General features: G+C 33.1%; 3 protein-coding genes and 1 long non-coding RNA gene across 4 annotated transcripts; all 4 read right to left on the bottom strand.

The window, feature by feature from the left end:
* Positions 1 to 12,157: 12,157 nt before the first annotated feature.
* LOC127710366 (uncharacterized) lies at positions 12,158 to 13,594 on the bottom strand. The gene is made up of 2 exons (XR_007986157.1): positions 13,360 to 13,594; positions 12,158 to 12,790 (listed from the first exon to the last, which is right to left on the bottom strand). It is a non-coding gene; the product is annotated as an uncharacterized LOC127710366 (long non-coding RNA).
* A 4,669-nt stretch (positions 13,595 to 18,263) lies between these two features.
* LOC127710367 (uncharacterized) lies at positions 18,264 to 53,528 on the bottom strand. Its single transcript, XM_052216155.1, has 4 exons — positions 53,466 to 53,528; positions 28,378 to 28,542; positions 18,569 to 18,824; positions 18,264 to 18,287 (listed from the first exon to the last, which is right to left on the bottom strand). The coding sequence occupies exons 1-4, from the start codon at positions 53,501 to 53,503 to the stop codon at positions 18,264 to 18,266; spliced, it is 483 nt and encodes a 160-aa protein (XP_052072115.1). The 5' UTR covers positions 53,504 to 53,528.
* A 14,019-nt stretch (positions 53,529 to 67,547) lies between these two features.
* On the bottom strand, positions 67,548 to 88,375 carry LOC127710358 (uncharacterized). Its single transcript, XM_052216150.1, has 5 exons — positions 87,999 to 88,375; positions 83,835 to 84,014; positions 79,938 to 80,103; positions 69,763 to 70,026; positions 67,548 to 67,820 (listed from the first exon to the last, which is right to left on the bottom strand). The coding sequence occupies exons 1-5, from the start codon at positions 88,121 to 88,123 to the stop codon at positions 67,644 to 67,646; spliced, it is 912 nt and encodes a 303-aa protein (XP_052072110.1). The 5' UTR covers positions 88,124 to 88,375; the 3' UTR covers positions 67,548 to 67,643.
* Positions 88,376 to 94,555: 6,180 nt separating this feature from the next.
* Positions 94,556 to 108,499, bottom strand: LOC127710360 (uncharacterized). Its single transcript, XM_052216153.1, has 2 exons — positions 108,227 to 108,499; positions 94,556 to 107,254 (listed from the first exon to the last, which is right to left on the bottom strand). Exons 1-2 carry the CDS (start codon positions 108,321 to 108,323, stop codon positions 106,260 to 106,262), a joined length of 1,092 nt encoding a protein of 363 aa, XP_052072113.1. The 5' UTR covers positions 108,324 to 108,499; the 3' UTR covers positions 94,556 to 106,259.
* Positions 108,500 to 111,198: the final 2,699 nt, after the last annotated feature.

Below are 111,198 nucleotides of genomic sequence, written 5' to 3'. Positions count from 1 at the left end.
ACCAACTTGAAAACTGGGCCAATAATCAAAAATCTAAATACATGTTTAGATTCAGCATATCAAAGAACCCTAAGAATTCAATTTTTGTTAAAATCAAACTAAGTTTAATTTTGGACCCTTTGGACCTTGATGTAGACCAATTTGAAAACAGAACCAAAAATTAAGAATCTAAATACACGGTTAGATTCGGCATATCAAAGAACCCCAATAATTCAATTTTTGATGAAATCAAACAAAGTTTAATTTTGGACCCTTTGGACCTCAATGTGGACCAATTTAAAAATGGGGTCCAAAATCCAAAAACTTAATACACGGTTAGAATCAGCATATTAAAGAACCCCAAGAATTCAAGAATAAAACCCCATTGAAATTGGTCAAGAAATAAGCAATTTATACGAAGTATCTTCTTTTGCACAATACTGTGCAATTGAATATTTCTTGCTATTGCGCAATACTGTACAATTGACAATTTCTTGCTATTGCGCAATATTGTGCTATTGGATATTTCTTGCTATTGCACAATACTGCATAATTGAAGATTTCTTGCTATTGCACAATACTGTGCAATTGAAGATTTCTTGCTATTGTGCAATACTGTGCAATTGAAAATTTCTTGCTATTGCACAATACTTATTATATAATAATTTACACATCTTGTTTGGTGTGTATCTCCTACCATATCATTATTATTTGCTTTTAAATATAAAACAGAAATAACCAACTTAAAATGAAAAATTTTAAAAGAAAAAAAAAAGGAAAAAAAGAAAAAAAGGAAAAAAAAAAAATTCTCCCCCCCCCCCCCCCAAATTTTTTGAACCCCCTTATGATTCATCACCCCCAAACTCAATCCCTGCCTTCCCTTTGTGGTATGGTACCTTGCAGTATAATTTCAGAGAGATCCATACACTTGAACACAAGTTATTGTCTGGAAACTAGAAAAATGCTTATTTTTGGCCTCTTTTTGGCCCCTTATTCCTAAACGTTTTGGGCAATTACCCCCAAACTCAATTCCAGCTTTCCCTTTGTGATATGGAACCTTGTAGTACAATTTCAGAAAGATCCATACACTTACACACAAGTTATTATCATGAAACTAGAAAAATGCTTGTTTTTTGCCCCTTTTTTTGCCCCTTATTCCCAATATTTTGAGGCAATTACCCCCAAATCTATCCCAGCATTCCCTGTGTGATATGGAACCTTGTGGTACAATTTCAGAGAGATCCATACACTTGAACACAAGTTATTGTCTGGAAACTAGAAAAATGCTTATTTTTGGCCCCTTTTGGGCCCCTTATTCCTAAACGTTTTGGACAATTACCATCAAACTCAATTCCAGCTTTCCCTTTGTGATATGGAACCTTGTAGTACAATTTCAGAAAGATCTATGCACTTACACACAAGTTATTGTCATGAAACTAGAAAAATGCTTGTTTTTTGCCCCTTTTTTGGCCCCTAATTCCTAATATTTTGAGGCAATTACCCCCAAAATCAATCCCAGCATTCCCTGTGTGATATGAAACCTTGTGGTACAATGTCAGAGAGATCCATACACTAACACACAAGTTATGTCTGGAAGTTACAAAAATGCTTATTTTTGGCCCCTTTTTGGCCCTTAATTCCTTAACTGTTGGTACCATAACCCCCAAAATCAATCCCAACCTTCCTTTTGTGGTATTGAACCTTATGGTAAAATTTCATAGAGATCCATTACTTAAACTAAAGTTAGAGTGCGAAAACCAATGTGTCTTCGGACGACGCCAGAAGACGACGACGATGACGACAACGTCATACCAATATACGACCGCAAAAATTTTTTGCGGTCGTATAAAAACTGCATTTTCCCCCTAAGTTCTATTTTTAGACATGTTGGTTGGCAGGCAGGGTCATCGGACACATTTTTTAAACTAGATACCCTAGTGATGATTGTGGCCAAGTTTGATTAAATTTGGCCAAGTAGTTTCAGAAGAGAAGATTTTTGTAAAAGATTACAAAAATTTATGAAAAATTGACTATAAAGGGCAATAACTCCTTAAGGGGTCAATTGACCATTTTGGTCATGTTTGACTTATTTGTAGATCTAACTTTGCTGAACATTATTGCTGTTTACAGTTTATCTCTATCTATAATAATATTCAAGACAATAACCACAAAACCTGCAAAATTTCCTTAAAATTACTAATTCAGGGGAAGCAACCCAACAACGAGCTTTCTGATTCATCTGATAATTTCAGGGCAGATAGATCTTAACCTGATGAACATTTTTACACCGTCAGATTTGCTCTTAATGCTTTAGTTTCAGAGATATAAGCCAAAAAAGGCATTTTACCCCTATGTTCTAGTTTTAGCCATGTCGGCCATCTTGGTTGGCAAGCAGGGTCATTGGATACATTTTTTAAGTTTGGTTAAATTTGGCCCAGTAGTTTCAGAGGAGAAGATTTTTGCAAAAGTTAACGAACGACGACGACAGACGACGGATGACAGACGCCAAGTGATGAGAAAAGCTCACTTGGCCCTTTGGGCCAGGTGAGCTTAAAACTGAAAACAAATATGAGCATTACATAACCAGCTGATAATTCTTTAACACAAACGTGATGATGTATCTTATAATCAAAGTGCTGGATAGCACCTTCGGAAAGTTTGCAATGGTAGATGTGTATTATTTCAAATAGGTTGTAGATGTGTATTATTTCAAATAGGTTGTAGATGTATATTACTTCAAATAGGTTGTAGATGTGTATTATTTAAAATAGGTTGTAGATGTGTATTATTTCAAATGTGTAATTAATCACAGCTTTGTGTTTTTCCCTAAACCATTGTCTCATCAGCAATTATCAAAAATCACTTTTTTCATATGTTTGTCATGCAAAATTTTGATAATTTCTATTGCGACCTTAAACTGTAGATTGAAAAATAATCAAATATACAGAAAGCTCTGTTAATTTCTTTCTGTGCCCATCCCATGTAAAGGGCCTGTGATTAAGTATTTTTTATTGATTAAGGTCCTTCATATTTGTTTGTAGTAAATTGTATTATTACTAATTAAGCAGTTAGTTTTCTTGTTTGAATTATTATATATTGAACAAACTAGGACCACGATTAGTAGATTGTGTGGTTCACGGTTTTTTCGGACTTAAATTTTTACTTAATACAAGAAATAATTGTAACATGATGCTGTTACCAAGTCTCCCAAACAAAGCTCCCATGATTAGTCATTCCCATGGTCGCCTGACATTGGGCAAAGTCCAGTACAAATTGGTTTGGTCTAGTAAAGTGATATGCATAAGTGACGCCTAGGAATTAACCCTGTATGTCATTCAAATCTTCTTGAAATCATGAACAGGAATATATATGGTTTAGGGGTGGGGATCTCGACCGTTTACAAGTTCTCAAAAAAGGGGGGGTTGATTCTCAGTGGACAATTTATTTTATTTTATTTTTTTATTTTCCCGTACAAGAATATATATGGTTTTGGGGTGGGGATCTCGACCGTTTACAAGTTCTCAAACACGATGGGGTGGGGGTAACCCCAAGGGACTCCCCCTATATTTCATTTGATTTGCTTTATTGTCCTGTACAAGAATATATATATATATATATGGTTTTTGGGTGGGGATCTAGACCGTTTACAAGTTTTCAAGAAGGGGGGTGGAGGTGACCCCCGTTAACTTCCCCTATATTTTATTTGATTTGTTTTATTGTCCCATACAAGAATATATATGGTTTAGGGTGGGGATCTCGACCGTTTACAAGTTCTCAAACAGGAGGGGGTGGGGGTGACCCCCAGGGACTCCCCCTATATTTCATTTGATTTGTTTTATTGTCCCATACAAGAATATATATGGTTTTAAGGTGGGGATCTCGACCGTTTACAAGTTCTCAAACAGGAGGGGGTGGGGGTGACCCAGAGGGACTCCCGCTATATTTCATTTGATTTGTTTTATTATCCCATACATGAATATATATGGTTTAGGTGTGGGGATCTCAACTGTTTACAAGATAAAAGCCCATTCTCAAATTGAAGGGGGGTAGGGGTGACCCCAGGGACTGTTCTCAAGTTATAGTCATTTGAAAATTAAATTGAAAAAAAAATAAATCCCATAGGGTTCTTTAGTAAATCCCTCCCTTCTGTAGGCCCCTGAAAATACCCATAAATAGACCCCAAGAAGAAAAATAATAAGAACTGAGCAAAAACAATAAGTCTCCAAATTTTGTTTGGGAGACTTAATAACAAATAGTATATACGAATTTTGTTATAGTCCGATTTTGTAATAGGCCGATTTCGTTATAGTCTGAGTCTGTAATGGGCCGAGATGAGATACCAGGTTACTTTCGATACACTCGGGCTTTTACGTCTTTAATAAACATTTGTAATAATCGTAGTAAAAATAGCGTTGAAAAATGTTCATTCATGAAATATTTTAAACACGGTATTTATTTTCTCTTCAACCGGAGGACGGGATGAAACCCCTGAAACCGGGATTATTGTACTCCCGTCGGAGGTACACATATATGGATCTCACGCATGTCTGGGGAATACCAATAAAAGCATAACGTAGAAACTGCTGTCTTGTGTAGATGTGTATTGATTTTATTTTCCGCGCAGCGCAGATCCGCGAAGTAGTGATTGTGATAGCCATTTTCAAAATGAAGTTGAATTCATTTGAATTATCGATGAACAATCAGTACATTTTAATTCAAGCTGTAAGCTAATCAAAATAGAAGTAACTCAAAATTTCAAAAGCATCTTCCTAGAATTAGTGTTCAAACACTAGTACTACATTATCTAGGAGTAGAACACTTGCAATAGTCTGTCCAACTTCCGATTTGAGGCCGATGCCTTAGGAAAGTATATTGCCATAGCAAACTTTCCAAAAATCACTCCAATCCTTTTACATGTTTTTATATACATGTATAGCAGTGGTCAAGCTTGTTCCATCTCAGGATTTGGTCAACTCATTATTGCAGAATATTCAATGAATATACATTTATCGACTAATTGAATATATTGGGTAAAGGGATATTTTTTGCTGACATAATTTTTGGGTATCTGATTTGCGAAGTCTACTGTACAACGGATGAAAATTGTTAAGTTTATAGAATTCATTGTATTATGCAGCAAACTCTGAATTTGTAAGGCATACTCGTGCTAGCATGTCAGTTTTGATGGGCTAGCAGTTCTTCCAACAGGGTTAGTAAAATCCTGCTACCAATTAGCCCTGGGCTAGTGGGCTGTAACAAAAATTTTTAACCCCTGGCAGTGTGAAAATTGCTTGCAGCATGCCTTTGATTTGAGCAACAATGTCTAAATGCTGTTATATTCTTTTGTAAAACTGGAAGTCAGATTGACATTGCTATATATATATAAACAAGTCTAAATTGAAAACAACATTCAAACCTATGATTGCGTAGGATAATAAAATGCTCCGCTGGGCGCAGCTTGATACGACTGCAGAGGTCGAACCTTGAACAGTTGGGGCAAGTATGGACACAACATTCAAGCTTGATACTGTCTGAATTTGGATTGTGATTAAATATTTGACACAGCATAGGTTTCTGACACAGAATGAATGTGGTCTCAGAACTTAAAAATTTTAAATTTACCTATTCAAACCATATCATTATTATTTGCTTTTATATATAAATCAGAAATAACCAATTTAAAATGGAAAATTTTAAAGAAAAAAAAGGGGGGAAAAAATCCCCCCCTCAATTTTTTGAACCCCCTTCAATCCCAGCCTTCCCTTTGTGGTATGGTACCTTGCAGTACAATTTCAGAGAGATCCATACACTTGAACACAATGAAGTGTCTGGAAACTAGAAAAATGCTTGTATTTTGGCCCCTTTTTGGCCTCAAATTCCTCAACGTTTAGGGCAATTACCCCCAAACTCAAACCCAGCTGTCCCTTTGTGATATGGAACTTTGTAGTACAATTTAATAAAGATCCATACACTTACACACAAGTTATTGTCTGGAAACCAGAAAAATGCTCGTTTTTTGCCCCTTTTTGGCCCCTAATTCCTATAATTTTGAGGCAATTACCCCCAACATCAATCCCAGCCTTCCCTTTGTGGTACGGTACCTTGCAGTACAATTTCAGAGAGATCCATACACTTGAACACAAGTTATTGTCTGGAAACTAGAAAAATGCTTATTTTTGGCCCCTTATTCCTAAACGTTTTGGGCAATTACCCCCAAACTCAATTCCAGCTTTCCCTTTGTGATATGGAACCTTGTAGTACAATTTCATAAAGATCCATACACTAACACACAAGTTATTGTCATGAAACTAGAAAAATGCTTGTTTTTTGCCCCTTTTTGGCCCTAATTCCTAAAATTTTGAGGCAATTACCCCCGAAATCAATCCAAGCCTTCCCTTTGTCGTATGGTACCTTGCAGTTCAATTTCAGAGAGATCCATACACTTGAACACAAGTTATTCTCTGGAAACTAGAAAAATGCTTATTGTTGGCCCCTTTTTGGCCCCTTATTCCTAAGTGTGTTGGGCAATTACCCCCAAACTCAATTCCAGCTTTCCCTTTGTGATATGGAACCTTGTAGTACAATTTCAGAAAGATCCATACAATAACACACAAGTTATTGTCATGAAACTAGAAAAATGCTTGTTTTTTGCCCCTTTTTTGGCCCCTAATTCCTAATATTTTGAGGCAATTACCCCCAAAATCTATCCCAGCACTCCCTTTGTGATATGGAACCTTGTGGTACAATGTCAGAGAGATCCATACACTAACACACAAATAATGTCTGGAAGTTACAAAAATGCTTATTTTTGGCCCCTTTTTGGCCTTTAATTCCTTAACTGTTCGTACCATAACCCCCAAAATCAATCCCAACCTTCCTTTTGTGGTATTGAACCTTATGGTAAAATTTCATAGAGATCCATTCACTCAAACTAAAGTTAGAGTGCGAAAACCAATGTGTCTTCTGATGACGACGATGACGACGACGACGCTAACAACGCCAACGTCATACCAACATACGACCACAAAATTTTTTTGTGCTCGTATAAAAACCGCAATTTTTATAAGTGTGCATGCAAAACAAATTTCTTGTTAGAAGGGTCTCAATACAGCACATACAACATTTTCCAAAAGACCAAAAAGTGAAAAAGTATATTTTAACAAAATGCATTTGACTAACAGGTCGAACAACAAATGTTCTTAAACCCTGCTGACTGTCATTGGCGATTGCCAATAAACGGATCACCGATGTAATAAATGGATCTTATTTATAAATTTAATACTAAACAGAAAACAATAAACTTGCGGAAAAGATGGTATACCGCAAACAAAAGGTGCAAAGGTTTTTGTACACCATATCCGGATTTCGACAATTATGTCTCTTCAGTGATGTTAGGAATCGAAACGGTATTTGGAAAGCCATACAATTTACTTCAATTTATATATATAGTCTAAATTGAAAACAACGTTCAAACCTTTGATTGCGTTTGATAAAAACCGCAATTTTTATACGTGTGCATGTAAAACAAATGTCTTGGTAGAGGGGTCTAATTACAGCACAAACAACATTTTCCAAAAGACCAAAAAGTGAAAAAGTATATTTTTAACACAATGCATTTGACTAAAAGGTCGAACAACTGATGTAGGGTTTAAGAACATCAATTGTTCAACCTGTTAGTCAAATGCGTTTTGTTAAAATATACTTTTTCACTTTTTGGTCTTTTGGAAAATGTTGTTTGTGCTGTATTTATATATATATATATATATAAAATGTCTGAATAATAGCCAATGATAAATCTTACGGGGCGATGGATCATATAATTATGATACAGTACTCTACAAAATATAATATATCATAAGCAAGTCTAAAAGGGTACAACATCACCAAAAAAAATAAAATCATGAACAAATGTTAAATATTTCGGATAACTAATATCCTTCATCAGTAAGATGTCAAATAGTTCTTATCTTGACATGTGGTAGTCACACTGTAATGGTAATCTTGATATATATATTTCTAAATCTTTTAAATAAAAATATTCTGAGGTACATGTATCTTATACCTTAAAACATCCTCTAAATGTTTCCTGTATTACAAAGCAGTAGGCTGTTGATCTACATCCACTTAATGTGTAAAACATTGTCTGGTATAAACTATCTTCAATATCCTGTTTGGAACACTGAAAAGAATTTTGTTCTAATAAATTTTCTTGACTGAGTGTGTGTAACTGAAGTTGTTGGATGACTTATTGAGAGGCTGGGTTTATAGGGTCTTAGGTTTTTGTCAACATATAAGGATAATGTTTGGAAGCTAATCTAGTTACATTGGCAGACGTTTTGTACTCATATTTTATAAGATCTAAAATAGTGTTATACCTTGCAAAAGTGTGTAATTGGGTCAACTTGATTTCTTTACTCCAGTCATGTTTTTCTTACCAATGTGTGTCATGATTCTTGCACTTTGGATATCATTCTTGAGGTTTATGGTAAATATTTCCTGACACAAAATCATTGTATAAATATAGAATCCAGAGTTTTGTAATGACCAAAATTGTGATTTACTTCAATTTCATAGAGATCCATACCCTTATTTAGTTTGTTTTTGGACCCTTTTTGGCCTCTAATTACTGAACATCTATGACAATTACCCCCAAAATCAATCCCAACCTTCCTATTGTGGTATGGAACATTTTGCTAAAATTTCATAGAGATCCATACACTTACATGTATGCACAAGTTATTGTCTGCAAACCAGAACTAAAGGCTCTAAAGAGCCTGTGTCGCTCACCTGCATCTTCAACATTGGTCACTTTTTAGTAATCAAAGCGCGAAAGCGCTGTAAAGGCAGTTAATTACAGGTTGAATGTATTTTTAGTCCAGTTATATCATTAGCTTGCATAGTACAGTGTACTTATCAGAGGTGGCTTTCAGTATTTAAGATTTAGAGTTCTCTAATGATATTGAACAAGTTATATGAATGTCATATTCTGAGCACTATATGAAGGTGATTGTTCTCACTTGTTTATGAACTAGTGCACTATGTACAGTTTGTACCTTTTTTTTATCTATGTTTATAGTCAAATTAGTTATCAAAGGTACCAGGATTATAATTTAATACGCCAGACGCGCGTTTCGTCTACATAAGACTCATCAGTGACGCTCAGATCAAAATAGTTATAAAGCCAAACAAGTACAAAGTTGAAGAGCATTGAGGACCCAAAATTCCAAAAAGTTGTGCCAAATACGGCTAAGGTAATCTATTCCTTGGATAAGAAAATCCTTAGTTTTTCGAAAAATTCAAAGTTTTGTAACAGGAACTTTATAAAAATGACCATATAATTGATATTCAAATACTGTTTAAAATAGTTAGGCATTTTCTTTTTAGTAATAAGTAAATGTTATCAACTGTATTTTATTCAACTCTGCAAATGTGGTTTGTTACTGTTAAGTATGGATGATAGTTGTTTCATTGGCGATCATAACACATCTCCTTATTTATATAATGATCTATATTCAACGACCTCAGGTACAATACAAATGTATGTGACTTAACTATGATGGGAAACCTTTGACTTCTTTCTTTTATATAAACTTTTGATTTGTTACCATAGAACTATGTAGAATAAATGGAATAAATGTACATTGCAACATGTCAACTCTTTCAATGACAATACTTTTTTTAGAAACTATAACTCCAAGCAAAATTATATTTCCAAGTTTAAAGTAATTTATGAATGAAAAAAGGAGTTCTTAATTAAGAAATAAACTGATTCGCTGAGCGCAGCTGGATACACCTGCAGAGGTCCAACTCTGAACAGTTAGGGCAAAAATGGACACAATATTCAAGCTTGATACAGGTCTGAATTTGGATTGTAATTAAATATTTGACATATTATAGTTTCTGAATAAATGTAGTCAAAGAACTTGAAATCGGTTATATGAATTGAATTTATATTCAATTAAAGATTTCTTGCTGTTGTGCAATACACTGTGCTGTTGCGCAATACTTAATAAATCTGTTGCCAGACTATAAACAAATAAAGTTCAATTTCTTCTCAATGTCATATTTGAAATTTATAGGGAGATTACATCAATAGCTATAAATAATTCACCAAAGTTTCATGCGAACTGCTTAAAGCATTTTTGAGTTGTTGTCCAACAAGAGTGCACACGCTGAAATGTCTCGCCTTCTTTACTAATCACTGATATTATGTTGATAGTCCTTAATATAAAGCTTTATTACAACTGTCACATAAACTTAACATTAACCAAGAAAACTAAACATTGACCAATGAACCATGAAAATGAGGTCAAGGTCAGATGAACCATGCCAGGCAGGCATGTACAGCTAACAATTCTTCCATACAACAAATATAGTTGACCTATTGCTTATAGTTTAAGAAAAACAGACCAAAACACAAAAACTTAACACTGAGCAATAAACTGTGAAAATTAGGTCAAGGTCAAACAAAACCTGCGTGACTGACATATAGATCATAAAATATTTCCATACACCAAATATAGTTGACCTATTGCATATAGTATTAGAAAAAAAGACCACAACTCAAAATCTTAACTTTGACCACTGAACCATGAAAATGAGGTCAAGGTCAAATGAGACCTGCCAGCTAGACATGTACACCTTACAATCATTCCATACACCAAATATAGTAGACCTATTGCATACAGTATAAGAAAAACAGACCAAAACACAAAAACTTAACTATAACCACTGAACCATGAAAATGAGGTCAAGGTCAGATGACACCTGCCAGTTGGACATGTACGCCTTACAGTCCTTCCATACACCGAATATACTTGACCTATTGCTTATAGTATCTGAGATATGGACTTGACCATAAAAACTTAACCTTGTTCACTGATCCATGAAATGAGATCGAGGTCAAGTGAAAACTGTCTGACGGGCATGAGGACCTTGCAAGGTACGCACATACCAAATATAGTTATCCTACTACTTATAATAAGAGAGAATTTAACATTACAAAAAATGTTTACTTTTTTTTCAAGTAGTCACTGAACCATGAAAATGAGGTCAAGGACATTGGACATGTGGCTGACAGAAACTTCGTAACATGAGGCATCCATATACAAAGTATGAAGCATCCAGGTCTTCCACCTTTTAAAATATAAAGCTTTTAAGAAGTTAGCTATTGCCGCCGCCACATCACTATCCCTATGTCGAGCTTTCTGGGACAAAAGTCGCAGGCTCGACAAAAACTGGAAAATCCCCCCTTTTTTAATGAATAAAACCCCATAACTCAGAAATGTAAAATCTAAAATTTATAAAATTCTAAAGGGAGCTTACGGATTGATAATTTAGTCTTAGATGCAAGATTTTTCTATCAGTTGTTAGTGGCTTTGAACTAGCTGTCAGTAACTGTGTGTACTCTCAGATCTGTACTTAGTGTCTTTTTGTTGTTTGGATGTACAACTACCCGACCACGTCCACTTGTATTTGTATTTATCCATCTGATGAGTTAAGCCTCTTTCAACTGATTTTTAGAGTTCGTTCTTATATTGTACAGTTACACCACTGTCCCAGGTTAGGGGGAGGCTTGGGATCCCGCTAACATGTTTAACCCCGACACATTCTGTATGTACATGTATGTGCCTGTCCCAAGTCAGGAGCCTGTAATTCAGTGGTTGTTGTTTGTTTATGTGTTGCATATTTGTTATATTCGTTCATTTTTTGTACATAAATTAGGCCGTTAGTTTTCTTGTTTGAATTGTTTTACATTGTCATTTCGCGACTTTTTATAGCTGACTGTGCGGTATGGGCTTTGTTCATTGTTGAAGGCCGTACTGTGACCTATAGCTGTTAATTTCTGTGTAATTTGGTCTCTTGTGGAGAGTTGTCTCATTGGCAATCATACCACATCTTCTTTTTTATATTTACATCAACAGATATAAACAATTCACCAAAGTCAAAGTGAGACAACAAAACTTAGTGGTAAGATCTCTGAAATTTTTTACACATTACAAGTTTTTCTCATTGTTGGAGATTGTACGGTGACAGTAACACCTGTAACTGCTTAAACCCATTTATATGCACTTTAGTTCGATAAACTCACTGAATATCATACCACATCTCCTTATTTTTATATGCATTACAATTTACATGTGCATGTAATTATAAATATATATATATCAGAACAAAATTCATTGCGTCACTTTTATTTATGCATCCTTTGGCACAATACAAGTTCTAAAATTACACAACATAAAACAACTAAATGTTATTTCAGATGAAAGTTTTGTTTCAGTTCCATTCATAGGATTTATTAGAATTTTGTATGTTTTGCCAAGTCCAATAATTCGCTCTATGTGCACATGTTTATTATGTCTATCAATTTGAAAATATATGTATCTCAAACAATGTGCTGCTGGACCAAGTGTGGTCAAAACAAATAAAAATTTAGTATACAACTCTAAACCGGTATAAAAATGCATGGCTGTGTCACGTGTCTTCATTTCAAAATTCTCTGCTGAAAACATAGGCATTGATGGTGTTTGCGTAATTCCATCTGTGAAGCTCAACATTAGCTCGGCAGTTGGTGGTGGACAGTCATAAATCCTTTCTACAGTATGAATGACTTCTTCAGGAAAACCAACTTTACAGTCAAAACTTTCCTCTAGATTTCTACTACAATATTCATCAAGTTAAGTTCTTTTGTTTTCACAGGAAACTGCCCTGATTTTTCTTTTTGCAGACGATTCAGTCTCTTGCTTGGTCCAGGAAAATAGGCTGGGAATGGCAGTAGACTTAAGTCTCTGTATGGCGGGTTTGTGCCCTGAAAAAGGTAATAAAACATTAGTTTTTTGATAATTAAATGAACTTCCATTAGCAATGTATACTTTGTATTACCTGGCGAAATATTAACTAGATTTATTCATTACAATCTGGATAAAACTATGTTTGCCTGATTCAATGTATGTTATGTAAATCCAAAGGACAAACAATGAGAGACTTATGCAACAAACGTACATTGTTTGTACCTAAATAACTATAATATAGATGAGAGCATGTCATTGTTTTGTTCCTGTTAACATTGTCATTGATATTTTTCAAGAAAGTCTATGAGGCATAGTTATGCATTCCTGTCATTACTACATTAGCATAATTACTGCTAAAATAATTCTCAGTATGATATACCTCTTGTAAGAAATCATTATAATTGTAGCAATCACCAAAAAATCTCAAACAGATCACATTGAATCATAATCCAAAAAATTATGACGTCTTGAATTAACCACCCCCTTTTATTTTAAAACGATAATTGCGGTTGTAAACAGACTTTGGTTTATTCGCATGGCGATTACATATATAACTATATATTTCAAAAAGAAAACAGAGTTTTACCATGAATAGTTTCCTGCACGTAGTCTTTTTCAGTAAAATGTGCCTTGCAAACAACAGCTGATTGAGATGGACTCTCGTCCAATCTGCCTATGGGCCATGGCGTTGATCCGACTTTTCCTTCTTTTTAAGTCATTTGGAAATGCATGTCCTCCTCTTAAATGACATCCAGGTACACAACAACAAGTACTTGGCATCGTTAATTAAAAATGTTACTGAAATAGTTGCACAGTGCAGAAACCGGAAATTGAGGAACAGGATTGGCTACCACGGCGCCACCTATTCAGGAACGATAATTTGCTACTTTATATAACTGCGAAATAACAATAACGTTAGACGGGTTCACGTGCATAAACAGAAATGCGCTTTAAATTGTATAATATAATTCATGTTCAGTCGACCTTTAATTATTATATCAACGACTGAAATGATTTATAAACATGTAGATTGCAGATAACACTCGAAATTAACCCGAGCTCTTTCCACACGGATTTCAAATAATTCTAGTTTGTCAATCGGTTGACTGCTTATAATGCAAAATACAAATATATCAAAAGTTTTTAAAACTAACAAAACACAATGATCGTTTCTCTATTTCCCAATGTAAATGAAATGAAACCAAAAAACATTTTATATCACAATAAGAAGAGGAGAGAATTCAACATTTCCGGATCTACTTGGAGCCTAATGACCCCCCACGTAGATAAGTTGGATAACGCGGAAGGAAGGATTAACCCGGCAACTAGAAAGGCATTAAAGCACTGCCTTTAAAAATCATCATTAAAGAAAATAACTCTATCAAGCGTTAACTGACAATTTCAGTCATGTTGGCATATTTGTAGATCTTATCCAGCTGATAATTTTTCCTATCTAAATTTTCTATTTATCTATTATAGTTTTCAAGATAATACGCAAATTAAATGCTTCGCTGAGTGCAGCCTGATACAACCGCAGAGGTCGAACCCTGAACAGTTAGGGCAAGTTTGGACACAATATTCAAGCTTGATACTGTCTGAATTTGGATTGTGATCAAATTTTGGACATAATATAGGTTTCTGACACAAAATAAATGTGGTCAAAGACCTTAAAAATTTGAAATGGGACATTTAATTTACCTAGTATGGTCTGATATTCAAAATCTCTAACAACATGAACATGGTTATTAGATTCAGCATATAATAAAACACCAAAAATTTAATTTTAGTTGAAATCAAACAAAGTTTAATTTTGGACCCTTCAAACCTTAATATGGACTAATTTGAAAACAGGGCCCAAAATAAAAAATCTAATTGCACAATAAGATTCAGCATATCATAGAGCCGCAATAATTCAGTTTTTGATGAAATCAAACAAAGTTTAATTTTGGACCCTTTGGACCTCGATGTAGACAAATTTAAAAATTGAAATTGGTTAAAAGATTTGTATTTATTTTCAATTGAAGATTTCTTGCTATTGCGCAATACTGTGCTGTTGCACAATACTTAGTTAATCTGTTATATATACATGTAATAATTTACACACCCTGTTTGGTGTGTATCTCCTGCCATATCAGTATTTGTTGCTTTTATATATAAATCAGAAATAATCAATGTAAAAATGGAAAATTTTGGGGAAAAAAAATCCCCCCCAAAAATGTGTCCCCCCCCCTAATTTTTTTGTTGAAAAATCTTGAAGAAAAAAAGTATGAACCCCCAAAAAAAATTGAAAAAAAATCCCCGCCCCCCCCCCCCCCCCCCCAAATTTTTTTGGAAATTATGAAGATTATTTTCTTTTCAGGAAAAAAGTACATTTCAGAGAGTTCCATGGACTTTAACACAAGTTATTGTTTGGAAACTAGAAAAATGCTTGTTTTTGGCCCCTTTTTTGCCCCTACTTTCTAAACGTTTGGGGCAATTACCCCAAAACACAGTCCCAGCCTTCCCTTTGTGCTATGGAACCTTGTAGTACAATTTCAGAGAGATCCATACACTTAAACACAAGTAATTGTCTGGAAACTAGAAAAATGCTTGTTTTTGGCCCCTTTTTTGCCCCTAATTCCTGAACATTTGGGGCAATTACCCCCAAACTCAATCCCAGCCTTCCCTTTGTGATTTGGAACCTTGTGGTACAATTTCAGAGCAGGGCTGTAACTACCGATGAGGCAGACGAGGCAATTGCCTCGTCTGATTTTCTGGTATAATATTAAGAAAAAAAAAGACAAGAGGCTGTCAGAGTGACAGCAAACCGGATTTTCCTGCAGAGGTCGGACCCTGAACTGTTGAGCAAGTATGGACACTACATTTAAGCTTAAAACAGGTCTGAATTTGGATTGTGATTGAATATTTGACACAGCATAGGTTTGTGACACAAAATGAATGTGGTCAAAGAACTGAAATATTTGAAATTGGACATTTAAATACCTATTATGGTCCAATATCCAAAATCTAAGTACATATTAGAATCAGCATATGGGTCAATATCCCTAATGCGCCTCCAATTGAGGAACACAAAAGTTGTGTGTAAACAAAAAATCTCTGTAGTGATATTGGACATGTTTCAATTTTTAACAAGTGACTGAGCTTAACCATTTGTGTTGATCTGGAAAGTAGAGGACCATAGAATAAATGTGTAAAAAACTATGCAGTTATTAAATGTATTCAAAGTATTAAATTTTCAAAGAAATTATTCTGTGAAAAAAGGGATTTTTTACCATGAAGAGCCGCATCACGAAAGGATTTTCGGGGTATGCTAATTTAGGGAAAAATGAATCACACTTCGTACCCCGAAAATTTAACCACTTATGTGAAAATGTCTCAGCTTCAAACGAGCCATCATACATATCCAAGTTTACGATATGGACTGAGCTACAGAAGAAAATTTTACCATTACCGCCTATGTAGAAACAATTGCGCATATTGCCCCATATCAAAGAACCCCAAGAATTCAATTTTTGATGAAATCAGACAAAAGTTTAATTTAGGACCCTTTGGACCTCAATGTGGACCAATTTGATTAAGGAGCCCACAATCTAAAATCTCTCAATACATGGTTAGATTCAGCATTTCAAAGAACCCTATAAATTCTATTTTTGTTGAATCAAACAAAGTTTAATTTTGGACCCTGATTTGGACCAACTTGAAAACTGGGCCCAAAAATCTAATATTTAAATACAGGTTTAGATTCAGCATTTGAAAGAACCCTATATATATTTAATTTATGTTGACATGAAACACAGGTTAATTTTATCCATAATATTTTCTGTGCAAAGGGAAATAACTCAAACTGGATAAATAGTTCTCTAAAATAAGATATGATGCAATTTTTCAAATTATGATCAATAATATAATAACAACAACATGTGATGACTAAGTTCTCTAAAATTAGATATGATTTAACACTCAAACATTGTTAGAATCAGCATATCAAAGAACCAAAGAATTCAATTTTTGATAATTATAATCAATAATATAATAACAACAACATGTGATGACTAAGTTCTCTAAAATTAGATATGATTTAACACTCAAACATTGTTAGAATCAGCATATCAAAGAACCAAAGAATTCAATTTTTGATAATTATAATCAATAATATAATAACAACAACATGTGATGACTAAGTTCTCTAAAATTAGATATGATTTAACACTCAAACATTGTTAGAATCAGCATATCAAAGAACCAAAGAATTCAATTTTTGATGAAATTAAACAAAAGTTTAATTTAGGACCGTTTGGACCTCAATGTGGTATTATCTTATTAATAATGAAAAGAAATACAGGTTTAGATTAAGCATTTCAAAGAACCCTATATATATTCAATTTATGTTGAAATCAAACACAGTTTAATTTTGGTCCCCAATTTGGACCAACTTGAAAACTGGGCCCAAAATCAGAAATCTAAATATATGTTTATTAATAGACAATAAAGGCTGAGTTTTAAAAGGAGTTCACTTCATAAAAAAAAATATATAGCATTCAGAAAATTAATTTTTACAGAATAACAAACAAACTTGCCACAAAATTCTTCAAACAATTTACCAAGGAAAAGAAGAAAAAAATCCAAAATTTAATTTATCATTAATACAATATCTTTTCATAATCTATAAAAATCAGTAACAAGAAATAATTGTAACAGGATGCTGTTACGAAATCTCCCAAATAATGCTCTAATAATTCGTCATTCCCATGGTCGCCTGACATTGGGCAAAGTCCTGTACAAATTGGTTTGTGATATGCATAAGTGACGCCTATGGACTGACCCTGTATGTCATTCAAATCTTCTTGAAATTACGAACAGGAATATATATGGTTAAGGGTGGAGATCTAGACCGTTTACAAGTTCTCAAAAGTGGGGGGGGATCCCCAGGAGACTCGCCCTTTATTTCATATGATTTGTTTTTTTGTCCCATACAAGAATATATATATATGGTTTAGGGGTGGGGATCTTGACCGTTTACAAGTTTTCAATTAAATGCTCTGCTGGGCGCAGCTTGATACAACCGCAGAGGTCGAACCCTGAACAGTTGGGGCAAGTATGGACACAACATTCAAGCTTGATACAGCTCTGAATTTGGATTGTGATTAAAAATTTGACACAGCATAGGTTTCTGACACATATTTCAATAAATCGTTGTCACATCCTATCCCAGCACCCCAACTCCATAGATCACAAGGTGTTTCGAACATCTATTTAGACCAATTAGAATTAACTAACTGACCATGGCCATGTCCATCGTCAGGAGCCCAAGCCATCTTATTTCTATATATATCATACATATTTCATTAATGAAGAGTCTATTTAAATATGGGAGGATGAACTTAATTAGTAATTTGGTCAATATTATTAGCATCTAAGTGGATTTGACATTCCAATTAAGACTCTACCTTGACTCTGATTATTTGTTGATCATAACAGTTGGCAATCATACTAGTACTGTATCAGTACTCCAACCTAATAAAATTGACAAAACTAGTCAGCAAATTGACAAAACAAAAGATAATACGTAGTTGGATGAACTGCTCTGAAGATATAACCCATTTTTTTCCAGTTCATATGTGTATATATGTCCACATACATGAAGATTTTTGGTAACTATATTTCAGTATTTATAGAATAGATAGCTAACCTGGCTACTTCCTGTTTTAAAGGTCTGTGCCTTATGAAAGAATTAGAACAATAGTTCCAATCTTATAAAAATGATAAAGTGTAGAGTTGTAAAATAGTATACTTACTATTTCAATTATGTTTAAGCAGATTGTTCCGTCCTTATTCGGATCCAATAAACATATATCAACCTGTGGTTTATATTCTACATAACGACCAGGAGCTACATATATTTCAAATGGCTGCAATCTTATTTCTTGTTGTGAAAGAAAACTGTCCTCAAAATGTTTCAAAAGAAGTAGACTGAAAAGGTTTCTAGCTTGATCATGAGGATTTCCACAGCTTAATTCACTCCTGGATATCATCTGTCTGCTTTTTATCATCCTAAATAATTAAAAGATAAAGTACAAGTGTACACATTGGTACATTTGAATTGTTACATGTGTTTTTAAAAAACATGCATGAATATGTATAAATAGTGAATCATTAAGACATAAATTGTGTTACCACAAATTACTTTTTGAAAAGTTTAAACATTTTCTCAATTCTTAACCTTTATATACCTATATGGAGTTATTTTCTGTTAGAACCACAGGTCTTTCTTTTGAAGAATCAACCCAGGCAATACCAAGTTTCAATGAAATTTGCGTCAAGGCATAAATAATTCGTAAGGGTTCCGCGGAACCCAGTGTCTCGCCTACTTTTGCTGTTAGTCGCAGGATCAACAACAAGAGTGCACACGCTGAAATGTCTCGCCTTCTTTACTAACCATTGGTATTATGTTGATAGTCCTAAATGAAAGCTTTACTACAACTATTACATAAACTTAACATGATCCAAGAAAATGAAGTCAAGGTCATATAAACCAAACGAGAAATACATGTACACCTTTCAATCATTCAATACACTAAATATAGTTGACCTATTGCTTATATTTTCTAAGAAACAGACTTAACCAAGAAAACTAAACATTGACCAATGAATCGTGAAAATCAGGTCAAGGTCAGCTGAACCATGCCAGGCAGACATGAACAGCTTACAATCCTTCCATACAACAAATATAGCTGACCTATTGCTTATAGTTTAAGAAAAACAGACTGAAACACATAAACTTAACACTGAGCAATGAACCGTGAAAATGAGGTCAAGGTCAAATAAAACCTGTGAGACTGACATGTACATCATAGAATATTTCCATACACCAAATATAGTTGACTAATTGCATAAAGTATAAGAAAAAAGACCAAAACTCAAAAACATAACTTTGACCACTGAACCATGAAAATGAGGTCAAAGTCAGATGACACCTGCCAGTTGGACATGTACACCTTACAATCATTCCATACACCAAATATAGTAGACCTATTGCATAAAGTATAAGAAAAACGGACCAAAACACAAAAACTTAACTATAACCACTGAATCATGAAAATGAGGTCAAGGTCAGATGACACCTGCCAGCTAGACATGTACACCTTACAATCATTCCATTCACCAAATATAGTAGACCTATTGCATACAGTATAAGAAAAACAGACCAAAACACAAAAACTTAACTATAACCACTGAACCATGAAAATGAGGTCAAGGTCAGATGACACCTGCCAGTTGGACATGTACACCTTACAGTCCTTCCATACACCGAATATACTTGACCTATTGCTTATAGTATCTGAGATATGGACTTGACCACCAAAACTTAAGCTTGTTCACTGATCCATGAAATGAGGTCGAGGTCAAGTGAAAACTGTCTGACAGGCATGAGGACCTTGCAAGGTACGCACATACCAAATATAGTTATCCTATTACTTATAATAAGAGAGAATTTAACATTACAAAAAATCTTAACTTTTTTTTCAAGTAGTCACTGAACCATGAAAATGAGGTCAAGGACATTGGACATGTGACTGACGGAAACTTCGTAATATGAGGCATCCATATACAAAGTATGAAGCATCCAGGTCTTCCACCTTCTAAAATATAAAGCTTTTAAGAAGAAAGCTAACGCCTCTGCCGCCGGATCACTATCCCTATGTCGAGCTTTCTGCGACAAAAGTCGCAGGCTCGACAAAAATTAGTAAATGTGATTCTGTTGTGCAAACAAAATTTCAAAAGTTCTTCAATCTGTACATTTTCAGCCAATTAATCTTTATGAAGGGACTGGAGTGAACTGTATTCTACATGTATGTTAAACATTCATGCATGAGTGACCTTATTTTAACATTTTCATACCTTCCAATGTTTTTGTTAATCACGGTTTAGTAATGATCCCTTAAAAGTTTTTATTATTTATTATCATTATTAATGTTATTTAAAGATTTTTATAAAATAATCTATTTCAATGTAAGTAATCAGCAGTTAAATAATAAAATACATTCCATACACCAAATATAGTTGACCTATTACTTATAGCATCTGAGAAGAAGACCAAACAACAGAAACTTAACATTGACCAATGAACCATGAAAATAAGCTCAAGGTCAGATGAAACCTGTCAGACAGACGTGCACACCTTACAATCATTCCATACACCACATATAGTTGACCTATAACTTATAGTATCTGAGAAGAGGACCAAACAAGAGCAACTTAACATTGACCAATGAACCATGAAAATGAGGTCAAGGACAAATGACACCTGCCAGACAGACATGTACACCTTACAATCATTCCATACACCAAATATAGTTGACCTATTGCTTATAGTATTAGAAAAACAGACCAAAACACAAAAACTTAACATTGACCAATGAACCATGAAAATGAGGTCAAGGACAAATGACACCTGCCAATCAGACATGTACACCTTACAATCATTCCATACACCAAATATAGTTGACCTATTGCTTATAGTATTAGAAAAACAGACCAAAACACAAAAACTTAACATTGACCAATGAACCATGAAAATAGGTCAAGGACAAATGACACCTGCCAGACAGACATGTACACCTTACAATCATTCCATACACCAAATATAGTTGACCAATGGCTTAGAGTATTAGAAAAACAGACCAAAACACAAAAACTTAACATTGACCAATGAACCGTGAAAATGAGGTCAAGGTCAGATGAAACCTGCCAGACTGACATGTATCCCTTATAATCATTCCATACACCACATATAGCTGACCTACTGCTTGTAGTATCTGAGAGACGGACCTAATCATGTAACTTTAACCTTGATCACTGATCCATGAAATGAGGCTGAGGTCAGGTGAACCTTGTCTGATGGACATGTAGACGTTGCAAGGAACCCATATACCAAATATAGTTATCCTATTACTCATAATAAGTGAGAAATTTACATAACAAAAAAACTAAACTTTTTTTTCAAGCAGTCGCTGAACCATGAAAATAAGGTCAAGGACATTGGACATATGACAGATGGAAAGTTCGTAACATAAGGTATCTGCATACAAAGTATGAAGCATCCAGGTCTTCTACCTTCTGAAATATAAAGCTTTATACAAATAGTTTACGCCGCCGTCGCCGTTGCCGGATAGTAATACCTATGTCTCAATTTCTGCGACTTTCGTCGCAGGCGAGACAAAAATGGGAAAAAAATTATTAAAAATTTTTCCACTAGATACTATCTTTTGATTGTAAGAAGTTCTGTTCAAGTTTGGTCAAAATCCACGAAGGTTTATGAATCTAATAAATGTTTTAAAAACTTAACTGCAGATTGTACGTAATGTTAGCTGGAATAAAACTAAGTCCATCTATAAGTAATATACAGAAAAACAGGAAATAAATTTTTACAAAGTTTCCTTCTAGATACTAGCTTTTGATCATAAAGAAGCTTCTGTCCAAGTGTGGTACAAATCCAGGATAGTTTAAGAAAGTTATTAAAATTTTGAAAGCTTTAACCACAGAGTGAATGTAATGTTAACTGGCAGAAAAACTAAGTCCATTTATAAGTGAAATACGGATAAACAGGATTTTTTTTTTAACAAAATTTACTTTTGAATACTATCTTATGATCACAAACAAGCTTCTGTCCAAGTGTGGTACAAATCCAGGATAGTTTAAGAAAGTTATTCAAATTTGAAAAACTTCAACCACAGAGTGAATGTTATGTTAACTGGCAGAAAAACTAAGTCCATATATGAGTAAAATACAGATAAACAGGATTTTTTTTTACAAAATTTTCTTCTGGATACTATCTTATGATTATAAACAATCTTCTGTCCAAGTTTGGTACAAATCTAGGATAGTTTAAGAAAGTTATTAAAATTTCAAAAACTTTAACCACAGAGTGAATGTAATGTTAACTGGCAGAAAAACTAAGTCCATTTATGAGTAAAATACAGAAAAACAGGATTTTTTTTTTTACAAAATTTTCTTCTGGATACTATCTTATGATCATAAACAAGCTTCTGTCCAAGTTTGGTTGCAATGCAGGATAGTTTAAGAAAGTTATTAAAATTTCAAAAACTTTAACCACAGGGTGAATATTTGTGGACGCCGCCGACGACGCTGACGGAATGTAGGATCGCTATGTCTCTCTTTTGCGACAAAAGTCGCAGGCTCGACAAAAATTACCTGTGTAAAGTTATTATTTTCCTTGATTAAAATGCAAACTATAATTTACTTAAACATTTAATTCGTTTGATATATAGTTATCATGTGTTGTTGCCAATAGGGTTTTACTTTTTAATTCTCCATCGTTTCAGACAGAAACATTTCCTTTTAACACATTTTAACTATCTAATCAAATAATAATCAAATAATGTGAAGTTTTGTTAATTCAATAAACCTGATAAAGGGACATTATGTGAGATGAATTTGATAATGCAAAACTGTTCATGCCACTTTTAAAACAAGTAAGATTTAACACATACGTGAGTAGGATTTTGAAAATCTTTTTGATTCACACTGTATTGGTACATGCATCACCATTTCATGCTCTCTTCGTGCCAGTTCTTAACTTTTTATTTATATAATAACAGTCACATAATTTATAAAAGGGTGACGGAGTATAATATTTTATCCTGATTCTCAGTTTAAAAAAAATTGTATTGCCAGACAAAAGAGAAAAAAAAAATTATTCTGAATAGATCGCTAAAAAATGTTAGAAAAATAATCTGCTTTTCTGCGATAGAAATGTCATGAAAAAATAACTGTAAAAACATAGCATCCCCTTTCATAAACTAAGTTGATACAATAAATTACTTACAAAGTGACTTGTATTTTTCACACACTGTAAGAATTCATAAAAAAATTGTGTATTTTTATTGTAACTGAATAATGATTTCTAAAGTTTATATATCTAGACTAATTACTTGTTAGTGAGTTTTATTTCACATTATAAATGAGATATGCATGTAGGGCGTATTTAAACCTGAACGCATCAGAAAAGAATATCCCATTTTAGTGTGGTCGTTAAAATAGGATGCAAATCCTGCAAATCTTATTTGTTGATGGTATATAAGGCAGATAATGCATATCTTAAGATTTTTCTTGTCGTATAACACACCTCAGAGTGCCAGAATTGCCCAAAGAAAAACCTCCCTAAAGTCTGTACCTTAATGTTGATGCTGCTGCTGCCGACGGCATCTAGGATTGCTATATCTCACTTTCACGACATAAATGTTGCAGCCTGGACAAAAAATGAAGAAAAAAAAACTGTCTTTCAACAATAATAACTCCTACATGAATAAGGGTTTTGAATAAGGGTTTTGATGACAATTTCGGTCACAATTACTTATTTGTAGGTCTTTCTTTGCTAACAATTTTCTAGCAAATACTGCTTCATCTGCGGATCATTTAACCCTTGTCAATTTTGCTCTATCTGCTTTAATTTTTGAGATACATATAAGCCAAAAACTGCATTTGATCCCTTTCTTCTATTTTTATCCATGGCCACCGCAGACTGGAATAAATGTGGATAGTGTCCACATGTGGACACAGATGATGCCCCCACTTGCATATCATATAGTTATAAAGGGACATAACTGAAGAACGGTAAAAGTGACGCTACCAAAATTTGAACTTGATCTAAATTTTGTGGTAATAAGCATTGTGCATAAGTCTCATAACATTTGGTTGAGGCTTACTTAAGTAGAGAACAGAAACTAATAAAATGCTCCGCTGGGCGCAGCTTGATACGACCGCAGAGGTCGAACCCTGAACAGTTGGGGCAAGTATGGACACAACATTCAAGCTTGATACACAGGGCCTAATCTAGGATTTTGAAGAGGGAGAAGTGACTTCTCCTTCCATGAGAGAGAAGGGAGAAGTGGTCAACTTCTTGTAGAAGTGAGATTCCATTACCCTTTCGGTTGCATCGTGTTTTCAAGCTTATCACTAAGGAAATTGTTTTATATTCAATAAAAGATGTACTTGCAGTTTTTTCATATGTTATTGTACACAATGTATATATAGAAAGTTCTTAATAAAAAGGTTTAGACAATATATAGTTGTTATTTATTTATTGATACCATAATGTGTTCTTAATAAAATTTGTTGATTGGGACATGAGGGAGTAGCCTAGTAATATTATCAAGATTATGATGCATTAAATTCATGTGCATCTGCCTCAATTTATTTTTAAAACTCCAGAAAAATATGATGAATTTCACATGACTGGGAATTTAATTTATATCACCACTTGTCATTGTTTTGTAAAACATTATTGAATGTCCAGGACATTTATGTTAGTTGTAGTAAATTGAGATTATCGTTAAATATTGTAAGTCTATAAATGAAAATATCTTTCAATCTCAAGTTAATTATCCGATAAAGAGCTAATTTCTATCATATTTTAAAAATATCATCCATATCAATGAAGTGGTCATGAGAAAAAATCCACTGCTGATCACAATCTGGTCGAGTGTCGTACGTTTGCAATCACATTATCCATCAGCTGTCTTTCTACCTTTTATATTTCAATTTTTATTCAATGAATATAATAAATCTACCGTTAATTCCCACCCTTTACCTACCGAATAGTAAAATTTATCGACTCGTGAAGGTAATAAAAATAAAACAAATCAGCTGAGTGATTACGCAACATCCTCAGATGAAAATCATCGTAAAACGATAACTTAAATAGGCAGTCAGTTTTCCGTTTGAACAGTTTTGAAAGTTATATCCGAGGATGTTCAAAGTCGCCGTTGTATTTATTTAATTTGATCGTTTACAGTATTAGTCCTGGGTCGTTTCGAAAATCTCGATTTTCCTTGTCCGCCGCCATTTTTTTTACCTGTGAGACTTGTCAATCACAAGTTGTCTCCCTTTTACCGATTTTGATAGCGATTTGACTTTGCTATGTAGTCAGTCGGCCGGCGAGATTTAGCGATTTTCAAAATTCTTTGGCGACTTAAATCGTCATTTCGCCGGCACGATTATGGCCTGGATACAGCTCTGAATTTGGATTGTGATTAAATATTTGACACAGCATAGGTTTCTGACACAGAATGAATGTGGTCTAAGAACTTAAAAAAATTTAATTTACCTATTCAAACCATATCATTATTATTTGCTTTTATATATAAATCAGAAATAACCAATTTAAAATGGAAAATTTTAAAGAAAAAAAAAGGAAAATAAGGAAAAAAAAAATCCCCCCCCCCCCCAAATTTTTGGAACCCCCTTATGATTCATCACCCCAAAACTCAATAACAGCCTTCCCTTTGTAGTATGGTACCTTGCAGTACAATTTCAGAGAGATCTATACACTTGAACACAAGTTATTGTCTGGAAACTAGAAAAATGCTTGTTTTTTGGCCCCTTTTTGGCCCCAAATTTCTAAACGTATAAGGCAATTACCCCCAAATTCAAACCCAGCTTTCCCTTTGTGATATGGAACCTTGTAGTACAATCTCATAAAGATCTATACACTTACACACAAGTTATTGTTCTGAAACTAGAAAAATGCCTATTTTTTGCCCCTTTTTGGCCCATATAATTCCTATAATTTTGAGGCAATTACCCCCAAAATCAATCCCAGCCTTCCCTTAGTTGTATGGTACCTTGCAGTACAATTTCAGAGAGATCCATACACTTGAACACAAGTTATTGTCTGGAAACTAGAAAAATGCTTATTTTTTACCCTTTTTGGCCCCTTTTTCCTAAACGTTTTGGGCAATTACCCCCAAACTCAATTCCAGCTTTCCTTTTATGATATGGAACCTTGTAGTACAATTTCAGAAAGATCCATACACTTACACACAAGTTATTGTCATGAAACTAGAAAAATGCTTGTTTTTTGCCCCTTTTTTGCCCCAAATTTCTAAAATTTTGAGGCAATTACCCCCAAAATCAATCCCAGCATTCCCATGTGATATGGAACCTTGTGGTACAATGTCAGAGAGATCCATACACTAACACACAAGTTATGTCTGGAAGTTACAAAAATGCTTATTTTTGGCCCCTAATTCCTTAACTGTTGGTACCATAACCCCCAAAATCAATCCTCACCTTCCTTTTGTGGTATTGAACCTTATGGTAAAATTTCAAAGAGATCCATTGACTTTAACTAAAGTTAGAGTGCAAAAACCAATGTGTCTTCGGACGACGACGACGATGACACCAACGTCATTCCAATATACGACCGCAAAAATTTTTTGCGGTCGTATAAAAATTACCTGATATTTAGAAGAAAATAAAAATTTTGCAATTATTCCATTTATAAAGGGGCATAACTCTAGAACGGTTAAAGTGATGCCACCAAAATTCAAACTTGATCTGTGTTTTGTGGTAATAAGCATTATTTATAAGTTTCATAACATTTGGTTGAGGCAAACTTAAGTTAGAGAACGGAAACTAAAATTTTGCAATTTTTCCATTCATAAAGGGGCATAACTCCAGAACGATTAAAGTGATGCCACCAAAATTCAAACTTGATCTGTGTTTTGTGGTAATAAGCATTGTGTATAAGTTTCATAACATTTGGTTGAGGCAAACTTAGGTTAGAGAACAGAAACTAAAAATTTTGCAATTTTTCCATTTACAAATGTATAAAGGGGCATAACTCTAGAACGGTTAAAGTGACGCCACCAATATACTAACTTGATCTGTGTTTTGTGGTAATAAGCATTGTGTATAAGTTTCATAACATTTGGTTGAGACAAACTCAAGTTAGAGAACGGAAACCAATTTTTGGACGTACGGACTGACATACGTACAGACGGACAAGGGTAAAACTTAATGCCCCCACCACTACGGCGGGGGCATAATAAAAAACACAAACTTTATACTAGATACCATAAGGATCCTTCACCCCAACATGCCCAAGTTTGATTGAAATTGGTTGAGTAGTTTCAGAGTATAAGATCTTTGAAAAAGTTTACAACAACAGAAGTAAAGTGATGGCAATAGCTCATTTGGACATTTAGGTATATCAAATAAAACAGCTGTTATATATATATATTTATTTAAATGATTTTTTTTTAAGAAAACAGTGAATGACTGTCTTGGTTTGTGACACAAATGATAATATGTCTCCATTCAATAAAACCCAATACCATGAATACATTCAGGAATGTTGTGGTGTTAAACCCAAAATATTTAGGAGCATTGTGGTCACAGTGAAATGAAATGTCTGATGACAAGTCTCTGTTTGTGCTGTATTTTTTAAAGATGGACTTATGATTTGTAGATGCAAAAAGTCCTTGTCTTTTTATCTCTGAAATCAATTTGGTGACCAAGAATCAAATTTGGGAAGTGTTGGTATTCTTTCAATTTTAAATATTCACCATTTTAAAATTTATAAAAGTTGCTACCAAGGATTACTATGATTACATTGCAATAAGTACATTTATATGATCATGACATTGCATGATGAACTTGTGTGTTTTGTGATTGCTTGCAAATCTAAGAAATTTATTGTAAAAGATTAACTACATGTACATAATAGTTTTGCATTGACTAACATGACTTACATGACTTAGGTAAAACATAATAGAACTTTGTATTATTTACAAATACTCACTGTTTCCCATTCCATGAGCTTGTACACTCAAATCTATTTTTTTTTGCCTGTATTTGATCCCATAACTCAATTCCAAAAACTTCCTCACAGCTATTAACTTCTTCAATATCACAATATCTGAAGGGCCATTGAGCTGAAGAAATTTCAGAAGGAGATATGTTTGACCTGAAAAAAGTGAAAAGAATGCTTCTAACATTTTGTTTATATAACTATAACTGTGGAAAAGTATTTATTTATATACATGATACATGTATATATATATATACATAAATTGCCTAACAATGAAATTTTGGTTGAACTTTGCACGTCCATTGGCCAATATTACAGAGATATAAAGGACAATACTGTATAATTAATAATTATTCTTTATCTTTCCTGTATTTTTTTGTATCTATCTTGCAGCAGTGATATAAAAAAATGGCTGATTCCGGCACTGTAAATTTAAAGAATACTTTTGAAATTTGTTTATATTCTTTTAAGAAATAAGTCAATGATACGGTTTTTAATGGAAATGAAAGGTGTGGAACATGAGGAATTCAATAATTTACCTCCAATTGCAAATTCTCTGTTGCAAACATGTTCCGATTTTCATTTTGACACAAGATATATATTTTTCGTCATGTTTATTTAATTAAGTTAAAAATATTAAAATGCCTGTTGTTAATAGTTGGAATGATGATTTCGTGCGAAAATTAGATGAACGCTGACCATGTTAGACAGGTGATCACTGAAACGAGTTATATTCCATGTATACAGAGAAAATGCTTGGGAGGGTCTGAAAGTGACGGTTAGAGGCAGGTGAACGCTGAAACAAGGTGACCTTTAAGGCAGGTTTGACTGTATAAATATTCAATCTTGTCAAATCATTAGACACAGGTCTCCTATTTTACCTTAAAAATTTTCAAGGGCAATAACTCATAATAAGGGATCAATTGACAATTTCGGTCATGTGGACTTAATAGCAGTTCTAATTTTGCTGAACATTTTTGCTGTTTGAAGTTTTTCTCTATCTATCATATATAGTTTCTGCAAACATATTTGAAATAAACTGCTTCGCTGAGCGCAGCTAGATACGCCCGCAGAGGTCCAACCCTGAACAGTTGGGGCAAAAATGGACACAATATTCAAGCTTGATTCAGGTCTGAATTTGGATTGTAATTAAATATTTGACATATTATAGGTTTCTGAATAAATGTATTCAAAGAACTTGAAATTGGTTATATGAATTGCATTTATGTTCAATTAAAGATTTCTTGCTGTTGTGCAATACTTAGTAAATCTGTTGTCAGACTATAAACAAATAAAGTTCAATTAATTCTCAATGTTATATCAGAATTTTATGAAAATAAAAAGGGAGCTTACATCAATAGATATAAACAATTCACCAAAGTTTCATTAGAATTGGTGACATCATTTTTGAGTTATTGTCCAAAAACTGGAAAATCACCCATTTTTTTAATGAATAAAACCCCATAACTCAGAAATGTAAAATGTAAAATTTATAAAATTATAAAAGGAGCTTACATCAATACATACAAACAATTCACCAAAGTTTCATAAGAATTGCTGAAAGCATTTTTGAGTTTTTGTCCGAAAACTGGAAAATCCCCCCTTTTTTTATGAATAAAACCCTGTAACTCAGAAACGTATAATCTAAAATTTATAAAAATCGAAAGGGAGCTCATGTCATAGATATAAACAATTCACCACAATTTCTTGCAAGTTGGTGAAAGCATTCTTAACTCATTGTCTGAAAACTGGAAAATCCCCTTTTTTTAATGAATAAAATCCCATAACTCGGAAACGTAAAATCTAAATTTTATAAAAAACGAAAGGCTCACGTCAATAGATATAAACAATTCACCAAAGTTTTATGCAAATTGGTCAAAGCATTTTTGAGTTAATGTCCGACATGTTGACGACGGACAGACGGACGGACAGACGGACGGACAGACGGACGGAGGAGCTCAGGCCTTGCGGTCATAAAAATTTCGAGCACGATTTTCCTACTCAGACTCAGAAATCAACCAATCACAATACTGGATTTGGTGTTTCAAGCACAATTTTAGTACTCAGAGTACTGAGTAAAGTTTTATGACTGAGGGCCCAGGTCAATAGATATAAACAATTCATCAAAGTTTTATGCAAATTGGTTAAAGCGTTTTTGAGTAAATGTCCGACATGTTGACGACGGACAGACAGACAGACAGACTGACAGAGGTATACCATAATACGTCCCGATAAACGGGCGTATAAAAATGAAACAAATGTCTTTCAAGTGTAACTGTGTAATAACCCCGTTAAGGGTTAAATTGAAAAGTCCAGTCGTGTTGACCTAATTATTGGTCAAACTTTGCTGAACACTTTTCCCATTCAAAATTTCTGTCTATTTTCAACAAACATGACAAATGTATATGTATCTTAAGTTTCTGGAAAAAATAAAAAAATTTAAAAAGAATATTTTTTTTCAAGGGCAATAACTCCTACAAGGGATTAATTGACAATTGACAAATTTAGTTCTTCCAACTTATAGGTAAATAAATGTAGATCTTATCCTGATGAACAATTTTTGTTGTTTAAAATTTCTCTTATCTACATGTATAATAGTTTTCAAGATAGTAACTAATAAACTGTTGACACAGAGATATGTCTCCCCTGTCTGCAGATATTTGGAAAATTCTAGGGACAAGGGCCTCGAAATGGTCGACAAATGAGATGTAGTGATAGTAATGCACATGATGCAACTTTAAACATTGAAAATTTGGTTATTAATCAGGGGTGAAAACTAACTTTGTAAGGCCAGTAGCCAGCTGGGCTACTAGACTTGAAAATCAGTTAGCCCAGACAAAAAGTTAGTAGCCCACTTTATTTCACTATCACTGGGGAAGCCCGCGAAGCGAGCTGAACTTTCTAGGGGGTTTGGGGGCATGCCCCCGCCCAAGAAAATTTTGAAATTTTAGACTCAAAACCCTGCATTCTGAGCATACCTGGAGGTGATTTAGATGCTTGGGAAAATGTAAATTTTGTCTTATTTTTGTTGTTGACTTGAATCAAATTTAATAAAAAAAAATCATTTACAAAATGGGAATCTTCATGCCCTGTGTACCAGTTTTTTTTTTTATATATCTTTTTAAGACAACTAAAGAATTCTCTGTCCTTAAATACATGTAGATGATAGATGAAATATTTAATTTTATTTCTTTGATAATCTAATTTATTAAATATCTTGGTCGATTTATTTTTGCATAACTACGTACATAAACAATTTTGTAAACAGATGACCCCCCTTTTTCTCAAAAGACTTGTACACGTATTTCAAAAGCATTGTCATAAAATTGATATCTCCTCTGATTTTCTCTTTTTTGTAAACTGTTCAGTAAGTAGGAAACTAAAATCATTTTGAACTAATGTGATTTATTTGTGGTCGACAATATTCTACTTTCGTGTTTGACCTTCATTCTCTGGACACCACGTGGGCTTTGAAAAGGGAACTACAAAAGGTACTGTTTTCCAGATTCTTAACAACATTATATATTATACTTTCTTTTATTTGACTGATATTATTTCATAACATGCTATTGTCATCTTCTCTGAATTTCTTCGCTTTCTTGAAGCCAAAACCGAACAGGGTATTTGATCGCTTCATATTGTAAATGACCATCGGAACGTCTCTCTTGGTATCCTTGCAAACGTAAGATACTTTTCGACTTTAAATAGACGACCAATCAGTGACCTGAATTAACGTGAACTATATTTAGTCATAATTGATTTTACATCCTTGTTTATCTCGACCGCGACTTTGCGACAATACGACTCTCGATACTTGCCTGTATACATTTTAATAAAATGCTCCGCAGGGCGCAGCTTGATACGACCGCAGAGGTCGAACCCTGAACAGTTGGGGCAAGTATGGACACAACACTCAAGCTTGATAACGGGGCCCAAAAATCAAAAATCTATTACATGGTTAGATTCAGCATATCAAAGAACCCCATATATTCAATTTTTGTTGAAATCAAACAAAGTTTAATTTTGGACCCCGATTTGGACCAACTTGAAAACTGGGCACATAATCAAAAATCTAAATACATATATTTAGATTCAGCATATCAAAGAACCCTAAGAATTCAATTTTTGTTAAAATCAAACTAAGTTTAATTTAGGACCCTTTGGACCTTAATGTAGACCAATTTGAAAACGGAACCAAAAATTAAGAATCTAAATACACGGTTAGATTCGGCATATCAAAGAACCCCAATAATTCAATTTTTGATGAAATCAAACAAAGTTTAATTTTGGACCCTTTGGACCTCAATGTGGACCAATTTAAAAACGGGGCCCAAAATCCAAAAACTTAATACACGGTTAGATTCAGCATATTAAAGAACCCCAAGAATTCAAGAATAAAACCCCATTGAAATTGGTCAAGGAATAAGCAATTTATACGAAGTATCTTCTTTTGCACAATACTGTGCAATTAAATATTTCTTGCTATTGCGCAATACTGTACAATTGACAATTTCTTGCTATTGCGCAATATTGTGCTATTGGATATTTCTTGCTATTGCGCAATACTGTGCAATTGAAGATTTCTTGCTATTGCGCAATACTGTGCAATTGAAGATTTCTTGCTATTGTGCAATACTGTGCAATTGAAAATTTCTTGCTATTGCACAATAATTTACACATCCTGTTTGGTGTGTATCTCCTACCATATCATTATTATTTGCTTTTAGATATAAATCAGAAATAACCAACTTAAAAAGGAAAATTTTAAAAGAAAAAAAAAAGGAAAAAAAAAAATCCCCCCCCCCAAATTTTTTGAACCCCCTTATGATTCATCACCCCCAAACTCAATCCCAGCCTTCCCTTTGTGGTATGGTACTTTGCAGTACAATTTCAGAGAGATCCATACACTTGAACACAAGTTATTGTCTGGAAACTAGAAAAATGTGTTTTTTTCCCCTTTTTGGCCCCAAATTCCTAAACGTCTAGGGCAATTACCCCCAAACTCAAACCCAGCTTTCCCTTTGTGATATGGAACCCTGTAGTACAATTTCAGAAAGATCCATACACTTACACACAAGTTATTGTCCTGAAACTAGAAAAATGCTTGTTTTTGCCCCTTTTTGGCCCCTAATTCCTAAAATATTGAGGCAATTACCCCCATCATCAATCCCAGCCTTCCCTTTGTGGTATTGCAGTACAATTTCAGAGAGATCCATACACTTGAACACAAGTTATTGTCTGGAAACTAGAAAAATGCTTATTTTTGGCCCCTTTTTGGCCCCCAATTCCTAAACGTTTCGGCAATTACCCCCAAACTCAATTCCAGCTTTCCCTTTGTGATATGGAACCTTGTAGTACAATTTCAGAAAGATCCATACACTTACACACAAGTTATTGTCATGAAACTAGAAAAATGCTTGTTTTTTGTCCATTTTTTGGCCCCTAATTCCTAAAATTTTGAGGCAATTACCCCCAAAATCAATCCCAGCATTCCTTTTGTGATATGGAACCTTGTGGTACAATGTCACAGAGATCCATACACTAACACACAAGTTATGTCTGGAAGTTACAAAAATGCTTATTTTTGGCCCCTAATTCCTTTACTGTTGGTACCATAACCCCCAAAATCAATCCCAACCTTCCTTTTGTGGTATTGAACCTTGTGGTAAAATTTCATAGAGATCCATTCACTTAAACTAAAGTTAGAGTGCGAAAACCAATGTGTCTTCGGACGACGCCGGACGACGCCAGACGACGACGACGACGACGCCAATATACGACCACAAAAATTTTTTTGCGGTCGTATAAAAAGATTTGTTTTTCTTTTTGAATTTATATTTTTGTCAGTGAAGTAGCCGGCACTTGGAGCCACGGTAAACAGCGGATTTCCGTCTGTCAAGTACTTTTTATCAATTCGCCACCTAGGCTACCACAACTGAATAAAAAGATCGCCCAGGTCAATTTCTGGTCGCCATGGGCGACTGGGCGACCAGGCGACCGTTAAGTTTTTTCCCTGTTAATTCAGTCACTGAACCAGACCAAGGAGACAGAGCCTCAAAATAGTCCTCACACTGATATGTACTGATAGTAAAGCAACTTTATAGAAAATATCATTAATCTATCACAAAGAGTTCTTATCAAACTAACTTCAGCTGAAAACTTAACATTGAAAACTGCTTATTAATTGATAGTCGCTGAACCATGATCTAGGGGACAGGGCCTCAAAATAGTTGTCAAACTGATATGTTCTGACAGGAATGCAATTTTATAGAAAATATCATTGATCTATCACAAGAGATCTTATCAAACTATCTTAAGCAGAAAACTTAACATTGAAAATTGAAATTAATTCAGTCGCTGGACCATAACCTAGGTGGTAGGTCTTCCAAATAGTCCTTAAACTGATGTGTACTGATAGTTATGCAACTTTCTATTAAATATCATTGAACTATCACAAGTAGAACCTATCAAACTAACTTAAGTAGAAAACTTAATCAATGTTGATGCAGATGACGTAGCAGAAAAAGCAATACCAATGTCTCACCTTTCACGACTTTTGTCGCATTCATATAAATTTTATTTCAGGGATAATAACTCCAAAATGCATTGTCCGATTTAACTAAAATAAAATAAATACATTTTTTGACTTCTGTAAGTCAAAAACAAATAAACTGCTTTGCTGAGCGCAGTTGGATACGCCCACAGAGGTCCAACCCTGAACAGTTGGGGCAAAAATGGACACAATATTCAAGCTTGATACAGGTCTGAATTTGGATTGTAATTAAATATTTGATATATTATAGGTTTCTGAATAAATGTAGTCAAAGAACATGAAATTGGTTATATGAAAGATTTCTTGCTGTTGTGCAATACACTGTGCTGTTGCGCAATACTTAGTAAATCTGTTGTCAGACTATAAACAAATAAATTCTTATAACTCGGAAACATAAAATCGAAAATTTATAAAAATCAAAAGGGAGCTTACAAAAATAGATATAAACAATTTACCAAAGTTTCTTAAAAAAATGCTGAAAGCATTTTTGAGTCATTGTCCGAAAACTGGAAAATCCCCCATTTTTGTAATGAATAAAACCCCATAAATCATAAACGTATAGTCTGAAATTTATAAATAATATGCTCCGCTGGGCGCAGCTTGATACGACCGCAGAGGTCGAACCCTGAACAGTTGGGGCAAGTATGGACACAAAATTCAACCTTGATACAGCACTGAATTTGGATTGTGATTAAATATTTGACACAGCACAGGTTTCTGACACAGAATGAATGTGGTCCAAGAACTTAAAAAATTTTAATTTACCTATTCAAACCATATCATTATTATTTGCTTTTATATATAAATCAGAAATAACCAATTTAAAATGGAAAATTTTAAAGAAAAAAAAAGGAAAAAAAAATTCCCCCCAAATTTTTTGAACCCCCTTATGATTCATCACCCCCAAACTCAATCCCAGCCTTCCTTTTGTGGTACGGTACCTTGCAGTACAATTTCAGAGAGATCTATACACTTGAACACAAGTTATTGTCTGGAAACTAGAAAAATGCTTGTTTTTTGGCCCCTTTTTGGCCCCAAATTCCTAAACGTTTAGGGCAATTACCCCCAAACTCAAACCCAGCTTTCCCTTAGTCAGGGTTTGACACTAACTAAATGTATGTACTAGCCTGCTGGGCTAGTGAAATTATTATTCTACTAGTCCTCTTATCAAATCACTAGCCCTCCAAGTGCCGATGGCACTTGGACAGTCGTGCCAACGGCACGATCCTATCTAGGAGGGTCTGGGGGCATGCCCCCCAGAAAATTTTGATACAAATGAAGCAAAATCCTGTGTTCTGGAGCATTTCCAGAGGGTTTTGAACATGTTTTGTTTCATGAAATTTCACTGGTTTGCTAATAAAAAATACAAAAAATACAAAAAAAAAATCATATTTTAATCATCTATATTAAGAATGTGTTCGACTTATTTTGAAGACCCCTTTAGATCATTACTTCATCATCCTCCTCATTTTACTTATCATTATTATACTATTGTCTTTAATGAAGATGGGTAAGTAAGGGAAGTTTACAAATACACCAACAAAAGAGGAAAGGTTTGCCCTTGCTGTTTTTTGTCATAATTCTTCATGGACTCCTTCTTTTCCCTTGTTGTTTGTCAGTTGTTGTTTTCTTTTTTGCAGGACGAAATTTTATTCCTAAAAATCTGTATATTTTTACCAGAGACCGAAAGGCTATATTATAATTTAGTATATATTATGTCAGTGATATTGTTTGCCTCAAATTACATCCGAAATACAGCTTTTTCCCCTAAAGAAAATTCCCATTTACTAAAACAAATGGCTTAAAATTCCTCCCAATAATTTGTACAATTTTCCCAACAGTGATGGCATCGGTACTACTAATGTATGTAAATTTCGTATTCATGTTATTTTGATATTCTGAAAGCACTTTTGAGATCCAGGTTTCTGATCAGAATCATCACAGCGTTTGTAACACACGTGGTTTTCAATGTATTAAGTACCATCATTGTTTTAGTTTCTTTCCCATACCCAAAAAGTACCTTTCATGTTAAACATGTCTGACAATCAAAATATACGTGAATACACTCTACAATAAAGACAGCAAAGGTCAGCAAAAAATGTGGGATTTGTTGACAAATAAAATTTTGTAAAATTCTTAGTTACATGTATAAACAAAATTCTGACTAGCCCGTCGGACTACTATGATGAAAACTTAACAAACCCTCCCCAATTTTTACTAGCCTCAGGCTAAGCTGACTAGCGTTAGTGTCGAACCCTGTTAGTGATATGGAACCTTGTAGTACAATTTCATAAAGATCCATACACTTACACACAAGTTATTGTCCTGAAACTAGAAAAATGCTTGTTTTTTGCCCCTTTTTGGCCCCTAATTCCTAAAATTTTGAGGCAATTATCCCCAAAATCAATCCCAGCCTTCCCTTTGTGGTATGGTACCTTGCAGTACAATTTCAGAGAGATCCATATAATTGAACACAAGTTATTGTCTGGAAACTAGAAAAATGCCTATTATTGGCCCATATTCCATGTACATGTATTCCTAAACGTTTTAGGCAATTACTCCCAAACTCAATTCCAGCTTTCCCTTTGTGATATGGACCTTGTAGTACAATTTCAGAAAGATCCATACACTTACACACAAGTTATTGTCCTGAAACTTGAATCAAAGCACTGTAAGCGCTGTAGGCAGTTAACCAAAAACCAAGGCAAACGTAATTATGTAAACTGTGGCAGTGTTGCTTCAATTTTTTTTAAGATTTGAAAGAACAAACATTAAACATTCGTATATTGTACATTTATGTTCATTAAATGAATTGATTATTAAGGCATATTAATTAATATTTCATCAAGGTTTTCAAAAGCAACTCTTATATCAATGTAAATGACCCCCATCTTCACCCCCAAGTGCATGATGTTACTCCATACCAAGTTTGGAATAAAATGACAGGTGATTATAAAACAGTTGGTCAAACATTCTCGGGCTTTACACTGCTTGAAAGATTTATATGTTTTCTTTAAAATGAGCCATGAATGAAAATTATTATAGGCCCAGAAATAATTTAATAAATAATTAGAGTAAATTCATTTAACCTAGACTCATTTTTTGCATCAATAAAATTTTATAATAAACAAGAAATAATTGTAACAGGATGCCGTTACGAAGTCTCCAAAAACAAAGCCCCCATAATTCGTCATTCCCATGGTCTCCTGACATTGCGCAAAGTCCAGTTCATATTGGTTTGGTCTAGTAAAGTGATATGCATATGTGACACCTAGGAGATTGACCCTGCATGTCATTCAAATCTTTTTGAAATGATGAACAGGGATAAATATGGTTTAGGTGTTGGTATCTCCACCGTTTACAAGTTCTCAAACAGGAGGGGGTGGGGTGACCCCAGGGACTCCCCCTATATTTCATTTGATTTGTTATATTGTCCCATACATGAATATATATGGTTTAGGGTTAGGGATCTTGACTGTTTACAAGTTCTCAAACAAGAGGGGGTGGGGTGTCCCCATGGACTCCCCCTATATTTCATTTGATTTGTTTTATTGTCCCATACATGAATATATATGGTTTAGGGGTGGGGATCTCAACCGTTTCCAAGTTCTCAAACAAAGGGGGTGGGGTGACCCGAGGAACTCCCCATATATTTCATTTGATTTGTTATATTGTCCCATACATGAATATATATGGTTTAGGGGTGGGGATCTTGACTGTTTACAAGTTCTCAAACAAGAGGGGTTGGGGTGTCCCCAGGGACTCCCCCTATATTTCATTTGATTTGTTTTATTGTCCCATACATGAATATATATGGTTTAGGGGTGGGGATCTCGACCATTTCCAAGTTCTCAAACAGGAGGGATTTGGGTGACCCCAGGGACTGCCCATATATTTCATTTGATTTGTTTTATTGTCCCATACATAAATATATATGGTTTAGGGGTGGGGATCTCGACCATTTCCAAGTTCTCAAACAGGAGGGGTGGGACGATACCTGGGACTCCCCCAAATTATTTTCATTTGATTTCTTTTATTGTCCCATACAAGACCCGGTATATATATTGTTAAGGGGTGGGGATCGCTATGGTTTACAAGATAAAAGTACATTTTCAAATTGAAAGGGGTTGGGATGACCCCCATGGACTCACCCTATATTTTGGTTGATTTTTTTTTATTGTCCTGTTCTCATTACTGAAGACTGCATGTGTCTATCACTTACTGTTTTCGAGAAATAGTCATTTGAAATTTAAAAAAATAAAATCCCATAGGGTTCTATAGTTAACCCCTTCCCTTCTTCAGGCCCCTCCAAATACTCCTAAATAGACCCCAATGCACAAACAAAAGATTAATATGGCTCCGCTAGACATGTTAGTCTAATATTTGATGAAACCCTAAGTAAATCTGAGAAACGGTCAAAGTTGTCTTCTTCGACGGTTTGAGTGGATTCGGTCCCACTTGTCTCGGTGACGAGTTGTCCACATTACTTAAAACATCCCATCAACGCGTCGATTTCCACATGTGTTTCATGACCTCGTTTCATTCATAAAATAACAACAACCTTATTTGGCAAGATAAGTTAATAAAATGCTCCGCAGGGCGCAGCTTGATACGACCGCAGAGGTCGAACCCTGAACAGTTGGGGCAAGTATGGACACAACATTCAAGCTTGATACAGCTTTGCATTTGGATTGTGATTAAATATTTGACACAGCATAGGTTTCTGACACAGAATGAATGTGGTCTAAGAACTTAAAAATTTTAAATTGGACATTCACCTATTATGGTCCAATATCCAAAATCTAAATACATGGTTAGATTCAGCATATCAAAGAACCCCAAGAATTCAATTTTTGATGAAATCAAACAAAGTTTAATTTTGGACCCTTTTGACCTCAATGTGGACAAAGTTGATAACGGGGCCCAAAAATCAAAAATCTAAGTACATGGTTAGATTCAGCATATCAAAGAACCCCATATATTCAATTTTTGTTGAAATCAAACAAAGTTTAATTTTGGACCCCGATTTGGACCAACTTGAAAACTGGGCCCATAATCAAAAATCTAAATACATGTTTAGATTCAGCATATCAAAGAACCCTAAGAATTCAATTTTTGTTAAAATCAAACTAACTTTAATTTTGGACCGTTTGGACCTTAATGTAGACCAATTTGAAAACGGAACCAAAAATTATGAATCTAAATTCACGGTTAGATTCGGCATATCAAAGAACCCCAATAATTCATTTTTTGATGAAATCAAACAAAGTTTAATTTTGGACCCTTTTGACCTCAATGTGGACCAATTTAAAAACGGGGCCCAAAATCCAAAAACTAAATACACGGTTAGATTCAGCATATTAAAGAACCCCAAGAATTCAAGAATAAAACCCCATTGAAATTGGTCAAGAAATAAGCAATTTATACGAAGTATCTTCTTTTGCACAATACTGTGCAATTAAATATTTCTTGCTATTGCGCAATACTGTACAATTGACAATTTCTTGCTATTGCGCAATACTGTACAATTGACAATTTCTTGCTATTGCGCAATATTGTGCTATTGGATATTTCTTGCTATTGCGCAATACTGTGCAATTTAAGATTTCTTGCTATTGCGCAATACTGTGCAATTGAAGATTTCTTGCTATTGTGCAATACTGTGCAATTGAAAATTTCTTGCTATTGCACAATACTTATTATATAATAATTTACACATCCTGTTTGGTGTGTATCTCCTACCGTATCATTATTATTTGCTTTTAAATATAAATCAGAAATAACCAACTTAAAATGGAAAATTTTAAAAGAAAAAAAAAAGGAAAAAAAGAAAAAAAAGGAAAAAAAAAAAAAATCCCCCCCCCAAATTTTTTGAACCCCCTTATGATTCATCACCCCCAAACTCAATCCCAGCCTTCCCTTTGTGGTATGGTACCTTGCAGTACAATTTCAGAGAGATCCATAAACTTGAACACAAGTTATTGTCTGGAAACTAGAAAAATGTGTTTTTTGGCCCCTTTTTGGCCCCAAATTCCTAAACGTTTAGGGGAATTACCCCCAAACTCAAACCCAGCTTTCCCTTTGTGATATGGAACCTTGTAGTACAATTTCAGAAAGATCCATACACTTACACACAAGTTATTGTCCTGAAACTAGAAAATTGCTTGTTTTTTGCCCCTTTCTGGCCCCTTATTCCTAAAATATTGAGGCAATTACCCCCATCATCAATCCCAGCCTTCCCTTTGTGGTATGGTACCTTGCAGTACAATTTCAGAGAGATCCATACACTTGAACACAAGTTATTGTCTGGAAACTAGAAAAATGCTTATTTTTGGCCCCTTTTTGACCCCCAATTCCTAAACGTTTCGGCAATAACCTCCAAACTCAATTCCAGCTTTCCCTTTGTGATATGGAACCTTGTAGTACAATTTCAGAAAGATCCATACACTTACACACAAGTTATTGTCATGAAACTAGAAAAATGCTTGTTTTTTGCCCCTTTTTTGGCCCCTAATTCCTAAAATTTTGACGCAATTACCCCCAAAATCAATCCCAGCATTTGTACAATGTCACAGAGATCCATACACTAACACACAAGTTATGTCTGGAAGTTACAAAAATACTTATTTTTGGCCCCTTTTTGGCCCCTAATTCCTTTACTGTTGGTACCATAACCCCCAAAATCAATCCCAACCTTTCTTTTGTGGTATTGAACCTTGTGGTAAAATTTCATAGAGATCCATTTACTTAAACTAAAGTTAGAGTGCGAAAACCAATGTGTCTTCGGACGACGACGACGACGACGACGTCAACGTCATACCAATATACGACCACAAAAATTTGTTTGCGGTCGTATAAAAATTATCGCCCACTTATATAACTTTATTTCCTCTATCATAGAGATTTGTTGTACATGAGCAATATTCCTGCGCATTTTGCCATTTGGGAAATATAAACGACTTGTAATTACCAATTTTCAGCGATGAAATATTTCATACAATTGTTCTTTGACATCGTAGCCAAAAGCACAGGGGATAATAAACTACGTACGGATTTCTATTGAGCACTACTTCCTATGTGCAACTTCAAAAGTTTTGGGTAGTTCGACGATCATTTCAGGTTTTTCTGGTCATATTTTTTGTATTCCAGAAATAAAAGTATTAAAAAAATGTCCAATTAGTTATAAATAACATAATAGCCAGCTAGATAATAACAATGGCACGTATTTCAGCATTTATTGGGTAGAACACAAATCTAGGGTGCTCGCATAAGGCAGCTTAACTGCCTAAAAATGCTTGTTTTTTGCCCCTTTTTGGCCCCTAATTCCTAATAATTTGAGGCAATTACCCCCAAAATCAATCCCAGCCTTCCGTTTGTGGTATGGTACCTTGCAGTACAATTTCAGAGAGATCCATCCACTTGAACACAAGTTATTGTCTGGAACAATTTTTCCGCAACATTTTGGGCAATTACCCCCAAACTCAATTCCAGCTTTCCCTTTGTGATATGGAATCTTGTAGTACAATTTCAGAAAGATCCATACACTTACACACAAGTTATTGTCATGAAACTAGAAAAATGCTTGTTTTTTGCCCCTTTTTTGGCCCCTAATTCCTAAAATTTTGAGGCAATTACCCCCAAAATCAATCTCAGCATTCCCTTTGTGATATGGAACCTTGTGGTACAATGTCAGAGAGATCCATACACTAACACACAAGTTATATCTGGAAGTTACAAAAATGCTTATTTTTGGCCCCTTTTTGGCCCGTAATTCCTTAACTGTTGGTACCATAACCCCCAAAATCAATCCCAACCTTCCTTTTGTGGTATTGAACCTTATGGTAAAATTCATAGAGATCCATTCACATAAACTAAAGTTGGAGTGCGAAAAACCAATGTGTCTTCTGATGACGACGACGCCAACGTCATACCAATATACGACCGCAAAAAAACTGCTTCGCTGAGCGCAGCTAGATACGCTTCGCAGAGGTCCAACCCTGAACAGTTGGGGCAAAAATGGACAAAATATTCAAGCTTGATTTTAGTCTGAATTTGGATTGTAATTAAATATTTGACATATTATAGGTTTCTGAATAAATGTAGTCAAAGAACTTGAAATTGGTTATATGAATTGAATTTATATTCAATTAAAGATTTCTTACTGTTTTGCAATACTTAGTAAATCTGTTCTGAGACCATAAACAAATAAAGTTCAATTAATTCTCAATGTCATATTAGAAATTTATGAAAATAAAAAGGGAGCTTACATCAATAGATATAAACAATTCACCCAAGTTTCATGAGAATTGGTGACAGCATTTTTGAGTTATTGTCCTAAAACTGGAAAATCCCCCCTTTTTTAATGAATAAAACCCCAAATCTCAGAAACGGTAAATCCGAAATTTATTAAAAACGAAGGGAGCTCACGTCAATAGATATGAATAATTCACAAAAGTTTCATGCAAATTGGTGAAATTTTTTTTTGAGTTACATGTATTGTCGAAAACTGGAAAATCCCCCCATTTTTGATGAATAAAACCCCAAAACATAGAAACGGTAAATCTGAAATTTATAAAAAACAAAAGGGAGTTCACGTCGATAGATATGAACAATTCACAAAAGTTTCATGCAAATTGGTGAAATTTTTTTGAGTTATTGTACGAAAACTGGAAAATCCCCCCTTTTTTAATGAATAAAACCCCAAAACTCGGAAATGGAAAATCTGAAATTTATAAAAAATGAAAGGGAGCTCACGTCAATAGATATTAACAATTCACCAAAATTTCATGCATATTGGTTAAAGCGTTTTTGAATAATGTCTGACATGTTGACGATGGACAGACGGTCAATGGTATACCGTAATACGTCCTGTAAACGGGCGTATAAAACGACTTGTTTATGTCTGAGTTCTGACTGTTACGGGTCAAGGGAGCCAAATATGGACGCAATTCCTAACAGCACTATATTTATATATCTGGCAGAAGAAATCAATGACAACAATCTAGATTGATAAAACATACATTCATCTAATCTCCAACACATTTCCAGAGGAAAATAAGAAGCGCAAGTTTATATTTTACTTCAAATACTTCAGCTGTGTTTGCAGACGAAATGTCTGTTATGTGTAAAGAAAGATTTCGGAATGTTTAGTTTTTATGTGAGTTCTAGAAGGAGCACTAAATTCAAGTTTCTCCATTTGGTGAACCTAGCATTAACTAGCCTGGGATCCTGGCTCACTGCTTGACAGTAGAGCAAGGCGGAATACAACGACATAGTTTTCGTTGATTGAATATTACAAATTAAATGATGCATCGTGGGATAGCATCATTTCTTGACACATGGCGGGAAATATTTATATTGTTACGAATTCATTGAAAATTATTTTTCATTTCAGATGATATGCAAATTTCGAAAAATTTAGCATATATAATTCAAACGTTATTGAATAAAATCGTGAATCAACTGTTAACGATCCGATCGATTTATTCCTTGTTTAGGCCCAAAAAAAATATATGTCTGTTTACGGTTACCCGACCGTCCCTACTTTTGAGCGCCGACCCCAAGTCATTTTATTTCCGTTGTAAAGTGAAAAATAAACTGAACTCGTGTCAAAAGCAAAGTTAGTGTTGCAAATAATATAAATCAATTGCCTGATACATTCTTATGTTCAAAATCGTGAATATGACAGCTGTTTTAAGGAAATTCGCAACTCGTGTGATGAAATAAACACTTTGCCACCATTTTTTCCAAGGGAAATAATCCAATCATTAAAAATACGGGTAAACTCTGCCCATGATCAACTCGGACCACGACAAGACAAAACGGCATGAATCAAAATCATGTCACAAAAAATAAAATGAAAAAATAAAATAAAATGGAAATACCGACCTACCTACCCTATTTTTTTAAAGTATGTAACCTTAAACAGACATATATTTTTTTTTGGCCTTGTAGAACATGCACAGTAATTCAGTCCTGTTCAGCGCTGATAGTTGGTCACGTGGATTGTATTACGCCTGGCCCTATCAACGAAGTATTAGATTGGGTCAGGATGACAGGCTAAGCATTTACTGGGACTATAATACTAACGGGACTGGAAACTGATCGATCTGTTGAGATTTCATTGCCCCGATAGGGGATTATTGATTTTTTTGTTTTGATTGACAGCTTATCGTGTCACGTAGTAAATTAGCATTCGTTACATGAATGTAAACAATAGATTTCGGCAAACAAATCAGCATATATATATAATACTGTTAAAATTGGTAGATTTGAAATAAAAAAAATAATTATTAAATAAATTAGTTTAAAGGAGACATGACACGATTTAAATTTTTTTTTTTTTTTATTAAATTGATAAATATTAGTCTTAAAACATGTTTTGTACAATTTTGCTGGTCAAAACCTGATAAATCAGCATTTTTCTGGTCAAAGAATCAAGCGCTTGTCATTAAGAATGATTTTTAATTAGATAACGATCACGTGATCGTGCTTACGTCAGTGGTTACAAGCTGGGAAAATGTCTCTTAACTGGACGATGTCGATACACTATGGACGGTATTGACAGCACTTTTCCAGATTACTGACAAACTATAAAGACATTGTGTGTGAAAAATAACCAAGAAAAGGATATTAATTCTTCATGCGAAGAGTCCAAAAACGACGATTTTTCAGACAATACTGATCGGATTGTTACCATACATATTTGGTTTGTCTGATGGATAAATTTAATAGACCGCTTTCTGCATTTTTTCAAGGATTTGTATAGTGAGATCTCACTATACAAATCCTTGATTTTTTCATTTAAATAAAACTACTTTTTAATCATGATTGAAAATATAAATTTTTAATTATTGATGATCAAATTGTTCTTTTTTCTCTCTCTGTTAATTATGTGTGCGCCAGAAGCAGAAAAAAACGATAGTAAAAGTCAAATTAGGCGTTCGCAAAGTGTCCGTTTTTATTTTTTTTTATTACATAGAGACTTTTAATAGGTATAAATTATCACCAAAAGTTATGCTTATAATTTTTTTGGTTGGAAACCATACATCACACAAAGGATTTGTATAGTGAAAAACACACTATTTCTGCATTAGGATATTCAATTAACAATTTTATTACTTCCCCCCTTTTATGTAAACAATTCAATTCAATATTTTATTTATGTCTCACCTAATGTATAAAATTGCACAATACAAAACATTTATTGGAGGCTGTTGTTTTAGTGATTAAAAGTTGACACTTGAAAAACTTATGTTGAAATAATTAATATAGTTATACTACACTTCTAAAGTATGCTATTCCATCCAGACCCTTATAAATCTAACTTCAAATTTAAGGAATTACACAAAGTAAATTCAAATTCACTTATTTCCACCCCTCTCTTCCAAATATCATTTAGCAATCAATTTTATTGCTACCATGCAGCAAAACGCTTGAGTCCAGGAAAATATTCGCAACACATAATGTTCTTTTTCAAAATATTTTTTCTAAAAGTGGTCATTTGAATAAATGCTAGATTTTCAATCGGACAGAGCAAGAAAATGTTTACATGTAACATACTTCAGTCTTCGAGAACATGAGTTGTGTATTAGCTGTACTTAGCTTTGATCTAGCTAAAAGTATTTGTGCGTTGTCTCTATTGTTTTAACGTTAGTGGTTTCTCTACTTCGTACCGATCTTTTGCGTTAGACTGGTTTTTATAGTTCTTATGTACTGCTGTAAGACCACTGTCACACGTTGGGAGGTGGAGAGGGTACCGTAGGCGCTCACAAACATATACCACCGACACATTTTGAATGTGCCTGTCTTAAATCAGGAGCATATAGATCAGTTGTCGTTGATTCATGTCTGTCAATTTTTTTCTACGGAAATTATTTTGTTATAAATAAGTTAGTTTTCTCGTTAAAATTGTTTCACATTTTCACGTTGAGAACTTTTATAGCCGAATATACGGTATGGGGTTTTCTCATTATTGGAGGCCGTACGGTAAACGACACTTTCTTCATTTATTATAAAGTTTCCATTTTAAAAAGAAATGTTTTTCATCATCTGAATCTTTACCAACTAAATAGTTGTCAATAATTATATTCGATGTCCAATATAATAAAATTGAGAATGGAAATAGGGAATGTGTCAGAAAAAAAATGTAAAAGACTTATGATTCACATTCTCGTATCATTTCCTTGTTTGCTTTTTATGCTTTATATCTAACAATTGCTTATGAAGTTATAGACTTGCAAGCATACAAGAATATTACTTTTCCATCTCAAGAAGTCAATTAAAAAATGCATCTGTTATAAACCTTTTTATATCTGCATATTCTTAATAAAATGCTCCGCAGGGCGCAGCTTGATACGACCGCAGAGGTCGAACCCTGAACAGTTGGGGGAAGTATGGACACAACATTCAAGCTTGATACAGCTTTGGATTTGGATTGTGATTAAATATTTGACACAGCATAGGTTTCTAACACAGATTGGATGTGGTCTAAGAACTTAAAAATTTTAAATTGGACATTCACCTATTATGGTCCAATATCCAAAATCTAAATACATGGTTAGATTCAGCATATCAAAGAACCCCAAGAATTCAATTTTTGATGAAATCAAACAAAGTTTAATTTTGGACCCTTTTGACCTCAATGTGGACAAAGTTGATATCGGGGCCCAAAAATCAAAAATCTAAATACATGGTTAGATTCAGCATATCAAAGAACCCCATATATTCAATTTTTGTTGAAATCAAACAAAGTTTAATTTAGGACCCCGATTTGGACCAACTTGAAAACTGGGCCCATAATCAAAAATCTAAATACATGTTTAGATTCAGCATATCAAAGAACCCTAAGAATTCAATTTTTGTTAAAATCAAACTAAGTTTAATTTTGGACCCTTTGGACCTTAATGTAGACCAATTTGAAAACGGAACCAAAAATTAAGAATCTAAATACACGGTTAGATTCGGCATATCAAAGAACCCCAATAATTCAATTTTTGATGAAATCAAACAAAGTTTAATTTTGGACCCTTTTGACCTCAATGTGGACAAAGTTGATAACGGGGCCCAAAAATCAAAAATCTAAATACATGGTTAGATTCAGCATATCAAAGAACCCCATATATTCATTTTTTGTTGAAATCAAACAAAGTTTAATTTTGGACCCTGATTTGGACCAACTTGAAAACTGGGCCCATAATCAAAAATCTAAATACATGTTTAGATTCAGCATATCAAAGAACCCTAAGAATTCAATTTTTGTTAAAATCAAACTAAGTTTAATTTTGGACCCTTTGGACCTTAATGTAGACCAATTTGAAAACGGAACCAAAATTTAAGAATCTAAATACACAGTTAGATTCGGCATATCAAAGAACCCCAATAATTCAATTTTTGATGAAATCAAACAAAGTTTAATTTTGGACCCTTTGGACCTCAATGTGGACCAATTTAAAAACGGGGCCCAAAATCCAAAAACTAAATACACGGTTAGATTCAGCATATTAAAGAACCCCATGAAATCAAGAATAAAACCCCATTGAAATTGGTCAAGAAATAAGCAATTTATAGGAAGTATCTTCTTTTGCACAATCCTGTGCTATCAAATATTTCTTGCTATTGCGCAATACTGTACAATTGACAATTTCTTGCTATTGCGCAATATTGTGCTATTGGATATTTCTTGCTATTGCACAATACTGTGCAATTGAAGATTTCTTGCTATTGCGCAATACTGTGCAATTGAAGATTTCTTGCTATTGTGCAATACTGTGCAATTGAAAATTTCTTGCTATTGCACAATACTTATTATATAATAATTTACACATCCTGTTTGGTGTGTATCTCCTACCATATCATTATTATTTGATTTTAAATATAAATCAGAAATAACCAATTTAAAATGGAAAATTTTAAAAGAAACAAAAAAGGAAAAAAAGAAAAAAAAGGAAAAAAAAATAAATCCCCCCCCAAAATTTTTTGAACCCCCATTATGATTCATCACCCCCAAACTCAATCCCAGCCTTCCCTTTGTGGTATGGTACCTTGCAGTACAATTTCAGAGAGATCCATACACTTGAACACAAGTTATTGTCTGGAAACTAGAAAAAAATGTGTTTTTTGGCCCCTTTTTGGCCCCAAATTCCTAAACATTTAGGGCAATTACCCCCAAACTCAAACCCAGCTTTCCCTTTGTGATATGGAACCTTGTAGTACAATTTCAGAAAGACCATACACTTACACACAAGTTATTGTCATGAAACTAGAAAAATGCTTGTTTTTTGCCCCTTTTTTGGCCCCTAATTCCTAAAATTTGGAGGCAATTACCCCCAAAATCAATCCCAGCATTCCTTTAGTGATATGGAACCTTGTGGTACAATGTCAGAGAGATCCATACACTAACACACAAGTTATGTCTGGAAGTTACAAAAATGCTTATTTTTGGCCCCTTTTTGGCCCCTAATTCCTTTACTGTTATTACCATAACCCCCAAAATCAATCCCAACCTTCCTTTTGTGGTATTGAACCTTGTGGTAAAATTTCATAAAGATCCATTCACTTAAACTAAAGTTAGAGTGCGAAAACCAATGTGTCTTCGGACGACGACGGACGACGCCGGACGACGACGACGACGACGACGCCGGACGACGACGACGCCAACGTCATACCAATATACGACCACAAAAATTTTTTTGCGGTCGTATAAAAACAATAAAAATAAGATCTATATACAGGTTGTCTATTAGTTATCAACACGGGTTAGGGTATTTAATTGGTGGTGCATAGGGTATTGTATATATGGTCGTACTGCAGGTATTCATTAAACATATATGATCAGGTAGTTGTACCTGTTTTCTGTACACAACAATAATATATTCCAATCTCACCTGTGCCCTCGGCAAAACCAACATCCAGGATGTACACAAAGAGCTTATGAAGTAATATTGCGTAATCACTATATGTCTTTATCAATCCCCCATGTGGAGTGACACTTGAAGTTTGCAACTTCAAACGAGACCTGAAATTGCGAAACTCAATCATCTGTACCGTACACCTGTGACCTATGATGAACTCATGGCATGGCACCCGAGACCCCAACTCTGGAATCCTAATGAAAGTGGGCGAAAAGAAGTGTAGTTTGGGCTTGTTAAAAAGTCCCATCTTTACACCTTCTAGGTCTGCGTGTCATTCAAAAAAACAGAAAATATCATGTCAATATTCTTTTAAATTATATTGTTGAATCCATCGGCATCACACATAATCATTATTTATCACTGTCATGCGTTTTGTTGGATAATAATCGAAACTAAATTTGTGCTGTACCCATATGTCAATTTGAATGAATGTAACCACTGACGTAGTAGCCTCGTTCTGAGTGACTTCCGGGATGGAAATATGCATATTTGACAGGTCGATAAATCGTTGCATTAAAATCTCATTAAAATACATATTTTCCTAATTAGTAGACACTTATATTGCTATCGATGTATTTTTGGGGAAATTTAAGTATAAATAAACATTTTGAAACACAAATTGAAAATCGTGTCATGTCTCCTTTAAAAGCAAAAAATATATATTGTTTACGAAAAGTAGTCAAATATATTAGTATTGAAAATAAACCAGATATAGTCGAAATGCAGGCACTTTACTTGACCGCTAAGAAAACAATGTGTCAAAGGTTAACACATCATAATTAATCCTGATAAAAACTATAAGTGTGCATTAAAAACAATGTTTACAATTTCAGTTCACAATTAATTCATACAACACAAGTTATCTGGGTCTCATAAAAATATAGTTTCATTGTTTTGTACTTTTGTGAACTTTGTGTTTACACCAAAATTTCAATATGGCTGTGAACGGGCCTACATTTGTAGTTCTAATTATGGAACCTAGTGTACATATTTTCACGAAGTCATATGCTAATGCCACCAGAAGACCATTACTAAGCAAAATTAACCCTGTTCATAATAAAAATATTGCACACATAAAAAGGAGTAGGAAATTTTATAGGAACAGTATAATTTATTTGAGCCGTGCATGTGAATCCGGTTGTAATGAGAAAGAGATTTATATTCCCCTTTTTATTTTAAAAAGTGACAATAAAAATAGGCAAATCCAAACTATAACCTATAAATATGATTTTACAACAAACTGAACTTGCAGATCTCTTTTCAATCAACAGTTATAAGAAATTTTATGAATCATATACTTTTTTCCACATCGTCCCCACGCTATTTTCATCCTGAAAATTTCAATCTTTATATGTCATTTTTTACATATAAGACGGGATTTGGTGATTAATAACAACTGAGATATCTTTTATCATTATAGTAATCAAGTTTATATTAAGGATTATCATTTCGAATATCTATAAAATAAAAAAACAAATTACCGAAATTATAAGATCAAGGCACGCTGTCACTGTCAAAACAATACGGCGTATCGATAAATAGCGCAGGTAAAGTCTCGTTCTAACGACCGTGATGTTGATATTATTACACTGATTGGTGTAACGGTTTCCGGTCCCGTTAGTATAATAGTCCCAGGCATTTACCTATAAATTTTTTTATATAGTTCAACATTACTTTCGGAGTTCTCTGGACTTTTCAATAAAGTTACTGTATTTTCTTTTTGACAATGATTTGGGTCACAAGAGTCCATAAAACATTAATTTTGGGGTTATTTGGGCAAGATAAAAGGCATCACGAATATGAACAGAATCAAGAGATATTTTTCTTTCTATATACATTCAGTCAGGGGTACTACTTGTACGAGTAATCTTTATTTACTTGAAGAAGTAAATAAAATAAACTTATATAAGTTAATTATAATGTTTAAATAATCTCCCCTTAATTTTCTCAAAAATTTACTTGTATAAGTAATTTTTTTTTACAATCCCACAAAAATTCTTGAAATGTAAAAACATGCCTTTAACAATTTTTCTCAGGTTAGCTCATAATTTTTTATTAGAGTTCAATGTTTCATCTCATTAATTCGACAAAGAAACTGATTGCGCAAAGATCTTAAGTATTTGCGCAAAGATCTTAAGTATTTGCGCAAGGCCTTCAAAAATTGCCCCTTGGGGGCTTGTAAATGAGCAGTGTTCTGAAGATAACAGACAAATGAGATTTTCATTGTCCATGAAATTACACTTAAATGATTAGTAAAGACATCTGCAAAGGACAGACAATCAAAAATTCTATTAGAGCAAAGAAGTCCTAAGAATTCAAGAAAAGAAGATAGGATGACTTTTTTACTTGTATAAGTAAAAAAATCTGAATGTCTAAGGGACATAACTAAGCCCAATTTTTTTTACCTATACAAGTAAATAAAATTCACTTGTATAAGTATCCTACAAATTTACTTATATAAGTATATTAATATTTACTTCTTCAAGTAAATAAAAATTACTTGTACAAGTAGTACCCCTGACTGACATTGTACAAGATATTAACAAAAGGAGGCAATATGCACTTACCTTTATGTTTTTTTTTATATAATTTCAAGCCGAGAGTATTGTTCTTTTAATATTTTCAGAATGACTTTGTCATCGTCATCAACATTCACCAAGTGCTAATGAATTATTTTATCATGAAAACAAGGCCAAGGGCATTTTAGTAGGGTTTTTATTTATATAAATAAATAGGAAACCATCATGCTTTCCTATTTGCTGCTGACACAGGATGAGTCATGGACATGCTTAATTTCTACTTTCTTTTTGGCTAATTATTATATATTTAATTGATCCAACTTTTTGTGTACTATACATATGTGGATATCTATTTTTCTTTTTTTCTTTTTGGGCTGCTTGTTTGTTATCTATATCAACCACACTTGCAATAAAATGCATTAGTATTAAAAAAATAAAAACACATACTATAGATTCTTTATCTACGTATTCTTTAAGAACTTAAATAGTTCTCGTTTAACTTTTTTTTTTTTTTATCTCATTGTTTGTATTGTACTATGAAAAAATTATTGATGTTGTAATGTTTATGCCCTTTGGGGCCCATAATTGGAAATAAAATATCTTATCTTATCTTATAAACATTTATTAATTATCATTTATAAATATGATTTCAGAGGTCAAACATTTGAAATCGTTCGTAATTGTGTCCAGTCGTAATTGCGTCCGGTGGGGCATTTATTTGAGCAGTTATATAATAATTATTATATATCCTCTTTGTGACATATGTATAATGTAACACCTGCATCATATTACAATTTTTATAGGTCTCTGCCTTGAATCAAATACTTAATCAAAACTCTAGATATCGGACTGTTATAGTAATGATTCGTTAATTTATTATAGACCGGGTTGACATGGGACGGATGCATGAACTTACAAACTGGAGCTTTTTCCCGGAAAAATTTGACGTGACAAAGCAATCGAGGGGGACTGGTTTCTACTACCCCCTTTCACTCTACTTATTACGTGTTTTCCGTTTCGATGTACTTTGATTAGCGTTTAAATAGTATTTTTTTGTTTTTAAATTTACAAAAGGGCACATTCGAATGGTTTTACCAGTTTCTTTGCCTTCCTCGTTTGATGTTTTTTGCCATGTTAGCCTCGTAGGTGCAAATGTACTTCCGGTTGAAAGGATGCCTCTATAAATAATACAAAAGGTCCGACCACACGGTTATTTCGTAGTGCAAATTTCTTTTAGACATTAAATTCAAATCTAAATAAATCATTATCGCACCTGCTCTATCTCAAAAAGATTTTTACAGTGTAGTGTACTTCTATTGGGACAAATAGTATCAAAATAATAGAAAAGTCTACCAGCTTAAAATAACTCAAAATATTGACAATTCTATGTTAAGGGGGTCTACAATTCAGTTTGACAGCTTCAGAAATACTAATTTTTGACCTTTTTTAACTGGACCAAATCACTACTGAAGGGACAAATAACATCAAAATAATAGAAAAGTCTACCAGCTCTAACTCAAAATATTGACAATTCTATGTTAAGGGGGTCTAAAATTCAGTTTGACAGCTTCAGAAATACTAATTTTTGACCTCTTTATCTGTACCAAAGCACTACTAAAGGAGCAACCATTAAACTTCAAAGGGTGAGGGGGGTATTGGTTTTTGTCTGAGTAAGACATTTTTTTTTGTCATCTGCTTGACCACAATATTTTTTTTTTTATCAAATTGGACATCAAAATATTTTTTTAAACAATACCCTCCCCCCTTTTTGAAGATTAATGGTCGTTCCCTAATGAGCCTCCTCGTGGGGTTTTTGATTATGTGATTACTTGGCCGTTTTTATAGTGATTATTTGATTACCAGACCAAATATTTCATGATTATTTGATTATTTGATAATCTTGGACAGTATTTTTGATTATTTGATTATCTTGTTTAAAAAAATAATTAATGATTATGTGATTATATTGGCAAAAAAATTCTGATAATGTGATTACTTGGATACCCCCATGAGGGGCCTCCCTAATATAAAGATTCAGCACCAAATTTTTTTAACATGTAATTTCATCCCCTTACTTCATAGTTCATGCAAAAAATAGAAATAAAAGTTCGAAAGAGTATGAAAAAAAATTGCAAGTTATGTACACTGTCCTCACTAGGGACTATATTTGAAGACACAGAAAATCAAAGGAAGAAACTGTGTCCTCGGACCTAAAAGAATAGAAAGACTTGACCAATCAGTCTAATAAAACTTTGCAGGACTTAAGCATGGGAATTATAAGATAGTTGGCCAAGTTTCATGGCCATAGGATATATATTATAGAAACTATGGCGATTTTAATATTGAAATTTGGATGTTTAATTTTGACGTTTAAATCAAATAATTTCAACTATCAAGATTTCGGACTTAAAAATTAATTAAAACTATAGCTTATAGTACGGACGTCATCGGGGTCGTTTGACTCAATAATGACAATACAAAATTAATATGCTACGACGTCTTCTTAGAGTAACAATTCTATGAGTTTAAAAACTATTGCCAATTTGGATTTCCCTAGAGTTTTACATATGTATTAAACAAGTACCCACAAAAAAAAGATGAAATAAAACCTACACAAAAGAGCCCACGTTCAATAAGTACAGCGATAAATGGAAGATGCAGAGCTCTATACATTTTTTCAATGTGGTCAAGGCGAATGTTAATGCACAATAATCATAATTCATAACTAAAATGGGCACTAAAGCAAAGTTTTGTTATTAAGCTTCTATGATGTGTACTACTACTGAAATTATTTTTCATTTTTTAACAGTCTGTAGATTCTTAGTTTAAAGAGAATGTAGTACACATTATATACCACAGATACCCTGGTGCATGCAACAAAGGATGATGTTGTACACATTTAAACGGCACCAAAAAAAAACAAAACAAACAAGACATATACAAATAAAAATAAATAAAACTCCGAGTAGCCGATTCTATGAACTACTTCGTGTTGTAAAGTATTATATGTGTCAGATTACATTTTTCATTCCAAGCCTTGTTTCGGTAGGCGAGGAAAGACTTTTAAACGTTATTATCCGTATTCAATTTGTTTTATTTCTTAATCATGTTTCTTATTATTCTGTTGACCAATTATTGCACAAAATTTAAGAGAAATGTTTGAAATACGAATTTGAAAAACAGAAAAACGAGGGTAGAAATTCTAAAATTAATTTCTATTGTCTACACGTGAACCTGAATCAATCATTATTCATGACTTGAAATATTATATTTTTATTTCCATTTTGTATGATGAAATACACATTGTAATTGGCATACATGAAATATCTTTTAGAATTCGTTCATTGATAAATTGTTCTTTGCTCAACGTTCAGTGGCAGGTATTTCATGCAATATTAAGGACGACTGAGATCTAATGAACAATAAATCTGATGCTCATTAGGTCCTATAAAGTAAAAGATCTGAGATGAATGGCTGAAAATTGAGATTGCCACTGGGAAAGGATGATATTTTGGATAGGAAGAGAAATCATTGGGTCATGATTACCTATTAATTTAACATCCCCATTTCGAATGAAAATAAATATTGTTAAGTTATTGCTTTCCATGATGAAACAGCATGATATAAAATGTATTGAAATATCATATCGCAATACAAGTATATCGTGTTACATTTGAGTACCATTACAAAAAATACTTAACAAGTCAATCGCGGCATTTGAGCCCAAAAAATATTTTCCAGTTCTCTTAAATAAAGCGTGTATTGTGAATATTAATTTTTCGCATAATCAAGTATAACAGTTACCTTTACGTAGTACACATTATATATAACAAGTACCCTGGTTGGTGTTACACAAGAGGATGAAGTACACATTATATACCACAGATACCCTGGTTGGTGTTACACAAAGAGGATGAAGTACACATTATATACCACAGATATCCTGGTTGGTGTTACACAAGAGGATGAAATACACATTATATACCACAGATATGATGAAGTACACATTATATACCACAGATACCCTGGTTGGTGTTACACAAGAGGATAAAGTACACATTATATACCACAGGTACCCTGGTTAGTGTTACACAAGAGGATGAAGTACACATTATATACCACAGGTACTCTAGTGGATGTAACACAGGAGGATGTAGTACACATTATATACCACATATACCGTGGTCGATGTAACACAGGAGGATGTAGTACACATTATATATAACAGGTACCCTGGTTAGTGTTACACAAGAGGATGAAGTACACATTATATACCACAGGTACTCTAGTGGATGTAACACAGGAGATCTAGTACACATTATATACCACATATACCGTGGTCGATGTATCACAGGAGGATGTAGTACACATTATATACCACATATACTGTGGTCGATGTAACACAGGAGGATGTAGTACACATTATATATAACAGGTACCCTGGTTAGTGTTACACAAGAGGATGAAGTACACATTATATACCACAGATACCCTGGTTGGTGTTACACAAGAGGCTGAAGTACACGTTATATACCACAGGTACCCTGGTTAGTGTTACACAAGAGGATGAAGTACACATTATATACTACAGATACCCTGGTTGGTGTTACACAAGAGAATGAAGTACACATTATATACCACAGGTACCCTGGTTAGTGTTACACAAGAGGATGAAGTACACATTATATACTACAGATACCCTGGTTGGTGTTACACAAGAGGACGAAGTACACATTATATACCACAGGTACCCTGGTTAGTGTTATACAAGAGGATGAAGTAGACATTAAATACCACAGATACCCTGGTTGATGTTACACAAGAGGATGAAGTACACATTATATACCACAGATACCCTGGTTGGTGTTACACAAGAGGATGAAGTACACATTATATACCACAGATACCCTGGTTGGTGTTACACAAGAGGACGAAGTACACATTATATACCACAGGTACCCTGGTTAGTGTTACACAAGAGGATGAAGTACACATTATATACCACAGATACCCTGGTTGGTGTTACACAAGAGGATGAAGTACACATTATATACCACAGATACCCTGGTTGGTGTTACACAGGATGTAGTACACATTATATATCATAGGTACTCTGGTGGATGTAACACAGGAGGATGTAGTACACATTTTGTATAACAGGTACCCTCGTGGATGCAACTTAGGAGGATGTACACATATACAACAGATACCCTGGTTAGTTTTACACAAGAGGATCTAGAACACATTATTTACAACAGATACCCTGGTTGGTGTAACACAGGAGGATGTAGTACACATTATATACCACATATACCGTGGTCGATGTAACACAGGAGGATGTAGTACACATTATATACCACATGTACCCTGGTTGGTGTTACACAAGAGGATGTAGAACACATTATATACTACAGATACCCTGGTTAGTGTTACACAAGAAGATGTAGAACACATTATATACCACATTAACCCTGGTCGATGTAACACAGGAGGATGTAGTACACATATATCACAGGTACCCTGGTTGGCGTAACACAGAAGGATGAAGTACACATAATATATCGCAGGTACCCTGGTTGGTGTAACACAGGAGGATGTAGTACACATTATATACCACTGGTATCCTGGTTGGTGGAACACATGATGTAGTACACATTAAAATATACCACAGGTACCCTAGCTAGTTGGCGTAACACAGGATGAAGTACACATAATATATTGCAGGTACGCTGGTTGGTGTAACACAGAAGGATGTAGTACACATTATCTACTACAGATACCCTGGTGGATGTAGTACACATCATATACCACAGGTACCCCGGTAGGTGTAACACAGGAGGATGAATTACACATAATATATCGCAGGTACCCTGGTTGGTGTAACACAGGAGGATGTAGTACACATTATATACCACTGATATCCTGGTTGGTGGAACAGATGAGGATGTAGTACACATTAAAATATACCACAGGTACTGTGGTGCATGTAACACAGGAGGATGTAGTATACATGTACATTATATACCACAGGTACCCTGGTGGATGTAACACAGAGCACAACAGCATGTTTGTCAAGCAGGATTTATAACCAGTTCTCATACTTTATTATTTTGAAAGATTGCCTATTGGACCATTACATACATTCTTCCATTCTTAACCTCTTGTTAATATATATATATTATATTAGAATGAGACTCTAAATTCTTCTACATTCAAGACTGTGGGCTCCACAGAGTCATATAGTAAACAATTATATCAAACTACAGCTTAAGGCCTGTTCTGCACATTTGATTTGGATTTTTGGTGTTTTAACGCCACTTTTAAGCATGGCTTTTGGGCTATTTTGTAGCAGCCAGTTTTTATTGGTGGAGGAAGCCGGAGTGCCTGGAGAAAACCACTGACCTTCGATAGGAAAACTGACAATCCTAGTCAATTAAGATTGGAGTCGAGTGCACCTGCACGAGCGGGGTTCGAACTCACAACCTCAGTGTCTGAACATTTGAAGGTCCCTACTATGTATTGGATACCTAAACTACACAAAAAAAAACACAGTATAATATTGTTTCATCTCGGCCTCTAGTAAGTATTCTACAACTAATCTTTCAGTGCCATTAGATAGTTCCTTGAACTCATCATTAACTTTTGTAATAAAACATAGTGGAATTAACTATTTTTGGAGTATAAATTCTTTGGATGTTTTAGATAAATTACGTGCTTTTGAAGGTCCTTTTGATTCTGTTGACAGTTTGACTTTTCAACTCTTTACACAACACTTCTTCACAATCTTGTCTACAAAAGTTTTCCTATATTATTTAATGGTAGCTTGATAAATCTGATGCAAATATATGTGCTGCAACTCATTTAAAGCCATTGTCTATAATGAGAAAAGTAAATATGCTGGATATACTTACTGGAGGTATGATGAGATGATTGAAGTTGTTAATTTTCTCCTTAATAACATTTAAGTATGTTTCATCAATAAAGTTTAACACAGGTTGTAGGTATTCCTCTTGGCACCAACTGTGCCCCTTTAATATCAGACCTGTTCTTGTACTTTTTTGAATCACAGTTTATGACCATACTCAGAAAGACTGTCTAAATTGCATTTAATTGATAAATTCAACAACACTTACCGTTATCTTAATATTTTTTCATTAAATAATCAAGAATTTCCTAAATATACTGCCAAAATTTACCCAAAGGAACTTTAAAATAAATCAAATATAAATGGTAATAATCGTCCTTTCCTAGATTTAGATATTTCAGTTTTTCACAGGAAACTCTACACAAAAGTTAGGACAAAAGGGACAATTTTTCGTTCCCTATTGTTAATTTTCCTTTTTTGACGGAGTTTATAAATAAACTTATTCTAAAAGGTTACTAATTCAACACTGTAATTAGATTTTTAAATTTTGTTTTTATTGGTGTAAATATTGATTTTGTTATCAGTAAATTAACATCAAACTAAATATTATTTTATATATCATATGCACATTCATGGCTCTACAATCTGTCGATACTTGGCATTGCACCTTGTCATTTTTTTCTCTGTTAATGAAGTGATTAACTCTAAATCCATTGGATGTTGGATGTGTACTGATTGATAGTTAAGTCTTAGATACATGATTTTTTTATTAGTTGTTTTTGGCTTTGAACTAGCTAGCTGTCAGTAATTGTTAGTACTCTCAGATCTGCACATGGTGTCTTTTTTGTTGTGGGGATGTATAAATACCCTGCCACGCCCGTTCAGTGTTTTTGTTAGATGTTTTTCTGCTTTGTATTGATCTGACGAGTTAAGCCCTTTTCAACTGATTTTTATAGTTTGTTCTTGTGTTGTACTGTTACACCATTGTCCCAGGTTAGGGAAAGGGTTTGGCTCCAGTAAACTAGTTTAACCCCGCCACATTCAATCATCAGTTAAGCAAGAGTCAACACATAGGGCATTATAAAACATTTGGGACAAGATTATACATGTATATATATATATATTGCGGTTTTTATCCAACGCAATCATAGGTTTGAACGTTGTTTTCAATTTAGACTTGTATATATATATAGCGGATGTGGTCGTGTGGTCTAGAGCGCTGGACATGAGGCTAAGCGATTGGTGCTGTAGTGTATCAAAGGTGTGAGTTCGAATCCCGTTGAGGGACAAAAATTTGTCAGCATAAAAGTCTAATTCTAACACTGTTGGGTGTAATTTTCAGACTTATATAAATATTTGTATTAACCCTGTGTCTCAAACACACTGAGATCCAGTGGGCATATATATTGTATGGTTGTCACTTGCTTAGACTTGTTTGTATGATATACTTATTTCTAGTGACTGTATAATGAATTGAATCATTATCCCATACGGTATATAAAAATTGTTGAGTTAGATTGCTGACAAATAACAAATACATTGTGTATTAAATAATAATATAACATCTTCACACGCTTAAAACACATGTCTTATGTCTATCTCTAGATTCGCCTTACGTGACAAGGTAACACTACGACTATTGAAGTTATATTTTTATATAGCGGATGTGGTCGTGTGGTCTAGAGCGCTGGACATGAGGCTAAGCGATTGGTGCTGTAGTGTATCAAAGGTGTGAGTTCGAATCCCGTTGAGGGACAAAAATTTGTCAGCATAAAAGTCTAATTCTAACACTGTTGGGTGTAATTTTCAGACTTATATATATATATATATATTTAGTGGAAGGACTATCACAATATTAATCAGTGAACATATGTTTTGATGATGTTGCTCCACATAACATTTTGATTTGAGGTTCAACAAGACATAATCAAATAAAATGTTATGCATGATGGTGTAAATTTTAAAAGGCCCTCGGACAACACCACCCTCCCACCCCCCCTTTTCCCCATTCTTCTTTTTTCTGTTATAGACAGACCTTAGCTAATACTGTAAATTCAGTAATTATTGTGTTCATTTATTTTTGCAATTTTTGAAGAATGGATATAAATGCGAGATTAATTTTTTCGATTTCAGCAAAAGCTGCATACAGATATATGCATCAAATATCAGAATGCGAGTTCTTATTATTACCATACTATCCGAGTTGCATTATTCGCCTTCATGAAAACCTTGCAATCATTTCTGAATGTACAGTAATATCACCAATCATTCTACAATTAGGAGTCAAATTGTAAGCTCAATACTGTTACAATTACTTTTAGCAAATGGGGAAGAAAACAAGCCAAAACAATATATCAAATGTAATAATAATATAACAGCTTTATTACAATATGTTCATTATAAAATATAACAAAAACTGTAATTTTTTTTTAGATGTAAAATCTAACAAATAACGATAATTATTCCATTAAACATGTAAAATCTAGCAAACAACTATATTCATTTGATCAATGTAAATGTAACAAATGTAATTATTTCTTAGATGTAACAACTGACTGTATATATTAACAATAAAAAAAATATATATATGTTATAATAAATATATAAATGTCAACTTCTAATATATTCATGTTGAAGAATTACACTCATTAATTATAATGAGGATAGTAATTACATTCATGTTTGACATAGAAAGGCCTTTTTTGAGGATAAAATAAATGGTATTAATTGTTATCTACTGATTTATTTCGATACCAATTGGTTTTTTCCTAATTAGTACTTCAAAACTGCAAAGAAAGTTATACCTTCATGGTTCTTTTTGATAAAAGAGAGGTTCATGTTCCATAATTATTTTGTAAAAACAAAAAAATATACAGTATCCTAATAATTCTGAGAAATAAATTTTTGTCTTTCGATGTTTTAACAGATAGCAAGAAGTAGATATTTGCATATGATTTCTCAGTTCTATTATTAGATAACTTTCTATCCAACAATGATATGTCCTACAAATTTGTTAAGAGTTTCACAGAACACTGTGTTTCGACTCTGATTGCTGCCATCCGTGTAAGAGTGTAATGTTGACTGTAAAAAGTAAGCCAATCTCTCAGTGAAATACAGAACTTTAAAAAAAGAGAAATCATTTCTTGAGATGCTATTTTTTGATCTTGAAGATAAGTGTTTGTCCAAGTTTCATAACTATTCATGCAAGTTTACAAAATTATCATGCCAAAACAAATTAATCCCAGACTGCCTGTAATTGTTTACTGCAATAAAATTAAGTCCATCTATCAGTAAATTAATTAAAAATAAAAGAAATATATTTTCAAAATTTTGCTTCAAACATCCTCTTTATCGTAAAAAAGCTTCTGCAAAAGTTTCAAAAATTCATTGAAGGTTTGACAAAATAATTGATGCTCTGGATACGGTCTTTAAGTCAGAAAAAAGCTTCTGTCCAAAGGAGTAGGTAAAATTTTCATTAATTCTTAACAGTTTTTTGCATAATTTACTTTGGCCGCCACCTATGATCCAGAAACTTTTTGTGTCTAGGGATTCAATATCACCATTGGCAACTTTTGGTTCCAGAACATTTTGGATCCTAGGGTACAGCCAAGGTTTCCTCAAGCTTTTTGGACCGAAAAATGCACAAAATCATTGTATTTTGACAATATTTCCAAAATATGCTGATTCTGAAACCAAGAATGTACTCCTACGAAGAGATTTATGTTAACAAAGAAGTAAGGCTTTTGAAATAGATCCATTTAAGAACCAAATTATAGCAATTTTAAAATTTTATGATAATGTTGAAATTCAAAGGCCATATTTGGCCTAAAGTGAACCTTGTCCTTTCATAACAGGGGCAGATCCAGCCATTTTTAAAAGGGGGGTACCAACCTAGCATAAACAGGGGTTGGGTTCCAATCATATGTCCCCATTCAAAAGCATTGATCGTCAAAAAAAAAAGGGGGGGTTCCAACCCCTGAAACCCCCCCCCCCCTCCCTCTGGATCCGCCACTGCATAAAATTCCATGAATGTTTGAAAAAGTTATTGATAACTGAAAAACTTTCACTTTAAGACTGCATTTACCTGTAAAAAAAAAACATGGTCCATTTAATTGTAAAATATGGAAAAATGAAAATAAATACTTTCAAAATTTGGATCTGGATACTGTCTATTTGGATATAATAAACTGTTAACACAGAGGGATGTCTCCCCTTTTTGTTATTTTAAAATAGCAATACTTTAACATGTAAGTTATGTAAAATATTCAAAGTAAAAAAACCATGACTGAAGGTACAAGGCCAAACAATCTCCATGCATGGAAATGAGATGTACCAATGCTAATACAACTGCATACCAAATATCATTGACCTACCATTAGTGGTTCCCCATAAACTGTCCTAATCACAAACTAATGCATGTAAACTAAGCAAAAGTTTCAAGTCAATAGACCATGACTGGGAAGGCAGGGCAAAATAATCTCCATGGAAATGAGATGTCCCAATGCTAATACAACTGCATACAAATATCATTGACCTACCACTAATGGTTCCTCATAAACTGACCTAATCACAAACTAATACATTGTTGTTCCTCATAAACTGACCTTATCACAAACTAATAAATTGTAATGCCACCAACCCCAGAAACAGCATACATATGTCTTGCTTTTTGACTGTCAATGCGAGACCCAAAAGCTTCTGTCTAAACTTCATATAACTCCATAAAGGTTTAACAAAATAATAGATGTAAAAAAAACTTGAACCATAGACTGAACTCACAGACACCGCCAAGGATGATGGAATCTAGGATCGCTATGACTTGCTTTGATTGCAGGCTCAACAAAAATAGATCAGACTCAAAAAGGCTGGCTGGGTAGAGTTTCATAAACAATGGAGCATTGTCTATAATGAACATTTGTGAATCTTGAAATATAAACAAGCCCATACTGGAAGGTGCATGAACTAAATAGGTTTGAAAACTTTGTGTGATATGCCAAAGACTAGGAATGAAAACAAAATTCTGTACAATGTTTTGAAAATTTTCCTGCAAAATGTATAAGTTGGCAAGCCTGGAAAAATAACAAAAAATCCTCAATTACTTACTTTTTTTGAAAAATCATTCAAATACGAGTCTTAAAGCCAAATGATACTTCAAATTAAAAAAACGTGGATAGTGTCCACATGTGGACACAGATGATGCCCCCGCTTGCATATCATATAGTTATAAAGGGACATAACTGAAGAACGGTAAAAGTGACGCTACCCAAATTTGAACTTGATCTTAGTTTTGTGGTAATGAATATGGTGTATAGGTTTCATAATGTTTGGTTGGGGCAAACTTAAGTTACAGAATGGAAACTAAAAATTTTGCATCTTTCGATGTATAAAGGGGCATAACTCAATAATGGTTAAAGTGACACTACCCAAATTCAACTTGATCTGTGTTTTATCTGTGGATGTCAAAATTAAACATTGCATTGTATAAACTAAAGCATTGGTTGTAGTTGATTCAATTATAATCATGGACAAAGGAAGATAACTCCAATTTTAAAAATTACTTGATATTTAGAAGAAAATAAAAATTTTGCAATTTTTCCATTTATAAAGGGGCATAACTCTAGAACTAAAGTGACACCACCAAAATTCTAACTTGATCTGTGTTTTGTGGTAATAAGCAGTGTAAAAGTTTCATAACATTTGGTTGAGGCAAACTTGTTAGAGAATGGAAACTAAAAATTTAACAATTTTTCCATTTATAAAGGGGCATAACTCTAGAACGGTTAAAGTGACGCGACCAAAATTCAAACTTGATTTGTGTTTTGTGGTAATAAGCATTGTGTATAAGATTCATAACATTTGGTTGAGGCAAACTCAAGTTAAAGAACGGAAACTAAAAATTTTGCAATTTTTCCATTTATAAAGGAGCATAACTCTAGAACGGTTAAAGTGACGCCACCAAAATTCAAACTTAATCTGTGTTTTGTGGTAATAAGTGTATTGTGTATAAGTTTAATAATATTTGGTTGAGGCAAGCTCAAGTTAGAGAACGGAAACCAATTTTGGGACGTATGTACGTACGTACAGACGGACAAGGGTAAAACTTAATGCCCCCACCGCTACAGCGGGGGCATAAAAAAAAAAAAATATGTTTTATATACTTGAATGGCTACCTTTTCTACAAAATATGTGTACATGAACTTTCTTTTAAAAGAAAAATCATTTATCTTTTCAAAATCTTACGAAATGTGCTGTTATTGAATTATTGTCTTCCCGTACCTTAAATCTCCACAGATTTTCTGTATGCAGTGGCCTTAACCACAACACCTCTCAATAGAACTACGGCAACCGCACTGCACAAATACGAGGGAAAAACCATGATTAAAAGCATGTTAACAATCGTGCACTGGAAGGTAAATAGCGTTAATAAATTCTGAAAAAAAACAATTTAATACACCAAATCATTTAACTGTTATGACAAAGTTTAATTAACAAACAGAATTGCATGGAAAATATATATATGTAGGACTCGGAAGTGTGATGGGGAGGCTGAAATGAGATGGTCACACTGAAGTGCCATTGTCTGCGCCGAGGTACAATGGTCCTTTGGCTGAAGTGCAATGGTTTGGCATGACCCTGGAATACTGTGACGTTTTCAAATACAAAATTTCTTTATAACAACTTGGATTGGCAGGCAGGAGGATATGATTTTGTAGTCAAGGTTTCATGCTGACACAGGAAAGAAAAAAGAAAGTAACGAACGATTAAGTGCAGAACAGTTTTGAGCAATGCAGGTGGAGGTTACAAAAATATATAGAGCCAAGTAAAGTGGTAAATCATGGGGAGCAAGGTGACTGAAATATGAACTTGTTATGCAGATGGGCTTACCAGTTTTCGGAAGTATGCCGCAAATGTTTTGTACGAAAAATAAAATGTACTTATCTAAATATTAATTTTGACTTCTATTGAAGTATGCTTCACAGGATTTTGTGTGGACAATTTAATGATAAAAAATGTTTTCGTTATAACAAGTCAAGATAGTTTTGTTTTATTCTTGGAATGAATCCTGCATTGTAGGAAATCTGGCACTCTAAGTCTAATGTTATTGTGCTTACATTATTAATCTTATGCAACAGGTTAGGCCGAAATAAACCCGAATGGTACTTCTCTGTTTTTCCTGATCGTCTTAGAAGCAGTTAATTTTAAGTTTTTGGTGGAACACGTGATATTGTCTCGTTATAAGTCAATCATAAATGTATTCAGAGGTTTTTATGTCTTGAAAACTGTTACATCAGATAAATGATTGTTGTGAGCAATTCAGCAGCTATGACATGACGAGAACAAATTATATTTGATTAAATGAGACCCTGCTTAGTAATATAGATCAACACGTTGAAACCATTTTTTTAATTTTTTTTTTATGGTACATGCACAAACCATAAAAAGACATATCCTTCCCAATCAACTCCATTATACTTAATCTGAGCCATCCAGTCTATTTTGTGACTCCATACTGCTGTGTGCTAAGCTGAGAATTAGCAAATCTAAATTTTAAAGTTTTTGGTTGGACCTGACCATAAATCAAACCCGACCTTCCAAATGCCAGGCTAGCACACTAACAGTTAAATGTGGTTCTTACTTCTGATCATCGCATTTTAGCTAGTATGCACCCTCAAAACAATCAACATCAACGTCATTGTTACACAATTGCACTTCAGCATAACCACCAACGCACTTCAGCATAGTTATCAACAAGTTATAGTCAAAATGTTACCATCGCTATTCAGCGTAGTTATCAACAAGTTATAGTCAAAATATATGTTACCATCGCACTTCAGCGTGTTAACCAATGCACTTCAGCTTTGACCATCACACTTCGGCGTGACCATCATGGTTTGGAGTACCATCGCAGTTCAGAGTCCTACATATATATTAAAACAATAAACATCGCTATTGCATGTCTATCATCTTTTTTTTTTTTTATTCAAGTGGTCCAAAAGTCTGTGTTGATTATTTATTAAGGTCATGTTTGGTAAACTTCGACTAAAAGTTAATTAGCAAGGAATGTTTTCTCTAAATGAATATTTTTTGTCGATTATATGTTATGGATTCATAATAATTATAAAAAATTGTGCATAGAGGACTTAGTTTAGTATGCATACATTTTTTAAATTGCAGCATTAGCTGAAACATGTGAAAGCTGTGTAAGTTTTCGTAAAAAATTGTCAATTGGATAATTGTGCTTATATCATAAACAGTACCAATTTTACTTCAACAGATACACATTTCTACAATTTATGTCTATTCAATGATGCTGGAGGTGGTAATATTTGAAAATCCCAAATTATTAACGTTAAAAAGCTGATATAAAACCAAAAAGAATTAAAAGTGACTGTTTAGAATGCCAATGTTTAGTCAACCCAACCATTATTAAGTCTTGTGAATGCCTCTGTCAATATGTCACGATCTTCCTTCAGCAAGAAGTCCATTGGTTTTGAGTAGTATATTATAGCTTTAACACCTTGACACAATTTATTCTCTAAATCTGTCAAATGACCAGTTTTGATTTCTAGCACTGTGAACGTCACCTGTAAAATTCAATATTATGAATCATTCTAATGTAAATTGCAAACTAGATTTATTGTTATAATGTAATAAGGAGCTTACGATTTTGTATCTACTTTAACAGATTTTTTTTTATCTCCCATGGAAACTTCCTAACAACGTATTGTAATTTCACATATATATATTTTACTGAATATAAGATGTTTTAATTCAAATGATGTCTGATTCTAATGAATATAGAAGACTTTACGAAAGAAAAATTGCATGAAAGTTTAGTTTGGACATTTTTATAGCAATTCAAAATTACTACCTGTCACCTTTAGCATGACAATAACATTAAAATTTCTATACAAACCGTTAGCCTGATTTTTCATAATAACATTGAAGTGAAATTAAAGTCTTATAGGATTGTAAGTATGCTTTATTTTATCACCTTGCACTTTCAGGACTTGACTGTCATGACTGTGGTTTTCTACAACAGTTTGTTCAAATTTCTGACCAGTTGAACAGTTTGGTTTTATAAAAAAAATTGCAATTTGGTCAGAATTTTGAATAAATTGCAATAGGTGGAGAGCAACACTTACAGTCAAGTCACAGTAACTAATTTGTAAATCAATCCATGCATGCTCAAATTGATGCCTGATATATTAAAAATTGCCTTAAATCTTGATGGCTAATGTCATGACACACTTAACTGCAAACCAAACTAGAGGCTCTCAAGAGCCTGTGTCGCTCACCTGTATTTACTGATGCTTTGGAAATCATGTAAAATAAGGTTAAAATAATAATTAATAGTATTAGATATTAGATATTATAATGATATCTAAGATAATAACAAAAAACTGCAAAATTTTTGTAAAATTACTAACTCAGGGGCAGCAACCCAACAACTGGTTGTCGGATTTGTCTGAAAATTTCAGGGCAGATAAATCTAAATCTGATGAACATTTTTGCCACCTGTCAGATTTGCTCTAAATGCTTAAGTTTCAGAGATATAAACCAAAAACTGCATTTTACCCCTATGTTCTATTTTTAACCAAGTCGGCCATGATGGTTGGAAGGCGGGGTCATCGGACAAATTTTTTAAACTAGATACCCTAATAATGATTATGGCCAAGTATGGTTAAATTAATTTGTCTCAGTAGTTTCAGAGAAGAAGATTTTTGTAAAAGATTACAAAAATTTACAAAAAATTGTTAAAAATTGACTATTAAGGGCAATAACTCCTAAAGGGGTCGACTGACAACTTATTTGTAGATCTTACTTTGATGAACATTATTGCTGTTTACAGTTTATCTCTATCTATAATAATATTCAAGATAATAACCAAAAACTGCAAAATTTCCTTAAAATTACCAATTCAGGGGCAGCAACCCAACAACAGGATGTCAGATTTGTCTGAAAATTTCAGGGCAGATAGATCTTGACCTGATAATCAGTTTTACCCCCGTCAGATTTACTCTAAATGCTTTGGTTTCAGAGATATAAGCCAAAATCTACATTTTACCCCTATGTTCTATTTTTAGCCATGGCGGCCATCTTGGTTGGTTGGCAGGGTCATCGGACACATTTTTTAAACTAGATACCCTAATGTTGATTGTGGCCAAGTTTGGTTAAATTTGGCCCAGTGGTTTCAGAGAAGAAGATTTTTGTAAAAAGCTAATGACGACGACGACGGACGCCAAGTGATGAGAAAAGCTCTCTTGGCCCTTCGGGCCAGGTGAGCTAAAAATGTGCAATATTAAAACAGACCTATCTTTCACTAATTCAAACTTCCATACAAGGTTCATGATGTTTGATCAAATCATTATCTTGTTTTTGTATGACATGTGAAGGAAAAGACATCAGACACCAATATAGATTACCAATATCAAGTTTGATACTAAATTTTGAGAAGTTCTGATTTGTGGTTACGGAAAAAAAGGAGTGGGGGTATAATTATGACATTAGGTCAATGTTACATACTTCAGTTCCAACTACTATAATCCCAGGGCGATACTCTCTAAGACCATCTGTTCCTTCCAGTTGTTTTGTAAAATATTGGTCGAGGAGGAGTAGTTCTCCTCCATGTTGTGCTAGTATATCAGGTTTAATCCACTGAACGATTGGTTTTTCAGGATGAACAGAAATTTCACTACCACTAGCTTCACTATTTGATCTTGATGGTCTTGTTTTGTCAAGTTCACTTCCACCATAGTTCTTATTGATTGAATGTTTCAAGTTTTTAACCTAAAGTGTTAAAAAAAATGTTTGTTGAATATCTTTAAATGTTCAGGGTACAAAAATTACTAAAGGCTTAGGCCAAGACTCAACCATTTTGAATTTCAGACTGCGTTATATTTGAACAACAATAAAAGTCAGATATGCTTGTCATAAATGAACTAAAGGTTCTAAAGAGCCTGAGTCACTCACCTGCATCATCAAAAATGGCCACTATTTAGTAACAAGAGTTCACACGCTGAAATGTCTCGACTGCTTTACTGACAATTGATTTTTGGTAAAAATCATCATTAAAGGGCTATAACTCTAATATTTTCAGCTATGTTGACTTATTTGTAGATCCTGTCGTGCTGATGATTTTTGTTCTTTTAAGATTCTATCTATCTATTATAGTTTTTATGGAATCAGGCAATAACACAAATATTGGTAAATATCATTAAACAACCATTACTCTAATAAGGAGTTGTCTTATGGTTTTAGTCATGTTGACTTGTTTGAAGATCTTGTCTTGCTGATCATTGTTGCTGTGTAAAGTTTCTGTCTATCTATCATAATAATGAGATAATAGGCAAAAAAATTTTTAATGGTAAAATTTGTCATTTAAACATGTTAAAGGCAATAACTCCTATAAGAAGTGGTCTAACAGTTTTGACTTATAAAAACAATTGGTAAAGCTCAATGTTCTGAACATTTTTGCTCTTGTCAGATTTTCTCTATTTATAACAGTTTCAAAATAATAGACAAAAAAACATGCATTTTACTACTATGTTCTATTTTAGCTATGTCGGCCATCTTGGTTGGCAGGCAGGGTTATAGGACACATTCTTAAAACTAGATACCAAATGATGATTGTGGCCAAGTTTGGTTAAATTTGGCCCAGTAGTTTCAGAGGAGATGATTTTTGTAAAAGTTAGCAGACAATGGAAAATTGTCATTAAAGGGCAATAACTCCAATAAGGAGTTGTCGGACAATTTCCTCCATTCAATCTTAATTGTAGATCTTGTCTTGCTGATCATTTTTGCTAATTTAAGTTTCTACTTATCTATTATAATTTTTAAGATATAAGGCAAAATCGCAAAAAATTGGTAAAATCGTCAACAAAGGGCAATAACTCTAATAAGGAGTTGACTGACGATTTCCAACATGCAGACTTATTAGTAGAACTTGTCATGCTGATCATTTTTGTGATTTAAAGTTTCTCTTTATCTATTAGTTTTCAAGAAAGTAGGCAAACATTTTTTTAAATTATAAAATTTGTCATTTAAGGGCAATAACTCCTACAGGAAGTCATCTGACAGTTTTGACATATATGGACAATTGGAAGAGCTCAACATTCTAAACATTTCTGCCCTCTTTTTATAACAGTTTTCAAAATAATAGACAAAGCTTGCATTTTACCCCTATGTTCTATTTTTAGCCATGTCGGCCATCATGGTTTGCAGGGGTGTCATTGACACATTATTTAAACTAGATACCCCAATGATGATTGTGGCCAAGTTTGGTTAAATTTTGCCCAGTACTTTCGGAGAAGATATTTGTAAAAGTTAACAACGACGACGGATGCCAAGTGATGAGAAAAACTCACCTGGCCCCCAGGTGGGCTAAAAAAAGGGAGTAGTGAAGTTATTTCACACTATTTTCACAAAGTCTTTCAATGAAATTGAGAATTGAAATGGGGAATGTGTCAAAGAGACAACAGCCCGACCAAAGAGCAGAACACAGCCGAAGGCCACCAATGGGTCTTCAACACAGCGAGAAAATCCCGCACTGGGAGGTGGGCTTCAGGTGGCCCCAAAACAACAATTTGTACTAGTTCAATGAAAATGGACGTCACACTAAACTCCAAAACATATAAATGAACTAAAATTAAAAAACATACAAGACTAACAAAGGCCAGAGGTTCCTGACTTGGGACAGGCGCAAAATGCAGCGGGGTTAAACATGTTTTGTGAGATCTCAACCCTCCCCTATACCTCTTGCCAATGTAGAATAAACAAACACACACAGCAATACGCACAGTAAAACTCAGTTTAAAAGAAGTCTGAGTCCAATGTCAGAATAGGTAACAAAAGAAACTAAGCAAAGAAGAGGGACGAAAGATACCAGAGGGACAGTCAAACTCATAGATCAAAAACAAACTGACAACGCCATGGCCAAAATAAAAAGACAAACAGACAAATAATAGTACAGATGACAGAACATAGAAAACTAAAGACTAAGCAACACGAACCCCACCAAAAACTGGGGGTGATCTCAGGTGCTCCGGAAGGGTAAGCAGATCCTGCTCCACATGTGGCACCCGTCATGTTGCTTATGTTATTACAAATCCGGTAAATAGTCTAATTCGGTAAGTCACATTCGTGAAAAGGGAAGGGTATTGTAGTTACAACATAAGGAACATATCCGATATCATCTGTGAAACCGTTATTCCATAACGGTCAACCAACTCGTGATGGCGTCCGTAAAATTACGAAGGGATGATTTCAACTTCACCATTTGGAACTCTTGGCTTAATAGCTTCCTTGTGAGCAGCAATCCTCTATCAAGGAAATCATGATAGGAAACACAAGCCCGGGAATATCGTATCAATTGTGAGATATATACTCCGTATGCAGGCGCTGCTGGAATGTAGCTACATAGAAATGGAAAGTTCACAATTGGGAAGCTGAAATCATCTCTTTTGTCGTAAAGTTTTGTTTTCAACCGACCCTCATTGTCAATTTCTAGATGTAAGTCAAGATATGCGGCAGACTTAACTGTATCTGTAGTATATCCTTTATCTCTAGTTCAATGGGATAGATTCGTTCAACATAGTCACCAAATTTTGTATTATTTAGTGAGAGATCATCTATATAGCAGAACGTAGAGTTAAAGGATATTGCTAACTTCTTATCTTTCTTCCTAAGAAGATCCTGTATGAAGTCAGCCTCATAATAATAAAGAAACAAGTCGGCAAGAAGAGGGGCACAATTGGTTCCCATTGGAATTCCGACAGTCTGTTGAAAAACACGTCCTCCAAACGTAACAAATATGTTGTCAATCAAGAAATCAAGCATCTTGATAATGTCAGTTTCAGAGAATTTTTTGTTTGAATCAGAGTGATTCTTTACAAAGTAGGATTTATCCCTCCCAAGACAAGATACTTGTATCTTCGTTCGCCATTCTTTTTAATGAAACAAAGTAATACCAACTCTTTCAATTTGTCTTTTAGTTTGGAATGGGGAATACTTGTGTAAAGTGTAGAAAAGTCAAATGTTTTAATACTATTGCAAGATGAGAGAGTCTTAGATTGTATGTACTCTAAAAGATCTTTGGAATTTTTTAGTATCAACATCTGATTCACGCCACCTCTAGAATAGGCAGTTTCACAATAACTTTGGAGCCCGGCTTTGATTGCTGATAAAATAGATGTTAATAAATTAGAAAGAGGTTTCGTGGAGCTCTTGGAAGACCCAGCAATATACCGTTGTTTGTAAGGACACTTATTTTAGTTTAGGTATCCAATACAGTGATGGAAGATCTAGTTCTTGTCAAAATGACAATGACACATAAATTAACAAAGGACTACTAGCAGTTACTGACATGCCAGCTCCAGACCTCAATTAAACTGATTGAAAGATTATATATGTCTTCATCATATAAAAATCTAGCACAATACCTCCAGTTCGGGGTTTAGTTTCATACCATCATAAAATATATGAGAAGAACATAACCCATATCATGCCAACAACTGGTTTTAGAATAAATGTGTTTATTTCCGATGCAAAGACCCTATGAGTGAATCAATATTAATACCAAAATATGCCATCTTTAATGACCTGACAACAGTTTCGTAACTATATCCCTTCTGAATAAGTTAGTTAGCTTTTGAGGTGAATGTTGACATTTTTGTGCTTTGTATAGAATATTACAATAAAAGATTGGATGTGAAATACCTTAACGTATAAGATGTCTGCATGTTGATTTATATTTACAAATGATGTCCTTGTACCGATGATAAAATTTAGTAAATGTTTTGACTAATTTGTGATATCGAAAACTCTGCTGTAATAATTTTTCAGTAATACAGATGTTTCTTTCGTTAAAATCAAATACGTTGTTACATACACGAGTGAATCAAACAATTTCAGATATATAAACACAATCTTTACTTAAATTCATAGTATCACAGCACTGTGCGTACTTTTGTAATTGTTCTAACAATATTATTGCTTATTTCAAAACAGATCAGCAAATTATAAATGCCTGAAGATAGCCGGAAACCTCAATTTGACTGACTTTGACAAAATTAATGTTGAGTATTTATCCTAAAAAAATGTATGAGAAGGACAATGTTAACCAAAACAAAAATTATGTTGGAAGTAAAGATATACATGTTCTTTTGGATACAATTTATGTTGTGTTGATTATAGTGACGTTCTTCAATGCTAATTTTAACAAAAACACTATCAACAGTCATATGCTTAAGTTAGTTTTGGCTATACTAAAAAATTTAAGAATACTCTAATCTTGAGTAAGAAAAAATCTGAAATATTTTTTAAGGCGGTGTCCCAGAAAGTTTCTAGGAAGTTGAACTTAAGGTAAACACGCTAAAATGTCTCGCCTGCTTTACTACCATTGATTTTATGTTGATAGCCCCAAATACAAAGTTTTACTACAAGTATGACATTAACTTTACATGATCCAAGAAAATGAGGTCAAGGTTGGATAAACCAAGCCAAAAATACATGTACACCTTAAAATCGTTCCATATATTGAATATAGTTGACTTATTGCTTATAGTATACAAGAAACAGACCAAACCGTGAAAACTTTATATTGACCAATGAACCATGAATAAAGGGTCAAGGACAGATGAACCCTGCCAGAAAGACATGTACACTTTACAATCATTCCATGGATCAAATATAGTTGACATATCAAATATAGTATTTACTAGGAAAACTTAACATCTACCAATGACCATGAAAATGAGGTCAAGGTCAGATGATACCTGCCAGACAGCAGGGATGATTCTACTATATAGTTTAGGGCCGCGTAGCGGCCCTAAAATTGACCAGCGGTCCAAAATAATTTATGTGAACATAAATTCCCAATTCAGAAAAAAAAAAAAAAATTAATAAATAAGATGATCCAAATAATACAATGGTTCAATGCTTACATTTCCTGTTTCTTAGGGTAACAACTAAAGTAAAACTATGGCAACCTTCTGCATATTAAACAGCAAGCAACAATCACAAACAAATCTTGTCAATTAAGTACTAAATTTTTTGTAATTCCTTTTCTGAATTCAACAGTTGGCCAGTCCAATTTGAAATCCATTTAAATCAAGGCAAATTTATAAAGATGACCAGTTGTTGAAAAAATTACCCAATGGATGATTTTTTTCAGTGGTATATGTTAGCTGTTGTATATGTTTAAGGTTGCCATAGCTAAGATGCAAGCCTTCAAAAGATAGTGCATCATGTTTTGGAATTCATTAAGCATGTTAAGTCATGAAACTTCCAACGTGTTAGGTCTATTCCTATAATGAAATGTAATACATTGTTTTCTACAGTTATCAAAAGCTGAACAATTAAAAATGTAATGGTATTCATCACCAATGGCATCTAAATTACACAATACACACTTTCTGTTTTCTTTTTCTAAGTTTTGCCATCTTCCAGTTTCGATTGGAAATTTCATGTTCAGAGTTTTGAAATTTTAAAATTACTGCTTTGATTTGATATTTTTATTACTTTTGTGCATTTAATAATTAATAAATGGCAATTTTAATATAAATTTTGATTTATAAAGGAACTATATGCAAGTGTATATCTAAAATAAAGTAGCTGTTCGACCAATCTTTTCTTAATTTAAGGGCAATTAACATGTCAAAAGTTGGCAGTTAATGATTAAAATGGTGTATAAAGTTTCTGCAAGTCATAAAAACACATATCAGGTTCATGATATGTCTTCAACTTAGAATTCTGTACCATCTCAAAATCCGTGGTGATCACATAGATCCAGCATGGCTGAATCAAAAACCCAAAAATATATTGTCTGTCAAATTTATCTGATGTTAGCAATACCTTATGTTAGCAACACTATTTAGTCTGTCAAATCTTATGTTAGCAACAATAAAGTCCGTCAAATCTTATGTAAGCAACAACAAAGTCCGTCAAATCTTATGTTAGCAACAATAAAGTCTGTCAAATCTTATGTTAGCAACAATCAAGTCTGTCAAATCTTATGGTAGCAACAATAAAGTCCATCAAATCTTATGTTAGCAACAATGTTAATTTCTGTCTAATCTTATGTTAGCAACAATGTTAATTTCTGTCAAATCTTATGTGAGCAACATTGTTAATTTCTGTCAAATCTTATGTGAGCAACAATGTTAATTTCTGTCAAATCTTATGTGAGCAACAATGTTAATTTCTGTCAAACCTTATGTTAGCAACAATGTTAATTTCTGTCAAATCTTTCTGTCAAACCTTATGTTAGCAACAATGTTAATTTCTGTCAAATCTTTCTGTCAAACCTTATGTTAGCAACAATGTTAATTTCTGTCAAATCTTTCTGTCAAACCTTATGTTAGCAACAATGTTAATTTCTGTCAAATCTTATGTTAGCAACAATGTTAATTTCTGTCAAATCTTATGTTAGCAAAAATGTTAATTTCTGTCAAACTTATGTTAGCAACAATGTTAATATCTGTCAAATCTTATGTTAGCAACAATGTTAATTTCTGTCAAATCTTATGTTAGCAACAATGTTAATTTCTGTCAAATCTTATGTTAGCAACAATGTTAATTTCTGTCAAATTTTATGTTAACAACAATGTTAATTTCTGTCAAATCTTATGTTAACAACAATGTTAATTTCTGTCAAATCTTATGTTAGCAACAATGTTAATTTCTGTCAAATCTTATGTTAGCAACAATGTTAATTTCTGTCAAATCTTATGTGAGCAACAATGTTAATTTCTGTCAAATCTTATGTGGGCAACAATGTTAATTTTTGTCAAACCTTATGTTAGCAACAATGTTAATTTCTGTCAAATCTTTCTGTCAAACCTTATGTTAGCAACAATGTTAATTTCTGTCAAATCTTTCTGTCAAACCTTATGTTAGCAACAATGTTAATTTCTGTCAAATCTTTCTGTCAAACCTTATGTTAGCAACAATGTTAATTTCTGTCAAATCTTTCTGTCAAACCTTATGTTAGCAACAATGTTAATTTCTGTCAAATCTTATGTTAGCAACAATGTTAATTTCTGTCAAATCTTATGTTAGCAACAATGTTAATTTCTGTCAAATCTTATGTTAACAACAATGTTAATTTCTGTCAAATCTTATGTTAACAACAATGTTAATTTCTGTCAAACCTTATGTTAGCAACAATGTTAATTTCTGTCAAATCTTATGTTAACAACAATGTTAATTTCTGTCTAACCTTATGTTAGCAACAATGTTAATTTCTGTCAAATCTTATGTTAGCAACAATGTTAATTTCTGTCAAACCTTATGTTAGCAACAATGTTAATTTCTGTCAAACCTTATGTTAGCAGAACTGTTCATGTCTTTCAAATCTTATGTTAGCAATTCCAAGATAATCTTTTTTAAAGCTAATATGATTCCTTTTTATTGGTACAGATATTAAAATATATTTTATATCAATTTGTCTTTCATTTTTAAGCAAGAAATACATCCAAACCTTGAAAATACTGAAGATATCATGATTGTTCATGTTGCTAATATAAGAATTTTCTGTCAAAATGTCTGTTCTTTTTCTTATAATAGCAACATTACATTTAACATGTCCTTTATTTAAAAAAATATGATGTTAATAGATTTATTTTTTGTCCAAAAGTCTTTATTTATTTTAGTATAACATGTATGTTCATTGGTGTTGATTAATGCCAAACATATTTAGAAATTGGTTTTTTTTTGCTTTCTTATATATATGGAAGCTGCCATCATTCAAAGGCAATACATTGTAACTCCCATAAAGGGTCAATTGAAGATTTGGCCATTTTGACTTAAAGTTAGACTTTATTGTTATGCTAAGTCTTACTGTTTAAAATTTCTCTATATCTATTATAGTTCAACACCAAAATAGGTTGTATGAATTTTCCTTAAAATGTAATAAAAGATAGAAATTTAATCATTTCTACCCATTGTCAGTTTTGCTCTTATTTTTAGTTGTATAGATACAAGCCAAAAACTGAAATTTGCTACAAATTGACATTTCAGGGGTAACAACTCCAAAATAGGTTGTTCCATTTTATGCCAATATCCACCTTAGACAGACCGTTTTGCTCTATCTGCTTTAGTTTCAAAGATATAAGCCAATTAACTGCATTTACCCCATTGATATATTTTTAGCAACAGCCAAACTAGGTTCCCTATGGTAAATTCCAGTAAATTTCCATAACATTTGGCCTAGCAGTTTCAGAGGAAAATTTTTTTTTATAGTTTCTGACAACAGACAATGGACAACAGATGATGACAAAAGCTCACATGGCCTTAAAGTAATTGATTAAATTGCAAATACTTTGCTTATTCAATGTTATTGATTACATTATAATTACACCTAAATTCAAATGTAATCCATTACAATAAGTACATGTAACATGTATATCAGAATACTTTTCTTTTAAAGTAATCATGATTACTTTAAACTACACGTTTATGATTACATTATGTTTTGTGATATTTAAGAAACTTATCATTAATAACAGGAGCAGTGTAATATTTGTTTGACAGCATATATAGTCAAGTGGCATTCATACATATTTTCCATTGCCCTTTATCCTCAAAAACAAATTTTTTAAGAGACACTAAAAAGCTGTACAACTGGGAATGTTGAAATACATCAACAAGCAAGTGCATGTATGGGGTATATATCAGTGTGTGATCCCTTCAGTACTGTTATAGATCACATGCAAATGGTAAAATTTATCATTTAAAGGTAATAACTCCTAAAAGAAGTCATCTGATAGTTTTGGTTGATTGATTGATTGTTGGTTGCTTAACATCCAGTGGCAAATAGTTTGATTTAAATGGGAAAATAGGTAGATCACAACTTTCTGAACATTGCTGCTCCTGTCACATGTGTGACAGGAGCAGAAATTTTCAGATGTGGCCAAGTTTGGTTTAATTTGGCCTGGCAGTTTAAGAGGATATTTTTTTAAAAGTTAACAAATGATGATAAGGACAGACAACCAACACCAAGTGATGAGGAAATATTTTGATCATGAAGAAGTTTCTGTCCAAGTCTAGCAAAAATCAATATAGATTTAAAAAAAAACTCTTTCCATACCAGAGAACATGGTTTTAACTTTATATAAAAAGCAAGAGGCTGTCAAAATTACAGCAAACCAGGTATTTATTAAATTTATTAGAGTCATTGTTATAAAGCAACAAAGGGCCAAAACGTCTGAACTGCATAAGTACCAATCGTCGACCTCAATTGAACAGTTTGCAACTTTTTTGTATGGAAACAATTTACAAAATGTAACAATGTCATTTTCAAATCAATCAAGGAGCATATTAAAATTTGAAAGGTTTTGGTTAAACAGTTCTCAAGTTAAAAAAAAATGTGACTGACCTGATTAAGCACTCTAACATCCTCATAAAATGTGATTTTGGTCGAACAAAAAATGACGTTTGTTTTTACGGTTTCCTATCTAAGAAAAATAGGGTAGTTATGGAGGACTTATTTAAACTTTGCTGATTTTTTTTAAATATGGAGTATATGGGGAAAACTGCCGATTTGTCACAATTCACTACCAATAATGAAAATAGGGTAGGCATTTTGAGAAATGGAAAATAGGGTAGTAGGGAAACCCTACACACAAGTATTTCTTATGTTGGCCTTATCGCTGGCCTAATATCACTTATGATGCATGGATAAGATCAAACTATCGTAATACCTCAACAACACACACAACACCAGGTTCCCTCCTTTTTCCTGTGACTGTCTTGGAAAGAATATCAACAGAATAAGCACCTGGTATTAAAATTATATCTGACTTTGCTGTAACTTGAACTCTCTGGTCAAGATGAATCTCTGTCTTTCCAACAAATGCTGAACCTGGACTGAAAAAGAAAAATCAATGAACAGTCCTGTTCAAGTGGAATTGCATATGAATATTATCCTCCAAACAAAATATAATCATGCCAAATTTGAACATCTTCAATGGACACATAACTGTCTAGTATGCCTAATACAATGAAAAATTTGTGTTCATATTTTCTTTTTTTTTATTGTCTTTAAAACACCCCTTTCCTTTTAACTATAAACTTGCCAAAAAATGGGGAAGGGGGAAGGGGGAGAGGGGTGGGGGGTTGGAAAAATTATCAATTATGTTTAAGAAATAATTCTTTCATGCCATGCTCTATGCTCATTTTAACATGGGTAGGCATTATATTTGTCAATATCTTTATATCAAGCGTTAGCGAGGTGTAAAATGTTGACAAATATAATGCCTACCCAAGTTAAAATGAGCATAGAGCATGGCATGATAGAATTATTTCGATTCTAAAAGGAAAATTTAGAACTTTTGTACTCCGAGGAGAACCTATGATACGCGTTCAAATGGCATCCATTTTTATTTGATCGTTTTCAAAAATCAAGTTTCATAACTTTCATTATAAATAAATGAAAAGATACATGTAAACTTACTTTTAGAATGATTTTTTTTAATTTCCTAGCGAGCAACAACAACACAAATGTCCATTTTGTTCTCCAGCGTTGATCAAAATGCAACTGATGTTGCAATTTCAATTGTGACGTCAATCACGTGCAGCCCATGTTTTATTGGAATTACAACATGGCTTTGTTGCCAACGCGAAGGAGAACTTCATATTAGAATTAATTGCTATAGTGACTTCTGCTTAGTGTATATATATTTTTTTACACTTGTCAGAAACAACTAATAAACTAAATGTCTAGGCCTTTTTAAAAAAAAATGTTTTGGTAAATAATTATTATAAAGAAAAGGAAATTATCAATTAAAATCCAATGAGGAAAACTATTTTATTGATGTATGATATTCATTGTTTCTCATTAAAACGATATATAATTTTTTTTTTACAATTTATCTAGTTCTTGTGTCCAGTATTACATTCCTTGAATAGGTTTAAATGATAACTATATTTTAAAATCTATTTTTTTGTTACTAATTTGTCAATTTACTATAATTTGATAATTTGAATGTTCACGTTACAGAAAATAAAATACACAGATATATATGTCATTACAATTATCAGTATTTAGTGTATATGGTTGTAAAATTATTTTATTTAATGTACAATGAAATAAAATTAAGAAACAGTATAATTATCTATATCATGTATATGAAGCCCTATTCATGCTATTCTTATAAAGATATTAAAACAAGAGTGCACACGCTGAAATGTCTCGCCTGCTTTACTGACCATTGATTTTATATCAAGTCTTGACCTATAATTGTTAATTTTTTATACATTGTGACTTGGATGGATAGTTGTCTCATTGGCACTCATACCACATCTTCTTATTTATATCAAAGATAAAGGTTTTAGTAAAAGCATTAGAGAAACATTTTTAAAGATCTATGACAATGTGGTCAAGGTCATATAAATCATGTCAGACAGACATACATGTATATAGTTTGACCTATTGTGTATGCTTATTAAAAAAAAGACCAAAACACAAAAACTTAACATTGACCAATGAACCATGAAAATGAGGTCAACGTCAGATTATACCTGCCAGACAGACATGTGCACCTTACAATTATTCAATACACCAAATATAGCTGAAATATTACTATAAGTATTTGAAAAATAGACCAAAACACAAAAACTTAATATTGACCATTGAACCATAAAAATAAGGTCAAAGTCAGATGATACCTGCCAGACAGACATGTACATCTTACAATCATTCTATACACCAAATATAGTTGACCTATTGCTTATAGTACTTGAAAAACAGACAAAAACACAAAAACTTAACATTGACCAATGAACCATAAAAATGAGGTCAATGTCAGATGATACCTGCCAGACAGACATGTACACCTTACAAACGTTGCATACACCAAATATAGTTGATCTATTGCTTATAGTATTTGAAAAACAGACAAAAACTTAACATTGACAAATGAACCATGAAAATGAGGTCAAGGTTAGATGATACCTCCCAGACAGACATGTACACTTTACAATCATTCCATACACCCAATATAGTTTACCTATTGCTAATAGTACTTGAAAAACAGACCAAAACGCAAAAACTTAACATTGACCAATGAACCATTAAAATGTGATCAAGGTCAGATGAAACCTGCCAGACTGACATGTACCCATTACAATCATTCCATACACCAAATATAGTTGATCTATTGCTTAAAGTATTTGAAAAACAGACAAAAACACGAAAACTTAACACTGACCAATGAACCATGAAAATGAGGTCAAGGTCAGATGATACCTCCCAGACAGACTTGTACACTTTACAATCATTCCATACACCAAATATAGTTGACCTATTGCTGATAGTATTTGAGCGAGCGGACCTAATCACGTAACTTTAACCTTGATCATTGATCCATGAAATGTAGTCCAAACGTGCAACTGGCATACAAAACTTTAATCCTGACCACGTGTCTATGATGAGTTTATTGATTTTTACCAAATATAAACTTTTTATATAAACTGGTTCTTTTGAGTGCATGTTGGGGTATTCACTAGACTTATGAAAACAAGATATTTATCAAAACTAAGTTTTCCTGTCGAATTTTTTAATTGATTTAAGTAACTTCAGGAAATCCTTAAAATTGGAAATGTTTTATCTGACCAAAATAATTGTCAGTATATAAGAGGTCCTAATGAAGCTGGTGTGTTACTTCAAGAACAAAATACGAAATCTTCTTATAACTTGTGTCACAGAGTTATACTTCACATGGAAATTGGACTTTCAATTTTTCTATACCACCTCTTCCATGAGTACAGACAGCTTCAATGAGTATAAAAATACTTTGAAGCATTTAGGAAACAAAATATGAAGATATGAAAGATAAAATAATGTGTATGACGCATCCAGATTATAAAGCAAACTGAGTGCTGAACTTTATATCTTGATTGGTCTGTGCAATTTGCTTTAGACATCTGGTTTGCAGAAATTGAGAATTGCAATAGGATTAGGTCTTTGTACATAAACCACGGAGAAAATATGATGTACACTCCCAAGTAATAAATAAAATAGTCAAGCCTTAAAAGGTAATGTCAAATGGTAGCTGTATACAATTTTCTATTTACAACTAAAATCCAACACTGATTTTACTAATTGGCTTGTGCAAAAATTTACACACAATAACATATTTTCAATAAAGGTGTTTTAATATCTACATTACCTCATCTATTCTATTAACAGTCAATTATTTCAAATCATAAGCAAAAATGAATTCAGCAAAAAATATTTGTTGACCAGTCAGCGGTCTCGGTTCATGTAATGCTTTTTTTTTTTTTTAAAGAAAGCAACTTATATTACTTATTAGTTACATCTTCAAGTAAATAAAGTATAAGTATTACCCCTGACTGTCATCATGATCATGTGAAATTAATGTATGATCACTTAACATAAAATGAGCATGTGATGAGGTCAAAGACATTTGTTGCAGGCAAGATGAAAATGGAATTAATTAAAGGGGCCAATTCGAAACTATGTACATGTGAGAAACTTATTTTAATGTAAAAAATAATTTTATTTCATTTGTTATGGTTGCTTCTATATGATTCATGGACCCCATATGAAAACTTTCATCCAAATGAAAAATACTCACAGAGGAAGCAGTTTACACAATTTCGAAAATTCTTTGACCATGTCCACAAACATATCTTCTGGCACACCACCAAGAGATTTTCTATATCCTTTTCTATCAAAGAAATGGGCATCCTGATATGCTATAATAACTTGAACAGCATTGATGAAATGAATTGGATTAGAAATATCTAATTTGTGCCTGAAAATATAAATAAAAAGCCATGGATACTGCAGTAACAACTAATGACAGGAATGAAGAGCATTAATTGTAAATGTCACAGCGCCAAATGGTTGTAGATTTCATAATATTTAACCTTTTTCTCCAGCAATCAAGATCTCCACCTCTAACAAGATATTTGAAACATACGGTATTCAAATGACAGGGGGTGGGGCTGACCCCTTGGGACTTACCCTGTAGAACATTCAAATCATCTTGGCATGACAAACCAGAATATATATGGTTTAGGAGTGGGGTCCGGTGAATAATTTTGACCAATTACATGTATAAGATATTAAATAAAATGCTCCGCTGGGGCGCAGCTTGATACGACCGCAGAGGTCGAACCCTGAACAGTTGGGGCAAGTATGGACATAACATTCAAGCTTGATACAGCACTGAATTTGGATTGTAATTAAATATTTGACATAGCATAGGTTTCTGACACAGAATGAAAGTGGTCTAAGAAAGAAAAAAAAGGAAAAAAAAATCCCCCCCCAAATTTTTTGAACCCCCTTATGATTCATCACCCCCAAACTCAATCCCAGCCTTCCCTTTGGGGTATGGTACCTTGCAGTACAATTTCAGAGAGATCCATACACTTGAACACAATTTATTCTCTGGAAACTAGAAAAATGCTTGTTTTTTGGCCCTTTTATGGCCCCTAATTCCTAAAATTTTGAGGGAATTACCCCCTCAATGATCAAGTTGATTATCTCATTTAATATACATCTTATATATATCATTTTTGCTGTGTGCAGCTTCTTTCTATAAATTTAATTTGTATTACTTTCAGGATTACAAATTTACTTTTTTTTAACAAATTACTCTCATGTAATTTTTTTTTGTGGGGGGGGGGGGGGGGTGTATAAATCCTGCCATTTGCTTTTATTTACACAATTTATCTAGGGCATCAGGGGAGATTAGTATTGTACTAACTGATTTTAACCCTCTTACCAGTGGTATTTATCGGTATTTTTAGCCCCAGGCAATACTCCTCAACTAGTCAATACTGGTTGATTGAAATTTTCATGGTTCTTTCGACAGATTTAACTATCAATTCTAGTTAAACATTAGTTGATAGGGGAAATTATTTTAACTTTATTCCTATTGCATGATTCAGTTTATAAAAAAAAATGATATGAGTTTTTTATTAACTATAAAACATAAATAAGGACAAATTTAGTTCTTAGGGGTAATGATATAACATACTTTAGGTATGAATATAAAATTGCTAATAAGCTATATCAGTTAAATCAATATATTTTTCTTGAAAAGATTTGATTTTAACAGGTAAATAGACAGGTGACTAGATTATCAGAGCATTACCTATTATATGGCAAGCAGGTGTCAAAAGTTAAATTAATATTACAACTGTCCCCTAAAAAATGTTGACATAACAGGAAAAAAGTCATAAAAGTTATTTTTGAAGACTGTTTAAAACAATGATTTTATTCCTGACTATTCAACCGCATGATAAATATCTTCTAAACTAAATACAGAAAATGGAAAGTTTGATAGAGCTGCTGTTTTTATCTTTTTCTTTAATATTACAAAAATGTATATTCTAATAATCACTGTCCATCATAGACATGATAGATATAAGAAGATGTGGTATGAGTGCCAATGAGACAACTCTCCATCCAAGTCACAATTTGTAAAAGTAAACCATTATAGGTCAAAGTACGGCCTTCAACATGGAGCCTTGTCCATGATGTGTTCATGTAGAATTTCAATTTATATAAGAAAAGATAATATTAAAAAAGTCTAATATTGACTTGAAAACTTTCATATTTTCATGACTAACAATTATTGAATGTACATGTAGGGCAAAATATCACAAGACAGAATTTCACAATTCAATTTTGAGAGAACTGTTTCTTTGATTAGAAAAGACTTATTTTTTAGGACATTTTTTTATTACATTTGATGAAATTACTGTTAAGAAAACAAGCTGTCATAGTCTTTTTAGTGACTGGCTTCATGGTGCCGAGAAATATCCTTTGTATGATTAATATTTAATAAATCTTCATTTAACCATGTTTATGAATAATCTCATAAACATGATAAACGTTAAAATGAATTTATTTCAAGGATTTTCCCTTAGACTTACATATTCAAACACTTGTTTACTAATTAAAATTGTGACTTTTTGTCCTTGTACAATGTAGTAAATAAGTGACTTTCTGCCCTGTGACTAAATCTGTCCATTTACCCAGTAATTGACTAGGTAGGGACTGTACATGTATATAATAGTAATATCCTATCAAAATTTCAATTGACCAGTATTTGCCGGTATTTACCGCCGGCCTAGTCAATACTAGTATTGACGGCTTTTTTGCCAACCTTGCAACACCCTGATAAAATTCTCGATATATCTACATGTATACTTAGCACAGACTCAGAGATGTATATAATAATAGCTGTTACAATATACCTCCCACGTAAATCCACATGTACATATCGTAACTTATGTGCAAACTCTATGCCGGTTTCGTTGTTAAAAATTGCAATTAAAAAAAAATACAGAACAAAAAGAATTAATGCATTAGAGCTCGGAAAAATGTAAAAATCAAAATAAAATAAAATTCCGGGAAATTCCATAAATGCTTTTGGCGCATTTAAGTGACTTTAAGTCATTTCAAAACATGACGTCATTAAAATGAAACACCAAAGCTGAAGGTTTTTCAGTTGCCTGAACCCTCCAAATTCACATAACATTGCATTAAAATGGAGTTTTGAGGTAGGTGTTGTTTTATTTTCTATTCTATTGCATTATTTGCATGTTCACTGATTTCAGCAAGTCAACATGGCTGCTCCTTATTTACGAAATGTCAACTGTGTGGATTTGATGGTAGCTTACGAGAAAAAAAAATGTAAATTAAGAATGGCAAATGTTGGGGTTGAGAATTCAAAGAATTAAACACATTTTTTCTAGCGGTTATTTAAGAAATAATTCACACAAGCTATAGATTTATTGGAAATTTTTAGCTTTATCTAACCGGGGGTAATATAGTACAGCCACACACGCTGCATACCCATTCTCACTTCAGCTTTTTAAATGACTGTATTTGTCCTATTAAAATTGAAATAATTCATGGAAGCCATAGATTTGTTGTAAATTTAAACACAGGCACTCGCTAACGCTCAGGATAAAATTTGAATTTCACGGCCCAGGCCATGTGTAAATTTCCAACAAATCTATGGTAACAATGAATTATTTCTTAATTATTATATACATAATTATAATAAATCACTACCATACGGCATACATGTAGCTACTAAATGCAACAAAATCTTAAACTCCATAAAACAAATATAAAAAGCTGTAATCAATGAACTTTTTTTTATAAATTTGTTGTTTTTGAATAGTATGTAAACTTTCTTATCGCTAATTAGTGAGACTGCTATTATACAATACATGTCCCAGTGATGATAAAAGCAAAGTTTGTTCATCTAAGAATTGTAAAAGAAAGGTGGAAGATACTAATTATTTTTCATTGAGTTTACTCATACATGTCATACCAAGCTAACTACTGCAGTATTTACATCGAGTTACATGTATAACAACAATCATGATTTTCAAACACCAAAATACAATATGTACCAAATGTGGCTTTGTAAATACCAATTAACATTTAATAATTAATCATCAAATCATCAAATAAAATATTTCATTTAAAAATTCCCGAATTTTATTCATAAAAATCTAAATATTTTGATAATACATCTAAAAAACAACCAGTATTTAAATAAAAATACATGTAGGGTGCAAACGTGTATTTGGAGCGAACAGACCCGATACCCATTTGCATTTGTAACCATCAACTTTACAACTATTGTATTTTTGTTTATTGATACTGTTTGTTTCTCATGATCAGTAAACTTGTATTTATAGTTTTTGGAGAATAAAGTACCTACATGTATCAATCTTATTTAAAGTATTACTGAAATATGAACAATTACCTGAACTCTGATCTACACAGACTGTCCAAGTCCTTTTCTATTTGCTTGGACACTGGAATCAATACACTTTCACGTTTATCAGTGGTTAATTGAAGTAATTCTTGAACAGACATACTGAAAGACATACTATCCTGCACATTTTTTACATGTTCTTTATCGTTTTCCGTCAGTGGTCCAAAATTGCCAGTTTTCTCTAAAATAAAATTAAGAACATCTAAGGGTGACGGAAAATATGTATCACTGTAAATAACGCCAAGTGAATCAAGACAAACGATATTCCAATGACATGTTGATGAAGGTAAAATCTTTAATTTTCCACCTAAATATGGCGAATCAAGACTTTTATCCGATGAACGTGATGACGAACCTCTTCTGCCTCTGTGTGGTCTCCTTTTGTGGTTGGGTCCTACATGTACATTAGAACCACGCGCCGAGATAGTAAATAATCCAAAACTGTCATCTAACTGAGAAAGTTGAGATGCAGGAAGTTGCCTCTCATATTCAGCGGTTGTATTATTTTGAGGTAACAGTTCGTCACTCTCTAATGCAGGATCCTTGTCTTCGTTGCTTTTTTCCATCATTCATAATCCCGCTTTCCGATACCACATGTCCATATTGTCATTTATTGACGTACTTCCTTCCTTTAGTCTAGACGAAGGGTATCTATCTAGAAGTTTGTGGTTACCTCAATATTGTGATGTGAGACATTGGAATTCTGAATTCGAAATTTGTGATTAAATAGACGAATTAAGACACTGACTGATAATAGTACTAAAAACATTATGGTTTGCAATAATCCTCTATAAAAACCCACAGGAGCCTTACTTTTATCAATTTCTTAATGGGGCTTCTGTACACATAACTTGTTGCACCTCTGACCTTCCACTGTCAGGTTACACTAAAAACCTGAACGTGGATCTGAATAGACCTGAAAAAATACGACTCGATTTTATTCAAAATGCAATAACTTTTTATATTTTCCAATGGATTTTTTTTAAGTTTGAATTTCATTACAGTAAAGGTAAAGATAGTTATTTTATTAAAAATAAAATGTTTTCAATTTGTTTTCAGGGGCGTAGCTATAGGAGATTTTACGGAATTCCCTTTTCCGCGCTTGCGCAATGAACTGGCCGTCAAAATCCGCCATACTTGTTATTGTTGTTGTCATGGGCGGGAAAAGATAAATAATGGAAAGAGAAAAAAAGTTGTCTCCGTATGCGTACGGGTTACCGGCTGAGGCAAGAATAAGATATAGCGAAAAGTTAACTTTCAACAAAGGAACCGAAACCCTCCCTGATCCATACACAGTTCCCAATTCTGAATGGGTGAACGACCCGAGTATGTGGCCTGAACTTGACTTCGGTCAAGTTTATCTGTACCTAATTGAAACTCCGGCCATGTTTAGCAAAAGTTCTATGAAAGCATATAAAAGCTTAGAAGCATATAGGTAGAGTCACTTATTTTTTTTCCGCGTTTCAACATTGAATTAGAGAACGACCATTTAATTTGAAAAGGGTATCTGGGCACCAGTTTAACAAAATGGGGAAGATCCTCATAAACGAGTGGCACTCGCATTTATGGGTATTAAAGTAAACCCCCTAACCAGAATCAATATTCAGTGGTAGAAATATAAACTTTGAATTTTATGGCATGTTCTGCCAAATGACAATGTTTTGCCCTAAGTAAAGACACCATAAGTTAGGCATAACAGAATCACATCATATGCTTGGGTCCCCTTTTTTCAACAACTATCCAGACTTACAAATGTTTTTTATTTGGCACTATCAGTGCATTTAAATCAAAACTAGCTACTTAAATAATAATCTTTAATTTTATCCAATAAAACTTGAATATTCTAACATTTTATATACATGAAAAAGAATTTTTGAGCATAAAATAAGTACATGTATCCCCTTCCACATTAGATGGTTGTTCTCAGGCTGTTTTTTTTCTTACGATTTAAAATTATTAATTTTCAGTGTTGTATAAATTTACTCATTTTGTAAGCCCTATTTTTTGGCCTTCTATAGCTCAAATTGTATGATTCTGCTCATTGTAGACAGTTGTACTTTCACATAGATATAGAGTTTTTCACAACTTTTGGTGAATGTCTGTTTAGTAAGCTTTCAATCCACATCTCCTTATCTATTTACTGTTAAGTGATGCTATTGGTACAGTGAACAGCAAGATGATGTCTCTTTTACTGTAACTATGTGTAGAAATTCAAAATATAGTCCCATTAAGAGGATATGAATGATCATTAATCATCAATGCTTTTGAGCGCAGAAGGGTGGGGACAAGGGCGGCTGCCCTTCTATTTAGGGCAGGCGGGAACACTGATAATTGTTTGCACACCTTTTCACTTTATGCAGACTTTGACTTGTGTTCAACCTTCCAACTTAACTTTGTCCTAGCTTATTTTTTTAGTCTATAAATGTAGTTGTTTTAAGATGAGGGATTATCATACCTGCTTCAACAAAAGATGAGTTAAAATGTCAAGTTTTTAATCAATTTGTCATATTATCATCGACTCGGACTCATATAATTTAGAAAATCATATTACATGTATTATTGTTTTGATTAACTAGCATAGACATTTCTGTCATTTTCATTGTTGAGTTTATGACCTTGGGGATGACCAGAACTCTTTACACACTAATATTTATCAAACCTGAGGGAGGATAACCTTAGGAATCATGTGTGCATAACATGGTATGTATATTATTATCCTATTTAGATTAGGGTGGGGATTGTTATCAACAAACAGACTAAATTAATGGCCTGAAGTTGGACATTTCTCATGGCATGCATGTGTACAAGCCATTTTCTTGAAAGTTAAGCAAGTCAGATGCAGTCTTGACTTTCAAAAAGTTTGGATTGCTGTTCCTGGTACGTGGGTTCGATTCCCACCCAAGGCTTACATTTACTATGTTACTTGTACCCATACTATATATTAATGCATGAAATTGTTCAGTTTTTTACATGTTAAAATTGTTAAAAATTTCTTCAAATTTAGTGTTTGACATCGTTTGTTATCTTTAAAAATCTGAATGTCATTTATTATTTACAAGAAAATATTTAAATATTTTTATACATGCATTTGATAAGATAATTAATGACATCATTTACATGATTTTTTTCCTATTCAGTATTTCAGTCAAATTAACTTTATCATAAATATGGGTACACATAACATTTTTGCTGGTGCAAATGGAGGAAACTGCCTTGTGCCTCCACCAGGAATATCAATCCAAAGTTGTGAAAAATATTTCTAGTAAATTAAATATATATAAATATATATATATATTATAAAGAAAATTATTTATGCATATTCAAAGTACATTTGAAAAAAAAAATTAAATTTAAGCTTACAAAACTATATTTTTGTCTGACTTTTCTACTGTTATTTTATATTTTCAAACTATTACTCAGAAGTATGTTTTCTTATTGTACTTATTCAGGTATGTTGAAAGTGGTCATGTAGACCAGATAAAGATTTATGACGTCAACGGAAGTCCTTTCTGTTTTTTGAAAGCTGATGTAATAGGGTCGATGAAAATCCGGGACAAACCACACCAACCTTGGGTCTGCCTAGCTAAAGATACAGCAGACATTTATTGTGCACATTGTACATGTCTAGCAGGGTATGGTTAATTTGGGTATAAATTTTATTCTAATGCAATTATTTTGTATCAATGGTTCTGATTGGATGACAATGAGTGTAAAATTCTCTATTTCCCTGTCTGTAACTAAGGAAACAGACATTTGGATACCGGAATGTATTGACATGTGATTTCTTCAATAATAAGCCAAAAAAACTAACATTTTGCATTTAGAATAAAATTGAGAATGGAAATGGGGAATGTGTCAAAGAGACAACAACCCGACCATAGAACAGACAACAGCAGAAGGTCACCAACAGGTCTTCAATGCAGCGAGAAATTCCCGCATTCTTTTTATCAAGTTTTATTACATTCTGAAGCGGACAAGAAGTTAGAAAACGTCCGGTGTTTGCGTTTGATGCTGGAAGCATACCTATGATGTCACCTACTTTAGGCACCAAAGAAGATACATGTCATATCATTCGCGGAATTTTCGTTTAATGAATATTTTACACTGAAATAATGACTAAACTTGAATGACTTGTTTATTTTGCATTTGAATAAAGATAACTGTATTGTATTTGAAGCTTTGCGGACATCCATCCGCAGTTTTACTGTCGCAAATATCTGTTTACCAGCCTCAGCTACGCGTCACCAGGTAAAATATATTAGCGACAGTAAAACTACCGATGGACGTCCGCAAAGATTACAATACAATACAGTTATCTCTAAATTTTATTTTCGTCCTGAATATGCATGAAATATTTGCCACTGGACATTAAGGAACCAACAATCAATCAATCAATCAATTTTATTCATTTTGAAAAATTGCTCAACTTATTTTTTTAATGACCCACTTGGGCATTACTCCATTATGAATAATATTAAAACAAATGCAATTTAAATGGCTTACAATGTATCAGTCAAATGTAGATCTTTGAAATATTCTTCATTTGCACATGAAATACAATCATTTTTATTGTTTTTAAGCATCATTACAGTACTTCAGGTCAGATATTTGTAACAAACATAAGAAATCATATTCCAAAATTTTTGTTTTACTTGAAATCAATGAGCAAAATATAAGCTCTTTCCAATTCAAATCATGTCCAGCTTTCATATGATCATGATGATATCATTTGTTTGGAAAGAGTTCAATATGGCACCCCCACGTAATAAACTGTAATACATTATTGTGTTCTTTTAGTATGGTGGGGGCCATATGGAACTCTTACCCTTTGTTTCATGATTTCTAGCCAAATTCATTCACATGGAATGGTAAAACACGGGTTACATTGGGACTGATGTTCCTAATGATATTTATAGTCATACAAATCAATATATAATGTATGCTTGTTACTGCTTTCTGTCTGACAAAAAGTCAAGATATCTTTCTTCAAACATAATATTCATTATATTAAATGAATTGGACCTTAATGTTGTTTTATTCTTAGACAATTTATAGCAATGCATATATATAGTATAGATGCCTTTCTTTTACATAAAATTGGGAATGGAAATGGGGAATGTGTCAAAGAGACAACAACCCGACCATAGAGCAGAAAACAGTCGAAGGCAACCAATGGGTCTTCAATGCAGCGAGAAACTCCCGCACCCGGAGGCGTCCTTCAGCTGGCCCCTAAACAAATATGTAAACTAGTTCAGTGATAATGGACGTCATACTAAACTCCAAATTATACACAAGAAACTAAAATTAAAAATGATACAAGACTAACAAAGGCCAGAGGCTCCTGACTTGGGACAGGCGCAAAAATGCGGCGGGGTTAAACATGTTTTTTGAGATCTCAACCTTCCCTCTAAAAAAACGTACAACAGTACGCTCAGTTCAAGAGAAGTCCGAGTCCGATGTCAGAATAGGAAACAAAAGAAAATAAACAAAATGACAATAATACATAAATAACAACAGACTACTAGCAGTTACTGACATGCCAGCTCCAGACCTCAATTAAACATGTATATTTAAAACAAGAATCTGTCCATAGTAAACAGATGCCCCACTCACACTACTGGACCGTGAAATTGGTGTCAAAACACTAATTCGGCATTATAATTCTCATATCTTAGGGAACATGTGTGCTAAGTTTCAAGTTGATTGGACCTCAACTTCTTTAAAAACTAACTTGACCAAAAACTTTAACCTGAACTGGAACGGATGGGCGCACAGACCGAAAAAAATTATGCCCATAATTTGGGCATAAAAATGTATGTAGCTCTCTAGATGCCTTTTGATTACTTTTGTCATTTGGTTTGCTGTCTCATTGATTTTGTTTCCCATATCTCCTTTTATTCATATCAATATAATGTGTTAGGATATGACTGAAAAATTACAATATGTCTAGAGGCAGAAAATACACCTTTCTACAGTTAAATTTGACCTAACCAAATTGGACATTTCACACGAAGAATGCATTTTTTTTTAATTACATAATGGTCTTCTGAACAAGTAGCATAGAAACTAAACAAAAGCAAATTTAGGAAAAATATCCACGTCATTTGAACTCTGGTGGATAGCTTTCTCATTGGCAATCATACCACATCTCCTTAATATTTTAGATAGTACAATATATGTTGACTGGGGATTGCTTTATACCGAATACTGTGGCAAATACTAGATATGCTTTATTACATTTAATTCAGATTGGGAGAAATGTGCAGTCACATTGCTGCAGTTCTGTTTAAAATAGAGTTAGGAGTTAGATATGGTGTGACACAAAAATCAGTTACTAGTGAAGAATGTAAATGGAACAAAGTTTTTAGAAAACAGGTATAATTTATAATATAGGAGTTGGACTTCTTCTTTGAGTATTTTTGATCTACACTAAAAAAAAACAATACTGTGGTGGAAATGCTATGTATCACATAATAGATGATACTGATTGGTTGAGTTGTGACCCTGATTTTGTTAGTTTTCCAGTAAATAAATAAATACGCACACTATTTTCTGATGTTGATTATTAAAAATTGTATACAATATTCAAACAATTCATAACAACATCACTTCTTTACTATGTAACCATCAATAATTCCACACTTTCTTCTCTCACTCAAACCATTTAATGATTATTCAACTTAATCATTTGGTAATGAAAATATTGATAAAATAAAAATTCAGCAATTTTTCTATTTGTAAACACGCATAACTCTAGAAAGGTTGTGTATATGTTTTATAACATTTGGTTGAGACAAACTAAAGTTAGAGAACGGAAACAAAAAATTCAGCAATTTTTATGTTTATATGGGGACATAACTCAAGAATGGTAAAAGTGACACCACCAAATTTCGTACTTAATCTGTATTATGTAGTAATAAGCATTGCGTATAAGTTTAGAGAATGGAAACGAAAAATTCAGCAATTTTTTTTTTTGTAAAGGGGGCATAACCCTAGAACGGTAATCAAACAGCTTGTAAGCACTGAATGGTAAAGATTGCTTTAATTTATCAGTAGGAAGTAAAATTGAATATTGCATTGTATAAAGCATTGGTTGTAGTTGATTTAACTACCATTATGCACAAAGAAAGATAACTCCAATTTTCAAAGAAGACGATGAAATATTTTTAGGAATGAAGGATAAAGATTGCTTTAATTTATCAGTAGGAAGTAAAATTGAATATTATGCACAAAGAAAGATAACTCCAATTTTCAAAGTAGACTATGAAATATTTTTAGGAATGAAGGATAAAAATTGCTTTAATTTATCAGTGGAAGGCAAAATTAAACATTGCATCGTATAAAGCATTGATTGTAGTTGATTCAACTATAATATTGTACAAAGGAAGATAACTCCAATTTTAAAAATTACTTGATATTTAGAAAAAAAATGAAAAATTTAGCAATTTTTCCATTCGTAAAGGGCATAACTCTAGAACAGTAAAAGTGACTGCACCAAAATTCAAACTTGATCTGTATATTGTGTTGATAAGCATTGTGTATAAGTTTCATATTATTTGTTTGAGGCAAACTTAAGTAAGAGAATGGAAACGAAAAAGTTAGCAATTTTTTCATTTGTAAAGGGGCATAACTCTAAAACGGTAAAAGTGACGCCACCAAAATTCAAACTTGATCTGTATTTAGTGGTAATAAGCATTGTGTTTAAGTTTCTTAACATTTGGTTGAGGCAAACTAAAGTTAGAGAACGGAAACAACTTTGGGACGTACGTACGTACAGACGGACAAGGGTAAAACTTAATGCTCCTACGCTACGGTGGGGGCATAAAAAAGGAAAATGTGTCCCCATGGACACAGATGATGCCCCACTTGCATACAACATTATAAAGGGACATAACTCAAAAATAATAATAAAATGCTTCGCTGGGGCGCAGCTTGATACGACCGCAGAGGTCGAACCCTGAACAGTTGGGGCAAGTATGGACACAAAATTCAAGCTTGATACAGCTATGACTTTGGATTGTCATTAAATATTTGACACAGCATAGGTTTCTGACACAGGATGAATGTGGTGTAAGAACTGGAAAAAATTTAATTTACCTATTATGGTGGAATATCCATAAACTAAATTGTTTGTTAATTTCAATATATCAAAGAATATGTAGAATTCAATGTTTGATGTAATGTAATAAAGTTGAAATTTGGACCGTTTTTGTTCAATGTGGACCAATTTGGTAACATGTATAAATAATCAAAAATCTAAATACATGGGAGCCCATTTAAATACATCATAAAGGTATTAAAATAGAAAGTGACATCATAGTCATGGCTAAAAATAAACAAAAATCCTTAATCAGCAACATTTAAAGTAATATCTAAAAATAAAATTCCTTTGTAACCATAAAAGCCCATTTAAATACATCATAAAGATATTAAAATAGAAAATGACATCATAGTCATGGCTAAACATAGCTAAAAACCCTTAATCAGCATCATTTAACAGTAATATCTAAAAATGGATATTACATCATAAAGGTATTAAAATAGAAAATGACATCATAGTCATGGCTAAAAATAAACAAAATCCTTAATCAGCATCAGCAACATTTTATAGTAATATCTAAAAATAAAATTCCTTTGTAACCATAAAAGCCCATTTAAATACATCATAACAGATATTAAAATAGAAAATGACATCATAGTCATGGCTAAACATAGCAAAAACCTTAATCAGCATCATTTAACAGTAATATCTAAAAATAAAAATTTCTTTGCAACCATAAAAGTAAAATAGAAAATGACATCATAATTATAGCTAAAAATAAACAAAATTTTTTTTTATTGGCAAATTTTAAATGGAGTTTATTATACTAAAACAATAAATTTGCAACCATAAACATGATAAAACCCCATTTAAACACATCATAAAAGTATTAAATAATTCAACTACATCATAAGGCTATAAAAATAGAAAATGACTTCATAGTCAAGGCTAAAGGTAAACAAAAAACCTTCATCAGCAAAATTTTATATTGGCAAATTTCCAATGAAGTTTATTACACTAAAATTGTTGGCAAATTTCCAATGCAATTATTAACAATAAAGTTATTGGCAAATTTCCAATTTACATAATTCAAAAGCAGTGTAGATGAGATATTTAAATGAGTTTGAATTACCAACCTTACACTGCTTTTAAATAATGTTCTTTACTCAATTATTTGTCTATTAAAATGGAAACCCTTGTTTTTTAACCTTTTTTCCCCTTATTCCTTAAACATTAGAGCCATAACCCCCACCCCCCCAAAGCCAATTATTACTTTCCAATGTAATTAAATTTCCAATATACATAATTTTAAATTTCAATTCCTCATGATATATAACCGTATCATTATTATTTTCTTTCATATATAAATCTGAAACAACCATCTTTAAATGGAAAATTTTAAAGAAAAAAAAAGGAAAAAAAAAAATCCTACCTCCCACACATTTTTTCAACCCCCTTTTGATTCATCATCCCCCACCTCAATCACAACCTTCAATTTGTGGTATGGTACATTGCAATACAATTTCACAGAGATCCATACACTTGAACACAAGTTTTTGTTGCAAACTAAAAAAATCCTTATTTTTGACCAATCTTTGGCCCCTTATTCATAAATGTTTGAGCAATTAACCCCAAAACTCAATTCCTACTTTCTCTTCGTGAAAAAAAATAACTAACTTAAAATGTAAATTTTAAACAAAAAAAAAAGGAAAAAAAAAAATTACCCCTTTTTTGACCCCCGCCCCCCTTATGATTCATCACCCCCACCCCCCCTTTCCCCCCAAACCAAGCTCAATAACAGCCTTGCCTTTGTGGTATGGTACCTTGTAGTACAATTTTAGAGAGATCCATACACTTGAACACAAGTTATTGTCTAGAAACTAAAAAATGCTTATTTTAAACCCTTTTTTAGGCCCCTTATTACTAAACGTTTTGGGCAATTACCACAACACTCAATTCCAGCTTTCCCTTTGTGAAATGGAACCTTGTAGTAAAATTTCAGAAAGATCCATACACTTACACACAAGTTATTGTCATGAAACTAGAAAAATGCTTGTTTTTTGCCCCCTTTTGGCCCCTTCTTCCTAAAATTTTGAGGCAATTAACCCCAAAATCAATCCCAGCATTGACCCTTTGTGATATGGAATCTTGTGGTACAATGTCAAAGAGATCCATATGCTAACACACAAGTTATGTCTGGAAGTTACAAAAATGCTTATTTTCGGCCCCTAATTCCTTAACTGTTGGTACCATAACCCCCAAAATCAATCCCCACCTTCCTATTGTGGTATTGAACCTTATGGTAAAATTTCATAGAGATCAATTCACTTAAACTAAAGTTAGAGTGCGAAAACCATTGTGTATTCGGACGACGACGCCGTACGACGACGACGCCAACGTCATACCAATATACGACCTCAAAATTTTTTTGCGGTCATATAAAAATGACCCTACCCAAATTTGTACCAGATCTGAGTTTTGTGGTAATAAGTATCATGTATAGGTTTCATAATGTTTGGTTGGGGCAAACTTAAGTTACAGAACGGAAACTAAAAATTTTGCAATTTTTGGATTTATAAAGGGGCATAACTCGATAATGGTTAAAGTGACGCTACCAAAATTCAACTTGATCTGTGTTTTGTGGTAATGAGCATTGTGTATAAGTTTCATAACATTTGGTTGAGGCAACTTAAGTTAGAGAACATAAACACAGGCACTTGTCTCCGAAAAAAATTTATATAAAGGTATGTAGGGGAAAAAAATTCTGAGTTTTGTGGTAATAAGTATCATGTATAGGTTTCATAATGTTTGGTTGGGGCAAACTTAAGTTAGAGAACGGAAACTAAAAATTTTGTAATTTTTTCATTTATAAAGGGGCATAACCCTAGAATTGTAAAGGTGACGCCACCCAAATTCAAACTTGATCTGTGTTTTGTGGTAATTAAAATTATGTATAAGTTTCGTAACATTTGGATGAGGTAAACTTAAGATAGAGAACGGAAACGAAAAATTCAGCAATTTTTCCATTTTTAAAGGGGCATAACTCCAGAAAGGTATGAATGACGCTACCCAAATTCAAACTTCATCTATGGTTTGTGGTTAAAATCATTGTGTATAAGTTTTATAATATTTGGTTGAGACAAATTAAGTAAGAGAACGGAAACCAATTTCGGGACGTACGGACGGACATATGTATAGACAGACATTGGTTAAACTTAATGCCCCATCCGCTACGGCGGGGGCATAAAAATAAAGCACTCAAAAACTTCTACTTTGATAAAATCAAATAAAGTAAAATTTTGGACACTTTGGACCTCAATAAGGAACAATTTGAAAACCAGGCCCAAATATATCAAATCCAAATACATAGTTTGATTTAGCATATTAAAGAATCCCACGAATTAAAAACTTTGAATTATCAACCGCCTTGAAATTGGTCCCAAAAAAAGAAATTTATACCAAGTCTTAACAAGAGGTTGTCAGAGAGACAGCAAACCAGTTTTTCATGCAGAGGTCTAACCCTGAACAGTTTAGCAAGTATGGACACTACATTTAAACTTAAAACAGCTCTGAATTTGGATTGTGATTGAATATTTGACACATCATAGGTTTGTGACACAAAATGAATGTAGTCAAAGAACTGATATATTTGAAATTGGACATTTAAATACCTATTATGGTCCAATATCCAAAATCTAAGTACATATTAGAATCAGCATATCAAAGAAACCCAAGAATTCAATTTTTGATGAAATCAGACAAAAGTTTAATCTAGGACCCTTTGGACCTCAATGTGGACCAATTTGATAAAGGAGCCCACAATCCAAAATCTCTCAATACATGGTTAGATTCAGCATTTCAAAGAACCCCATAAATTCAATTTTTGTCGAATCGAACAAAGTTTAATTTTGGACCCTGATTTGGACCAACTTGAAAACTGGGCCTAAAAATCTAATATTTAAATAGAGTTTAGATTCAGCATTTGAAAGAACCCTATATATATATTTAATTTATGTTGAAATGAAACACAGGTTAATTTTATCCATGATATTTTCCGTGCAAATGGAAATAACTCAAACTGGATAAATAGTTCTCTAAAATAAGATATGATGCAATGTTTCAAATTATAATCAATAATATAATAACAACAACCAGTGATGACTAAGTTCTATAAAATTAGATATGATTTAACACTCAAACATTGTTAGAATCAGCATATCAAAGAACCAAAGAATTCAATATTTGATGAAATTAAACAAAAGTTTAATTTAGGACCATTTGGACCTCAATGTGGTATTATCTTATTAATAATGAAAAGCTCCCCCAATATTTCGTTTCATTTGTTTTATTGTCCCATACAAGAATATATACAGTTTTGGGGTGGGGATCTCGACTGTTTACAAGATAAAACTCAAATTTATTTCCATGAACCAGTAACAAAACAACAAAATAATTTTCTAAAATTAGATATGACTTAACCACTCATAAATCTCTAAAATTAGATATGATTTTATATCTATCAATTAAACACATCACTTTTCAAAACAAATAACTCAAACTTATTTACATAAACCAATAAATAAAATGCTCCGCTGGGCGCAGCTTGATACGACTGCAGAGGTCGAACCCTGAACAGTTGGGGCAAGTATGGACACAACATTCAAGCTTGGTACAGCTCTGAATTTGTATTGTGATTAAATATTTGACACAGCATAGGTTTCTGACACAGAAAAAATGTGGTCTAAGAATTTGATTTTTTTTAATTTACCTATTATGGTCCAATGTCCAAAATCAAAATACATGGTTAGATTCAGCATATCAAAGAACCCCATATATTCAATTTTTGTTGAAATCAAAAAAAGTTTAATTTTGGACCCCAACTTGGACAAACTTGAAAACTGGGCCCATAATCAAAAATCTAAACACATGTTTAGATTCAGCATATCAAAGAACCCCAAGAATTCAATTTTTGTTAAAATCAAACTAAGTTTAATTTTGGACCCTTTGGACCTTGATGTAGACCAATTTAAAAAACGGGACCCAAAATTAAAAATCTAAATACACGGTTAGATTTGGAATATCAAAGAACCCCAATAATTCAATTTTTGATGAAATCAAACAAAGTTTAATTTTGGACCCTTTTGACCTCAATATGAACCAATTTGATAGCAGGGTCCACAAATAAAAAATCTAAATACATGGTTAGATTCAGCATATCAAAGAACCCCATATATTCAATTTTTGTTGAAATAAAACAAAGTTTAATTTTGGACCCCAATTTGGACCAACTTGAAAACTGGGCCAAAAATCAAAAATCTAAATACATGTTTAGATTCAGCATATCAAAGAACCCCATATATTCAATTTTTGTTAAAATCAAACAAAGTTTAATTTTGGACCCTTTGGACCTTAATGTAGACCAATTTGAAAACTGGACCCAAAATCAAAAATCTAAATACACGGTTAGATTTGGAATATCAAAGAACCCCAATAATTCAATTTTTGATGAAATCAAACAAAGTTTAATTTTGGACCCTTTTGACCTCAATATGAACCAATTTGATAGCGGGGCGCACAGATAAAAAATCTAAATACATGGTTAGATTCAGCATATCAAAGAACCCCATATATTCAATTTTTGTTGAAATCAAAAAAAGTTTAATTTTGGACCCCAACTTGGACAAACTTGAAAACTGGGCCCATAATCAAAAATCTAAACACATGTTTAGATTCAGCATATCAAAGAACCCCAAGAATTCAATTTTTGTTAAAATCAAACTAAGTTTAATTTTGGACCCTTTGGACCTTAATGTAGACCAATTTAAAAAACGGGACCCAAAATTAAAAATCTAAAAACACGGTTAGATTTGGCATATCAAAGAACCCCAATAATTCAATTTTTGATGAAATCAAACAAAGTTTAATTTTGGACCCTTTTGACCTCAATATGAACCAATTTGATAGCGGGGCGCACAGATAAAAAATCTAAAAACATGGTTAGATTCAGCATATCAAAGAACCCCATATATTCAATTTTTGTCGAAATCAAAAAAAGTTTAATTTTGGACCCCAACTTGGACAAACTTGAAAACTGGGCCCATAATCAAAAATCTAAACACATGTTTAGATTCAGCATATCAAAGAACCCCAAGAATTCAATTTTTGTTAAAATCAAACTAAGTTTAATTTTGGACCCTTTGGACCTTAATGTAGACCAATTTAAAAAACGGGACCCAAAATTAAAAATCTAAAAACACGGTTAGATTTGGCATATCAAAGAACCCCAATAATTCAATTTTTGATGAAATCAAACAAAGTTTAATTTTGGACCCTTTTGACCTCAATATGAACCAATTTGATAGTGGGGTCCACAAATAAAAAATCTAAATACATGGTTAGATTCAGCATATCAAAGAACCCCATATATTCAATTTTTGTTGAAATCAAACAAAGTTTAATTTTGGACCCCAATTTGGACCAACTTGAAAACTGGGCCCAATATCAATCCCAACTACTTTTTTTTTTGGTATGGTACCTTGTGGTACAATTTTATAGAGATCTGTTCACCTTTACTCAAGTTATTGTCTGGAAAACAAATGTCTTCTGAAATGACACCTATATATTCTTACAACGTCATAACATTTTATGGATAAAAATTACATGCTTTTCTTGACTGGTGATAACTTTACACACTTAACAAATTATCAAATTTTGTGTAAACTTTATTTCATAGAATTTATACAATTCCTATTATATGATATTTTGTAACATTATCAAACCAATGACTCATTACAAGCATGAAAAAAAAGTCATGTCAATTCAACTTTACAATAAACTTATTAAACGAATGGCTCATTACAAGCATTGAAAAAAAAAATAACTTATTCACAAACACTTGCAAATCTTTCAACTGATTATAATGATTAATAAGACAATAAGACAATAATACATGTATAATAAACTATACATAGTTATCAAGTGTAGTCTATATCAGGTGTACAAATAGAGATAACTTTTATTAGTTCTTAATTAAGGTTGGAGTGTTGTATATAAAATTGAAAATACAAGACTGGTTTTCTCAAGTTATTTATATACAGAAACTGTAAAGCATACAAAAAGTTATGTCACTTCAACTTTACAATAAACTTATTAAACAAATGAATCATTACAAGCATGAAAAAAATATATAACTTATTCACAAACACTTGCAAATCTTTCAACTGATTATAATGATTAATAAGACAATAATACATGTACAATAAACTATACAAAGTTATCAAGTGTAGTCTATATCAGGTGTACAAAGAGTGATAACACTTATTAATTCTTAATTAAGGTTGGAGTCTTGTATAAGTTGAAAATACAACACTGGTTTTCTCAAGTTATTTATGTACAGAAACTGTAAAGCATACAAAAAAAAAAAGAATTATTTAATAAATACTTGACTCTGTTACTTAACTGTTTTTACTTTAAAATTGAGTTTAAACAGTCCGAAAAACTCTCAACAAGGGAAAGATAACTCAAAAGTCTGTTTAAATTTGGCCCAGTAATTACAGAGAGATTTGTGGTAAAGTTAATGGACGACGACAGATGCCAAGAGATGGAAAAATCTCACTTGGCCTTTTGGGCCGGTAAGCTAAAAATTGATATCTTTGTGTTGTTAGGTTGATGTCAGCTCAATTATGGATATACAGCACCTTATGAACAGTAACAGAAAAAAAAAATTGGAATGTGTTATACCATCAAGCAAAGATCCATTACCAGGCAAAGATGTGTTAGAATCTTTCTCTAAGGTGTGTCCTAATGCTGCATTCTTTTCTCTCATTCCTCCAATGAATGATGAAGTAACTAGAGAAACATCAGTCAAGGTTAAACATACAAAAGAAGAAAAATTACCTAGACCTCTTACAAGTTATTATGATGTCATTAATAAAGAACTAACTGAACAGGAATTAATCAACAAATCAGATCAACTTTTTAGGAACTATCATTGCTCAACTTCTCAATCTGCAAATTTATTCAAAATTACTGAATCTCAAAATATAAGTACCCTTTGGTTTGAACACAGAAAAGGTCGAATAACAGCTTCAAAAGCTCATGAGGTTTTAACATTAAGACCAACTACAAATCCTAATAAATTGATCATGAGACTTGCAGGATACAACTCATATGATCTCAGTAAAAAAGAGGCCATAAAATGGGGGCTGGAAAATGAAGCAACAACCAGAGATGCCTACATCCAATATATGGAAAAAAAACATACAAATTTTGAGTGTAAATTATCTGGGTTGAAGATATCTGAAAAAAATTATTTTCTTGGTGCTTCAGCTGATGGTGTGATTTCATGCAATTGTTGTGGACAAGGAACCCTTGAGATTAAATGTCCCCACAAGCATAAAGACAAAACTTCAATAGAAGCTGCAAATCAAGACCCTACATTTTGTTTGGACACAAACTTACACTTGAAAAATAACCACAAATATTACACTCAGGTTCAGTTTCAGATGTTTGTCTATGACACTGATTATTGTGATTTTGTTGTAATGACAAGTCCTAATGATGTTATTTTGCTTGCTATTGTTAGAATTTGCAGGGATCCTGAGTTTTGTAATCATTTAATAAGTAAGTGCACTTACTTTGTTAAAGAGCTATTAATCCCAGAGCTACTTACCAGGAAATTGCTACATGATTATAAAGTAGCCAACACTTCAGTCAATGACGTCACAAAAGAGAAGTATTGCTTGTGTGAAGAACCAGAATATGGCAAGATGATTTTTTGTGATGGAGACTCATGTGATATTGGATGGTTCCATTATCAATGTGTTAACATTGTAAGGAAACCAAGGGGAAAGTGGCTTTGTCCAAAATGTAAAAAATAATTTGTGGAAGTAGTGTGCCATCAAACATATTTACAAAATAACCTCTTCTTGAAGCATGGATAACACTTGGTGTACCACTTAATACTTGAATACATTTTTTCTAGACAATTTTAGTTTAGGATTCTGGATTTTCATTTATCCATTATAATTGAAAAATTTTTACATCATATTTTCAAAAGAATATTTTTTTCCAGAATTAATTTCACAACGATTTTTTAGTCTTTCAATCTGTTCCAAAATTAACATAATAACAACTTCAAGTGTATTGCGAGGTTCTCATAAGATTTTGGATTTTTTTTTATAAATTTGATATTGTTAATTTTGTAGATAAATTGAACATTTATCTGAAACTGGATAAGGATACATTCTTAACAAAAATAAAAAAAAATCTTTTTGAAATATATTATCATTGGCGGATCCAGAAATTATCATAAAGAGGGGGCACTGACTGCCTTAGAGGGGCCAGCTCCAGTCATGCTTCAGTGATTTCCTATATAATGAACCAAATTTTTTCAAACAAAAGAGGGGACACCCTGCCCCACCCTTAATCCGTTTCTGATTATGGGTGCATTGTATGTATCTGCAAAAGGCATATTCCAAAAAAAAAAGTGTAAAGAGTTGTAAGTCTCAAAATCAAGTGAGGGAGTTTCTTAATAGGTTATATGGTCAATTTTTCATAAAAGCTTTACAGTAAATGAAAAACAAGTATACCTAGTAATAACAATACTCCTTCTACTGTTTATTTAAATGTCAGACACCAATATTTTTCAGCACCTTATAAGATTCATTGAAAAATAATAATGCTGAACAAAAAAATCTGCAGAACAATTATCTTTCGGTGATGCCTCAGCAATTTTTGCTACAATAACTTCTTGAATTTGAATACAGATATCAAAAATTGAATTTGTTTTAAAAGTCAATGTTGGCTAGACAAAACAACAAGAAACATGTTGTTATGTACATGATGAGATATGAAAATTAGTAATTTTAAGGCCATGGAAAAAAGATTGTTGGTTTACCTAAAGTCTGTTGGGTCTGTTTTCACCCTCCAGTAATACTTGCTCTTAAACTATAAATGATCCTTGTCTGACCATTTCTCAAAATAATGTTTTATTTATCATTCTTCAAGTTTAAAGTAGGTGACATCACAATATAGATCAGATATGATGTCAACATTTTTCTTGTAGTCTGGTAGATATTTTGAACTACAATAATAGAAAAATAAAGTTTTTCTTGCCTGCTGACCTTTTAAAATTTTCTTGTGTTAGGGGAAACCAATATTAAATTTTCAATGGCCTTACCTATAATCAAGGGAAATGTGTTAATTTGTTATTGAACAATATTAGGGTGCATATTTATAATAGCAGAGCAAATTGTCATGATACTGTCAGAATGTGGCACCATATTCAATGACATCTTTCCAGACAAAATACGGAAATTTTTCAGTCGTTCCATTTCTCTTTCAACATGAATTCTTACATGTGCAATATTTCGGCTTCTTTCCACTTCAAAGGCACTTAGCTGGTCTTTTCCCTTTACAAATGATGGTATAATTAATTCAGCCCCTCTCGATGCTAATTCGTCTTTAATAAGAAAGCCACGGTCTGCTAGGACAACATCACCATGATGTATAAAGTCAAGGTAACCAGATTTAAGAGAAATCAATTTATCTGAAGTCCTCCCCCCAAATGCACGTGAAACAAAAGAAATACTTCCACACGGAACAATACTGACTAAAAACTTAATTGTATTGTGGTGCTTATAGTTACTGTAAGTACAAGATCTGGCTGTAAAATTTGATGGAGTCTCTATATAAACTTCTGTACAGTCAATAACAGAAACACATCTGGGAAAGGCCTCCTTAAAGCAGTCTGGTCTAGAGCGTAAAATATCATCTTTATTTGGCCAATGAATCAACCATTTTAATTTGTGGGCTAATTGAGGGATGACACTGTCAATTAAATTGGTAACTAAACTAAGAGAAACTCCAAAACGAAATGAGATATCAGTATGTGGAGAATTTAAACGTAATTTCATTAAAACCAAAAGAAGAATGTCTGCTGAACTCAAAATATTGGAAGAAGGTAAAATACAGGTCACAAAGTTCACCAACCAAATAAAACATGTATAAGATGGCAATCCGGTATAAAATTTTGTTGTTTCTTCTGTTTTCTCCAGGGATAGACTAGAAGCCCTCATATAAGGTGGTTTATTATTTAAAACATTTTTTTCTAACTGCAGTTGTTGAAGTTGATCTATTAGGATTTTGTTTTCACTTATGGCATTTTTTAATAATATACTGCAATTTTCATAATCTCCTTTACCTGAAATATAAAGAGTTATAAATTAACCAAAAATACTATAAACATTTCCATTTGGCAACAAGGACACTTGAAACTTTTCTTAAATTACATAAGCATGATAAGGGTCAAATGACTTTTACTGAAATAATTTACTTTTGTGTGGCTTGTAAACATAATGTAACTTGTACTATAAAATCATTTCCTTGTTTTACTTTTATAAAAATGTCTAAATTATATATCAAATTTGCAGTTTTCCAATTAAGAAAACCAGATTCACTTTGAGCTTTTGGATACTAATAAAGGATGAATTAAACTCCATCTATATAAACATCAAAGTAACTGAAAAGTGTCACAAGGAACAGCATAACCTGATGAAGGTTGGTGTCATATATCAAGAAGTTGTTTTTACAAGTGCATGGTCTATTTTCTGAATAAAATTGACATTTATCCATTGTAAATGAGCTTGTGTCTGTCCCATTTGCTTTTAGAATTTCCTTTGCGGTAAATTAAGCTTGTGTGTGTGTGTGTGTTTGTTTGTTTGTTTGATTAGTTGTCTTATTGGCAATCATACCACATCTCATTATTTTCGTACTAACATTTTAAAGAAATAGTTTGCAGTAGACAGGGATTAAAACATCAAAAAATATTAACAAGTACATGTATAGGTACCATACAGCCTTAACCAATGTGCAAAATTAATACTGATGATATATTAAGCTATCTACATAGAGTCCTAGGAAAAATATAAAATGTATGATAAATTTGTTGCCTTTTCATCTCTGTACAAAAAACATTGTTTATTGCACTACTTGATTATGGATTTTATTGCAATTGAATACATTGTGGTATGTTTATACATTTTTTTTTAAATATACGCTGTGCAGCATTTAAATTAACTGCTAATAAATTATTAATGGAGAAACTGAAGGCAACAAGTCCAAAAAGATTATTAACCCTATGAACACATAAGAATAGTAAACTAAGTTCTGGTACCATTTTTGTCTTCCATGTCTACATTGCAGTCTAAGTCTTGTAATGGCAGATGATCATTTTCTTTGCCATCAGCTGTCATCAATAAGTCCAACTGCATTCTGCATTCTCTCTCCTTTTGATCAGCAGTTCTTTTAACAGCTCTTTTATATCTTTTAAAAAATAGTGAAAATGTTACAATAAACTGAAACCAGAACTTACTTTGGATACAAATTTTAAGTATTTCTTTTCAAATTAGTAACTGTAGACTACAACATCACTTACTGTGAATTTAGTACTTAGTGAATTGCTGTCTACAAATGAATGATTTTTTTGAAGTATTTGCAATTAGTATATCATAGATGTATTTTATATTCAATTGTTGATTAATATTCTCAAGTTTCTATTATTTAATTTGGCCAAAAAAAGACTTATAATATATCCAAGGCCAAAAAAAAAAAATAATATGTGTGTTTCCTATTACATCTTTGAAAAAAAAAGGGTAGGTAGGTAGGTTTTTTTTTTATTTTACAATTTTTATTACATTGAGTCTATGGGAGGGACATTCTGACTTTAAAAGTGCAAACTGAAAAATGACAACAAAAAAACTTTAGGCTATTTTTGAGCTTAAAAAATAGGGAGGGTAGGGTAATAGGAAACACACATCTTTTTTTATTTTTATCACAAAAAGCTGTAAACTATATATATGGTATGTATAATGAAAACTGTGAATTGGAATATTATTTAAAAACTAAAGATGATAGAAACATTTTATTACATTAGGTAGGTTGAGACTGGTAGATGGCATAATATTGCAAGTGATAATATGAAATACTTATGTATAACTCTGGAGATATCAGATGAATTTCTTTCTATTTGTAAATGTCCTATATTTAATGATGATCATAAATAGTTATTGAGAAAAGAAATATACTAATCAACCAAATTTACTACATATACAACATGTACATTATGTAATTTTTATTGTGTGTACATGTATCTCTTTAACAGTGTAATATGGTATGCTGATAAATAAAGATATAAAACATTGATTCATACCTAAATCTTGTTTAAAACACTTTCCCATAATTGATATATAAAAAAGAAGATGTGGTATGATTGCCAATGAGACAACTCTCTACAAGAGACCAAATGACACAGAAATTAACAACTATAGGTCAGCGTACAGCCTTCCACAATGAGCAAAGTTCATACTGCACAGTCAGCTTTAAAAGGCCCCGAAATGACAATGTAAAACAATTCAAACGAGAAAACTAGCGGCCTAATTTATGTACAAAAAATGAACAAAAAACAAATATGTAACACATAAACAAACGACAACCGCTGAATTACAGGCTCCTGACTTGGGACAGGCACATACATACAGAATGTGGCGGGGTAAAACATGCTAGCGGGATCCCAACCCTCCCCTAACCTGGGACAGTGGTGTAACAGTACAACATAAGAATGAACTATAACAAGAGTGCACACGCTGAAATGTATCGCCTTCTTTACTAATCATTGATATTATGTTGATAGTCCTAAATATAAAGCTTTACTACAACTATCACAAACACTTGACATGATCCAAGAAAATGAGGTCAAGGTCATATAAACCAAACAAGAAATACATGTACACCTTACAATCATTCAATACACTAAATATTGTTGACCTTTTGTTTATAGTTTCTAAGATACAGGCTTAACCAAGAAAACTAAACATTGACCAATGAACCATGAAAATGAGGTCAAGGTCAGATGAACCATGCCAGGCAGACATGTACAGCTTGCAATCCTTCCATACAACAAATATAGTTGACCTATTGCTTATAGTATTAGAAAAACAGACCAAAACACAAAAACTTAACACTGAACAATGAACCGTGAAAATGAGGTCAAGGTCAAACCTGCAAGACTGACATGTACATCATAAAATATTTCCATACACCAAATATAGATGACCTATTGCATATAGTATTAGAAAAAAATACCAAAAACTCAAAAACTTAACTTTGACAACTGAACCATGAAAATGAGGTCAAGGTCAGAAGACACATGCCAGCTAGACATGTACACCTTACAATCATTCCATACACCAAATACAGTAGACCTATTGCATACAGTATAAGAAAAACAGACCAAAACACAAAAACTTAACTATAATCACTGAACCATGAAAATGAGGTCAAGGTCAGATGACACCTGCCAGTTGGACATGTACACCTTACAGTCCTTCCATACACCGAATATGCTAGACCTATTGCTTCTAGTATCTGAGAAATAGACTTGACCACCAAAACTTAACCGTGTTCACTGATCCATGAAACGAGGTCGAGGTTAAGGGAATTCTGGCTGACGGGCATAAGGACCTTGCAAGGTACGCACATACCAAATATAGTTATCCTATTATTCATAGTAAGAGAGAAATTATCATTACAAAAATCTAACTTTTTTTCAAGTAGTCACTGAACCATGAAAATGAGGTCAAGGACAATGGACATGTGACAGATGGAAACTTCATAACATAAGGCATCTATATACAAAGTATGAAGCATACAGGTCTTCCACCTTCTAAAATATAAAGCTTTTAAGAAGTTAGATAACGCTGCCGCCGCTGTAGCCACTGGATCACTATCCCTATGTCGAGCTTTCTGCAACAAAAGTCGCAGGCTCGACAAAAATCAGTTGAAAGAGGCTTAACTCATCAGATGGATAAAAATACAAATACTACAAATACATGTGGACTTGGCCGGGTACTTGTACATCCAAACAACAAAAAGACACTAAGTACAGATCTGAGAGTACTCGCAGTTACTGACAGCTACTGAAGTAGTTCAAAGCCACTAACAACTAAGAAAAAAAATCATGCATCTAAGATTAAATCTATCACATTGTTATTGCATTAACAGATAAATTCGAAATGATTTTTTTATCCCTGGATTAACCCCATGAATAAATGAATCTAAACATAAGGCACTAGTCCAAATGTTTGTATC

This window comes from Mytilus californianus, unplaced genomic scaffold (assembly GCF_021869535.1).
Source record: "Mytilus californianus isolate M0D057914Y unplaced genomic scaffold, xbMytCali1.0.p SCAF_74, whole genome shotgun sequence".
NCBI classification, from domain to species: Eukaryota; Metazoa; Mollusca; class Bivalvia; order Mytilida; family Mytilidae; genus Mytilus; species Mytilus californianus.
This window is presented reverse-complemented; position numbering and strand designations above follow the sequence as displayed.

Excerpts from the sequence above, each read along its gene's own strand:
- LOC127710358 (XM_052216150.1), bottom strand. The coding sequence starts at position 88,123 with ATGTCTTTCAGTATGTCTGTTCAAGAATTACTTCAATTAACCACTGAT. Across the intron at positions 84,015-87,998 it reads CTGTGTAGATCAGAGTTCAG|GCACAAATTAGATATTTCTA; the intron begins GTAATTGTTCAT and ends TTATATTTTCAG. Across the intron at positions 67,821-69,762 it reads TTATAGTAGTTGGAACTGAA|GTGACGTTCACAGTGCTAGA; the intron begins GTATGTAACATT and ends TGAATTTTACAG.
- LOC127710367 (XM_052216155.1), bottom strand. The coding sequence starts at position 53,503 with ATGGCAAAAAACATCAAACGAGGAAGGCAAAGAAACTG. Across the intron at positions 28,543-53,465 it reads CGAGGAAGGCAAAGAAACTG|GTCAAACATATCTCCTTCTG; the intron begins GTAAAACCATTC and ends CACTTTTTTCAG. Across the intron at positions 18,288-18,568 it reads GCTTAAACATAATTGAAATA|GTTGGAGTACTGATACAGTA; the intron begins GTAAGTATACTA and ends CAATTTTATTAG.
- LOC127710360 (XM_052216153.1), bottom strand. The coding sequence starts at position 108,323 with ATGCAGTTGGACTTATTGATGACAGCTGATGGCAAAGAAAATGATCAT. Across the intron at positions 107,255-108,226 it reads AGACATGGAAGACAAAAATG|GTAAAGGAGATTATGAAAAT; the intron begins GTACCAGAACTT and ends TTTATATTTCAG.